This window comes from Magallana gigas, chromosome 3 (genome assembly GCF_963853765.1).
Source record: "Magallana gigas chromosome 3, xbMagGiga1.1, whole genome shotgun sequence".
NCBI classification, from domain to species: domain Eukaryota; kingdom Metazoa; phylum Mollusca; class Bivalvia; order Ostreida; family Ostreidae; genus Magallana; species Magallana gigas.
In genome coordinates this window covers 46,440,150-46,544,749 of record NC_088855.1, presented here as the reverse complement: position 1 = coordinate 46,544,749, position 104,600 = coordinate 46,440,150, and the positions used below count along the sequence as shown (strand labels likewise).

At 34.6% G+C, this 104,600-nt stretch overlaps 8 protein-coding genes across 14 annotated transcripts; 1 reads left to right on the top strand and 7 right to left on the bottom strand.

The window, feature by feature from the left end:
* Positions 1–721: 721 nt before the first annotated feature.
* Positions 722–14,542, bottom strand: LOC105317639 (uncharacterized). The gene is made up of 4 exons (XM_034443225.2): positions 14,387–14,542; positions 7,939–8,063; positions 7,191–7,833; positions 722–2,991 (listed from the first exon to the last, which is right to left on the bottom strand). Exons 3-4 carry the CDS (start codon positions 7,649–7,651, stop codon positions 2,058–2,060), a joined length of 1,395 nt encoding a protein of 464 aa, XP_034299116.2. The 5' UTR covers positions 7,652–7,833; positions 7,939–8,063; positions 14,387–14,542; the 3' UTR covers positions 722–2,057.
* A 2,843-nt stretch (positions 14,543–17,385) lies between these two features.
* On the bottom strand, positions 17,386–30,006 carry LOC105341635 (lysine--tRNA ligase). 2 transcript variants are annotated; one of them, XM_011448262.4, is made up of 16 exons: positions 29,891–30,006; positions 28,077–28,290; positions 27,531–27,672; positions 27,255–27,417; positions 26,130–26,223; positions 25,869–25,951; positions 25,321–25,424; positions 24,802–24,927; positions 24,469–24,588; positions 24,027–24,189; positions 22,881–23,054; positions 22,436–22,521; positions 21,300–21,385; positions 21,082–21,208; positions 19,920–20,063; positions 17,386–17,578 (listed from the first exon to the last, which is right to left on the bottom strand). In XM_011448262.4, the coding sequence occupies exons 2-16, from the start codon at positions 28,226–28,228 to the stop codon at positions 17,486–17,488; spliced, it is 1,857 nt and encodes a 618-aa protein (XP_011446564.3). In that variant the 5' UTR covers positions 28,229–28,290; positions 29,891–30,006; the 3' UTR covers positions 17,386–17,485. The 2 variants fall into 2 exon arrangements, with proteins under 2 accessions (XP_011446564.3, XP_011446565.3); XM_011448263.4 differs by lacking the exon at positions 28,077–28,290.
* Positions 30,007–34,990: 4,984 nt separating this feature from the next.
* Positions 34,991–36,791, bottom strand: LOC105341634 (uncharacterized). Of its 2 annotated transcripts, none has more exons than XM_011448261.4 (6): positions 36,756–36,791; positions 36,479–36,580; positions 35,867–36,175; positions 35,734–35,781; positions 35,568–35,612; positions 34,991–35,086 (listed from the first exon to the last, which is right to left on the bottom strand). In XM_011448261.4, the coding sequence occupies exons 2-6, from the start codon at positions 36,560–36,562 to the stop codon at positions 35,069–35,071; spliced, it is 504 nt and encodes a 167-aa protein (XP_011446563.2). In that variant the 5' UTR covers positions 36,563–36,580; positions 36,756–36,791; the 3' UTR covers positions 34,991–35,068. The 2 variants fall into 2 exon arrangements, with proteins under 2 accessions (XP_011446563.2, XP_011446562.2); XM_011448260.4 differs by lacking the exon at positions 36,756–36,791 and adding an exon at positions 35,456–35,483.
* A 2,933-nt stretch (positions 36,792–39,724) lies between these two features.
* LOC105341632 (GTP-binding protein RAD) lies at positions 39,725–49,807 on the bottom strand. Its single transcript, XM_011448254.4, has 4 exons — positions 48,872–49,807; positions 45,380–45,465; positions 44,289–44,472; positions 39,725–40,993 (listed from the first exon to the last, which is right to left on the bottom strand). Exons 1-4 carry the CDS (start codon positions 49,560–49,562, stop codon positions 40,731–40,733), a joined length of 1,224 nt encoding a protein of 407 aa, XP_011446556.2. The 5' UTR covers positions 49,563–49,807; the 3' UTR covers positions 39,725–40,730.
* A 15,692-nt stretch (positions 49,808–65,499) lies between these two features.
* LOC105341631 (uncharacterized) lies at positions 65,500–74,096 on the top strand. Of its 4 annotated transcripts, none has more exons than XM_034443219.2 (9): positions 65,500–66,623; positions 66,717–66,808; positions 67,158–67,260; positions 69,379–69,458; positions 70,089–70,191; positions 70,570–70,611; positions 71,473–71,557; positions 71,816–71,844; positions 72,042–74,096. In XM_034443219.2, exons 1-9 carry the CDS (start codon positions 66,572–66,574, stop codon positions 72,731–72,733), a joined length of 1,278 nt encoding a protein of 425 aa, XP_034299110.2. In that variant the 5' UTR covers positions 65,500–66,571; the 3' UTR covers positions 72,734–74,096. The 4 variants fall into 4 exon arrangements, with proteins under 4 accessions (XP_034299110.2, XP_019928254.3, XP_011446555.2 ...); XM_020072695.3 differs by having other exon boundaries at positions 65,501–66,623; positions 69,367–69,458; XM_011448253.4 differs by lacking the exons at positions 65,500–66,623; positions 66,717–66,808 and adding an exon at positions 69,134–69,290.
* Positions 73,077–83,313, bottom strand: LOC136274029 (annulin-like). 2 transcript variants are annotated; one of them, XM_066080037.1, is made up of 16 exons: positions 83,089–83,313; positions 81,481–81,680; positions 80,950–81,216; positions 80,235–80,486; positions 79,707–79,825; positions 79,466–79,582; positions 79,082–79,259; positions 78,685–78,835; positions 77,236–77,339; positions 76,864–77,026; positions 76,651–76,766; positions 76,254–76,336; positions 75,715–75,925; positions 75,184–75,344; positions 74,835–74,965; positions 73,077–73,607 (listed from the first exon to the last, which is right to left on the bottom strand). In XM_066080037.1, the coding sequence occupies exons 2-16, from the start codon at positions 81,677–81,679 to the stop codon at positions 73,466–73,468; spliced, it is 2,394 nt and encodes a 797-aa protein (XP_065936109.1). In that variant the 5' UTR covers position 81,680; positions 83,089–83,313; the 3' UTR covers positions 73,077–73,465. The 2 variants fall into 2 exon arrangements, with proteins under 2 accessions (XP_065936109.1, XP_065936108.1); XM_066080036.1 differs by lacking the exon at positions 83,089–83,313 and adding an exon at positions 81,785–81,879.
* A 1,559-nt stretch (positions 83,314–84,872) lies between these two features.
* Positions 84,873–92,144, bottom strand: LOC105341629 (protein-glutamine gamma-glutamyltransferase 4). The gene is made up of 17 exons (XM_034480222.2): positions 91,935–92,144; positions 91,284–91,566; positions 90,711–90,849; positions 90,267–90,503; positions 89,861–90,133; positions 89,461–89,579; positions 89,105–89,218; positions 88,725–88,902; positions 88,174–88,324; positions 87,873–87,976; positions 87,463–87,625; positions 87,123–87,244; positions 86,882–86,958; positions 86,472–86,676; positions 85,813–85,982; positions 85,569–85,705; positions 84,873–85,310 (listed from the first exon to the last, which is right to left on the bottom strand). Exons 2-17 carry the CDS (start codon positions 91,563–91,565, stop codon positions 85,172–85,174), a joined length of 2,610 nt encoding a protein of 869 aa, XP_034336113.2. The 5' UTR covers position 91,566; positions 91,935–92,144; the 3' UTR covers positions 84,873–85,171.
* A 1,637-nt stretch (positions 92,145–93,781) lies between these two features.
* On the bottom strand, positions 93,782–99,421 carry LOC105341628 (uncharacterized). The gene is made up of 12 exons (XM_011448245.4): positions 99,246–99,421; positions 98,880–99,080; positions 98,191–98,293; positions 97,846–97,967; positions 97,616–97,716; positions 96,885–97,051; positions 96,594–96,735; positions 96,094–96,230; positions 95,797–95,850; positions 95,423–95,514; positions 94,798–95,202; positions 93,782–93,912 (listed from the first exon to the last, which is right to left on the bottom strand). Exons 1-12 carry the CDS (start codon positions 99,315–99,317, stop codon positions 93,838–93,840), a joined length of 1,671 nt encoding a protein of 556 aa, XP_011446547.3. The 5' UTR covers positions 99,318–99,421; the 3' UTR covers positions 93,782–93,837.
* Between the last annotated feature and the right edge of the window lie 5,179 nt (positions 99,422–104,600).

The following is a 104,600-nucleotide window of genomic DNA, read 5'->3' as shown; positions in this document are numbered from 1 at the left end:
TCAGCTCAGGTGAGCTAAAAATACTACAATAGACAAGTCATACTAGGAAACTATCTAAGGTATCATCTTTCAAAAACAGTTTCAACAAGTGAAAGTGTCATTTATTTAAGGTATTCACAACACCGAGACTTATACGTTTTAAGACACTACGTCACAAGATGGCGATTTAAATGTTTTGTTAAACTGTTTGTATCAATCGATTTAGATGTGTATCGTCATAGCTCAGTGGTTAAAGGATCATGCTTGTGAACCGCAGGTCATGAGTTTGAATCCACCTGGGGCTTTTGTTCATGTTTACAGAATGAAATTTTTGAAAATATCATTTTTTGTCTAAAATTGCACATTTTTTCGCCTCTTTGGCATATATATATACTTCTTATCCATCATGCTTTCTATCATAATCAAGTTATTTTCTGCCGATTTGAGAAACTATTTCAAGGTGTAGTGAGGCACCTTAAAATTATAAATAACTTTGAAATAAGATCGATAATCAATTGCTTTATAAGTTTTATACTTTTTTCTGTCACTGACTACTTTAGTATTTTAACTGTCAAAATGTTACTAATTGTAAATGTTCCAGTGTTTCTACGTGTATAGGTAGCGAGTGCTTTTCCATTTTCATACTGATAGGAATGAATAGTGGGACAATAATGTGAGTCCCTCCCCCCTCCCCCTCCCCTCAGAAAATGTATCCGTGGTTGTAATGGAAAAATCTGTTAAATAAATTTAATAATTTATTCATAAAATAATATGAAAATAACATTGTTAAACAGCAAGAAGTATAAAGATACAATATAAATCATTTGACAGAATATTAGCATGGTCCATATGATGCAACCAATGCAACTGAACAGGATATTAGAATTCATGATATCACTTGTGAATAATAAGTACTTCGTATAAAAATAACCTTTCTGGTCAATGTTAATTAAACACATATGTCTAATTCACACGTGTTCTACAATTCTTGACAAATAAAAAAGGCGATCAATATTATTGATCTTACTTTGAAACTAAGCTAGTTCAACTTTCTTGGACTTAACGCATTTCTGGCACTTTCTAAAATCTGGACGGAAAGTCTTTAATAATGGAAGCTAGGCTGAATCAACATATCAATTGATAAATTAATTTTTAATGGCGAATTCTTTACAATAACATAACATTTTGAGGAAAAAAAAACCCAAAACATACTTGTGTGATTAGGATATTTCATGATTTTTGATTAAATTGGTGTTCGGGTTTATTTAATGCTGCGTAATAACTCGTACGTAAAACTTTCCACCTGGTCTTTTCTCTATACATCGTTTTTTGAGTGCCGGTGGAATACAGTGTTATCTAAAAATCAATGACATAGATTATATTATATCAACCAGAAATTCAGTATGCATTAAAATTGTTCAAATATTAATCTGGTGTTCGATCCACCTGTGTGAGCATCAAATAACTCTGTAACAAGTCGTGCAATAGAACAGCAACAAATAAACTTTCATAAACAAGAAAAAAAAACATATGAACGTCGAATTAAAAAAAAAATGAAATACAGCAAACGACCATTTGAAATGTTTCTGGGTTTGACTTATCTAACATAAACAGTAAGTGTGAAATCGCTCACGTAAAATAAATACTTTCACAATCGCATGTCGAGCACATGTATGGTTCAAACACTTTCACTACATGGTTTTGGACATGGCTTGTCACACAAGCGTATATAATATTACACATGACATTGCTGTAGTACATTCTCTCACCCAATCTCTCTTGCCGAGAAACGAGGTAGCATACGTATGTAAGATATAGGTAGACCAGAGAAAATAGTACATTGGCGAGACTATTCCCACACATACACACACGAAGTTGACTGGAATAATAGTATTTCAAGATATCAAATATCCTGATATAATCCACTTCTTTCCTTCTCACATTGATGTTGTGAGAAAATTTAGAGACATTGCGTCTTAACATACATGTACATATCAAATTGCCTTTTTTCAAATTTCCTTATTATGCATCTCTCTCTCTCTCTCTCTCTCTCTCTCTTATAAAAAGTATATTTGACGTTAACTAAATGGTAATGGGCCTAATGGTACACCTTTTAGTTTTTCCCAAGTGTTTTTTACATTGTTTACTAATTTTTCTTTATAAGCCATGATTCTGTTGTCATTACTGCGCGGTTGCTTGTCTGTGGGATTTTCCCAGTCTCTATAATGATGCATCAACGCCACATCCGGTTCCACAAATTGTTCCCCACCGGCCCTAAAGCGGTTCACAGAGTGGATTCCAAGCGCATCAATGTTTTTAGGAACCACTATATATTTTGATCTATGTTTTCGAGGAAATATTTTACTTTCTCTCGACTGTTTTAATATTGTAATCATTTTATATTTTTGAGCGTCAAGTTTCTCGGTAAAGTTCTGATCCGTATCCGGCCAATCTTTCCGGAAAAAAGTGTTTCTGAACATGTACGATCCTTTGTTCTTTGGTAATGTTTGGAACATCTCATTCCAATTGGAGACCTTTCGGGGTATAATAAACTCGTCCAGGTCCTGAAAGACCACGTATGGGGATTTATATCGGTTCCTATAGAGACAATCATTTAGAGCACCAAGTTGACCAAAATAATGAATTTCCACTTGAATGTTCTTTTTTGGCCACGTGTCCACATTCATCGGGAGATTCCACGGGACCACTTCGACGCCCTTGTCCTTGTAATACTCCAATACTTTTTGGACATTTTTGTTTATGCTGTAACTGTAAAATACAAAGTGAGAAGCACCAAGTATTTTGTTAAGTTCAATCATCTCAACCAATTCGTACGCCTTGCTGTAATTAAAATTAAGCGGAGTCACGCACACGGTGAAATTGCCATTGTCACCTTCGGCTCCATGAACAAAAACTGATGACGTCGGTTTCCCACACTCTGACGTCATCAAGGACACTGCTGTGGGATGGAGGCCAGCGGGAACTGGGCAAGTGTAGAATGCACATGTATATCTATAAAGTAACAAAAGGCTGATTAGATAACTTTTAGGGGTTTTTGTCCTTAAGCTACTAATAATAAAATTGAATCTATATATCAAATGGCATGCCTACATTTCATGTGAAACATTATACATTACGTGGGATTGTCTTTAATAAGGACCAAACATTGCAAAAGTATTTCAAACAAAGATAAATGATGAAAACTCTATTCAAACATGGAAGTTTGATTCCAGTAAAGTATTAAGTGCTTGTTTCATATTGATTTATTATATTTCCATATTTACTTTGTTGGATTTTGCAACACTTGATAAAATATGGAATCGACAAAGTGGGTCATTGTTTATAGGTAATTGGCTATAAGAAATAAATTAAATTTTTCAGAGAGTAAATCTTATGTGTTAGTAATTGGTTGGTTAAAAAAATTTAACGTCGGCGAGAATTTCGGCGTCGGTGCCATCTTCATATTCTTCAGACTTCGAGGACTTCCGGTCCACTTTGACGGCGAACCTCTTAATAATATATAAATGCTTACGTCAGTATATCCGTACGTGGAAGTTACTAGTACACACGTAGTGGTATACTCTTGTACTATTTAGTCAATGATCAGAAATCAGTTTTGAAGATATATGTTTAAAATTCATTAGAAGTAAGTATATCAGCATCCGTCATCTTTCACAAATGAAACAGTGCTATATGGCTTATTTGGCTCCCTTCTGGTCATTGCTATTGACGGGATTAAGTAGTTTGACAAGACCATGGCTTATTGTAGTCCGTGTGATCCGCAAGTATTGCGGCCTCGCAACGCTGTGTACAGATTTTTTATGGCCGCTAATTCAAGTCAAGTACGGGTTTACCCACATTGAGATTGGTAAAAAAGGAAACCGTGCAAACTCAAGCATTAAGGCATTGCACAGCAGTAAACAGAACAAAATAGCTTGCTGCAATTTCAGCTTTTAACGTTAGGACTTCGTGTAATAGACCAAGTCTCAGGTAATCGGGTTTGCTGTGGAGTCGTCTATCTACCTATCTCACTGTCAATTGAATTCCAAGGTCTCTGGGCTTTCTGGTGGCCGTTTAGGAAGGTAAAGCATACAATCTGTACCGCATTTCTACCTCTCTGTTCAGTTAGTGTGAGATATGAGTGTTTCATTGACAACTTGTAAGGCCCACCAATCAATTATCGTATTACGATTGGATTCAGGAAGATTTACATATCTAATACTTCCCATCCGTGTTTCTACTAGCCTTGTTGCATTGTCTGTAAAGTGTCCGAGTTATTTTATCTTAAAGAGCATTAAAACGTTGAGTTGATTACGATAGTTTGCAAAGTACAACCCGTATCCCTTTTAGTCGAATAGGCAATAAGGACAGAGCGAAAGGTCTCTAGCGCAATTCAGCTCTAGAACCGATGCAGTCTTTTGCGGGTTCTTTGCTCAGTGATTCTCAACTTTAGGAAGTCAGACGCAAGATTTTTTTTTTTGACACGCAGGTGTAAATATTCATTGTGCATTAATGTAAAAGCATGGTTAAATATATATGTACTCTGTACATCGGGGGTTTATTCATAATCACGTCACAGAACCTCTATCGGTTTCCATGTACTTCATTAAACCTTTCTGCGATGTTTATCTCCATACGTCAAATATTGCAGAGCGTGAATTAGTTTCTATGAAACCAAATCGAATTGTTTGAATATTACTAAAGTAGATATTCGATTTTTAAAATATTGTCTTTATAATACCATTTGTACTTTTATTATAAATCATGTACATGCATGTTCTCAAATAATAGAGTACTTATATCAGTAGATTAGTGGGTTTTTTAAAACTGAAATCAAATAAACTCTCATAATGTTTGATAGGAATAAATTTAATGCCTGCATAATTTATATTTGTATAAACGAGGTTGGAACAGTCATAAAGCGCAGAATATTTCTTATAAAGTACAATCTGGTGTATACAAAATTCGAATTTCCTAATTATACCAAGGATATGTCGTTACAACTGTTTATTGAAATTAAACGATTTTGTAATGGAGACTTGGTCCCTTCAGTCTTTAAGCAATAATCATGTCAATTATTAAAAAAAAATAGTTTACTTTTTCTCCCTACAAAGATCAAATGATGCAGAGATTGGGCACATAATTAGGTATATACATGTATGTACGTATCTCTCAGCGAAACACTGAAATTCGTGTATGTCACATCAACGCATTAACAGGCCGGAAACATACATCATTTAAACAGGACAGATATTGATATATACCTTGTTTATAAATTGGCAATGTCAATATTTGGTTGATATTTATGGCTCTGTATAGATAGTGTACATTCTGATTCGTACTTTTAAGTTTTATCAAATGTTTACAAAACGAACTTTAAAATCTTCTCTCTTTTAACCATTGATCTTTACCAACTGAATGACATGCCGTAGATGTGACAACGGCTATTCCATAATTTTTATTTTATATATTAAACTATATTGTTTTTAGAATCGTAAACTTCAGCATATATAATACATGTAATACATATATGTACGATTGTAGATCTGTAGGTTTACGGGAAAATTTGGATTGACGTGGCATGTCAAACTTTTCCCGCAGAACTACAGATCTGCACCTATTTAATACCGTGTATATTCGGGGTTTTTTCGCGTGTCACAAAATTTGCGAAAATGGGGAAAAATATGTAGCATTTTTTAATTTGCGTCAGTCAATTTTGCGATTTTAAAAGTTTCTCATTGAAAATGTTACAGGGTATAATTTCTGCGGATTCGATATTTTGCGAGTTGAAAGAGTTCGCGAAAAAAAAAGCAAAAATTTGATCATCGAAAAATTACCGAATATACGTGTACATGTACTTAAGGAGTGATGATTCAATCATTGAGTATTTTGAGGTGATCGAAGAGATCAATAAGCCCTTAGGGCTTTATGATAGATTAGATCACTCCGAACCGTATTTGATCACCTCTTAATATTCATGATTTCTTATATATGTAATTTTCAGCAATTGTATGACTAAATATTAAAAAAGTCGTTGATGAAACATACTGGACTATACAAAACTAAATCGATTCGTAGTGTTATCACAGAGATGACACTAGAAATTAAGTGTCCTAATATAGGAAGATGATATACGAACTGAACATCTATGAATGGTTCAGATTTTCTTGTCATACAAACGCTAGTGCGTTAAACAGTTTTTTACTGAGAAAAATCAGCATAAAGAAACGAAATACATTTACTTTTGTTAAAACAAGACACTTCAAGATTTATTTAATTCAGTCCCCTTAGGAGGAAAGACCGACAACAGACATCCTCGAAAATATACAGAGAGAGAGAGAGAGAGAGAGAGAGAGAGAGAGAGAGAGAGAGAGAGAGAGATCTCAAACGAACAGGAATTTAAACTTGAGGAGTACTTAGTGATCATGGCGATGATAAAATCGAGAAGCTAATTCAATGTAGGATTTACTATTGACTGTTGAACAGCTGTTAAAGTTTGTAACATGACTATATACTTATAAATAGATTCGAACATTGACATAATTTGTTATGTAACTAATTTTTAAATATAGATTAGTTGCATGGCAATATTCAGTGATATGTTTATCCTATTAACTTTTAAGCTTGTGTCTTAAAAAATTGTATAAGAGGACAATGTCGTATGATGTTGCTGATCCGATGAAACACAATTACACAAAATGCATACCGCGGACCATTAAGTGCTTCAGTTACATCATGTACCGTTCACGGCACTTCATTGTGTACAGAAATCGATTCCTTGTATTTTGTCTTCACAATTTAAGACATTGTATTGTGTTTTTGTTTATACCATGTTCGCGGGTTATGACTCGTCTACTTAGTTATTTTTCTATACCAGTCTCCACACGTCTACCTTCCACAGTCAAACAAATTAAAGAAAATTACACGGTCATTGTTCACTGACCACTAAGACTTCAGTGAACAAAAGAACACCCGTGTTTATGTTTATACAACACGACACGTTCTTTGTGTACGATGTAACAAGGCAGTCACAAGAGCTGATTAACAGTTGGCGAAGTTTACAACAATTGAATGAAGGCTGAATCTTCCTAAACATGGTCCATACATGTTTAGTATCTGGGTAAAATATAACGAGTAGATATCTAATAAAATTAATCTTTTGTTATAAATAGAATTTAAACAGAGAGCTCTGTTGTATGACGATTTCTTACCTCTTGCCTTTCCCTTCCGGCATGTCCCTGTGGGCAGCTCTGGTGACCTGGAGCCCCCCGTCCTCTCCCCACAGTTGACACCACAGGGCGGGGCCCGACAGCTTGTCCCGGGCCCCTATCACAACCACGTGATTCCGACTGGGCTCAAAATACGCCGAGTACACGTACACCCTGTTTCCATTCGCAGACTGCCAAGAGTCTCTCAGAACGTTGGTCGGGGGGTCGAGTCCTGGACACTTATCCCCCCGGGCTCCTTGGGTCTGGGTTTTGGGAGATTTCGATGTGACAATGGTAACTTTCTGTATCGCAGGCTTGGCTTCAATTTCCTGCAGTGACTTCACATGATCGGTTGGTTCTATCGGTGCATAAATGTGGCCTCCATTTTCTGCGCGCCAGAGAAGAATAGTAAAGAACGTGTATGCGCCCACTACAATGTATATCCACCGGTGAACTCTCCTCATTTCGCAAGCCCAATAGCCTCTGTCATTCGGCGTCAGTCATTCTCCTACATATAGTATATATATCCGGATTTACACATTTGTAGCTATCGAGCCGCGGTCGATGAAGGCCATCGATCTCTCACTCACAGAGCTCTGCTACTATCTGACTATCTCCTCACTGTTCCACCCGTATTCCACGTACACTGTAAAAAAAAAATGTCCTCAGAGAAATTTTAAATGGTCACGCTCCAACTATAGTCTCGCAACCACGACCTATACATAATTCAATTACAAATATATAGCCTGACCTGGTTTTGATGAATGAACGGAAAATCCAATATTAGTTCCCGATCAGTCTAAGCCAGAGTGGGCTGTGTATCACACTCCCCCTTCTCGCCGATCGTGTTTTTTCTCTTCCGACCCACAATGACGGCTAAGGGGGAAATAAAACCAGAATAGCTTTACATAGTGTCGTCACGTGGATTATTTAAATGCCTTAAAACGAATAGTACATGTTTATACCCTGCATATCATTTTGTTCGCGGAGAATCGATTCGGGACAGAAGTGAAACAAGACAATGACGAGACAGTGCCTGAGTAATTGCGGAATTTGACTTCTCATTTTCTTTTTCATGATGTAAAGTATTTATTGCATTATGTCAAGTTACAGTTAGTTAGTATATACACCCCTTTATTAACATGATAAATAAGATAACAGGGGTTGGCAATGAATATCCGGAATAAGCTGTGTACATACAGGATGGAAATGGGGACTTTTCTAGAGGACACTCGAACCTTACAAAATCTTTTACAGCAAACAGATAACGATACCATTACTTTTTCCCGAAAATACATTTGAAATTGAAACGTGCCAAAAAAAAAAAATACACATGTACCTGCCTTGTTTCACAAGTGGGCGCATTACAGATGTTTCAATATTTCTTCTGTTTTGCTTTCACTCTAATATTATGATTAATTGTATTGATTTTCATCAATTGGACCCCCCCCCTCCATTTTCCAAATCGCTGGATCCGCCTATGTGGATCAAACAAATTACACAACAAAAACGGATTTTTAATGTGAATTGACAAATTACAGAACTTTAAACTACAAAGGGTAAGTAGTACTGGGAAATCATTTAAGCTATATGTCACTGGAAAAATCTAACACAAAGATGGCAACCGAGATCATCAACAAGAGAAATAAATTTTGTAAAGTGTGGATGTTAAATGCATCGACTTTCAATTAAGAAGAAACGTTTATTTTACACATCACAAATTACGTATATCATCTCCCTACCCATCTTCGCTAGCCAAGGGTTTTCGGTCCACTTTGCTCCCCATAAACCCTTGGCGGATTTCATTGCGAAAACTCGGTGACGAGCTCCGTTTTATGATTGGCTGCAGCTGCGAGTAGCTGATCCAATCGCAGTGCTTGTAAATATAAACTTTAAAAGAAAACACATGTGTGATCTTTGATAAATAATAAATTGAGACACAAGTTCTCGAGAACAGCTAGTGCCTCGCCAACGATGGTCTAACCAGATCGCTTTGAAAACCTATATATTTTACTGGGATTGAACATAGTTCTACAAACTTGTCAAGGCTCGCGTGATAGCATGGGAAGTAAACATGGCGAATGTAGACGTTGCCCATCCCGTTAGTATATACGTTCCTGCTTATGGTTATTGCTTTTAAAGGTTCAGTGAGATTTATTTTATTTAATTTCTTTGGTTCACAATATTTCCGACAACGATACCTGGTTTTATGACATGAAAGCTTTCATATAAATCGGCGACTTTTTCACTCCTGGTACAGGTCCATACAAAACACTATGAATAAAACATTCCGTGCTTTCCCTAGTTTATAACTTAATTCGTATTTAATAGCATCGTTAATTATGTTCTAATATTCGGTAGTCAACATGTTTTCAAGTTGTATTAATGCCGCAGTGTGTATATAACCCGTTGTTTAATTCGATTAAAATGTAAATATGCAAGGGGCGCAACTCAAGTTGCTCGCTAGATAGCGCCACCACATCACCGAGTTTTCGCAATGAAATCCGCCAAGGGTTTATGGGGAGCAAAGTGGACCGAAAACCCTTGGCTAGCGAAGATGCTCCCTACCAAACCAACAGAAACTTTCTAAATCACACAACAGATCTAACACACTTACGTAGAAGTTATAACTTGATGGAAAACGCCATCAAAGGGAAACAACTGTATTTTCAACAAAGGGACATAATTACTTTTAAAAGGATCAATAATGAAAATTACATTTATATATGAGTTTCATTTTGCAATAAAACATTTGCACATTGTTCGAGTTTTGACAACGCTACTGCCGTATCATGTAAAAAAAAGAAAAAAAACAACTACTACTACTGTAAATAAGAGTATGTAACTTTATACATGATTTTTCTTTAATAAAATCTTGCAAAAAGGAACCTACTACATGTAGTAAAATGACAGATATTTGTAAGTCATTAACAGCTAGCTGAATTTTACCTGTATTTCTAAATATTTAAATCCTCAGCCACTTGCCTATAAGTTGTATACGTTATGTACCATATACACGTACTACAAGCTGCGAGGCAGTGTACACCGCCGTTTACACTCTGTGCCTGACAGGGCAGTGTACATGCACCGTTGACACTCTGAGCAGGGCAGTGTACACCGTTTACACTCTGTGCCTGACAGGGCAGTTTACATGAACCGTTTACACTCTGAGCAGGGCAGTGTACACCGTTTACACTCTGTGCCTGACAGGGCAGTGTACATGCACCGTTTACACTCTGAGCAGGACAGTGTACACCGTTTACACTCTTCAGATGTATGGAACGCCAAATTAACATATATTCAAATATTTGTACCTATCTTCAAATAATTGTACCTATCTTCAATTCAATTGTACCTATCTTCAATTCAATTGTACCTATCTTCATATTGAATTAGAGATAGGTACAATTCAATTATACCTATCTTTAATTCATTTGAAGATAGGTACAATTGATTTGAAGATAGGTACAAATGCAATGAATTGAAGATAGGTACAATTGAATTAAAGATAGGTACAATTGAATTGAACCTATCTTCAATTACTAAAATATTGGCAATAATGAATACTCCCTGTATAATACGTCATTTCCGTTACGTCACAATAAAATCGGGATCGGGGTGATAAAATAGGCAATATGATTTTGTCAACTTTTCGAAAGATTGAGCCTTAAAACAAACAAAAACTCATAATAATTGTTACCGCTTGAATAAATAGAGTGATTATCAACTGAATTATACATTCTTTGATAAAATTATGGAATAAATAAAGCCAGTTTTTTTATTTAGGCATATAACGTTAGTGACCCTAACTACGTCACTACCCTAACTCCGTCACTTTTGGGGTATTCGGGTATACATGTTTTTGGCTTACTTATTGATATACATGTATATTTTAATAAGTAAATAATGCCTTTTGCAAATATATTGCACACACACACACACTCGTTTCCCTCCATGTTGAAATGTCTTCAAGGGAGCGTTCATTATTTTCAACAATACACAAAACGAATTGAACCTAGGTATAATTGAATTGTACCTATCTTCAGATCCTTTGTAGATATGTCTGAATTGAACCTACCTTCAAATCAATTGTACCTATCTTTAAATGAATTTTACCTATCTTCAAATGAATTAGAGATAGGTATAATTCAATTGAACCTATCTTTAATTGAATTGAAGATAGGTATAATTCATTTGTACCTAGGTATAATTCATTTGTACCTAGGTATTATTCATTTGTACCTAGGTATAATTATTTAGAGATAGGTATAATTATTTACACCTATCTTCAATTCAATTGTACCTATCTTTAATTCAATTGTACCTATCTTCAAATGATTTGAAGATAGGTACAATTAATTGAAGATAGGTACAATTATTTGAAGATAGGTACAAATATTTGAATATATGTTAATTTGGCGTTCCATACAGATGTGCCTGACAGGGCAGTGTACATGCACCGTTTACACTCTGAGCAGGGCAGTGTACACCGTTTACACTCTGTGCCTGACAGGGCAGTGTACATGCACCGTTTACACACTGAGGAGGACAGTGTACACCGTTTACACTCTGTGCAGGGCATGTGTTGGAAATTACACCTTTCAATATGGCGGCAAAGCGATAAACTGAGAAATTTATACGGTTTCTTTTGTCGGCACAAAAATATGCTAGATATGAGATCGAGAGAGGCAAATTTAGCACATATTGAGTGTATAAATATGAAAGGGTACAAAGCATAAGAGAAATACATGTAAATTCAACAGCTTTGAATTTATTAAATACAGTGGCGTCGGAAGCAAATAGAAAGGTGGGGGGGGGGTTTAGACTTATCCTCAGAATTAATTCCCAAAATCATGAAAATCCTAATCCGTGGGGGGGGGGGGGGGGGGAGAGTATACCATAGTTCCAAAAAAAAAATTCTTATCTACCAATTTTTTTTTCCCAAATCACAAAATCACAAAATTCCTAATCCGGGGGGGGGGGGGGGGGGGGGTGCTGCGAGAAAAAGTGGTGGTGCGGGGGGGGGGGGGGGTGAGCCCTCCGCTGTGTCTAATGGTTAGGTCTACCTTTGCAAAAAAAGTGCAAACACCCCCCCCCCCTTAGCCCCCCGGTTCCGACGCCTATGAAATATATCAATAAACATGCTTTGTCATCAAACGTCAACGGATATGTGTACTGTGTTCTATGAATTATGAAGAGAGTTTTAAACGCATATTCACAGGTGCGCTAGATATCGAGTAATTTTACCAGACTTTACTTTTCAGTTGCAAAATAAGTTCATTCATTTTCTTTATTTGTTTTTGCTTAACAATCAATAAGATTATTGTTTTTGTTTTGTTTGTTTGGCTCAGCATTGTGTCTCTCTTATGTAAAGTTCCTTAATGTAAGCCTAAAGAAACAAACATATACAGTCGTTTTACCGGTGACGAATATTTGCCAGTATCGAATAATTTTTAAAAAAATTATTGGTGAAAAACGAAGTTAAGGTTTTAAAAAATCCAAGCTAGGTAATTATAATACAGAAATAAATATTCTATCAGTGTGTGGAGTTGTTTGACATTTGCACGATTATTTACCGTATTATTTACAAATTAAAAAGGTGACCCAGATTTGAACTGCTGGAAGTGCAAGGCAGAAAAAACGAAAGTGTGAAAACAATTAAACCTAACTATAAAAATAAGTTTGTTATTGAACCCTTTTTAGTGGATAATTAGTAATTGTAATCCATTTAATGAGATTATGCATCATATCAAATAATAATTGAGCTTTAAATGAAATTATGACTTCAGATAGAACCACGTGTAGTTTTCCTAGTGTCGGTTCATTGCGACAGGAGTATTATTTGGCTGATATATTGATAGATATACGGGCAAAACAAAGGCAAATGGCAACTACTTATCATTAATTACTATTATATAATGTTTTCATGAAAATTCAATTACATAAAGTAACCCAAAATGAAAACTGTTCGAGTCCAGTTTCAATTTGACTGGAAAACGGTACGATAAAAATAACGATCATATTATTTGTTTAAATAACATATTTCCACAATTATTTTTCCTTCTTCATTAATAAGTCTATTGACATGTACCTCTTGTGCATTTTTGAAAATAATCCGCCCCTAAATATTTGGTCAGAAGTGATAGAGGGCGCTTGATTCGATACTGGAAAACGTATTCGAAACTAGGAAAATGAAGGGGGTGTTGAAATTATCATTTCTCCGTAATTCATCCTTTATATTTTCGGAAGTTTGATACTACAGTTCAGAAGGACAAAGAAACGTGATTTAAACAAAAAATAAAAACATTTGTATTCTGATATTAATAGTCACATGCACGACGAAACCGCATACTGGTTCGTTACCGGTAAAACGACTGTACTGTATTTTCCACGTACCTGAAAAATGACAAGGGTAGCAATGGATTACAAAAAGAATTGATTTTCAAAAGCTATTAAATACAGAGAAATTGTCTTAAAAACGGAACTCCTGGGCAGCTGTCACTACTTTGATGTCCATACTGAAAATATACACTACACCAGATTGCGCTTGATTAAAAGATGTGAACCATCTACACCAAGTGTACCACCGTGTAGACAAATCAAACGCGCCCAACTACATCGCTCACCCGAATATGATTATGAAATGCAGTTTCAGAGATTATGAAAATGAAATTTCAATCAGTGATTAAATATATAGTTTTTGTTTTGTTTTGTTTTTAGCCAAATTTGGATTGAAGTTTAAAAGGGGCATAACTTTCAAAAAAGAAAAAATATCGGAATTTTCTGCGGAAAACCTTTAAAAATTCTGATATACTTGTAGATAGTGTGGCCGATGAATTACAAAGGAAACCCTCCAGCCACCTAACACCTTTTCTGGACGTCAGACAACAGTCCCGGAGGAAGTAAATGTGCGGATGAATGATGCTATCGCATTACTGTCACACTCCATATGTTGTCTATACCATTGATTTGTCGCTTCCTTTTATGTACATCATATGTATAACGCTGGTTAAAGTGACCCTATTAATACACTTACAATATAGCGCGATTGTAGCCAATATAAATGGGAAAATGGATTAAAAATCACAACTAAAGGAAAATACAATGAATTTTAAATAACAATACTGCATGCGACTAGGCCCTTAGAATAATAAGCTGTCACCAACACTACAAAGAAATGCACTCAATTAATACGTTACATGCAGTATCTCTTCAGAAGAATCCTTTTAGCCCTCTCCCATTTCCATTAATGTAATTTGTCCAAGTGCTAACATCGTATTAGGCACATGCATGACATAAAACTCTATGTACTGACTCCCAAGAGAGTTCTCAAATCTTAACTAAACCACCAAAGGGCTTCCGCGCCTACACAGACTGGTTTTAATAGATGTTTTACATTGAACCGAATTAACTGTTAAAGGTCATATGAAACGATTTTTAACACTATGATTTTCTTTCATGAATATAAAGCTTGGTATAAACAAATGTTAAAATACATGATGTAAGATTTTTTTGCCTTTGCATTACTGAGAAATAACCGTGAAAACTGAGCACCTGAAAAAATTCTTGCCCGCTTATCGTTCTTGATTTTGTGGATTTATTACGTCACAAAGACCCACCGATGTAAACAATGCATTAAAACTAGTGTAATTTTACAGTAGTTTATCGATTAAATTTTAGTAATTTTTGCATATACAAACGTGTCTTTCTTTTCAAATGAGATCATTTGATTTCGTAGTAGCCTACAGCTAGATGACTTAGTTTTAATTGGTCGTTAATAAATAAATCTAATATCAGCTTCTCACAAGAGTAAAATCGTGATGAAGATCCCGTACTGCAGTGGAAATTTAACGAAAGAAATGCTCCAACATTAACAGCTGATTAATGAATTATCCTTATCCTTTTGAAATAGAAACATCCTTTTCTTCGGTACGTATAATGATTGAGCTACATTTAAAGGGAATTAAAGCATTCTAATTGATTTGATTTATTTTGTCACATAAAAAAAGTATAAGGCAGGCCAATGAAAATGTTTGAGGCATTATGTACATACATGTAGTTTGTATTTAAGAGCTGCTGTTAAATGCCGCAAAATTATTCTTAAATTCTATTTTGATTGAAATAATATAAATTTCTGACTTATTAAAATATACATGTAGCTATATCTTTAGAAAATACTTTGTGTACACGTGTATTAACGTTTTATTAAATTAGATCGCGGAAATATGGCATTTAAGGATTTAGAAATGTATCGGTAAAATAAATCGGTTGTTTGATAAAAATAGTTGTGAACGAATGTGAAGATAATCAACAGATTTTATTAAGAACAAGCATCAATAATGATTAAAAAACGAAAGAAAACATTGCGGAAGAAAGTGAGATAAAAGGGATCTGTGAGTAAACACTGCACATACACGTTTTAAAATCAAAACACCGCACATTCAAGTACACGTTTCAAAAACAAAACATTTGAAGAAATTTCTCTTAGACTAAAAATAATTAAATGGTAACATATTTGTGAATTTGAAAGTGAAACAAACCATATAATCGTGAAGCGAATGAGGCCTAGTTGTTTAGAAAAAAATCTTAATGAATTGCATGAACGTGCAAATGGGAAAAAACGATCAGACTTATTTTTGAATTTGTCAATTTCATTAAAAAGATCAAAATAAAACATATAAATATGCTTATAGTAAAATTATATTGTACTTGCATGTGGATCTATGAAGAAAATCATTTATTCTCCGTGCATTCTCGAAACTGAATATCATTATGTACACGCTATTACATGTAAATAAAAACGCACACGATTTCATTTCTTGAGAGAAAAAATACTGACGTGGTTGATTATTGTATAAATATACAAGTTTTTATATAAAATAGTATTTTTTTTCTTTTAAAATGCTGCAAAATGACATGGATATTTGTATTCACAACATAGCATTATAAGGCGATTGGGTCTTACTGACGTCATAAGCAAGGGAGGTAAGCCGCGTAAGTCAATGTTCCTTTTCCCGATTAAGTAATTTTGATCGACTGTGGCGCTCACATTTTGCATAAAATATCCAAAAAACAATGTAAGTCTTATTAAATAGGCACTTATGAACTCATTCCCGTATATAACTCAATATGGTCAGGATATCGTTTCATATGACCTTTAAGTAGAACGTGTACTAATGGGACTCAGGAGACACAATCTTTACTGCTTCACTTCAAGTGGTTGTAATCAAGAATACATCGACCATGTGACAGAAGGGTCAAGGACAAAACAACCATCTTCCGTGGAGATCTAAGAAACTACTGCACCTCGGGCAGTTGTGGACCAATTTTAAATATTGAAGCTGACCAATCAAACTAGATAGAACCATTTTAACAAGAGCTTGGACTTTCGGTAGTTGTGTCACACAGCATTGTGACGTAGGCCTCTCTATTCCATTTCTGGCCACTCAGCCATGGCTCCTTGAAATCAAGACTACGCAATTGGTGCATATTTCGCTTGAAACCAGCGTCATTTTGATCAGAACTTGTTTTGGCCCAAGAAATAGATAGTTACGTCCTACTGAAAGTCCAAGGCCTTGTTATTAAAAATGGTTCTATTTGTAGGGACAAGTCCAGTCTATGTCTATTTAAGAACTGTGCCAACTACTGCTTAGAACACTGATACATGTACATGTATTTTCAAGTTCTTACATGTACATACTAGTCTTACAGTATACAAGGATCCTCTCGTCAGTGAAATACAAGTGCAAGACCAATTTAACTCACTTGATGGATATTTGATCACTCGTTTTATAGTGGATAAAAACATCTCTGACACTGTTTCTATTCATTTATAAATTCTAATTTTTAATGAATGCAAATAATTACTATTGCATGGATTAAAACGAATACCTATTATAATAATATATTAATCTTTTTTTTTAAAAAGTGGAGTGAATCTGGATATATCTCAAATATTAGCAGAATTGTGGAATAAACGATCTATTTTTATTGAATGAATCTGTAGATAACAGGTGACAGCTATATACAGAGTAGATAATAAAACAATACATTATTCACTTTTAAGAAAAAAAAATTCTGTTTAAAATGTTTTAAACAAATATGCGATGACACAAACTGTCATTTTTCCTCTATAAGAGGGTAACAACACAACATTTTCTGGGACCCAGACACAACAGTAAACAGAAGTCGCACAAGGTTTCCTTTCAAGGTTTTAATGTAACATCAAGCACATCAAAGGTGTGCAGTGTGCAGCAATAAATAGATAAAATTAGGGGGTTGTATGGAGACCTGGGAACTCAGCTACCAGGGGTTGTGGGGGGCTGTTTGTCCGTCTCCTCGCCTGACTTTTTGGTGATGTCAGGCTTCATGGCTGGAAACAGCAGCACTTCCTGTAATACATAATGTCAGAGTATTAAACTCAGTCTTTAAAGTACATCTAATTGGTGGTCTTCAAACCGAGAGTAACTAGTGTATAGGTAGTTTTACTATTACTCACCAAAGTAACAATTTGTCTCCTAAGCTATTAGCATGTGGCAGCTTATAATTTAATAAATAACTTGAAAATCTGAAGGAGTAACTACCAGTCTCTCACAAAGATTCGTACATGCATGCATATACACATGTATATAAATTTATTATAAAAAGATTACATTGTGTACAAGGATTATTAGGAAGGTTTGGACTGTCAAAGACATTGTACTCTTATTAGTTTGTTGTTGACATTGGACTTTTAGTGGTGATGTGTAGCCTCATGCAGTCCTATCATGTACATGTATGTCAAAGGTCATAATTTGAAGTCTGCCTACAAAATATTATCCTTGCAATTTCACAGAAATAGAATACAAGAAATCATGAAATTTTATTTTCATATCAAGACTTGATTCATAGCAAAAAAAGCTTTATGATTTTTAAGATTACCAGTAAGATGTTTATATTAATAAGGACTTACATGTAGAAACCTGCATGCAGAAAAACAGGTAACACATGCAAATTGCATGCAATAAACTTTCAAGGGGCTCAACTTAATACATACACAGTGATCTGTTATATTCATTGGTTGTGTGGTACAGTGAATAATTCAAATTTAAAATAATCCAAGAAGTAACCTGTAGGTGTAATATATTCTGTGATTCTGTAATACATTCAGTGAGAAAAAGAACTAATCTCAGCCATACAGGCCTTGATCACTTCTTTCTCTCACAGAAAGGGCAGTTTTAGGTTATATCCTATACAGAGAAGCAAGGACATAAATATTCCAGGCTTTCAGCTGACATGTATAGAGAAATTTTGTCTTTAAATCATTGTTTCCAACTTCCTTGACTAGTGAAGCATCCCCGTAATGAATCACAGGATTACACACTTCACTTGTCAGAGAGACTAATTGCTTGCAAAGTGATGATAAAATTTCAAAATCTGTATTACTTTGTCTTTAAGCTTATTCCTGTCATACAGACACAAAACACTTGTCAGAGAGGGATAATTGCTTTAAAAGTGATCAACTATATTGAGTCATATGGCTTAGGCCATTCCAAGTTTTTTCTATGTTTAGCATCCGTGGGCGGATTGGTTTTGAGATGTAAAAATGTTAAAAAACCCACATAAAATTAGATTGCTTTTACATATGTCGGGCTCGGTATCACATTTTTAAATCTGGATCGGAAATCAAATATAACAACATTAAAAATGGATATCTTATAGTAGGCATATATTTTTGTATTTTGTTACAAAATAAATTATATAACAAATTTTATTTTGTTGAACCTTTAAAGTTGTGTTTTTTTTCTAAGGTTTGTGTTTTTTTTCCTGACAGAAAGATAGGTTTTTGAGTTTTGGGTTGACGCTAAACAAAGAAAAAACTTGCAATGGCCTTAAGGAATAAATAAACTAACTAAATATTGTACTACTTTGTATGTTATCTGATTTCCTTTCAGTAACAAATGCCTAATATAAAAGGATCAGTTACAATATTCAATGTTTTTTCCACAAAAGATAGAAATGTTTGTAAGAATGATCTGATATAAACACATCACTTTGATTTTTATAAGGAGAATACATATGATACTGGTCAAACTGCACAAATGATTGCTTAAAGTTGGGTTCTTTGTTTCCCATAAGAAAACCAAAAAACCAATGTCTAGCTTCTCCAGCACCCTGCATCATATAAACTGTTTCCACATTTAAAAATCTAACATATTGAAACAGAAATGACTCAAAATGACAATTGTTAGAGAGAGAGAGAGAGAGAGAGAGAGAGAGAGAGAGAGAGAGAGAGAGAGAGAGAGAGAATGTTATACTTAAAAATTAATTGCCAAAGAAATTTTTTTGCCTATAAACAATAGTTTAACTCATTTTTCTGATATTTTATATTGCAAGTGAATGCAAATAAGTAAAGAATGGTGGTATGGGAAACCTGCCAATATTAATGTTGAGAAAAGTACATTATAATCAAAATACTTTCACTAGTTTACAATTTTCAAATTTTACAATACTTGACTAAAAATTATATTTTGAAAATTGTTGGAAATAAAAAAATGATAAGAGCCCCCAAACCCCCTGCGGGGTTCGAACTCATGACTTAATTGTAGATAATGCTCTAACCCATTGCGCTACGCTGTTAGGTAACAAATTTATTTATTTCAATAGGAAATAACACAACATGAAGGTGTCCCATACCAATCCATATTTACTTTCACAAACACACTGTTGTTAGGGTCATTAACTGACTCTGACCTTGATATTGTTGGAGTCTGTCAGGAACATGGTCAGTCTGTCTATCCCCATCCCCCAGCCGGCGGTCGGGGGCAGTCCGTACTCCAGTGACGTACAGAAGTTCTCATCCACAAACATGGCCTCGTCGTCGCCTGCTGCTTTGTCCTGCAACATCAAGATTTCTATTTAGTTGACACTTTAACTAAATTACAAGTATGAAATACACATCTTCTGACATAATGATGAGGCTCACAGACCTTAGCTGATTTATTTGCAATCCAATAAAGAACTAGGTACAGTTTCTATCATATTTTGCCCTGTTTTAGAGTGATTTTTAAAGATATCACAAGAAATTGAAATGTAATGTTTATTTACACAAGAATACCCATAAATTAAGAATCTATATATAGTTACCCGATTAGACTTCCTTAAGTCTAATTGTGATGTCAGAAACAATGCATTTTCTCATAATTTTAATAAAACTGAGCAGAAGACACCAATTCCTAAGTGGTTTTTTGAATATAAAAATATGTCCGCAGCTGTCGCCCACAATGAAACTCGCACTATAACTTTATTATGTGATATCACATAAAATATATTAATTTCGTTGTGGGCGACAGCTGCGGACAAATTTTTCTCTTTAAAAAACTATGAGAAAATGTGCCATTTTTCATCATTTTTTACCAAATCTTAGAAATATGCCAAAATTTTTAAGTCATAACTATTTATTGAAACAAGATAAAAGTGTTTAACTCGGTACTTTATATACACACGTTCAAGATGGTACATGTGTATTTTTATGAGATTTAAACAACTTTTGAATTTTAGGGCAAATATTGAAAGAAACTGTACCTCCTTCTTAGCAATCATTGATGAAGCCCTTCATCTTTCTATGTTTTATTAAATAAACCTCATAATTTCAATCTGTTTGGGCAGTAGACTCAGGACACCAAGACCTTAAAATTTTACCATATATGCCTAGAAGTTCGATTATTGGGAGTAAATACACGTTTTTAAGTTGAAGTTACAGGTTCCACTTATAGGCATGACCTACTGTCAATAATTTTTTGGGACACCTTGTTGATTCCACACTGACTTAAAAGCGAACAATATTTATAGGCAAATGAACATGTATATCTTTCTTTTAGAAATACTTTTCCTCAATAGACCACAATTTGCCCACCTTTGCTTGTTGTTCAAATCTTTCCCTCTGCACCACTGGGTCGTTTAACTCTGTGTAGGCATTACAAATCTCTTTCTTGCACACAAACAATTCAAATCTTTCTGTCAGCCCAGGCTCAGACCGATGCCTACAATGTCAAAAATCATATCAAAATCACATGTGAAGAGGTGATTCTGCACTATGTAGAAATTCATTTAAAAAGGCCAACTCTTACTTACCATTTGGCCAGTGGACTCATCACTTGAGGGTGATCAATGATAAATGTGGGGTTAACACATTCAGATTCAATAAACTCACCAACAAGCTAAAAGACAAATACAAGATTTATGTGCATATGAATGACAACAAAACAGGAAAAATAAGTGTAAATTGTGGTATTTTGAGATGTCTCTAATTTGAAGGGCAAACTTAATGACATTAAAATGTCAACTAAAATGATAACCCTTTATTACTGTGGTTTCAATAATATTCATGGGTATCAATTTTCATGGATTCAATGAAAATCAAAGTTTCAAGGATACAAAAATTCAAGGCCAATGATTCTATCAGTAGAAGTTCCACTTCAATGAACATTTGATTTCATGGATCAACTTAACAAAAAAATCTATGAAAATTGGTATTCCATGAATATTGATGTAACCAGAGTATACCAAACAATTTCATTAAAAATTGATAAAGCAAAGGAGAGTAGTTTTACACATATTGGTCATGGAATGAAATTAATGAATATGGAAATCATACATTTTCTACATGGTCAATCAATACAGAGGTAATCAAGAGAGTGAACTGTTTGTTTGAAATAATAATACAGTGTATCTATATATACAAACAGAATAACAAAATACACCGATGGATTTTTAAAAGTTTTATTGGGGTAATAAATACAGCTTATATGAAAGAAAAATTTTCTTTAGAAATTTTCTTGTTTTTAAACAAAGCTTAATGAAAATCATCGACATTTTTGAATACATAAGTTTTTTTTTAATTATTCCACGATTCCTTTAAAAATTTTTGTTTTATTAACTGAGAAAAATCAAGCACTGCAGAAAATAATTATGATGATGTCATAAAATTCCCAATTAAGATGACTTGTCTATTTCTTTTACCTAGTGTGATAATGTACATTGATTTTCTTACTCTTTACGATCAATTCATTAATTTGTTTGAAGAAAGATGTTAATATAAACAATAAAATGCCTTCTTTGATGATTCAGAGGGTTATGAAGGTAGCAATCATTGCAAAAAAAAATTTACTTAACCCGCTGCAATGTTACTATCTTCATATCCCGCATAAATCACAAAAGAAAGCATTTTATTGTTTAAATAAATCTGGCAGTAGATTAATCAAGCTTACCTTATCCAGAAGCCTGGCAGCTGTTCTAGGGGCAGGGCACTCTACCTCATGCTTCACACAAAGGCCATCCAAAAATTTACGAGTATCTAAAACAAAATGCAAGATATCAAATTAGAACGCACTCATATCATAAAGCCATACTACTGGTCATGGGGCGTGGTTAGAACAAGTAAAGACTACACTTCATTGTTTTATCACATTTAGAAGTTTATTTAAGAACGTTTTTTAAAGGCTACCCCTATTATGTTTTATGTTAGCCACCTTTCTAGCCTGAGAATCAAATTATGTAAGGATGTATGCACATTAACAATAGATTGTAGAAATGTAGATTTTGACATAAAGATTTTTCAGAGTTTTGGGTTTTTTTTCATTTATTCAAATTGAATTTATTACCAATGAGATTACACAAAACTGATGCATTCAATACAGCACTGTTATTTCTTACTTTCAGATTCAAACTCCTTGGAATCTGGAAATTTGACTGCCAGCCTCTCCTCTAGACCCTTGAGCATGCCGACGCGTTTGAAGGGCGGGGTGTAGTCCACCTCCCACTCTGGTCCCTCTGGCCCCTCGGGGTGGTACTTCACCTTGTATCCTCCATGGATGTGTTTGACCATACCTTACAAAATGTGAAGAACAATACATTGTATGAATCAGCTTTATCTTATACTTCTAAAGACAAACTGATATATTACTGATAGTTTATAGTTTGTTGTGTAGCTTCAGAGAAAAAGATGTTGTAATCAGTAAGATCAGGCCCATATCCTTGAACATCATTAGCTACACTTGAGGAATGCCATGAAGGATTAAAGGTTCATCATAGCAAGTATAGATGTACATGTAGTCACATCTTCACAGAAGACATTTTACTATGCCACTTCTTTGGGCAAAGGTACAAAAGCAGGTGTTTGGTGATCATAAGTGGTACACTAGGGACAACATGTCAACATATCTTAATCATCGATGTGTTAATTAAACAGAGGAAAATGGTTGATCTGACACCTCCTAGTTTAAAAAATAAATTTAATCTTTATTTTTGGACACACTTTTTACATTAAAGGTCTATTTTTTCAAGTCTTTTACATTCCTGCATTGCACAAAGCGCACAAACTATTCTGATGCTATCAAGCTCAAATGTCAGCATGAGACTTGGAAGGTAAAAGCTGAGAGATTTGTTTTCTACTACATTAGCCTCTAATCCATGCATCAAATAACTTGGCATTCATTTGTCTGAATTCAGGTTCATCTGTAGATCTTATAAACAACAATCTCTTCAAACAACAGACCAACCAAAATGAAGTGAAAGTCTCTTTACTTGGTAAAAATAAAAAGAATTTTGTGTTTGTAAAAATACAGACCCAAAAAAAGTCTGATTTATCCATTTACTGCATATTATTCTTCAAAAATATTACATCTCAAAATAAGTTCCTTGTGTAACTTCAGAGGGTCTCTTTGGTCTTAATCATTATACTTGATTCAGGCCCATATCCAAAAACATCATTAGTTACACAAGGAGATGCCACTAGATGAACATTGTGGAAATCATATCTAATAAAATCTTCTATAAAGCCATATGGTAGCTGTTGTTTACCTGACAGGAGTGTTTCTGTGATCTTCATGAGGTCATTGTAATCTGCATAAGCCATATAGAACTCACAAGTGGTGAACTCGGGGTTGTGGGTCATGTCAATGCCCTCGTTCCTGAACAGCCGACCGATCTCATAGACTCGGTCTATCCCACCAACAACCAACATCTGATTAAAGTATTGCAGTCAAATGTTTACAATCTACATAAATGCTAAATACACCTATGAATACATTTTCCAACTTTTGACTCACAAATTTCTGACAGAAACAAATGAATATACTCAATAATGGAAACACAATCAAACCACTTGTTGATTTTATCACAGATTTGATTAGAATCATACTGAAATATTCACATTTTCCAGTAAAAAGAATTCAACAGTTCAGATTCAGTTTATTTCTGTTATGGTGTGGTAACACTTTTTATAGTGACCTAGATGGTTTACCTTAAGGTAGAGTTCAGGGGCCACCCTCATGTATAGGTCCATGTTTAGTTCATTGTGGTGGGTGATGAAGGGCTTGGCTGTGGCACCCCCAGGGATCATGTTCATCAAAGGTGTCTCTACCTACAAACAAAGGAATTCATCAAGTGTTGTGACCCTGGACTTTGATTTGCTTACAAGGTTTGCATTATTTCCATTAAGGGCTTTTTCACATACAGTAAATAAAACAAGAGGTTTCATATATAGGTGATACAAGATGCCAATTCTTATTTTCTGTTCACTTACTAAAGTTACCTATGATTAAATGGAGATAACTTCTGTAAGAAGGTCACTCACCTCTAAAAATCCCATCTCATCCAAGAATTTTCTGACAAAGTTGATTATCTTAGCTCTGACAATGAATTTTTGTCTCACAGGTTCATTAATGATAAGGTCCAAATACCTCTGACGGAATCTGGTTTCCTACAAAGACAAAACTCTTGTACTTTGTATGTAAAAGCATCATGCATACTGTGGAATTATTAGAATCTGCGGTTGCTCAATTTCTGCAGAATTCACAAGGACTCCTCCCATACACAGAATTCACAAGGACTCCTCCCATACACAGAATTCACAAGGACTCCTCCCATACACAAACAAGTCATCCCACTGGCAACACACCTCTAATTTTAAATGTATCCAACTAAATCCACAAAATCACATCTCCCATCAAACTTTTTGAACTCAAATGATTCCTCGGTAGTTTAGTAGGGAAAGTCTTCTAATTTAATTTCAATACAACACTGTCTATAAATCAATAGCCAGAGAATACAGGTAAGAGAATACAAGTAAGAGAATACAGGTAAGAGAACCAACCTTGTCCTTGACCCCGTAGTACAGGTGAGGAAGCTGGTGCAGACACGGAGAAAGCAGGACAATTTCTGATGGTATGATACTTAGTTCTCCCTTTTTTGTTTTACCTAAAATTTACATGAGGAACAATTGATCAAAAACAGAGTAAAAGAAATTGAACAGGATTAATGTTTATGATAAATATTATGATTTACAAGAATGCAGAGGCTGTAAATCAAACCTGCATTCCCACAAAGTAGCAAAATATACCAATCTTAGGCTTATAAGTGTGAGATGTATTTTATCAAGTACCAACTCAACTACTTGCATGTGCTCAATGTATTTCAAAATAAAACGCTAAAAAAAAATCACAGATACTGAAAATATTATGAATGAATTACTACAGTGTATATATACATTTTTTTTTTTTACACTTACTCATCTTAAATGCCCAAGTTTTAATAGATTATCAATGTCAACATAGTCAGTCAGATTTATAACATGCTAAAAATAAATATCTAATCACAACCAAAGCAATGTCCATGTAAGTATTTCTCATTACAAACACCTACCTGGCTTTCCCCTCACCCCCACAATATCTCCCCTTTTTATTTTGTCATTGGTCTCTAGAAACTCCTCCTCTGATGGATAGTGTCTAATCATAGACAAAAACAGATTAATTGTCAATAAAAATAAAGTCCAACAATCATTAGTACATCATATTCTGTATTGTCATTATAAATTAATAAATTTGATATGTTAATTGAAACCATGGAACATTTAAATTCAAACAAGCATAATTTAGACATGCACCATGTACAAACTACACTTACTTGGCATTTGCCATTATCTGAATTTTGACACCTTCCCCTCGGAGGTCGTAAAATAGAAGCTTTGGACCTGATTCTCTCTTTGCGTGTATCCTCCCTGAAGCAATACAAAATACATATCAACAAAACTCTTAATGCATACAGCGAAGTACATTGAAGTGTTTAATAGGCATTTACTCCAGAAAAGTTTTACGTAATGTTTTGACTGACCTTTGTCGCATTACCGCTCGTGACTTAATTTGAGAGAGAGAGAGAAAGAGTTAACTGGTTAATGGAGTAAATTATAGATGACGCAGATGAGCGAACTATCTATCAACAATAGTTATAAAGTGACAAATCAAGGTGTAGTATACCTGATAAATTTATGAAACTTTGAAGTGTTTTGAAATTCTTTAACCAGGGAACAACGATGTCTATATATAGATAATGGGATGTCAGGTAATGTCAAACATCGAAGACTGTACAAATATTTAAGAAACTGTTTTTATAACAAGTGTTACCGTAAGTATTCTAATCAAAGTTTTGCAGAATCTACCTGGAATCAAACATAGGTTGTAAATTTACTTTGTATAAAAACTTTCTTCATGGTTACTCAGTGTGAAACATTCTTTACTATAGGACGAATTTGTCCGCCATTGTTTTATTTTTCCACTAAGCATTCACCTGTGTTGCCTTTCCTTTTTTACTACATCTAAATTCATAAGCGATCATCATTCTTATACATGTACATGTTATACATGTACATGTTGTCGATGGCACGCGGCCAAAGAAATTTTCACAATCGTTCTTTCAACGCTTTAAAGTAATACCAATATAGGATATACATGTAATTTTTATATACAGATCTTAATTAATTTTGTTTGTAACTAATGATTATTTCTTCATCGGCACCTTTTGTAATTTACTCAATTCACTCTCTCTCTCTCTCTCTTTCTCTCATTCAAGTCACGAGCGGCAATGTTTTAACTCCACCCAGCTACGATCTGATTGGACAAAGGTTAGTCAAAACATTTCTGGAGTTAACCCCTATTAAACACTTCTATGTACTTCGCTATATACCTCACTCAATAATTAAATAAGCTAAGTCAAACAACAAAATCAAGATAAAATGACCATTGACATACAGACCTGCAACACTGACTTCCTCGTCCAGAATCTCCCCCGGAGTACAACCATTGTATCTGTCAATGAACTCCTCCAGTGAAACGCTCACATTGAATTTGTGTGGATATGGATTGTCCCCCTTAGTCTTGAGTTCAGCTACAGATTTAGACCTCAGTGCAAAATATTCCTAAAAATACATCAGCTCATGAATGAAAGGTGACACCAAATACAACAACAGCATACTAGGTCAATATACCGGTAATGTCTTTTTTACAATCATGCAGTTGTGGGAATGTTTACCAAATCTCCGATCTCTTCCTCATCCTCAGGCTTAGCTTTGGCAGTGTCAGATTTAGCCTTACTTGGAGGTGGGGGCTGACTTGCAAGTTTTTCTGCTTTTTCTTTGGCCTTCTTCTCAGCCTTGAGCCTCCTTTTCTGCTCACTACAATGAAGTTTGTGAGTTTTAGGAGCTCATCATGTAGTGTTGAAGTGTGTGTACGAAAGGCCTTCAGATTCATTTTGTGTCTTTCTTTATATTGGCTTCAGAATTCACAAGTAAGATTCTGTTATTCCAATCTAAAATGGCTCAAATATTGTTTGATGATTGTATATTGTATCATCTTTGAGCTTTCCAAGATAAAACACTTAACCTTGTCATGAAAAATATGATATACCATACAATATGCTATAGAAACATTACAATTTGATGAAAGAGGACTTGACTTAAACAACAAGTAGTCAAATAAACAAACTCTCACATCTTGCTCTTAAATTTGGGGTGGGTTAAAATTTGCACACAAGACTAAAGACTTTGTTTGTTAATAAATAGAAGAGCTGACAGATTACCTGCAAAGTTGCAAGCCTACAGAAGAGTGAAAATATTGTGTGGAAGCACTTGGGAAGAGGAATCTCCTATTCTTGGAGTGGACAATGCAACCCCTTGCTGAGGCCCTCAGGGTCCGAAGGACACAAAATGATATCTTTTGAAGACCATTCATTTCAATTTTTTTTCGCTTGATTTTTTAAAAAATATCTTTCTAGGCTCTGTTAATTTCTTTCCCTAATATAGAAAAAAAGATTGATATATTAAAGTTTTCATTAAAGACTAAATCTCTATTTTGAGGGCTTAATTTACTTGTACTAAATGATTGTATCTTTTGAAAATATATTTATTTACAACAATAAAATGACAGCAACTGTACTCAATTATAAACCCACTATTTCTAAATAAGTAAACTATATGTTAAATGCTAATCTTGATTTAATCTGATAATCTGAAAGGCATTGGGTCAAAAGTTGGTGATATGTAGCCCTCTCCTCCCTTTATTTGGGAGATAGGGGATGGCTAGAGCTCCAAAGGATTACCCTAATTGCATAACGGTGCAAAAAATGATCTATTCAGACTGGTGTCAGCCAGATTAGAAATACAAATTTGCACCATTACATATATCTTATAGAATTGCAGCCCTTTCAAGAAAATTCAATTAAAGGGAGGTTGTAAAAATGTTTTTTAAGTATCAATAATAAAAGATTCTAGCAAGAAGCATTCCCAAGTATAGTTGCAGGTCTGTAGTTCTTGGCCTGAAAAAAATTTGGATGGATATAGGAGTTACAAATCGTAAGGATTTGTAACTCCTATATCCATCCAAATTGTTAAAAAGCTGCAATTTATGGTGCACAAAAACTTGATCTAGTTTTGGACCTATTTCCACACAAAGTCTGTCAAAATAACTAGCACCAATAAATTCTTCAGACAAATTACTGCTGAAGTTGATGTCTATTTTTAACTTGCCTTAGACTTTCTTTTAAACACACTAAGCGTAACCAATCTCAGCAAATGAAGTATGTTAAAATCACAAGCAGATTGAGCGTTGCCATTTTTACATGTGAACTTTACTTTACAGGGATGTTGATGGTGTTAAAATTATATCAGAGGCAAGTAGAGTGACATTATCTGTGGTAAAATAGAAAATAAATTAAACTGTCGAAAACTAGTGTAATTTTTTGAGCTCTGTAAACTGCAATTTTTTATACACAAGTAAGGAACAGCAGCTTCCAGGTTGTCTTTTTTAATTTTTCAGACCATAAGCTAAAGACCTACATCTTTCCTAATTATTTGTCCACTTTCCATTTTGTTTTACATGTACATTTGGATGACCAATATGAGAAAGAATATAACTTGGAAATCCACCAGTCACTAACACAGAAAAATGTTACAAACTTTTACTTTTTTGGTGGGGGAGGAAGGGGGGGGGGGGGGTAAATTATAATTCAGGTTAAAAAAGAGTTTTTGCAATCACAAACTGAAAAGGCGTTTTTTTAAGCCCATAATAAAGTTCTAGGGCATTCTGTTTACATATAATGAAAGCAAAATAACAGTGACTCAAAACCAAATTTGTTTTCGGAAATTAACTCTGTTGTATCATCATTCTATTCAAAGAAATAATGCAACCGTGTTGGAAAGATACTTCTATTAATCATTTGTTTTGAATTCCTCCTATATCACCACCGGGAAGGCCACATATTGGGCGATTAGTGTCGTCCACAATCCGTATTAATTATAATTTAATTAAACCCATAAATATCAATGATATAAGTTTCTTTTATGACTGAGATATTACTTAAAACGAAAACAACGCTTAAGAACATATATCTTATACCTTTTACTCAAGTTCTCACCGGTCTCCGACATAGCCACATCCACACGTGCGTGTGCGCCAAATAACCAAAAGACCGTTTTCTGTTTTCCGATCCCGATCCCGTTACATCAGTTTATAAAATTTATTGCCCAAAGTCGAAAACAGAGAAATCTCATTGGTGAAAATCAGTATATTGTGTAAACATTGTGTAATTTTTATCTTGAATCGAATCAAATTAAGGCAAGCAAACATTGCACTGTATGTTGATACGATTGCATCATCTATTTACTCATGCATGTACCTATTTATAATTCAGTAAAGCAGAGACATAAATAACATTTTATTTATGTCTCTGAGTAAAGTATTGTTCAGCTGCAAGTTAACTTTTTTTCATTCGATACAAATTCAATTAATTGAAATGCCAATTGTTTTTCACATGAAAGTAAATTTTAAAAAGAGGCTTGCCGACCCCCCCCCCCCCCCTACCCATCCATATTTTTTGAAAAAGGATTGAATAAAATATAAGTATAGGATAAATTCATTCTCTCACCAGAGGTCGTGCTACACAAGCTTTGTGTGTGTAGCACGACCTCTGGTGAGAGAATGCGAAGCTTTAGCACGACAGCATCTTCGCTAGCCAAGGGTGACGATCCACTCTGCTACTCTTTTCACCCAAGGGTGAAAAGAGTAGCAGAGTGGATCGTCACCCTTGGCTAGCGAAGATGGCACGACAGTTAGCAGTGAGAGAATGGGATAAATATTTCCGAATGACAAGTATGCTGTTGGGTAAAAATGGGCACAAGTTGTTACGAAAGTTCAGATATTGATAAATGCATACAATAAAATTGTATTTAAAAAAAAACCAAAGTACAGGAAAGGTGCAGTCAGTGGCGGATTAAAGGGAGGGAGCGCACCCCTAAAATTGTCAAAATAAAGTTAAATCATACCCCCCCCCCCCCCAAGCAAAGAAAATGTACAACTTGCAAGACTCAATTATTAATTTTTTTAAACTCATAAGATTTCTCTACATTACACCGATTTCAATTGTGTAGTACGGGGGGAAAACCCGAGGGTTCAATGGTGTAGATAACATGTACATGGAGAGCCCATTTTAGTTACGCTCTCCTTGGGTTCAATTGAATTAACGACTCTTCCATATCTATACTACTATATTAAAGTAGTCCGAGTATCGCACTACGTCATAATACGGATTTTTTTTTTCTTTTACTAAAACCGGTTTAAATTTAGAGACAGAAGCTATTTCGAATTTAATCAATCGTCAATTAATTATGTTTAAATGATATCTAACATTGTTGACAGATCTAAGCAGAAAACTGTAGCAAAATGTGATTTTTACGGATTTTTTCGTCAGGGTCTACTTGGTTAAGAGCTAATAGCGTGAAAAGTAATCCGTCAACATATAATTTATTTTACCAACTCTTTTTTCTAAGATGTCAATCTATCGAATAAACACCATGAATTTAAGTTTGAGTCCATAAAATGGTAAAAAAATTACCAAACGCGATACTAGCATTGTATTTTTTGTATTCTATTTTGATACATCAGGTCCATAAAGCGTACTTACTTACAAAAATTTGCGCAAAATTATTGATGAGATATGGCTTAAATAAATATTTATACTCTATTTTGTATGTTCAGTTCTAATTTTCCCAAAATTGGTAATTATTTTTAGGAAAAACGGACGTCTGGCAAATTACATAATTGTCAATAATTTTTGCAAGGGGGTACACCCGTCTGAGAGGTGATAACAAACAAACTAGCATGTAAACATACATATTTTCTTTTGTATATGTATTGCTAGAATGTATATCTATCATTTAAAGCTAAGCTTTTAATGATTGAGCCCATTTAGTGCCGAGTATAGGACTACCTTAAAATAATAAATTTTAGGTCTTTAATACCGATAAATCGGAAGAGTACTGTCGTTTGTCTTATATATTTTAAAAATCATTAGCACTTGAAAATAACCAATTTGTGTTTATTTTTTCTCAGTCAAACTTCGCTAATTAATAATCAGCGCAAATTGCTAAAAAAAAAAAAATTCCGGAAATCATCTGGATTTTTGGATTTTACAATCTTGCGCATGCGCATTGCATTCATGCTAAATCATGGGAGGCTATTTAGTTTAGTTTTCACAATATCACATTTGCATGGATAAACTCAGAAACGATAATACCAATTTATGTAAATTTTCATTAGAAATTTGCTGTAAATTCTGTTCATCAAAGAACATACTGGAGATAACTCCAACACATTTCATTTACTATGAAAAATCCAGAAGGTGTTAAAGTCTTCAACAATTTGAATTAAATTTTTAGATGAAAGGTATGTACAGACTCAAATTGGTTTGTTATAAAAAAAAATTGACTGTTAATTTCAATGCAACTTCATGATTTTTCTCCAAAATCGTCTTGGAGCGATTATGCAATTTTCTGCTACATTGGGGTATATGGGAGGCATTTTAATTTAACTGTGGTGAAGTTCCCTGGCTCAGTTAGATTATTCTAACTTAGCAGAGTGTAGTGAAATTAATAGCATTATTGGTTATGTAAATGTCAACAATACGCTGTGTCGATGCATCTAGATATATTTCGTAAATGTCCGATATCATATGCAATGTCAACCCGTGCACGCACGGGTCAAAGTCTAGTGTATTATAATAAGAACTGGCACGGTTATCCTTCTTTTTAAACTTCATTTACATCGTCCCATTGAATTTGATTTTTTCACTGATTAATTCATAGTCATTCGTAAGAAAAAAACTTAAAAAAAAAAAGTTTCTTAAATTTCTGGAAGACAGAGGGTCGTGATGGGATTTATGCAGGTCTTAAATCTATACAAAGCTTTAGCAATTATAAATAATTTTTAAACTATTACTTTTTAAGTATAATCACGAGAAGAAATATCACAAACGTCTAAACTCGAAGACTTCATCTTTACCCAAAAAAATCTCTAGAATCCAGGAGCTTCCGGAGGCTTCGCCCCCTTGGCCCCCACAAGGGCTTTGCCCTGGACCCACTGGGCGCCTCAAGGCGGTCCCCAGACCCATGCCTAAAACTGGCGCTAACTTCAAATCCTGGATCCGACCTTGGCAGTCTGAGTTTATTTGATTTGTGGTGTTGACACAAATAAAGTCAAATTACACTAGATGCTTAGGAAAGGTAATTTATTCTGATAAAAATACCGTCTTATAAGCCAAGGGTTTTTGTATAAAATATTATTAGTGTTTTGTCAGTCACTCCAAAATGAAAAATACATTATTTGAAATTATTACCAATAAGCTATATCTTAGTTACTTGTTATATTTGAATTATTGATGGACAATAAATTACAACGAAGTAACATAGGCTGAATGTCGAGTTCATGTGTATTATAGGGCCAATCGAAAAAAGATCACTTTCTTACGACAGATTTTACAATATTTACATTTTTCATCGTCTTTGTCTATGATAGCATTGGTTATTTAAGTTACTCAGGCGTATCGAAAGTTACCTGTGCACGTGCTTAAAGTAGTAAAAGTTATTCGAGAATTCGCTGCCTATCGTGCAACAAACCCCCACCCGCCCACCAAGTTTAAATGTTTTTATATTGTACAATGATGAATGAAGGAAAACGAAAAAAAAATGGTTGTACGTGTATATGATGTAATAAAAAAAGTCTGTTGCACTCGCGCAACCGAGCTGTTCCTATATATTGGTGTTTTGAGTTTTAGTTTATGAATATTTTATGTTCATTAGAATGGCTGAATTAGAACATAATTTTATTTATTCAAACTGCTAACCAACCTGACATCGGAGTTGTCGACCGTAGATTACATGTGTTCAGATTGTACAGATTATTTTTTTCTAATTAAAATGATTATTAATGTTATTAATTATAATTTTTTTTTAAATCGTGGAAAACATAAAAAGTAAAATAAGGAAACCCCATATAAAATAACTAAAGAAAAATTTAAACAAAGATTTCCTGCGTTACAAATTATATTCCACGATTGAAAATAATATGCCAAGAATCATATATCATTTTTTAAGATATTGAAACATATTAAGTTAAACTTAAATTTCTAAGATATTTAGGCATATACAATTATATTATTTTAGAGTATTTTTGAAGAAACAATACTAGTATTTAAGGCAATTAATTTTTACTGTCGTGTTGTTAATTTTGTATTTACAGCCATCTGGTAAATTAACAAATTAACAACATGACTTTGAGATACAAAATTCCATCTTTTATGGGATTTAGGTCTCGAGTAGTGCACTCATACAGTGGCCGGGCATCTGCGATACCTTTAATTATGACTTAATTAAAAGAATATTTCCTCCTCCATGGATAGATCAGAAAAACATCTTTATTTAAAACTCTTACATAACACAGAACACACACGATGCAGACACTCGGTTTCACCCTTTGATTTTCTCGCCTCGCCCTAACGACTTGCACTCTATAGAATTACTTTTGAAATCGCGTTTTATGCACAATGCACGTGCTAGCTCTCACAACAAGAGTCAGGAGATTTCGGGTGCTTAGTGCCTCTTGTACTTTTCACGTGTCCTTGTATTTACTAGAGTACATACAAGATGATAGCTGTCATTATTGAGGTTCCTACTGCAAAGTGTAAAAAGGACTCGCGTCAATCTACAGATATAAATTATATCACTCATACTGTAACATTGCAGAATTTTTACCGCGATTGTATCTGTTGTCTATTTCTACAATGCATGTTGTTATAAAGTCCTCTTTTATGTTTTGGTAATGCAGAAATTTAAAACCACCGTTGGAATTTCGAGAATTCGCTCACTATAGATATAAAGCCTACAATGATGTAGATGTACAATCAGCTAAGTTACTTTGACACGTACTAATAATTTCTCGCTAAACACCGGTCGCCGCATGTCGTACCCTTGTTGGCTACATACTGCAGAGTTTATGATCTATCTGTTCCATGTCATGACCTGTACTGTCCGACTGACCGTATTCTCTCTTACACCGTCACATGAAATATACAGATATCTACAAATTAACACAATTAGTTATAGTATATATGACAAAAGGCATTGCTAATGTCGTGTTAAGAATATAAGATATAATAAAAACTACTAAAAGTTCAAAAATAACTTTATTCAAGTAATTTATTCAAAGTTTTTTCAGATGTCCATATTCTTCTCGTTTTCCTGCTCAACTCTCTTTCTCGTTCTACAATATAGGTTATGTACATGTATAATCACTAACAAATACTTGAATATTTAAAGAAATAATAACAGCAATGTGTATCTGATCAACAAAGAAGGCCCATGGACCTCAACGATCACCCGACCATGATGCAATGTCTGTGTAAGTGTCCGTTTTATATACTTGCTTGCTAAAAAAGGGTATTCCTGTTTTTTGGAGTTTTTTTGCCTCTTAATATATTGTATGGTCTCAGAGGACCGTAGTCTGTAGAATGTATTGATATTGACAGGAAGGGTAATTATTCATTTCACTTCTGCCTATTCCCTTTGAATTCATAAAATAAATAATTTTGAGTGTAAATTTTGACCTACACTGTAGTATATTCATACATACCATATCATTCTTCTGTTTTCTCCTCAACCTGCATAGAAAATATTTTTACAACAATAAATATAAACACCCGAAACTAACATACAACAAAACAAGATCAATCGGCTGGTAATACCTGATTTTCCTTTGGTTCCTCTACCGGCACTGGCCGAGGGACAAACTAAATAAATGAATACATATTTATTTTAAAAAAAAAGAATAAGAAAAAATACTTGTATACAAGTATAAGTAAAGATTTTCCTACACCTCCCCCATGCATCCAACCAAAATGACAATCATACCCTTCTCTTGGGCGGCTCGAATTCTTCTGGTGTCGGTCGACGAACATACTGAAATTATTTTTTCTCTAATAATTTTATACAGTACATAAGATTAAACATCAACCACACAACTTTGACTAGGATATGCACTTACCTGACTAGGGGATGGTTTAGTTTCCGGTTTTAACTCACTGCTCCGTTGGACTGGTTTCGTCTGAGGTACCAACTCTTCGTCCTCCCCATCAGTCAAATCTCTTCGTTCAACCGGTCTGGTTTCCGGAACCAAATCCTCTTCCGCATCCTGTTCGCTTCGAATTTGTTGAGCAGGTTTCGTTTCCGGTTTCAAATCTTCCTCGACTGCGAATTCCGGTCTAAGATCTGCTGTTCTTGAGGACGGTTTGGTTTCGGGTTTTAGTTCTTCCTCTTTCAAAGAAGATTGCTCTGTCTGTTGCCTGGATTCTCCCTTGCAATTAATAAAAGAAATATTCTTTCATAAGAATATCTAAATCGTCCAAAACATGAACAAATGATTTAGGTTAAACACTAAGTATTTATATTCCCTTTTCTTCTCTTTTTTATATAAAAAAATGGTATTGTGCCAAAGTTTTATTTATACGCATCAGAACAACAGGTACGATTGAGAATAGCAATAATCAGCTGTTCTATAGAAAAAAACTCTGTGATGGTTAAAATGTGCACCCCATCACTTTTATTATTAATCACAATGTGATATTGTGGTAAGAGTGCTTGTAAGAGAGTTATTCACCGGCTTGAGCGGGAGTTGCTGTATTTGGTCTAATGGAGCTCCATGGGCAGCAACAGCAATGATGGCGAGGAGCAGGAACTTCATCGTAGTGTCTGGCAATAACTATATCCAAAGAAGAGAGAACAGACAGACGTTGGCTAAAACAACATTATAAAGACTGTAAAGACCTTATGTAAAATAGCTAACACTGTAACTTTAGCCGCGAACTTGGAAATATATAAATACGTAGACCAACATTTTTTGTCTATTCACAGTTTATTTTGGTTGAAATACTTACGTAACCTATTGCATCAAACGGGAATGATTTTTGGTGTACAAAACCCGGGAGTTTATATCTTATTTCGGGCGTGTTATACAAAATCTATAGATGAGTTTTAGGGTCTCCAGCTGTGCTAAACAAATGCCATTAGGAGCACCATAGCACTTCTGTTAGCAGTCCGCAATAACAAGGAACCATAAATACTGGTAGACACATGGCGAGACTTTAACGTGCAGACAACAGTATCAACATCGCAACCTGTACAGGGTTATTGTGCCACTGATATAAAAACGCAATGCTAAAAGATTCTGAGGCGTGTTTTTCAAAATAAAATCTTTTTATGAAACTTTATTGTATACATGAGATACATGTATGTGCGTTTTAGAAAGGTAGATAAACAGATTTTAACGAAAGCTAGTAATGATTGAACAATTTTTGTAAATTCGGCAAGTGGAGACAAATAAGCTCAAGGCCATTGTATGAAGAACCGTTCTTTATTAAAGGAAATGCCAAATGCGGCTCACATTTAGAATTCAAATTGCAGTATTTCTTAAACGGTTTTAGAGGTTTCAAATTAAATGTATACAGTTTATCCTTTTTGATTACTTACTTTTTCTATTGTTCAAGTCTTCTCCTTTGCTGACCCTCAATCTGCAGTTAAACAATAGTTTCGCACGGATTAAACTTATTAATTAAAAAAAGTGTCGAGTTTTTTCAAATAAATGAATATTAACATATTCCATTGTTTTAATTTTTTTTCTTTCATCCGGTGCGTTTTTCTAAACAATGCTATCGCGTACGTATACACGCAATCAGATAAATCTTTAATCGTAAAACATGTGCAAGAAACATCATAACATTATACTTAATTTTGCATTCAGCAACTTTTTTGTGTTTTTGTCTTCTATACGAAGTTTCCACCCTGGTTGCTCCGATAGAATTCAGCGCCATGCCAGTCCGCTGCTTCCAAATCAACCAAGGAAATAGCATGTCGCCGTTTGATATTTATTGTTCAACGGCATCCTTGAAATGCCTTTTGGTTTTATTCTCTCTCGAATAGTACGGTGCATTGTTTAGGGTGCAAAAAAAAAAATACAAAGCGAGCACGCTCATACATATATCTATAAATGCGGAGAGTTGTCATTAATGTCAGCATCCTTGATGCTAAGGCTCTCCAGTGCAACTCGTAGACTGCTGAAAACATTGCTCAAACATTCTTTATGATAATGTTTGGACAGCAAGCAACAAACATTCGGTGCATTAAAAATTATAACTTTTGAAAGATGATCCATTTTCAAAATACATGGCTTAGCAGCACGGATTCAGAATTTTCAAAGTTATAATCCTGTTGATATTTTTGCTGCCAATTTCATGGCCAGTGGCATTTTAACCTTGGCAATATTTGAACCCATACCTCTTAAAGGATTACAAGTTGTAAACTTGAGCACTAAGCGTTATAATTTGGGTAAAGACTCTTTTCAAGTTACTACGAAATTCTTATTCATTATTGTGTATATGTTCACGTTTTTGGCAGTTAAGAGTTAACAGAACGTCAAAGAGACATTTTCAACTTCGGTTTCCACAAGCATTCTGTAAACAGCGCATCAAAGTACAGAAATGAGCATTAGTCATCGTAAGGCGAGAGGCTGCCAGATCTCAAGTAGTCTGGGGATGCCCCAACAGGTTCCCTTTTCCTACGGAAGTGTTATGATGATGGAATTTTATCATATGAGAGAGAGAGAGAGAGAGAGAGAGAGAGAGAGAGAGAGAGAGAGAGAGAGAGAGAGTTTTATAGTACATGATAAGAATATTTACTTAGAGATCAAACGGAATTCAGTAACTTGTTTCTTACAGCAAACGTGTATAAATCTATAAACAATTGAAGTATGAGATATATTGTGAATTCCAAGTATGAACCGGCATTTCCTATATCAATTTGATTAGATGACAATGGTATGGATAATTTTTGTTATTATGCAATATCTACATGTATCTGTTAAAGTTCTGCACAATTAACTATACAGATATTGTGAATCAGTGGTATGAAGCAGAATGACCTATCAATTTGATAAGATGACAATTTCATGGTCTTTCTTGCTAAATTAAAACATTTATCGGTAAAAGTTTAACACTAGATTTCAGCTTTAACCTTTAATCAAGATTATTTGTGTTTTCTTCGTTTAATCATTTATGCCTTTTTTAAACTATATAAATTACGGAACAGCAAAATTGAGCGGGGAAATGATTATTTTTGCAGACATTATCAATATGTTATATACCCCACTTACCCATAAAGTATCTAGTTTGATTAGTCTTAATTTATGGAGCAATCCACGTGATAAAGTGCTAAGGAGTTTATCGGTGTCACGTGGGCGTTAACCACACTTGATCGCAACTGCGCCTTCTGAAATTGACATAGCACCTGCTCCTTGGCAAATAAACGGAAAAACTGCCATACAAAAGTTGCAAATCAAAAAATTATCCCTGCATAAAAAGATATGAAATTCATCTTTTTTCATATATACGCACTCCCTGGCCAATGATTTTTTTCTCTTGTCAACATTAACCTTGATCGTCTCTGTAAAATTTGATTAAAAAAATTCTTCAAGTTGCCATTTTATTGACAGAAAAATGAAACATGGCGTATAGTAAAACATCGAATGTTTAAATATATACATAAAGAATATATCTGTATGAAACATACACATAATACGTATAAAATTATAACAAACGGAATAACTTTGGATTCACAAGATTAAGTGTACAGAGCACCATATGAAATTTATGAACGAGGATTATGTTAACAAACTAAGATACAGATTTACAACAGTACAATTGTTTTACATAGGCGATAAACTCTATCGCTTCAAAGATATAATCCCCACCACGCAGTCATCAAAACGTACGTATATTTACAAAACCATTCCCCATAATCTAACGAGGATGAACTTCGGCTGATACCTTTTCTTTGATAAGCAAATAGTAAGTATTCTACAAAACTGATAAAATTTCTTTGTTAGATAAATATATATATTCAATGAATTTTGCTTCGGTCATTCTAACCCTACTTATCAGACACATGCCAGGAGTGGAATGATTTAATTAAGAAGTCATCAGGTACGGGGTAATTCTCCATACATTTCAAAACATCCTGATCTTCGCCCCCTTTCATTGCTTCAACCTGTAGATTATTTTTCACTCATTTCAATTGATAATGAAATATAAAGGTTAATTATACAAGCTAGAAGAAGGAAAACATCGTAATATGTTTATTTTTTAGGACCATTTCATGAGAAACTAAATTAACACATTAGCCAAGAAATTGCTTTTGATTAGAGGTACTCCCACAAAATGTGTCTACAATCAATGATAGCAAAGGCCAAGCAACCCCTGCTCTCCTATGAACGTGCTTTGTTTTGGTAAACAATTTTTTAAAACTTCAAGTGCAGTTACTGTAAACAGGGGGCAATGATTTAGAATGTAAAAACTAAGAAAACTTTTGTACATAAACTGAATTTCTAGTGCAAATGAAAAAACTGTAGACAATCTGCGCCATATATTCCGGATCTATTTTGAGTTTTCTATTCGAGTCATTTATCTACACAAATTTTGGAACTCGGGGGTTATTGATTTAATAATAGTAATACTTGATTGTTGGAAACAGAGTAGAAGAAAAGACATAAACAATTGATTTTGAATCAGTGTATATAAAAAATAAACACATTTAAATCGTAACATGTCAGATCAAGAACAATACTACTTATTCTCGAATAAGGCTGAAGAAATTTTCATCATTATTGAACAGTACATACATGTAATAATTATTGATTTGTGGCGATATATAAATATCACAGAGTATAATTTATAAATACATACAAAATAATGAAAAACATTTGGCAAATGATCAAATTGCTTTTAACCAAAAAAAAAAGAAAGAAATTAAAATGCCATTGAAAGTGATCTTAAATGATTTTTGATTATCGTTTCACTCTTTTACGGTTTCAACAGCTTCGGTGACTTCTTGTTCCCTCTGCTAAAAAGCCTTCTGAAAAAGTCAATTGGTCCTTTAAATGATGGAACACGCATGGCATGCGACTTCCTGGTGTCTAATTTCAGAATCGGTTCCGGTAAGGACGGATTAAGTTTGTACCGGATGTGGTCTATAGTCCCCACCAATAGTTCGTCTACATTGTGATTCAGCGCGGCCGAAGTTTCAGTGTACTTAGCCTCATACTGATTTGCTACCTCCAATGCTTCTGCAAATAAAACATGAAATTGATTCTAATTAAAACCAATATACACAGTGACACGATGTTTCATGTACAGTTGGAAACGTATGATATAATTCTTGAAGACATCGCCATTGAGCACGTTTTGTATCATTATGTATTTACATTTTCCTGTGTCTTTGCCTGTGATAACACTACGTATCGATTTTGTACTATATAACTCATAAAGCCAAATTGAGGCGCCAGCGGGGTTTGCTTATTTATATTTACCGGTAAATATTTAATCGCAAGATGGTTTAAAATTATATAAATATAAGAAATAAGGAATCATTGTTTGAATATTATGAGGTGATAATTTCGGTCGGGGCGTGATCAAATCTATCATAAAGCCCTTCGGGCTTTATTGGATTTGATCACGCCCGACCAAAATTATCACCTCATAATACTCAAAGAATGATTCCTTATTCCTTATATCAAAACTGGTAACATGTCCTAAGTGTTCCTCCTTTTTAGGACATGGTTTATAAACTTTTTTAGTCCAAACATAATTCATCAGATATAAAATTGACATACACATGCCAAATTTTTAATGAAAACGTATCACATGAGAAATAAACGCAAATTACACGTCGTTGAAAAACGAAAGATAAACGATTTCAGGGCACGTGCGTTTTAAAATGTCTAAAACACCTGCTATAGGATAATTACCGATGAAGATGGTTATTTTTCTTTCAATTTTTACATCACGTATTTTACTGATGTAGACATCTCACTTTCACCCGAGAGCTCCACCTGGGCCGATAAGTTGCCAAGACGTTAAGAACAGACAATAATGGCGGCCTTGTTGGGGTTTAGCGGACACTTGAAAAATCACGACTGCTCTCAGATATCCTTACGTTAACTTAGGGTTTTTTCGAAAAAATATTACAGAGGGACTATTGAGACTGGAAAATGTCGATGTTCTCCAGAAGTATTTTGTGACGTAAACGATGAACTTTAGAAGAGCCGGGGTTACATGTTGTTTGTTTTCAAATATAAACTATCGACCCCTTTCTAAACTATTCACTTTGTAAATCATCTTTCAGAGAGATGGTAGAAAATTGGCATTTCAACTGCATATATCAAATATATAAAAGTCTTCATCCGATATAAACATCAAGTTGAAATATAGGCAGGTTTTCGTTGATAACGGTTCTTGTAATTGTAATTCCTACAAAACCAACCAGTTAACTCTAACAGTAATCCAAGTTACCTCTCTGAGAAAAAGTTAAAAATACAGCTAAAGAAAATATCAAAAGAAAAAAATACACGGGTAATTAATTTCAAATGCAGCATAAGTTAACATAATTGTCTAGAGAGTTAAATAATTGATCGATCTTGAGGGTTTATGGCAAATAGCTTCATTCTAACCACGGGAAATTCTTTATTTTTCACAACATTCTGCCAAAACTACTTTATTGTTCTCGCCGATACGGTCTGTAAAAATGCATCATGTGGCCCGATAATGAAGAACATGTTTAGGTTAATTAGTTCAGGCATTTGACAGAATTCCAAAGTATTTTAGTTAAAACATAACTATGTAACGTGAATATAGCAAATGCTCTCGTTTGTAATTTTTTGTGTGTTCAATTTTCCGAAAATAAACGGAAAATTTAATTTGTTAGCAAAAGCACAATTGTCAAAGAACGGGAGCAGACTTCAACAATATCAAGTTCCACAGCCAAAGAAAACATTAACTAATCCAATCCAGCATTCTTCATGTGGAACAAAAAGTGCAGTTATAAATTTGAAATTATTTGATGCTCACCAGATAACGTGATAAAATCTAGGTGCAAAAAATTATATGCATTAAGTAAATCTATAAATTGATTGCAAAAAACGTTTTCTTGATCAAGATTTCGTTGGGAGTGTCAGAATAATAGTTGCCTGCATGACGTCACAAAGGGGTGTACCATTCAATATTCTTTAAAAGAGATAAACAGATGAATTTGGCTGTTCAAATCCTTCACAGACGGACAGCGATGTCAGTGAGTGAAACAGACAACGCCAGCTCTGACATTCAATCAAAAGTAATGGTCTCTTCACTGCAAGCTTGCTTATAGTTAATAATTTGATGCAGGTTCCGGAAGGATTGGAACATTTGATATTAAGCCTAAGGTTTATTAAGAGAGAAAGAAGGTTTGGTAGGATAGATATATCATATATTGAAATCAAATGTAAAACAGTGCTTTTAACAATTTAAAATTGGTCTTAATGCATACCTACAGATCAAATACTGTATTTACTTTGAAATTCAACTTGATGTTTCTTTTCTTTTCAATTAAAGAAAAATCAATCCATCATTTTTTCAATAAGGAATGACCCTACACATAAGAGGTACTTTGAATTCGGTATTGTAAACTGCATGAACTATGTTTGTTTCCAGTTGAAAGAATAGACTCGTCAAATTCATGCAAACTTGCAGACTATTATTAAGCAATGTACTGTGTCTATGAATGCTAACGCTGTCTTGGTGATTCTGTCTCAGAAAAACGTGATGCAACGAGGACAACGACTAGCAAATAGAAAAGACACAATGCTTCGCAACAATTTATATTAATGTGTTCGTCGCTTCCTATCTCTCCATTCTGACGTTAGCTTCCAATGTGTAGCCAAGAGATAACCATTACAAGTCCCAGATAAATCTAGTAGTTTTACAATCTCAAATTGCTGGATGATAGAATCATACTTCGGCGATTTCGTATGTATTCCCTGTAATCAAATAAGTAGTTGCCAAATTTACATATTTGTGCTACGAAACAATGCAATCATTCTAAAATGCATGAACAATTTAAGTGAATGACATGCCAAATTTTAGTTGTTGCTCTTTAAAAACGGAGTTTTTCAGGTGGTTAGAGATGCTATCTTTTTGACTTTGGCAACGTATTCATTTAAAAATGTGAATTACGCAACTTTTGTTGTTGTGTATTCTTCGAAAACATTCTTCAACCCTTTACTAGTCAAGTGTAGTTTTTACGAATCTGTCAAGCAGACGTTTGACCTTACACATCACAGTTGTTGTCATGGTGACTGGTCGTTTGAATTCAATTTCCGGGTTTTGTGTCATGTTGTAAATTTTGAATTTACTGGGTGGGTGTAAATACAAAATTTACAACATGACAAGTTGTCATGTTGTAAATTTTGTATTTACACCCACCCAGTAAATTCAAAATTTACAACATGAATCTACCAACAACACTCCTGATAATTGGGATTGAAACCAAAGTATAACAGTTATCGTTGTGCTCACAATTATGGGTATATTGGCGGAGTAGACACTAACCTTCTGTGGTGACTTTACGCTTTCTGACCAGATCCGACTTGTTTCCCACTAGAATCGTGGTTCGGTCAGTCCCTAGGTCCATACGCAGCTCCTGTAGCAGTTGGACGGCAGTGTCAAAGGTATCCCGGTGTGCAATGGAAAATATCACCAGAAAGGCGTCCGCCCGAATGTCCTCTAGATCGCCCTGTAACAAAGCAGCATGTTAATATCAAACTTGACGCATAAAACAAAAAGCGTGGAAAACGAAGAGATTTTTCATTCAACATTTTTAATTAAGGATCCTCTTTTGATATGCACATTTAACAGATACATACATATATCTATGGTATTTTTGTAAAACTAAAGTGTTATAACCTTTTGAGCTAAATTAAGTTTAAAAGGACAAATGTAATATAGAAACTTAAACATTAAATTACATCAAGAAATAGTAAATGAATATCTCGCGCTTAAATGAATTGAAAAGTTGATTTGAAAAATTTGCAAACAATCTAAACACCAATTGTCATGGTAAGACTAAGGAAAAGTAAATGAAAACATGAATTTTTATGTATGAGTGAGCCATGTTTTTATTGTTTATTAATACCTGTACATGTACTTTGTTGTCTTTGAATTTGTTTCATTGGGGCAATTGCATGTAATCTACATTGTATGTTGAAAATGATGTAGAAAAATTTAGTATGAAGTTTATACAATATGACTTTCTCAAACTCTCATTAATGAACAAATCTTTAAAAATAAGATTTTTTTTTAAAAATGATATCTAGAAATAAGGACAAAATTATTCTAGTTTTCAAAAAACGTGTGCATACAAGTCACATATGCTCAAATTTATCACAAAAATGTTGAACTTATTGCTGAATACATTATCATGTAGACACAATCAACTATTTCATAAAGATGCAGCGTCTACAAACTATCAATATTAATTGACCGATGAACGATTTTTCAAAAAGAAAAAATAAAGAAAACGAACCTACGTGTACTAAGACATTGTCCATTTACTATTTGCTCAATATATCTATTTTTACCTTTTCATTTTATTGCAACAATATTTATTTCTGTTCATAAATGGACCCCGTTTAATTGTATACCTGTATATCAATGCCATCAAGAACCTCGACGGTAGATTCCACCCCATTCAGTAAGACCGATATCGTTTTCTCATGCTCACTTTGATCTACAATAGAATATACAAATATCATTAAAACACTGAGAAAGCATTCAGGGATACTAAAGATAAACAAGGCAATTTAGCATTAGCAAGATGGTTTCTGTTACTGATCCAAGATACACGGCAATGTTAATTGCAGCAATTAATTAGAGGGTATTTTGGCGGAATTTTCTTGATCTTTTTGTTAAGTCTATTCCTTGACGCCATGGAAGCTGTTGGAAATACGATAACTCAAGTCAACGTCATCCAAAAGCCTTCTTTTAGATTTCACCCCAAATGCAAATCGGTCAAATGTTTCGGTTTACATGCAGGCTGAATCATGGAGTTATTTTTGAATGTCTAACAGCCGTAAAGTATAAACAAATTGGTCTAAGAAGCTATTTCACGTATATAAATATATTGCCAGAACATGGCGGATTTTCATACCACTAGAAGCAATTCTTCGGCTGGAGACACTCGCTGATGTCAAACTTCGTTAGTTTAAAATGATAAAACAACATTTAGTCTGATTTTTCCCTCTCTGACTGTGGCCATGTTTCGTTGGTATTCTATGTCAGTCGACGGAGATTGATGCGCTGTTTACACGTGCAACAGAACCCCAAGAGCTCTAGAGCATCGGTATTTCAGAAATGTTTTCCTCTCTTATACTGTTGATTTCACTAAGTAAAATCATCTATCCTCAGAGATAAAAAGGGGTGATATAAAATGGGTGGAAATTTTGTACGTTAAACGTACGATGCTGATGAGATCGCAACATGCGAAACGATAAAAATGAAAAAAAGTTTTCACCTTTGTACATACAGAAAATTTTAGCTTTATTTGTATCGAACATAGTTTATCAAATTAAATGGGGTATTCTAACTTAAAAAGTATAGGAAAAATTAGCAAAAATTCTTTCAGACAATGAAAACTGTAAATCCGGAATTCAAATATCTAAAAGAATCTGATTAATCCTCTGTGACGTAAGCAATCATTATCAGCCGTTATTCAAGATTTTTTTTTAATCAAATGATTTTTCATCAAATTTCCCCACTGTCAGGGAAAAATAAAAAATTGTTGGTCCAAATAGTGATCGAGATTTTCGAAATTACACTATTTAATCTCCTGTCTTCATGGGAAATAAATGAAGGGTGTTAAAGATGAATTAGTTGTTCATTCGAACTCCCTTGGCTTATTGAGATCAGTAGGTTAATACGCAGTCCTAAATTCTCACCAAAAAACTGATTATCCTTGAAGAAAATCTCTGATTAAAACTACACTAACTGGTTTCTAAATTTGTCGGCTACGAGTCGAAAGTAGAAAAGGGGAAGATAGCAAGGTACATGTAGAATTCGCGTCTTTTTGATATCTGTGTGAACGCAATCAGCTGATTACTCATCTCCGAATGATTCCTGATAATACAAAAAAGGTCTCACACCCTATGACCCTTTTTAGTTCATGTGGTGTTTTTTTCTAGAAATTAGTGGCCATGACTCGGTTTTTTTTTCAGCTCGACATATTTAATTAAATTAACTACATGACCATCAGTGTGTGTGATAAACATTAAAAGTATGGCACTGTACACAATCAGCGGAAGCTGAGAGTATTATCTCTGCAATTGCAATAACCCTAAATCGTTTGAAAAACCCTTCTGCGTTCCTTAAATAGGTCTTTAATTAATGGAATTTTTTGCAGCCAAAAAAACCCACGTATTAATTGCTGAGAAAGGGACGCCTTGTATTCCGAACAGATAGAGTGCCTAGAAGTTGTGTGCCCTTTGAGAATCAAGTGCGCCTTGGAGTACTAGTGATCAGAGGAAGTCCTTGTAGAAAGAAACCTGACAATGTCCATCCTAACCCTACAGTCAACGCTTTATTACTCGCCATACCGCGCAAAACAAAGTACTTGAGACACGAAGAGAGAGAAATACAAAAACATAACGGACAACGAACTTCTCTGACTCTGAACATGATTTAATTAGAGGGCAGGGAATATTAGACAGTAATATCATCTAAAGGACCTTGGCTTTCATTCTAATATGCGTATAACCATCACTTGGTGTTGGAGCTTGCTTTCTAAAATTACAGCGTAGTTAGTCAGCTGTCTTCGAAAAAAAATCTTATGAATGAATGGTGCGCTAAACAAGATTCGAATACCCCCCCCCCCCCAAAAAAAAAAGAAAAAAGAAAAAAAGAAATCGAACACTGAATCCTGCCATTAGATATTGAGTACAGTGGCATCGACAAATGTAATTTTGATCTTAAGGATGTTAGTTAGCCATTGGTGAAAATAGAAGTATGGGATTTTTTTGTGTTCATTTTATCCTCATTTTTTCACTGACTCGATTTTACAGTAACATGCGTAGAAGCCAATCGATGTGTCAAGCACGTGGCCAAAAAGTGAGAAACATCAAAACATTGGTCCCGGAAATTAACAAGTCTTAGTTTACATAAAACATATTCATGAAATGTGGTCGTTCACAAACAATGCCAAAAAATAATAAGTGTTCTCTTAATTTTAAGTTTCTTTTCGCATCATGTTAAGTAAAAAGTACAGTTAGGTTGAAGGAAGAATTTCTAACAAATACGACTTATTGATTTGTAAGTGGAAAATGCTCATGTAAAAATCTTGCCACTTGAAAATATTATGACAACAGTTTGGAAGCTGTTGATTTTTTAACCTAAGCGCATGGCTCTCCTCGGTCAGAGATCGAGATGTACTCTACACAGCCAGATTTAGATGCTTCACGGTGAGTTATTAGCTTTATATCTGCGTTCGTCTCCATAGAAAATAGATTTAGCATTATTGTATTTTATCAAAGCCATCTAGCATATTTTAGGTATCCTGGGTTACATTCCATTAAGCACTGTTAAATTTCCTGGGATATTACGTCATATCAATTTAAGAGTATGATTAAATGAAAAAACGGCATACGTGTTTGTCGTCACAAATTCATAGTGCACTAGTCATTTGTACTAATTATACTTTTATCTTGACAGTATTCTAAAGTATATCATACGAAAATCCCTCATGAATGAACATTCAGATGAACACGTAGCAGTTTCTTTTGATAAGTTTGATTAAATAGTTATACTTATACTTATTCTAGACAGAATGCTTTGGCTTTTCACTGGCATACTGACATTTTCATTGACAAACAAAACCTTATTATTTACATTCAAGCCATTCAATTGTGTTCACCATCAGCAACAAATTACGTGCCATTTCTTTTTTTCATGGTTAAATCAATTATATGCATATCTTAACACGTACATGCATGTAAGTTCGGAGAGAGAGAGAGAGAGAGAGAGAGAGAGAGAGAGAGAGAGAGAGATCGAGAGAGAGAGAATATATAAAAATTAACTTAACATAATTATTCGTAGACTTTTAAAAGTAAATAATCAAAACGATTGATAATAAAAAATAAACTTGCCCATTGAAGAATCAAATGCTATATACTCGGATGTCATAAACTGCTGGGTAATGGCGGTTTTTCCGACCCCCGGCGCTCCAAGTGCCACGATTTTGTAGTACGAGGAGTTTTGGTCTCCGTCCATTACAGGTGCAGGGGCTAATCGTGGGGTGGCCGACAAATGGGGGCTGACATTGGGGGTCAGGCCTCGGGGAGGGCTTTCTTTGCCCAGCCCGCCGCATCGGGCCCCCTTTTTACGAAATGAGTCTCCTCTGTTGACCACGCCTTTTGATGTCGTTTTAAACGAACGCACCCTACGCAGATTTGCGTCCGGTTTCCCTCGGGAAACGTCCTCATATGACACGGACAGGAGGTCGGGGGAACTTCCGGGGGGCTGAGAGTCGCGAAGCTGGGGGCTATTCACACGATTCTTGTACTTCTCAACTTTTTGCCTTAATTCCCCGGGCTCTCTGAAAGAACCACCCCTGATTACACCAGGCGTGGGAGGCAGGAGTCCCTTCGAAGATTCCAGACCTTGGGTACCTCTGTGCTCTCTTACACTGCTGGATCTAGAGTGGGATCCGCCACTGAAATCGGTTGGCTCCAAGAGAAGAGGTGTCGTCTGTTCCATACCGGAACCTGTGCTAGAATATGAAGAAATACTGGTGCCGCGCGGCTGGCCGTGTCCCCTCGCAGAACCGTGGATAGTCATTTTATCAGAAAATAAAAAATCAGAAAGCACAATTTATTCCTCTATGTTCAGAAATCACGACATGCTGCTGTTCCAATGTTTGTTAGGTTCCAGAAGGCAAATGTATCATAGCATGTTATCTGATGCGCAGGAAGAGAGCTGAGATACTGCCGAGATACTAGCCGTCGCCCGACAAATTGAACGCTCCAAGACGAGGCACTGCTTTGTATATGCTACAGAAGCTGGGATCACGTGCTTTGAGCGTTTCCTTTGCTTTGTGTGGTCGATGAAAGTTTTAACAGGATTTAATAAACAAATAGCGGTAATCCAAAACTTGATTCCCAAAACCCTCGATTTTGAACAATGATACTTGTGCATATTCAAAGTAAATTTTAATTACATATCATACATGCTATTTTCATCAACACATTTACAACTTTTTGATAATACGTTATAGTGGTTAATTTGAAAAAATACTCTGAATTAATCATAAAGCGTATTAAAAAACCAAAAAATAAATCAATATTCAATTTTGTCGGTGGTCTTTACTTAATTCATATTTTACACAAACTGACTTTTTCTCCCCCATTACTACGATATCTTACTTATATAATCAGCATTCAGAGCTCAGGGCGTTTGGTTATATATTCAATGCTCGTGTTATGTTTTTTTGTTATGTTTACACAATTAACAGTTTTAGGAGCTTATCACATCTTATCAGTTTCGATATGGTATTTTCTACGCAACAATATGAATGTAAGAATTAAGGTCGAACCCTTTTTATACATGTACATAACAAGAAATTGTAGGATAAATTGTGGCAATTTGCCTTCAAAGTATGAATTTATTATAATATAGCATTTCTTAACCTTTATAACCCCATCTTTACTAAGTTATGTTCACAACATTCATTCAAGTCACAACAAAAAAGAAAATGTTAACATTGTTGAATTGTGTCTTATATAAACCGCACTAAGTTCATTAACTATTTCGAGACTTCGGCTACAATGACAACAAAGGCTTCACGGACTGCACTCACACACGTCTGATTTACTCTCTTGTAATTTATATCTTTTATTAATTATAATCTCGGCTGGTTCTGCTTTTAAGGTACATGTACATGTATATCACGACCAAGGTATGACGAGATATAACCTTCCAAATATGGAAGAATTTGATGTTCTCTCCATGCAACATACTAATCGACAATTAAGATAAATTATGCATTTTTACGCACATTATACATATTTATTATGTAATTAGATTAGAGATTGAAAAAAGATATCAAATTATAGACAATAAGCTGTTTTCTTTGGTGTTTCACCAAATAAAGCATTTTATAGTTGAAGTAAAAGCTGGTCGTTGATCACAGTTGACAATGTTTGTGATTGACAGTTATCCGATTGACAGACAGGGATAACTCTGGGTAGCGCCATCTGAATGGGGTCGCTAACCTTAACCGTATAGATCAGTGCCTTTAGTTATTAATATGACTGTCATATTGATGTAATTTACTCGTATAACTTTGACGTACAAAAGGTGCAGTTATTAATGAGTTTATTTATAAATTTTAGAAATAACTTTGAATTTCATTCAGTCATTTCAATTTTGAGATACCTGTATGTTATACTTAGAGGCTCCTCTGTAAAATGAAAAGGAAAAAAAAAAAAAACAAAAAGGGTGACTGTTCTGACTACCCAGTATAGTACAACATCTCAGAACTTTTAAATGTGTACAATATTAGCATAGATGTTTTCTGGGTTTTTTGTGTTTTTTTTGAATAAAAATTACCATTTCACGATTCGTTTCTTGCATCAAATATAACACAGCATTGATTTCTTGCAATTTCATATTTGCTGAAAAATAAAGCAAACACATTAACAACTGTTACAGGGTCAGTATATATTCGGAAGGATGTTGAATAATATAAATAAATGACTCAAGTTTTCCTACCGGTGGATTTTTAGTCCCACCCATTCGTGATATGATTAACGTAAACAAATGGTGTAATGAAGCAAATCAGTGTTAATTTCGAGGACACTAGGTTCACTTATAGTCATGTCAACAAATAGGCCTAGTTGTATCCCAAAATTTGTATTGTCTTTTTTACATGTCATAAATATAAGTTTATTTGAGTCCTCTTATTCCAATGAATATATATTGTAAATCCATTGAAAGTGCATAGTAAACACAATTTACACTGTGCAAAAGAATTATTTAAAGAAAACAACAATCAATTACAAAAACTTTTCCTGCAGAACTACCCCTAATTTTGATTGCGAAGAAATATGACGTCAAACAAACTATTTACCTAATAAATTATACCCACTGCGCTCAGCTGTTGAAAACAATGAATGTCTATCCACACAGAATCTAGCATTTTAATATTTATCTTAAACTAATTTTCACAATATATCAAAAACAAGCAAGATAAGGATTGAAATATTAAATGTAATCGTATCAGTGAAAGAAAAGTCAAGCTGCACACCCTTAGATATCAATTAACACAAGCACCTACTTGCAGGTGCCCGCTGTGATGAATGCTTGTTTGTAGGGACTCGCTAACCGGTGTCGCCGACTATCCCCCTTTTCCATTGTGTTTATTACGCTGCTTTTGATGGGAGGGATTTATCCATCAAGTTCAAAGTAACAACATAATTTAGCAGTTTCTTCAGTTTATTAATGTGAGTGTAGCTGGTGCCTTTGGTAAATGTCTGCGACATGATAAAGAGTTATCAATTATTCCAGCAATGCCTTGGTTGCGTTTCTTTTGGTTTATATCACAGGTAGCATATTGAGCTAGTCCTTGCTTGCACCCTGTTCTTCTAATTTAATACATGCTCTTTTCGTATACCAACAAGAGTACAAGCTCCGACAAAATCACATCCTAGGAATGCATTGGATTTGGCGGCTTTTACAATTTGTTGAAGTTCTCTTTGTAACGTTTTTAAGACTGATTGTTTTTTGTGTTTCGTTGGTTGAAAAGATCAAATATCAAGTATATGACGCAAGTAATAAAAATTCTACAAGTAATTTTTCTTTTGACAAAAGTAAAACAGATGGCAGTGACAGTGATGTGTTCTATGTCACTTCAGCTTGCCACTTAATTAAGTTCTCAAACTTAAAGTCAGTTTTTAAAAAAGGTCGGTTACAACAGAAACATTGAGTTATTTTTGTTTTTTCCCTCAGAGGGAGGTCTACTGCATAATGCAACGGCGTACGAAGTTTTCCCAATTCTTCATCGTTGTAAATGTCTATATAGTGTAATGAATCATTATATGCTAATACTGTATCTAAAAAAAACCAAAAGAATAAAATTATATGATTAATTTGTTTCGATTAATTATTGTTGAATTAAAAGGATCTTTGGTAGTGTTATTTCTCAAGCTATTGATAATTAATGTATCATTTAACCCTTTTGAAATTTTCTATATTTAATTTAGTTTTTTAATTTTCCATCTCTCTATGATTAATTTTCTCATTTGTTTGTTATAACCATTTCTTGCAAGCCATTTCTTCAATATTTCTCTACATTAACTAATCAGAAACTCGCATATACATAGTATCAAAGTAAAAAAAAACCCACAAAACTTTGCAAGAAAGAGGAGAATTAAGCCGTGTTCATGGGTAGGAGATCATGTAGTGGGGTGAGTAGGCGTACGTTTACATTAATGTTTGAAATAAAATTTTACAATGCAAGGAAACTCAAGTCATACGGGACATTTGACTGCAATGTAAAGGAGGCTGGATGGTCAACAATTGACTCATCAGAACACCTTAAGGTGGCATGGGACACCTCCATATTGTGACGTATATCCTGTCGAAATAAACAATAAAATCAAGTATAATTCATTCCCAAAATTATCACCCAACAGAGTACCGCAATGGGTTAGAGCTTTAACTACTAATCTGTAAGTCATGAGCTCGCTTCCCGCTAGAGCTTTTCATACTTTTTACCTTACCAAAAAGTTTTAAGGTATCCGATCCATATTAGGACATAATTTTTCTAACTCTGAATATCCATAATTTATAATGCTCTGATATTAATTCAAAGCTTTTTAGAGTAGAAAAAGATTTACCGAGATAAATTTTCAGAAATATTACTAACTTAGCAGTTATTAATTAATGAAGATTGCATTAAGGCCTATGGGGACAAGCATATATTTTAAAATAAAAAAGTAAATACTAGGAATATCAATATATGCTTTGGTTAAAAGATGAATTTAATCATTAGGAATATAAAAACAATTAAAAATAAATTTTATACCATATACATTTTTATAGAATTGATTTTTATAGATTAAAATCAAAGAGGGACAACTCTTCAAGAACAGGAAAAGGTCATTTATTAGGACACATTCCACTCCTACCTACTGATACTTAAACATGAAAATCATGTCCAAGTATACTGAGTATTAAGCCCATACATATCTGTTATGCAGATCCATTGAATCTGGGGCTATTATGTGTTGGATACCTTAAAACACATGTTATTTGTCAAATATTGCAAAATTTGAAAATTCTAAAGAAAATAAAGTATTTTAAAGGTATATGTGTCGTATGTTTTGGTGAATAACATTACTAAGATCAGATTATTTGCTTCATGACTTTATTTAAATATAGGACTTTCACATAAGCTAAGCCGTCTAAGCAATCGCATAACGAAGATACGAGAAATAAAAAAGAAATATTTTATTTTTTTATTTGCCGTAAAAAATAGAACAGATTTGAATAACCCCGCCTTAAATGGGTCACGTGACATCAATCAAATTAGCTCTGTCCATCAACAACAATGGTGACGACGAGAAGGAGGGGAAGACTGTTAAGTTTAACAGATTTGGCAAGAAAAGAAAAAAGAAATAGAGAACATAGGGGAGATCGTAATCGAAGACCACGTAGATTCACGGAATAGGAAGTAAAGCCGAATTAAACTTCAATCATGACGTTGTAGGGGTTTTGCTAGTCAGGTTCGTGCTCCATGTGTTCCACATGTTCCATGTCTTTACTTTATTAGTTATAAACCACAAGTGGATTGTCGTAAAGAGAAATTTTGAATAAAGAATCATGACAAAAACACTTTCAGTAATATTACATGCATCCCCCAGGGAGGGGGTATTTACTCCGTTTACCGTGTCGATGACGCTAAAATCTTGATTACACATAATTAACAATTTATATCGGTCTACATTAATGAAGATAAGAATAATAATGCTTCGAGTATCATCCGAGACAAGACTATTATGTTATTTAAGAAATAAAAAAAAACGTGATTCTAAACTGTTCTTCCATCGTGTTTTCAATGTTGGGTGTTCCTGTACTCATGCGCAGTGGCGCTATAAATGGCGGATCACATTTTAAAATATTCACCAGACGTTAAGCAAAGTTTGGAGACAAATAACTTAGGACAGAACATGTTTAATGGGTCCACAGTTGGGGAAACGTCCAAGTATACGAAACATGATGATTTTTTTTCTCTTAAACTCGTGTCAAAAATTTTACTCCAAATACGGCACACATACCTTTAAATGTAATGTACTTTTATCCACATTTATATCAACAGGTGTCCCGTACCACCTTAAAATTTAAACATGGGTATGGTTTTTTAAACTTTAAAGTATTATTGGAAGATGAACTAATATTTCATTTTTTTTTGGGGGGGGGGGGTTGTTTGCTTACGTACTATGAAGTGACATACAGGTGGGATTTCCTTTAATGAGTTCCCCCTGTATGCCCACATGTTTATAATTTTGATAAAATTCAGGGAAATAAAATTATCACTTTTATCCACATAATGATTCTGTCTGATCATAGAACGGATGTTTCTCATGTATAGTCAGTCGTGTCACGATATCATTGCTAGACTGTTAAATTAAGATTATAATTTTTTGCATCTGAAAGGCTACAGGAAATTAGACTACCGATATATGAATGTACAGACTTGTTTTCAAAGCTTATGAAAAGAAAAACAACTTTTAAAATCAGAATGCATGTCCAGTTAGAAAAGTTTATACAATTGTGCATGTGTGTGCGCGCGTGTCGGTTTTGAAATCGTAAGATAATAAATTAATGTTCTATGAAGAGTATAAATTGACCTCGTGAAACATATGCATACAAGTAGGACGCATGCCAGAAAAAAAATCATCGTAAAAGACACAAAATACCTTCATAGTTTTATCATTTATTAAAGATCGTCATATGTTATAAATGTTATCTGTTTTGCAAAGACAGATACAGATATAATTATAATGAATGAATCGATAAATCATTTTTAAAAATTCTTAAACTTGAACATTATCATTCTAAAAATGCACTACAGTTAACCAAGAAATAAGTTGATTTTCAAGCAAACAGGTTGTATTATTTGATGTTACAATCAAACACGGCTAACTCCAAAGCTTTGACGTTTCAACACTACTGTGTGTAAGCGAAGAAAACGCACTAAAGGTACAATTGTGTTCATATTTCAAAATATAGTAACTATCTCGTAATTTTCCGTCTTTCTTGCTCTTACGATATTGTTGATCTGCTTAAAGAAAAAAGAATTCCTGAACAATTTCATCGCAGAAACTCAGGTAAATATATGCGAAACATACCCTGGTTGTCCGACTATGGAGCAATTTACCGGTAGGCGGGGGTACAAGTTTTCAGAGTTTTTTGTATTTTTTCGAGTCAGAAGTAAAATAAGGAGAACATGACACCGTTGAAGCAGGATTTACAACAATAACTGTCTTTTGCAGGAAAGTTATATACTTAGAAAAGCAAATGAACAATCTTTCTTTAAAAGAATTATTGTTTCATACGTATACACTCCATGAGATGAGAAGATTTTTTAGGTAGAAAACAGAGCCGAGCTAGGCTGATATATTTCCAGTTCTACATATATATAATGAAATATAACCGAGAGTACATGTACTGCGGCAAAGAAATCGTCTTGACAAAAAATTAGATTAAAAGATGTAAATTTGATTTCATACGATCTTTCTCTTTCTCTTTCCTTCTTCCTTCCCTTTTATTATAGACAAAAAAAACCGCACAGAATGAACTTTCCTTGGGAAGTTTGTGTTTGATGCATAAACTTATGTAAATCCTGATGCGCCTTTTGTGTTTAGTACATACTAAACATTCACCCACTGCAAAACCCTTTGTATAAATTGTTTGCTTAGAAATCATACGTCGTTGAGAGTTGAGTGATAAACGAGAACAGGAAAGTCTGGTGCAGAAAGGGCGGGTCGGTTCATAAAGTTCATAAAAATTAGGTGAAATTGGTAAATTTTAGATAAAATGAAAATTTATAAACTTCGTCCGGGAGACTTCCCTTCCGATACATTTTTTTTTCTTCTGAGGTTTTAGAGATACGTTTCTCCTACTATGTTATTTTATTTGGCTCTGTTAAAACATAAAAAAAGTGCACCATCTATCATCCTTTTCATCTTATTTACTTTCTTTCTCGACTTTTTCTTCCGACATGTCACATTGAATTCATTTCAGATAGATCAGACAAAGTGTCAATCCGGACATGACGTCAACGTTACGCGCCATTAAAAGCAGTAAAGCGTGACCTCATTTAAGCTTCACATTGTGAAAGTTGATTCCATTTAAAAGGAATAAATTCTATTAATCTTGACAGCTGGTTTGTTTTAAACTACTTCATTATTTGTATAACCTACATGGTTTGATGCATACTTTCAATAACACATTTTGTCAGTTTAATTTGTTCTTCCGAAAAAAAAAAGTTACGTCAGTAAAGAAAAGCTGCTTCATTTGTAAGATAAAAATGGCATCAGTTAATTCTCATTACAAGCAAAATTATTTTCCGCTGTTTATTTTGTGATTTACATTGCATTCTGTTGTGGATCAGATTCTATTTGATGAATTTCTATTTAATACAATTGCTACATTCTAAACTTCATGCAGTAAAAGAAAATAGCTTTCATTTCGGTTTATGTTACAAACGAATTGCAAGATGAAGTTCTGCAAATAAAGTTGAAACATTTGCCCGTTTGGTGGATTAGGAAGAAAGTCTTACTCTGAGTAAAGCGTTTGACAACTCCAGGTTTCACCTAGCTGCACAATATCGAAAGCACAATCGTTTAGATATCAACTGATATTGCGAAATTCCCTTTTGTAAAAATCTTTGTTCGAAGGAATCTATAGCAGTTATAAATAATTTGATTTGATGTACATGATTTGGCATATACTTGAATTTATTTGGAAGTTTATGAGTCATGATTGATTTTTTTTTCTCCAAAATAAGTTGTATTAAAGGGAAGAGTTTTTTGTTGTTTTTTTCCAAAGATTTTACAATTACCACCCTTTTTTACATTTTTTTTGGTTAGATATATAGATTTATAATATTCTTAAGATAAATCTTAAAATTCTACTCTATTAAAATAAAGTGAGACGGAAGAAAAAAAACCCAACTCTTCATACCAGGGATCATTTATTTAATATACTATATAAGTACATTGTACATTATTGAGCTTTCAAATCTTTTAAAATTATTTCACATTGGACATTTAAGGTTTATCAAACTTCGGTGACCTTTTTAACAGGTCAAAAGGTCATATTTTTGACGTTGCATTGTTCATTGCATGCGCTTATGGTTTGACGACTGTAATATCACACACATGAAAAATAATAATTATAAGTAATAGCATAAATCTATATGATTTGACTTTCTCAAACAATAAACAGAATGTTAAAGAGTTTATCGGGGTATGAACTTGGTTGGTGGCTAAATCTTCTCAGAAGCCCTTCGGGCCTCACGGATTTGAACACAAAACCATGCAAGTTCGTATCCCGTTGAACTTTTTAACATTTCTGATTATTTCTTTGATATTACAGAAATGACGTTTTACTCATATGTAGGTTCATATAAGGAAATATATTTGCAAATGTAAATATTTAAAGATATGTTGTTTATCAGGGCATCGCTTGACATCCGGAGATAACCCCAAATAAAAATGTATATCTGTCTGTTAATCTGGGTCTTTTTTCATTTACTTATTTTCCACAATGAGGATGAGAGAACACTTGAAATTCATTGTCCTGCTTTTACTTCCACAAATAATTGGAATGCAAGGTAGTAAAAGGACCATCTGGCGACACACAGGATGAATTATTAATACACTGAAAATTTTGTTTCATATTGACGCTGCATGTTTTATTTTCAAATCCCAGGATCTGTATCAGATGATGAAGAATCCATGTTTGATGGTTCTGGCTCTGGCTCTGGCTCTGGCTGCTTCGAGGTGACCGCTGTACCCGGGCTTTGTGACGTAGGTTTTAAAAACGTGTTATTGGTCTTTATCAGTTCACATATGTATTGGCGAAATAGAACATGAGGAACTATTTAAGATTTTTTCAGATATCAGAAAAAAAATCACTCTCAGTTTTAAACCAAATACTGTCTTTGAAAAGGGATCAGCGTAGAATAGGGAATTCTTAGGCTATGTGTACTCAGCTTTTGTACCCCCTAAACGGCAAATTCAGTATGTAAAGTTTTTTAATACTTTAAAAAGATTAAGTGAAAAATGAATCATAATTACTGCCAATATGAAAATTGTTGTTTTACAAATATTTACATTATTTACAACATACTTGTAAAATGGGATAGTTTCTTTGACGATCTCTTAAGATAAGATACATTTCGATCAATCCTTCTATCTTTAAGCTTTCGGCTTTAAAAACTTTCTTCTGTAGTGATTTGTTTTAAAAAATTGAAGTTCTTAAAAACATTGTTATTCAGTGCAGCAGACTCTGCACTCAATTCCATGTGTTAAGTTTAGATTGCTGTATTTCAAATAAAATTTAGTTGCACCTTAATTGAAATAAAAGCAAAGGCATTCAGATTTCAATTTTAACATTTGTGAAACATGCTGCCTAATCCATTTATGTAAATATATATTTGCATAATAAAATATGTTCAAATCAAATCAATATAAACAATATGAATTTTGAGAAACAATTTACAATGTACCGGTATGTCTTACATTTTATAGCGCAAAAGTGTCGTCTTTCTAATGAAAATTGCATCAGATTCCTTTACATCTTTTGCTTTAAACCTATCTACTTTTGTTTCGTGGTCACGAAAGATGGTGAAAATCAATTTTTAGTGTACGGTCCTGTACGACTGCCTGGAGACCTGTTCCCGATCACAGTGTGAATCCACTCTTGGGGACTGCTTCACTAGATTCGACGGAACAGGGGGATGTGACGGTAGGTCGAACGAAAGAGACTCTATATACAGTTGTACTATTGTACTGTCGCGTGTAAATTTTGAATTTACCGGGTGGCAGTAGATACATAAATTTCACCTGGTATATATATTCAAATTTCAGTACCCTATGTAACATTCCTGGTATTAGATTGGTTGGTATTAAAATAAATTTAGCACGTGAATGATAGAGATGCATTTCCGAAGTAGATTACTTGTAAAACTTAAAATGTAAATCCGGACAACTGAATCAGCTGAATAGTATTTATGCTTTATAATTTGAACTCTCTCATCATCAGTTGTCTTAGATTGTCAGATTGTGATACCCTAAGAATATATATACGAATAAAATTAATACTTTTTTATACTAATACATATTTAATTAAGCAGATTGATATTTGCTGGTTTCTTTTTTTTTTAGGTGAAACAAATTCTACCAATATCTCGAATAAACCACCAAATGGTATGTATCTATGTAAAAAAAAAAATTGAAGTTTTTTATGATAATAATGTTGATAAATAAAATTTTTTTAAATTATTATACTTTCGTGTTAAATACTGTAATCTGATTGGTTTAAACGCCGTTGATAATCCGTTCTATTACCCTCAAGCAACACGCTTGGCAACGGGTAAAGTAACGATTTGTTATATGCGCCTAAATTATGCGCGTACGGTTCGCCGTAGAATTCACGTAATTTCTATATAAAAGCAATAAAATTTCTCTAAAATTAAGACATTCAATAATAATAATTAATAAATAGTGCCTGTTTGGGAGAATAACAGTTGAAATTGACACCCCTCGAAACCATTGTCAACCTCCGCTTCGCATCGGTTGACAATGGTTTTCTCGCGTTGTCGGCACTATACATATAAAGTTTTCTTTCCCAAACAGATAACATGTGTATGATTTAATATCAAGCTTTATATATATATATCATAAAATTTAAATTCTGACAATTTGAAATTTTTTTCAAAGTTCGTTAATTTTTGGATATTATCAATGCACTTTAAAATAATCTTCATCGATTGTCGTGAATTATGATATTTTAAGAAAATATTTCCGTATAAAGTTAATACTTATTACATAGATAATCAAGTAGTTTGATATTAATTTACTGATATCATTTTTTAGGTGAAACGAAATCCACCAACACTTTGAATAAACCACCAAATAGTATGTATGTTAAAAAAAATAAATAGCAAACATCATTAGTATCTCGAAAAGATAATAAACAAAAAGGATTTTTGTTGTGAATAGTCACTCACAGAGTAAGAGATAACCGAGTAAAACACTTTGTATATATAACATTATACTTTTTATGTTAGTAGCTTTTCCAATAGTAGGTCTCTACAATTGATTAATACTAAACCCTTAGTTACAAAAATTATTAAAATTTTTTTTAAAATCCCAACTGACTTTAAAAACGACAATTTTTTTTTAAATAAAATTAGACAAATGATGAAAAAAGTTACAGTTAAAGAGTTAACTGGGGACCAATATGTAATGACAGTTACATTGGGGACACAGTAGTTTTCTGTGTGATTCTTTGGAGAATAGATGGAGTGTTCTGGAGTAACACTGGACCATATTATATCATCAATCAAAGGAATTTCATTTGAGTGTCACTGGAGTTTATTGGGGGAATGTAAAGTATCATTGGAATTTGTTAAGGTTCATTGGGGTGGGGAGAGGCACATATTTCAGTTTTTTTTATATTTAACTTTCATTTTATAGATCTTCATGATTCAGCAATTGTTTCCCAAACGTCTTGGTTTGTAGTTGCAGTGAGCGCTTTGGCCGCCTTAGTTGGTTTGCTTTGAGGTATGTGAAATGTTTAATTGACTTAGTTTTAGGTATTGATAAAAGATGCCCATACTCGATTTTTAAGGATACTTTTGATAACAGAAAACTGAAATCTATTATTCCCTCTTTTTCATCCTATCTACTGGCTTTGCTATGATCGGTATCTTGTTAATAAAAAATTCAAAAATATGTTTTAAAACCCATATACTAGTATTTGTGTGCGCTTTTGTGTTAATTCAAATACATTCAAGAATTATTAAGAAAACACGATTTTGCAGCAGAGAAATCCATGTTAAAAAGATAATGGCATTGTGATGAATTCCCTGGTTTTTAATTATTTTTAATTCAGCAGGATACTAGTATGGTACTTCATATGCAGTTTATTTACAAAGCTTTAAATTGACTTGACTACTTAAAGGGGCATGCTCACGATTTTGGTAAAAAATTATTATTTCGATTTTATTGTTTACATTGCTTCAGAAAGAAATTTTTTAGTAGGCAACCAAAACTTGAGTGTCATTCGTTGAGTTATAAGCGTATGGTGTCTGGATAGGGCCATTTGCGTTAGCGCGACATCGCGTTCAGATAAACAAGACATCGCGCTAACACACAACACGCCGTCGCGCTAACGCAACTTTGCACAACACGCCGTCGCGCTAACACACAACACGCCGTCGCGCTAACGCAACTTTGCACAACACGCCGTCGCGCTAACACACAACACGCCGTCGCGCTAACGCAACTTTGCACAACACGCCGTCGCGCTAACACACAACACGCCGTCGCGCCAACACACAACACGCCGTCCCGCTAACACAACTTTGCACAACACGCCGTCGTGCTAACGCAACTTTGCAAGTTTCACAGTCTAGTAGGAAGTCGTGTCCGGAAATATCAGACTGCGCATGCTTAAATATGTAGGCATGCACGCAAGCATGGATGAAAAATAAATAAAATGTACTTTGAAATATATATATTATTTTCATTTATTATCAATGCATATGAATAAAAATATAGTTACTAGTGTGTCACTGTATAAGGATATGAATTATTATAAAATCTACCAATTGATCCATTAACCTTAAATATTTGATAAAATTCATTAAATCAACAATAATATATTCATGACATATAGGCGTCGGAACCGGGGGGGGGGGGGGGGGGGGGGGGGGAAGTCCCCCCCCCCCCCCCCTTCTTTTTTTTGATAAGTAATACCTCACCATTAGGAACATAGCAGAATATAGGGTTCAACCCCCCCCCCCCCCCCCCCACACACACACTTTTTATCGCAGGAAACATAATTGTTCCGTAATGTACGTTTGAAAGATTTAGAAGTTGGAGTAAAAGGCATAACCCCCACCCCCCACGGATTAGGATTTCATGATTTTGGGAATTAGGTTTTTTTCTCTCAATATTTCTGAGGATTAGTCTAGCCCCCCACTTTTAATTTGCTTCCGACGCCAGTGTGACATGTTATATACCTGTAATTTTACATTTTAAAATTTCTTTGCTTTGGTAATATACAGAGCACCTAATATGAATTTGTGACATGTACATGTTATAAATATATCATTGCTGAATTAATTAATTACATCAAATATTTAAGCTAAATTTATCAATTGGTAGATTTATTAATAATTTATATGCACTCTAGCATATCCTTATACAGTGACATACTAGTAACTTTATTTTTATTCATATGTATTGATAATAATTGAAAATAATATATGTATTTCAAAGTACATTTTATTTATTTTTCATCCATGCTTGCATGCAGGCCTACAAATTTCAGCATGCGCAGTCTAATATTTCCGGACACGACTTCCTACTAGACTGTGAAACTTGCAAAGTTGCGTTGGCGCGACGGCGTGTTGTGCAAAGTTGTGTTAGCGCGACGGCGTGTTGTGTGTTAGCGAGATAGTGTATTGTGTGTTAGCGCGATGGCATGTTGTGCAAAGTTGTGTTAACGCGACGGCGTGTAGTCTCGTTCAACCAGACGCTCGGCTGTCTCCGTAAAACTCCGACGAGCAGAGAGTCTGCTCGTCGGAGTTTTACGGAGACAGCCGAGCGTCTGGTTGAACGAGACTAGACGGCGTGTTGTGTGTTAGCGCGACGGCGTGTTGTGCAAAGTTGCGTTAGCGCGACGGCGTGTTGTGTGTTAGCGCGATGTCTCGTTTATCTGAACGCGATGTCGCGCTAACGCAAATGACCCTATCCGTACACCATATAAGCGAGTTACAGAACTTACAATTCTTTGCTTTGTTAACAATATGTTTACATTTTGGATGTTGAAGAGAAAATTCCAGTTTAAGACTTAAAATAAATGTGTTTAACTTTAAGAATTGTTTATTTTTGCTTAAAATTAATAAGAAAATTGACAATTTAGTTTGATAAAGACTTTTGCTGGTATTTTGAACAAAAGCAGGGCACGAGCCTTGTTTACATTACAAAGTATTGTGAGCCCTGTATCTTGCTTATACAGTAACTTTACGACTGACTCTTAAATTTCATTTGATCATTAGAAAAGCATTCCTAAAGCATTGTAAACAGCAAAAAAAAGAAAAATAAAACTTGACTAAAATCGTGACCATGCTCCTTTATTGAATACATGTATGATAAATAAGAACCATGAGAAGTGACCTCCTAGTAAATCTAATCTAGTTTGATTTGTATTATGTCCACAGACCAGCTGACCGTCACTGAATGACTGTAGTTAAACGGGCCAACTCACTATTCCATACAAACCACGATCGAGAGAGGCAGAGTTGAAATTTCTATGATTCTTCTGTAATTTTGATTAGTTAATAGCTGAAAATATATTCCTTTTTTATATACAGTAAATTCACACTTGGATTAAAGCTTTACAGGTAAAATCTTACAGTTACTATAATAAAACCAGTTGTATTGTTGCATATTTGCATTCAATTGTCCAATATTGTTTTCAGTGCCATGATTTAATTTGTGTACATTAGACTATTTAATTATATGTAATAAATAAATATTTTTATTTTTATAATACTTAGAGAAATATTTTGCCTTTTATTGCAACTACATGTGTACATAGTGACGGTTTATGCTTTTCTTGATCTTGACGTCAATCCAATATGATGTATAACCGACTCTCGAACAAGATAAGGGCGGATCAGGAACTTTTCCTGGGGTCCAATCCAATTTAAGCTCAAGAATTTTGAAAAGGCAAAATTTGGCTCGGCTTGATATTTAGAAGACGTCCATCCGAGCATCAAGCCAATTCGAATCTCAGTCGAGATTAGGGCGGTTCCAGGAATTTTTCTATATCCTTGTGTAGCAGTAAATAGGCAGATAGCAATGAAACGTATGACAAAAATTCTTTAAATATTGAAAGCCACCCTCCAAAAATTCAAATATGAAAATAGATTTACGTTGCTTATTCTAGATTTGTAATCTCAGTTGAATTGAAGCGGTTGCTATAATCCACAGGCTTTTATAGTCAAAATTTATCCGTTTAGAACTGTCGTGTTTGTTGTCGTAAAACTTTTCTTCTCTCTAGAATCAATTGGCCAAAGTTGGCATAAAGCATCATTTGGTGAAAGTCTTAAAAGCCATACTTAAAATTAAGTCATGTCTATTTTGATTTTCTTCGGAACAACCAAATAGCCTAATCCATCCTTTAACGTAAGCGTCCTATTTTTGGGTAGAATTTTGTTCTTTACAAGGGGTTAAAGTTCATTATAGACAAAAAGTATAAAACAGCACATACATTATCCTTCCGAAAAACATAAATACGATAATTTATTATATAGAAGGGACCAGTTTCACTGAATTTTTAGTGTCATAGATGCATGTCGTTTCGTCTGTAGGTCAGATTGAGGTGGGGGATTGGTTCATATGTAAAGATTATAAATTCAGGGGGAAAATCGAATAAAGCAAAATAATTATGAATGTTCCACCCATGTGATGAGGATCGAAATCACGAAGATTTAGACAGTAGTCGGAAATGTTTTCTTTGCTGCGCCACGGCGTCCATTAAGTAAAACATGGAATGCATATTGAATCCATCACTCATTTGCACATGAAATTTAAAATGTGTGACATGGATTATCACAATAAAACACCAAACAAATGAATAATTAAAACATCGTACCAATCAGGCACGTATCATCGTTTTTTAAGGTTGGGGATGTTACGTGCCTATCAATTCAAGTGCTATGTGTCAAAAGTCCGACTACATGTAACTATATTTTTACATGGTGCACACAGAATAAAAAAAGATAAAATAGATAAACGGATGTTTGATATAGATAGCTTTTTTTTACATAATTTCCTGGCTTTCATTTCGCTGAACCATTTCTTTCCACCATAATAAAACTTTTTCCAGTTTTGTATTCTTGATCTTGTAGTCGTAATATTGTAATGAGATCCTACAAAAGTCGTAGAAACAATTGCTGATTCACTTCCGGGGTCAAACTTGTTGTTAATTATTAATGAAAAATAAAGATATAAGAAATAGGAACCAGTTTCAGAAGCATTCAGGAGAGGGGCGCTTCCTGTTAGATTATTGCTAGTTACATAATGGCAATTGAATATTAAATGAAATATTTACGTAAAATAACAATTTAACATTCGAAAACAGTTTCGATTTTTTTTCGCCTCGCTATAAAGCTATATATCGTAAACGCTTGTCCTATCCCTTTGAATAAGCATTGGGCCACGAAGTGACGGTGAGTTGACGCTTTTGAAATTCATGTTGTCTCAAAGAGGGTACCACGTGATTGATAAATCAGTTGTTTGAGAGAACTTTTGAGTAAAAGGCATTTTGATTATTATTAAAAAAAAAGAGCATAATATCAGTTTTAAAACCCAATATCCAATCATTTTCGTAGACACAAAACAGAATTAGACAGTGTCACATGTAATGTAATTTTTACTATTATTTTTTTCATTTCATAGAAGTATTTTTAATATTGATGTTATGTTGGCGGAAGTAGACATCCGTCCATGTAGACGGGACAGCTTCAGGTTCGTTTGACAATGAAAACCTACATACTGCTCCTTGTTGTGATGTTATTTCTACAATCTTATGGTAAACAAGGTTATGATATCTAGAATATTTATTGTGCTTAATAAGTTTTTAGTATCTTCTAAAATACAAAAATTCTTTTATTTAAAATCACAGGTTTTCTATCAGACAATGAAGACTTTACGTTTGACACATTGAGCTCGGGTTCTGATTGCTGCGAGATTACCATTGCATCGGGATTTTGTGACGTGAGTTTTTTGGTCATTTGAAACCGCACCTAAATGTCAGAAAATTTATTATTGCACTTAAATGTCTTGATTTAAAGTTTTAAATTATAATTTGAAGACTTTCTGGTACTATATCTTTAATGATGCCGTAAAATGACATTTTTTTTACCAAAAATTCCTTTTTTTATTCTGATGTTATATAATTCGACTTTCAAAAACTTAAGTGTATCGCAAATGACAAGGCTAAGACTTGACTATTTCCAGCTAACTAAGTAGTATCATGCTTAATACCCCCCCCCCCCCCCCCCCTCTTCAAATCCAATGGTTTTTTTTTTTAATTTTTTAACTGAAGATGACATTTGTCTTTCAGTGTGCCGTCTTACACGACTGCCTGGAGACCTGTCCCCGATCACAGTGTGAGTACATTCTCGGGGACTGCTTCACGCGACTCGAAGAAACCAGAAGATTTGATGGTAGGTCAAGTGTTGATCACTTTATATGTGATGGATCATACCGTTGAACTCTGTGTCAAGTACGAATCCACTTAAAATCAGATGAATTTTCTAAACATGCTACTTGTTTTGTTTTTTTTCATAGAAACATCCTTTTAATTTGGGTTAATCGGGTCTAAGTTATACGTAATCGGAATTTAAAATCTTACATGAGTACCTGGGGGCCTGTTCCCGTTACAGTGGGGGGGGGGGGGGCACTTTTGGGGACAGCTTCACTAGATTCGGAAAAATGTTATGGTTAGTCGTGTGTCAATCACTTTGTATAATTATGATATAACATGAGACTTTGTTTGTATAAATAAATAAAAACAACACCCCATTTTCGCAATTATAAATTCCCCCTTTTTTTTTTAAATATTCATGAACGGTTGATTAGATAGGCCCCAATTATGGAGGATGAAATACAATTATATGTATTGAATCAGATCAAATTGTCGTAAAATCAAATAATAAAGAAACAAACAACATGGGTGATATTTTATATATTTGCTTTTTCTTCGCCCGCTAAAAAGCAGAGTTTGGCCTTTTAAGTGCAGTTTATTACTCATTTTCAATTACCTAATTATTGCTTTTTCGCTCCCATACTTCTAAAACTACGAACAAACCACTTTTGTTGTTGTTTTTTAAGTCCAGCGGACCCAACTTTTTTTTTGGAAAAACATTTTGAATATCAAATAAAAAATATGGCCTAATGCATTGGAAAAGAAACAATATATTTACCTAGTGCTTCATGTAACTAATGAAAAAAATTATTTTAGAGTAGGATAAATCAAGTGTCCACGCATTTTTTTCAGACCGACATGTGTATGAAAAAGGAAACTATTTTGCAAATAACATTTTACTTATAATTAAATCCTCCAATCAAATATAATTTCCAGACTTGGTTTTAAAAATTGTTATACTAACACTTTATGACTAATTTGGTGTAACTTCGTTTTTGTAACCTTTCGTTTTAGGCCCCTTACAATATAGACAAGACCCTTTTACACTTGCATCTCCCCAATCTATGCTGTTGGTACTTCACTGATAGAGTACTGTTAGAGAATATTTCGGCAAAGCGAATCAGTGAAAGACAATGCCTTGAAGGTATAGTTGTCAGGTCCGTGTTATCGAAACTTTAACTTACGTGTATCTGATGCCCCCCCCCCCCCCCCCGGCCTTTGTTTATTATGTGTCTTTAACCATACGCTGGTAAGTAAAATTGGCGGGAACATTTTGGTTAAGATTGAGATTCAATAATATCTGGGTTGTAAATGAAGACTTCGTTGGTATATACAGCATACTTTTTAATGGAGTCATAATTCTGTTATCCAAAATGAATAGATACTTGGGGTTTATGTACATCACAGTGAATGTAAGTACACAAGTGTCCTATCATTGTGAAGTATCAGTGAGTCACAGACACATGTCGTCAGTTCAAGGGGAGATTGGATTAACCTAAATAGTCCCAGCATAAATCATTCCACAATGATGATGGTTAAACTATGATCGTTCAGAAAGGGCACACGCACCATTGTGAAATTTTTGTTTCGAATTTTTTCTTAAATGGTGAATTTTATTGGTGTTCTTTCATCAATAATCTAAATTTATTGATGCTGTCAGGGGTACTATTGCTAAGTGCATTAAATAGGTTCTGACTGATTAGTAAATAGCATTACATAACATGTACATGTACGATGAATCAGATATTTAACCAATATTATCCAACTGTCAACGTAAAAGCTAAATAAAATTGTCTCCCTGCTCACATGTGATGAAACATTTACATATTACGTAACATTTGACTAATACCAAATTATAGTGTAAATAAGAAATATTTTGTTGTTGTTTATAGTAGCGGAAGTTGATATCCGGTAATGACGTACATGTACTGTATGACAATGCCTGCTTGGTCTATTTTTTCAATTCGTTCGCAAGCTCCTCAATGACAATGAGATCGTGCGTGCAATTCATTACTGTGATTTCACTTCAACAAATCTTTGGGATGCAAGGTAAAAATGACTCGTACGCTCTTTGGATGTTCTTGTGAATTTAGTTTTCTACTACATTTTTTTTTTCAAATTCCAGGATTTGTTTCAGATGATGAGGAATATATGTTTGATGGATCAGGCTCTGGATCCGGCTGCTTTGACATAACCACTGTATCTGGGCTCTGTGACGTAAGTCTAAAAATCAGATTATCGATCAATATTAAAGCACGTACCCGGTATGTACATGTATTGATGAAAAAGTTGTTGCATAATTTTTTTGGATTCTTAGGACCTTCATGAAAATATCCAGACGCCTCATCTTATTTGAAAATTTGTTCGTGAAAAGGGTTCATTATAAATTTGGCAATGAAAAATAAGCTTTGTACCCTCTAATAACAGATATTTTGTTTAATTTTGCAATTCGTAAAGCTTAAAAACGTATGTTTTGTAAGTCGAATAGTATGGAACTACAGGTTACATTATACATGCTACAGTTAAATATGTTGATGATATTCAACTAACATTGTATTAAATGGCTTAGTATTATATTATCGCAAAAATTATTTTTTTTATTATAATAATATCTTTAATCAACCTTTAATTCAGCATTTTAGCCTTTCTTCATTAACTATAAAAATAGGCATTCAGCACTTAAAGAATTTTTTTTCATTTTACAACATCTTATTGCCCAAAAAGCGATAAAGCCGTTATGACTACTCAATATCATATCAGACTATTATGCATTATTCACCCCCCCCCCCCCTTTCCGAACAAAAATGTTTATCAAATAACAAATCATTTTTGACCTTTCAATTTCAGTGTGCCGTCTTACACGACTGCCTGGAGACCTGTTCCCGATCACAGTGTGAGTACATTCTCGGGGACTGCTTCACGCGACTCGAGGAAACCGGAAAATGTGACGGTAGGTCAAGTGGAGATTATTTAACATGTAAAGTTTCATACCTTTGAACTATGTGCCGAATATAAATCCACTTCAGATGGGTTTCCTAAACATGATACTTAAATTGATTTTCATAGAAATACCCCCCCCCCCAATTTCTGTTTTATCGTGTCTGTTTCTTACGTAATCGAAATTTAAATCATTTGAGGTATGACTTCAAGCTTTTTTATTTAACCAAAAAAAACCCCACATTTTGTTTGATAGTTGATTTCATCCAAAAATTTCATTAAACTCTTATTGGTTAGGAGGTGGATAAATGCTGTACAAATATAGAGCCTCTTTAATCGACAACCTTAAAATAAGTGAATTTAACCATAATACACTTTTTTTTTGTTTTAGGTCAGAACAACACCACGAACATCGTGAATAGATCAACCATAGGTATGCAGCAGCATGAAATATTTCTGACAGGTTTCTTTGAAAGCTTGTTTTAAACAAATTTATAACATATACAGGCTTCACACACCACAGGCACGTTTGTATTTACTATGATTTGATTTGAGACATTGGAATTCGCCCAGTCTTAAATTCGCCCATAGACAAGGAGGGCGAAAGGGGCGAAAATAAAACGGGGCGAATATTTCCCTGTATACAGTAAGAGAAAAATTACCAAATTAAATTACGAGAGGAATTTTGCTAAAGCTTTTAAGAAATGTTGTCTTTTAAAGTTGGAAAGAAATAATGTGATGAAAAACAGCGTTTTTAAACTAGGTGTTTACTTAAAAATAAAAAATCTAAAAAGAAATCTATTTGTTCTGTATCATTTAACTGAATTGGTCGTTCTAAGAAATAAAAAAAATTGAACTAAAAGTCCAACGTCCCGAAAGCTAGACATCTACATGTGAGATAGCAAAGGCTTACAATCTATCATTCAAGCGGAAAATTTCCCGCGAAAAAGTTCTTGAAGGTGATTTTCAATTCACATAAATTTCACGTTAAATTCACGTGAATCTTTTATCACGTATACGTAAATTTCGAGTTATAACTGGCTGTGTACACAAGTCCCTGAGGACTATGTGATTTATGGTTGTTTGGAGTCCGTCATTGACGTACACTTGCCTATGAGGGAAACATTGAATTATACTTTCAACATGTTATGTCCCATATGTTTAACTTAATGTTTACCGACTTTGTAGCTTGTAAGGAGTTGCAATCGGTACTGTTTGGAGAAATATTGATAAAAACATTTTGTCGGTTATTTTTTTAATATTTATTACATCGGCAATCGTTTTTTCGTTCTAGACGGTTCTGAAACAACGTGGGTAGTTGCTGGAAGCGCTGTGTCTGTCATACTTGTCACGGCAGCTGTGGCCATGCTTGCTCTGAGGTAAGTAGAATGCATATACTGTACAAATGTACCTACCGTTTGACAATTTTGAAAATTCAAAGCGTGCTTTAAAGTTTATCGGAACTGTTGATGTTGTGTTTATTCTTATAAGTGACAAATTCATTCTTCAGTGAATGATAAAAAATAAACTGTCGTTAATTCTTCTGTTACATACGGATTGATGTATCGATACCATTACACTATAATATATATTACATACCATGCATTCTCTTTTGTATCATTTTCAAATAATTCTAGGAAGAAAACATGCTGTTGTAGAAGAAAAGGTAATGCGTTAATAAAAATAATTATTTGTTTTAGCCGATAATGTATTTCAGAATTGATCAGCTCTAAAACATTTTGTTTACAAAACTGATTATATATCTGATATCATAACTATTATAATACTGTTATTTCTGGAAACTAACTGGTTAAAAAGTAGGCCACCAGCAGTGAGTAACTTGTCCCGTTGTGTCTTGTTCAGAGAACAGCTGTATCCCACAGGCCATCGTTCACCAGCAGCCCAACGCACTCTACCAGGCAGACTTTGATGGATACAGCACTATCCATATAGAGACCATGGCTTGCAACGGTCAACAAAACGGTAGTAAAATAAAGAAAGAGACCCAACCCATGATTACATCTCCAAACCAAAAGTTAGTCAGACAAGTTAGCAACAGCTCGAATGATTATCAACTAATGCCAGATATGTTTATCAATGACGTTAAAGAACCTAAAGGACATCACATAGTTACAGTGAAAGAAGAAGAAGCAGACGACAATCACAGAAATACCACCTACCAAACCGTGACTGATTTACCGGTACACTATAGTAACCATTACCAAGCGATTAACGAACCTCCGTCATCAGAAAAGAACGAAGCTGAAACTTACTATCAGCCAATGGCGGCCACCAATGATCGTACCTCTCAATACTATACGTTTATGGGAGATACTTCCGGTGTACAGGCTGATGACGAGTACACTGAGATGAAGGACGCACATGACCAGAAGTGTGACGTTTACGACAATAGCACAACCAGTGAGAACGTCTATTACGGAAATGACGTGGGTGACGTATATTCAAACGAGCCAATCAAAGAAAACCTGATTCCAAAGTGTTCAAACGTCCGTAATCTTAGGGAGGACGAGATATACGAAAAGATAGAGTGTTAGACACTAATTTGCGAAGCTCAAAGGATATTTCCTGATGTATCAAAGTCGATTTTTTACCATTTTTTTTTTGAATTTTTGAACGGGTACGTGTAAAGGGTTTATTTCTGCTTTTGTAACATGCATAAATAGAGTAAATCAAACGGGTTGATTTTCTAAAAGTAGTAAGCTACAACATGCAAAGGTTTCGACTGTTTTCAGTGATCATATTAAAACATTTTTTCTTGAACGAACATAGTTTATTATTAACAACATTCCCCGTCTTTATTTTATGAACATTTGATCCTTTTAGGTTTTACTTTTGGATGGAAAACGGTTAATGAAGAAAGTGGATAAAACACAGTCACTTATTTCAATTTTTATTAACAGTATACCTCATATAAAATCGTATAAAATCTACAGAATGATATACAAATGGATATATAAAAAGTGACCTATGAAACAATTAACATTTAAAAGATTTTAGAAACTAATTATTACCTAAAACACGTTAGTATTACAATCTATAGTAAGTATGAAGAAAATGTAAAATAAAAAATAGTTTAAAGTTTTCCAACAAAGTGGTTTAAAAAAAATCATTATGCACCACTGTATTGCTATGCCATTATCTCCCTCGCTACATACTAACAAAACACTTGTACTCCCTCCCTCTCCCTATACTTTGCTGTTACAGTCGGGCAGACACTATAAGTCACAGGTTTCGGCATGGCGCGGCTGTGAAAGTTTCGCACAGCGCTAATCCTTCAGGGTGAAGTTGATGTACCCAGAAATGTCCGTCAGTTCCGCACTGTCAAAGCTTCCGCTTATCTGGTGTTGCCCACTTTTGTTTACTGTGACCTTGACCGTGTGCTTCCATTCAGAATTGGCGGGAACGTCCCTATAAAGTTCGAAAGTCAAGACTTGGGAGATCAGCATACAGTTTTGAAATAATCTGTGAACAAGAGAGCTAAATTATGATTAAACTACGAGTCATATAACTTTTTATATGAACCATGAGGGTGAAAACCGAGCGTAATAATGAAAACATGTGTACCTTCATGTTTCATAACAATCCATTATAAATATTGAACTTTATCGCGTTCATTATATTTAATAATTCATTTATGATTTCTTTTAGTCAGGCGTTCGTACTCGAAGAAATGCCATGAAAAATATTAAGTTGGTTGAGACACATGTTACATGAAAGTCATGTTGTACTCTTTCTTCAGGTAGAAATTTTTCGAAATATTTTGAAATTCATAATCAAAACACTTTTAACGAAGTCATATTGAGAACTATTGTTTTAGGTGTATGTTGTTATTTGTTAACTTTGTTTTTCTTTTGTAACTGTCAAAAATGTTGAATAAATAACCTTATCATTCTGTGACTGGTGCGTTGTAAATCAATTGAGTCAACAAACGAAACTTTACAGTCCCGATGATTGGACTCGAATATTTTCTTTTACAATATCCAAGTCCTTAAGCTGTGTGCAAGCAAATACGTTTATGTATGGTTTACCGATTTCAATAGCTCTTGTAAAGATTTCACCAAATTTTTGGATAATTTTGTTTTTTATAGATAGAATTATGCTTTTTTGCAAGCAGTTGAAGAGAAAAAAAAAATTTGTTTTATTTTTTTAAAATACAAAATAAAACTATTATAAGTGCTTTATAATTTTATGTATCATTTTAATGCAAAGTGTTTCATTCAAATAATATAACTTGAAAACCATGCTGTGTGTGATGGTTATTATCCAAACCAGATACAAAGGTCAACCAACAAATACCTAAACAATGTCGCTGTCTGTCATATATTTTTATTTTCGTTATAACTTACACATCAAATTATGCAACAATACTTATTTTGTCGTGTTAACGCGCTGGTCACGAACTTTTGGAGACTAGGATGTTTATATATATGGTGTCTATTGTGGTTGTGTTGCATGATGCAGTGCAGTCATTTCAAGTGGGACGAAAACTTACTTTTTTCGTCCCACTCAATGACTTGATCCCACTTGAAGAGCATGTGAGTGTGTATGTGTGTTTGAGTATGTGATAAATAAGATATTAATTTATGAGGATAATCTTTCAATGGGATCAAGTCATCAAATGGAATAAAAACCTACGATAGCTTGACTTCATCGTCCTCCACTACTCCGTCCAAATCGAGGCTGCATTTCGTAAGAGGATGTGGTAGTGTGTTCTTGAAGGAAACTGTCAGGTCAAATGGGACTCCATTCTTTGCATTTTTTGGAACCTGAAAAGGTATCATAGGCGCGAAACTTGAGATATATATATATATAAATATATCCGTATTGGTACAATGGGAAATAATTTCCCTCTAAACCTAAATCACTAGAATAATCAGAAGAATATCATCAACTTATTCCCTGAATTATTCGCTTTACATTTTATTCACACAGTAGTACTTTCAGGACTTTGATTTTTTGAGACGGGTACAATTTTTTTATGTACCTCGAAAGACAGGTCTGGTCTTCGTAGACGGAATTCGTCACTCTTGATGTAGATTACGCCATTTTCTTTGATCAGTGCTGTCACGCGCACCTCCATTGCACACTGTTCCACAAGATGAGGGACATACGTCTCGCCCTTTACCTCGTGAGTCAGAACTTGTTCTACGGGGAAAAAACGTTATTAGGTTTTTAGGACATGACAACCTGCTAGTCTCAGTTTGAACAATTTGTGGTCTATTATAACCTGCCAAATTGTCAGAGTTTGTCATGAGTTATACAATATATGCAGACAGAACGACAGACAAATAGGACACACAAGCAAAACATTTTGAGACCCCGATCCTTGATCTAAGGGACAGGAGTCAAAATAAAATACATGTATCAACCTTTAAACAAATATCAGACATGTTGTCTTGTTTGACCCTTCCCAAAGAAAAGCCGTCATAATACATGTACTGTATTTGAAAATGTTCTCAAAATCGCTACCACGCCTCCTTAATGTCATGGCATACCATCATTCTACTCCACTTACTTTCTCCTTTCTTTCCATCCAAAGCGATGTCCGTAAATGTATGAGAGGTCACGTGGGACACGATATCGCCGGTGTACCTCTTCGTGTACACCTCCACAATCAACTTAGAAACCGTCCGCTTTTGTTCACAGAGTTTCGTCACTTCCGTTTTGACCGTGAAGTTTTCTCCTACCATGATACCATCCTCATCCAGAATGCTAATTCTAAGATCCTAAAAAAGGAACCTGAGCTTATAGAATAACATATAAAGATTTTTTTACAGAGGCATTTCATCTAAAGTTTATGTGGTGCTAAAACAATTTATAGATATATGAAATTGTCAGTATCATCTGGATAAGTGTTGGAGATAAAACAAAATTAATGAATTACTTTTCTTTAATTCTTAAATTCTTTTTTATACAAAAGACATGTCTTTTATATGAAATATTGTTTAACCAAAAGTCGACACAAATTTTATCCCTGCAAGCACTACAAAAGTGATGAACCGCCCATTTGTATGTATATACATGTATTTTATTTAGGTTTACAAGCATATATACTTTTAGTTGTGTCTTGAGGTTATCCCGGTCCACTTTGGCAGACTTAGAGGCCTGCATAACTGCCATTCTCTCTTCCAGAGTTCCTGTTAATAGTATAGAGGCAATTTAATTAATTGCTTTACGCGCTAGAGTGTTCGAATCTGCGACATCTTAATTTTTGGGTTACTTTATCAATTAATACGGAAGCAGAATTTCTTCGGTCTTGCAATAAAAAAACCAGAATTTTTTATATAATGAAAAATTTAAGTAGTCTTTGTAGCTTTAGTATAAGTTTGAAGTATCGTTGGTAGCACCACCAAAAGCCTTGAAGTAAACTCTATACACAGTGATACAATTACGAAACTACATGAAACAGTTTCATTCAAACGACAGCATGTACTAGCAACCCTTTACGTACCCTCTTTACATTTATAGCTGTCAGTTATGTCTTCCCGGAACTTTTCGGAACCGACACTGAGAGTTTCTGAAAAGGCCTTCCCGTCCGCCACCTTGGTACTGATGCACCGACCAACACTACATACAAATAAGAAACAAAATGTTCTTATGATGATTTAACTTTATAGGGGATTATAAATTCGTTAGTTAAAGTAAGGCACTTTTTTAAACTTACTCATCTGTATCGCTGTATAACATCTGCCATTTGTCCTCCTTTAACCGGCACCACACTATTTTGTCGGCGTTTACTTCAGAGAAAACGAAAGCTGTGTCGTAGTTGACGGAACAGTCGCCTCTCTTAATGGCGGCCACTGACGCCGGGCCACAACAGTATGTCCCTATTAATAACATAAATGTGTAAGTGGTGAGGAAAGTATCGGCGCCAAAAGTTTCGATGTTTTATAAACTGATGGAATATTATCATTGGTCCAGTAAGGTTTCAAAAGTGATATTGAATTCAAATACTGGTACATGTACATGAAATTTGCATTTCATACGGCCGCATGGTCATACATCTTCCGTTATTTAAATTCTTAGTTTGCCTTACCCCCGCTGAGTTCCTGCGGCGTTGCATCTATTGCCTGCCAGCCGTGATAACTGGTACCTAGATCCCCGCGGGCCATCCATACTTCATTCCAGACGTGAAAATTCCTTTTAAAAACATGGGTTACAGGTAAACACACGTAAACAAGCAATAATGACCACGTTATTCATTTGTTAAAAAATTTATTAAATTTATGCACGCACAATCTTAGTACAAGTGACAAGTATTTCAAGTGAAGCTCTTACTAAATTTTCAGTTGATATCTAAAAAAAATTTTTGTAGGTCAATAATAATGAAAATTGATTACGGCTGTTTAGATACAGTTCTAAAGTATATCGCAAGTGAATCGATATAATTTTGTCATTTGAATATCTTATTTTTTTTGCACATAAACGTTCTTGTTTACAGTATACTGTCCAATATGATGCATATTTACAGCATCCAACAAATGAACAAATTTTTTGGTGCTTATACTGACTTGAAAATTCTGCGAATGACCGGATGTATCTACTTTATACTCTTTATCGATGACTGTGGGTGAAATTTTTTTATTTATTACATAATCAAAGGGATTTTGTTGTTTTATTACCGATTAAATATTTGCATCTATTTTGAACTGCCGGTCAATGGACTGCGATCTATTAGACCGCCGGTCAATATACTGCGATCTATTGGACCGCCGGTCAATAGACGATCTATTGGAACGGCAATGTATTTCAGAACGCTGGTATGTTAATGTTACATCCTTTCGATAGTTCTCAGGGAATGTATATTCCTTTACACAGACGTTGTTTTTAGTACTTGGTGAAACCAAATTCAATGTTATCTAAATGGAGTATCAAATAATCAACAGCTTTAAAGCCTCAAATAAGGTAAAAGACTATTTAAAATCTAATGGGTTTAAGATCCCCCTCCTTTGTGTAAACTAATATTAAATTGAGATGTTGTCATGCATGCAACAGGTTCTGTGCATGTAAAAGGTGGGAAAAAATCTGAGTATATTGCACAATGGCACGAAAACCATCTGCATAATGCAAATTGTAAACCCCGAAAACTAAAAAAGGAATTAGGTTATAAAACAATTATTTAATGCTTGAACAGTCAATAGACCAAATTTTTTTTCCCTTGGTGCAGGGAACAGCTCAGTATGATCTATTGCCCTCGGCCGTTGGCCTCGGGCAATTGATCATACTGAGCTGTTCCCTGCACGCTGCTCAAGCATTAAATAACTGTATAATATTATATACTGTAAGTATACATCGTGAAGACGATAATATCAGTTACATGGATTGTAGGTGTTCTGGTATGATATACATGTATACATGTATATTTGCTGTCTTATGGCCCTGTACTGTACGTGATAAGTAAACTACATATGGGACGGGAGCGAAGCTGTTTACAGTATAATGCAAAATAACAGCTACGTGTGTATATATATAGGTGGCGCTTTACCAGACTGAGTCGTAACAGAGTTCCGGTATCTTATCCAAGCCGCCTTTCTCGTTCTTACACATGACTGTGTCTATAGTCAAGCTGCAGTCAGTGTCATGCGCAGAACTGAAATTCGTGACACTCCTCGCCGGCATCCCGAGCGCCCTACAAACTTTGGACAGGAAACATATTAATGTCTATGATTTTTTTAATCAGCTTACCGGGATTTATTAATCGAATTGTACATGTACAAAGATTTTTTTGTTTGGAAAATCATGTCTTTAACAAAATTAAAATCTTTTCAAAATGAAAAGCATGCAACTAATCGACTAGATTCTAAAAAAGTAAAATGATTTGTAATTTACAAGATAGAGTTCTAAAGAGACTGTTATAGATCTAATATGATATATACACGTACCTGTTGTAACGAGCCCAGAAAATACCCAGCATTGACCAAAACAAACAGGGTCCCCCTTATTTTTTTCGTACTGGCGCAGAATCTTTGCACTTCCGGTCCAATGAGTTGGCTTTTTGCCATCACTGTAATCTCCGGACCAATTCCCCACGAGGACTCCGTCATCATCCTGGCAGTTTAACTATTGACAAAAGACAGTTCATATCATTTACTCGCAATAAGACAGCTGCAATTTGATGATAAGTTAATTAGAAGTACAGTACTAGTTTTATGAAGGCTATCAAATTGTAATTAACTGCTATTATGAAAGAGACATTTGATGTAATTGAAATAAACTTAGGGTGATAAATCTTGAAATAAGTTAACTTCGACAGTGGCTAAGCTTACAATTTTGGTAATGGTCCGTGAGATTTGAATCGGGTCTGACATCTTGGCTCCGTTAACTGTGTTACTGTGGGATCGTCGCAAAAGATGAAAGCAAATCTCTAAGACACCTTCCTCAAACTTTTTTGGGGAAAAAAGAGAAATTCCATAAATTGATACCACAAATATAGAAAAAATTTAAGTGGATATTCAAGTTTCCATGGATACATCCAGTTTGTGTTCGTGTTTATAAAAGAAATAAAACCTGTCCAAAGTTCCATGGCCGCCCTCCAATCTGTCGATAATTCCCAGCGAAAATCACGCCTCTATCGTTCAAAACATACTCATTCAAAAGGTTCTCGTTTTCTAGGTAAACTATGTCGTCTGTTAAATAGATAGGCATAAACAACTTGTACATTATACATGAAAGTCATTTGTTTTATACGTGTATCAATAACTGGTGAGGACTCATTTCTAAAAGGTGTATATTTTGTATATGTCAAGTAGCCGATATGGATTAAATAAATCAAAACATATAATCGGACACGTTCTTCTCGCGAATTTTCAAAAATATTGTAACCGTATTACATGTATAGTTACGTGTACATCTATTCCTTTTAGCGTTTTAAGCGTAAAACAGTTTTCTCTACATCAAGTACATCCTTAAATGTTATGTCTATGAATCAAAACTAAATATACCAATTCAGAAATAGTTGAAAAATCAATTTTTGCCAAAATTATTCGCTCGAAATAACACGTAAACAGTACATGTAAGTTTGTCGGGAAAAAGTACCTTTGCACCAAGGATTCAGCAATATATTGATGTCGTCTGGAAACAAGAAACAGAACAGGGAACTGCTGGAGAAGACCGTGGTCACACTGAGTGACCACTCCCCGATCACACAGGAGCTGGACGGGGTGATGTCCAGGGTCAGACTGTCGCCTTTAGTCTCGTTTACCTGGCTTTTCCACCCATGTTCAGCTTCCACTGATTTGAAAGGTTCCAGTTGTACTAATGTGAAATCGGAGGGTCTCGGGTTTTTTCCTGTAAAAAGTATGATTCAATGATTCTCACAAAGAAAAAATTATTGCTGTATACAGGATTATGTTCGCGGTGTTTTTTCGCCCTTATTCACTTGCAAACGATTTCATCCCATCTTGAATTTGCCCGGACATAGTTCTGTTGAAAGAGAGATAATTTAAGACACTGGAATTCGCCTGCTAACAACAAGGGCGAAAGAAGCGAAAATAAAACGAGGCGAATATTTCCTTGAATAGAGTATTCCATTACAATATTGTGTATGTTAAGAGTTAAAATTAGTGAGTTTTTTTTTAAATGAAATGAGGATTTAATTTTAAAATTAAGTTATATCATATTAGTTATATATATTTTGAATAATGATTAGCTGTGGAAATTTTGCAACAGAGTACCGGTACACACGTCACATTATGCAAATGGTTAAAGATAATTGGACATCAAATGTTCTGACTTTTAATTTTGTTTTTACCTGTAATGAATATTATCTGCATCCCATGTTTTTCTTTTAAGAATGGCTGATTAAATTTGACTGTGATTCTAAAGGGCTGACCCCGCCGGACGACTAACTCCGGGGGTAGGGACACCCCGTCCTGATTCTTGCGAGCCTTGGTACACGAGTACTGAGATGTTCTGTGTTTCTCGCAATTTTCGGTTATTTTTACATCAACAGACACAACATGGAGATCTTTAGCTAGCTCTTCCTCTGAGGCCTTTTTATCTTCTTCATCTTCATCACCTTTATAAGTGCCAAAACAAATTAATGATAAGATGAAAAATTTGTATCCGTTAAATTTATATGAGCACATATAAACTGTCATGTACCAATGGACATTATTTTTATTGATATCATTACTAGAAATTCTTTCCCCAAAAGAAAAAAAATTATGCATACATATTCGATCAACTTTGATGTAAGGTAAAGATAATCATATTTCATAATATTCAATTAAAATCCATGCCCTGAATATCGACTAAACTGTCAAAAGATCAGAGCCCTTACTTTCGTCACCGGCGTTGCGTGTACCGAGGCGTTTATCCCGGGCCCACGGCCTCTCTTTGACCCGGGGTGGTCCGTATGTAGCGATACTCCCCGAAGCGACAGGTTCTGCTGTACGTGTCGGGGCCACAGGATCTGACGGCGGGTCTTCAAGGGGGATCGGGGATATAAAGGTTCCACCGCGATATAGTCTTGTGTACATTCTACAATAAACATACAGCCATTAATTAAATAATCATACTGATACGAAATATGTATTTTATACTTTCAAAAAATCAAGAATTGCAAACAAACAGTTTACAATTACGTTTTGCGATAAACATGGCGCATGAACTACAATTTCCCTGTTGGTATATTTAGCTCAACATATGCCAGCACAGCAGTTGCAGTTCCTATTACAATATATTTCGCAGAAAATGTTGCTTACAGCGGAATTTAAACATTTCAACTAATCATACCGCCTTTATTTTTTTTATGAAAGAAAATTTTATTGATTGATATATATATTAAGAATGCAGTTGGCGGTTTCAAGGTGTAAATAAAGGAAATTAAACCACATTATAGGTATCTACATATTGTACATTAGGTAACATAAAAAAATAGAAGTAAAAAGTCTGAAAGGAAAGCCAACATTTTATTACATGAGTTTTCGCAGTTTTCTTGGGGCGTAAGAAGACATTACAGTATAATATCATTTACTTGGGTGCAACTTCATGTTGTGATTTATGTAACAATCTCTCCCTGTACAGCAAAAGTAACCATGAAATTTTAATTAACTAGACAATGGCTATGCAAAATATAAATTGATGAGCTGTTAGTTCTCAAGTTCACTACAAAATAGTCAGTAATCGGAACTAACATCGTTGTACATTGTACTTTCTAGATGATACTTGTGATGGTGTTTTGGTAAAGCTAACGCAATAAATCTAATTGAGGTCATTCAACAACGTAACAGAGATGAAACATGCAACCAGGAAACATTTTATTTGAAATTTTCGAAATTTTATATCATCTACATGATCTGGTACCACATGGTTGGTTTAAAGTTACAGTCGGTAACGTTGACATTAAATGGCCATGCATAAAATTCAGGTCTATATAGAATCAGCATTCTGTATTTTTCGTTCATTAGTTTTTTAAAATAGCTTCCGAAGTTCATTTAATATTAATATTTTCAGACAATACAGAAGAATGCATACATGTATATCCATGTGCCAACAGTGTGTTCTGATAGATCTATTTCAAAAATAAGTTTTTGATTATTAATTTACTTTCATCTTTCATTTTGGGTCTTCTCCGTGAATGTTATGCGCAAAGTACGTAGACTTAATGTTGATGAATGGTTTGTACAACATACTAGTATACATCAGTCTCCATTTACATGAAGACTGTGACCTTTAAAACTTGAACGAAAAATGTACATGAAGACTACACTTGTCTTTTAAAACTTTAACGAAAAATGCGTCATACGTGTTTAATGCATTCAATTCTCGAGACAAGACATGACAAAGGACAAGAGACTAAATTAAATTGAATAGATTACTAGATTACAATCATGCAGAGAGAGAGAGAGAGAGAGAGAGAGAGAGAGAGAGAGAGAGAGAGACTTACTTTACTTTAGCGTGTCCTCGTCAGCAGTAGTGTTTACAAACGTTCTTTAGAGTTCAATTTAAACTACCTTCACTGTTTACGATAATCTCTAAGGGCGCGATGTTACTACATCGCTTCACTTGTCATCAGTATACCGAATCAATACCCATTCAAAGAGCGAGTCCCCAGTCCTCTTCTACTCACCCAAGGCGGAAGCTCACTCTATATAAACTTTTTATTTTTTTTAAAATAATTATGCACCAGATGCACACTCTATTCAACGTCACGATATCGTATTTCAGTCCTAGTTGTTCTTTACCTCTGGTTTATTTTATTTTTTAATCAACAGAATCAATAAGTTTTGTCTGCATGAATCCATTTAAAGATATCATGGCCTTGGCTTGCCAGTCCACTTGGAATCTTTTTACAAACAAAATTTACCCAAAACGAATTAGCAAACAATTAACGCATCATTTCATATCATCACAATAGGCAATAGAAGTAGACATAGCGTGGAATTTCTAAAGAGTCAATAGCTCTTTCTTTTTTGCAGTTTGGTTTATCCAAAACTATTTCTTTCATAGCGTCAACTTTACTAAAAAAAATGGTGCGTGTCATATAATAGTGTCATAATTTATGCAATGCAGTATCTGATATGATCTGTATCTTCCTGTCTGTAACGAACACGAGACAAGTCGGAGGGTTTTTTTCTTTTTAAAATTCTTTCACTTTATTGTAAAACATTACATAACGTCAATTACTGACACCTTTTAACAAGTTATGTTGACAACATCACAGAGACATGCAAGGACAAAACACAAGGGTTAGGAATGCGCTTTAGAAATACTATTCAAAGAAACGACTCTATTTTTACTTTGGACTCTAACCCCAACAAAAAAATTATTTCAGATTTTTTTTGAAAATGAAATGAAACATGGATGATGCAAAAATAGTCATAAAACTGGTCCCTTTACATAACGGATAGGAATGCCTTTATGAATACGGTTTTTAGAAAAATTGTGATAAAAAATTAGTAGGACCAGTTACAAGTGTCACATGTAGCAGCATCTGTCCAAGGTTAGAAATCTCAAGAGGCGGGAGAAGGAGGGGGGGGGGGGCTTTGGGGTGGCGGATCAGACATATCTAGCTGCAGGACTGTAGCTCCAGGTCTGAAAAAATTCGGATGGACGACGTCCCAGGTCGTTCATCCGAATTTTTTCAGACCGGGAGCTACAGTCCTGCAGCTAAGACATATCAGGCACGCGTCCGCAATACTTGTTATACTGTCATTTCAGATCATGTTAGGGTTGATCTTTAATCAAAATAAATTTATGACAAAATGTGATATGTGAATGTCTTTCAGCTATGACCCAATGAACTGCGCATTGACTTGGAACTATTCTGATTAAACGTGTCTACAGGATATTTCTAAGCAAATCAATTTGTGGAAAAAAAATTATCCTTTTTTAAAGATTCTGCTTGGCTTTTAAAAAGAACATTAAAAATTGTTATGCATTTATAACGGGGTTCTTTCATTCATTACGTAGTGTAGTCAACCATAATTCAAACTACGAAACGTATTTATTTTTCAAATATTAGAACCATCAGTCATCGTGATTCAAATTAACGTCGTCTTCGATTCAAATGGAGGTCTATAAAAATAGACTTATTGCCGAGAATGCCGATGACGACAAAACATCCAATGTTAGCATTGCTTTAACAACCGTCAACCGCTTACAAAATCAGTTGATGGAAACAATCAAAATACTTGTATAATTTTATGGAATTTTATTTATCAAAAGACAAAATTTCAAATTCTCTTGACATCTATATTTTATGAATATACAAAAAGTATTCTAAATACTGTTGGACAATGGCTGAATATATAAGTTTAATGTTATTTACCCAATAGTTAATGAAAGGGTAATCAGTGCACAACCATTTCTAAACAATAAGAAATATATGGAGGGAAAAGTGTGAATCTCTTGAGAGCTGAAACCTCTATCCAAGATAGATATGTTAAAAAAGATGAAAAAGACTCTGGTCTTTTAGGGGTTTAGCAATATACAGTGTATGTTGTACAAATGCCAATTTTCTTTATTTTTCATTTGACTTGGACTTCCGCCCTGCCAGTTATGTCCGGAACTTCCTGGGAGTCAAAGGTCACAGAAAACTGTTCAAGGCCAACTCTCTTGGCCTTCACCTTCACAGATAACTTCCAATCCGACTTAGCGGGAACATCTCTAAAATACAAAAATATTTCACAATGTTATTATTTACCTTTAATGCATGTGTGCATCTGACAATCTTTAACATGATTTTTTCCCCACACAGTGATGTCTATTAGAGAGTACTTATCGTATACTAGTATTGTGTGACTCTACTGTATCATTAAACATTGGTGTTGAGATCAAAATAAATGAATAAATGAATGACAATAACAAACAAAACATGAGAGAATTTGAAACCACTCAGTCACCTACAAAGTTCTGAGTTCTTACTTTTGGGGTATTTTCTCCATTTTTTCAAATCCTGCTCCCCCCAGGTAAAGAACACACTTTGTCATGGGGACTGTTAAGTGGTTCTTAAAATTAAGATGTGCTGTAAGTTCCTCCCCCTTCTTGCAACTAGTGGGCATCTACAAAGTCAAAGATCCTCCTCAAAACTAATGTACTCAGTTAAACACTTAGAAAACAAGATGTATCTGTATTCATGAAATCATAACTCTTTGGTCGAGCAGCTTACTTTGATTTCAATATCAGCTCTCCGAAGTCTGAAGTTGTCCACCTTCACTATGTTGTCTTTGTTGTTGTTTTCCTTGGCAACAGTTGCCGAGATGATAACCTCCATGTTGGCTTGCTCAGCAATCTTGTCAAGATAGTCTTTTGACTTTACATCCACACTAAATGTTTTATCTTAATAAAAGAGAGAATAAAACTTAGGTGACCAGTTTTAACCACTACACCTAGAGAAGCTTTCAGTGCAACATCCCTTTGTACAATGCCTATAATAAAGTTGCTTTCTGATGATGATTTTTTAATTCTATAATAGGGAATATAAAACTGTGTTTGAAATTACCATACACATACAATTTCAGCATAACCAGGGATTGGTGATGTTAAATTAAGAAAGATAATACAATAAACTGTGTCAGACCTATATTGCAGAATCGTTCACGTTCATGCAGACCAATTTTTGTGGATTGCCAGTAGTGGCATATTTCGTAGTTTTTTCTAACATTAATAACGAATAAAAGATTGATCTTTTCAGTTGGTTGAGAGTGTGAATTCCTGGATGACCGTACATATGGTGCAATATGAATGATTCCATAGTACAAGTGATTCATCCCCAGAGGCGTTATCTTATCAACAAAGTACAGAAGCCAGGCATTCTTCCATAAATACCTTTTTTTCCTTCCAGTGTGAGTCCAGGGAGAGGCTTGAAGAAGATTTTGGATTTGATTTCCCCTGTGTAAAATTTGGAGTAGAGTTCCAAATGAAGGCTGGAGACCTCCCTCTTCTTCTGACTGGTGTTGACCAATCGGAACTCGATGGTGAAGTCCTCACCGACCATCATCCCATCCTTCTCTACCATCTCAATCTTTACATCCTAAATCAAGAACCAAAAAAAACAAGGCGTAGCTCAACATGTTAGGGGATTCTAGAAAATTGTAAAAATTATTCACTGCTGAGAATAAACAAACAGCTTAATCTAATTGTATACCAATTTCACATACAATAAATAAATTGATTTGGTCTGAAATAGTTCTGAAACAATGACACTTTTATTAAAAAAAGAGCGTTGGGTGACATACATTTGGGGTCTGTTTTCCGCGGAATACCCTGGAAGCTTGGGCTGCATTATCTACTGCTCTTCTCTCTTCTCTGGATCCTTAACAAAAAAGAAAACATTGTATATGTATCGAAGTTTATGCAAAGCTTTCAATATATTTCTGATAATTAATGGTGTCTGTTAAATATCATAAATAATGTAAAAAAATTTAAAAGCTTAAATACTTCATTTAGAGATTTAAGCCATACAGTACATGCACTGACCTTCAGGAAACTTGTAGTCTGATGTCACATCGTGTGGACTGGACTTCTGCCATCTACTGATTGTCAGTGAATCGGTGTAGGGTTTACCATCCGGGTTTTTGGAGAAGATCTTTGCCCCAGTGCTAAGCAAATATTTTTCATTTGAATACTGATCACAATTTGTAGTTTTTTTTTTTAAAAGTCCTTATTTATCTCGTGTAAGCGTTGTGAAGTGCAAAATATGGCATTCTTCCAATTACCACTGTGTTAAATGGTCTTACATATCAATATGTCAGCGCTTTAATTTAAACAATGATAAATTCTTTAGAAAATACTGGTACAACAAAAACTCAGTAGTTACCGCTTTGTATCTGACCCCATGTTGATCCAGGTCAATTTGTTGACATATTCCCAACGGATGACGTCAGAGTTCACCTCCGCAAACACAAAGGGGAGGTCATACAATATCTTACAGTTCCCAGTCTTAATGGCTGCCACTGGAGCAGGTCCACAGCAGAAGATGTCTAAAAAATGAAGTACCCGGTAATGTTCATTTTTATCTCAGATTTTGATTTTTTAAAAGTATTTTTTATTTTGATTATCTGACAAAAAATGCAGAAATTGTACCTCAAACATATCTTATACAAATAAAAAAATTAATGAATTTAACACCAAACTGACCTTGACTCAACAATACAAATATAATAGTTATTGAATAAGCCAAACATTAATTCCAACATTAATGCCAATATCATGTTACAACAGACTTACCATCACTGATCTCCTGAGGTGTGGCATCAATCACCTGCCAACCATCATACTCATTTTTCAGGTCCTTTCTTGCCATCCACACCTCATTCCAAACATGGAAATTCCTGCATCAAAGTTTTGAATAAAAGTACTTTCATAATCTTTGTCCATGTTGTTTTTACTGATATTTTGATTACCTTTAGTTGAATGATCTCAATCTTGTGGACATCATTTATTTATATTTTCAATTAGAAAAACTTCAAGTATATAAAATTGGTTTCTTTTTTCAATGGTTTGAAATAACAGGGTGCTGATACACTACCAGATAGAGTCATCTGTCCTGTCGCGATCTCTCTTCAAATAACCATCAGCATTACGGGTAAACACGTAATCAATGGTCGTACTTCCATCTGTGTCATGTGCTGAATCAAAACAGGTCACACTTTTGCATGGTAAACCAATAGCTCTACAGACTGAAAAAAAAACCCAACAGATTTAATAATTTTGGTTATTTCTATGAGATTCACATAAACATAGTCCTATTAATTTGCACAAGCAGGATATAAGGAAAAGGAGCCCAATTCAAATGCAGTTTTCTTGGTATATTTGATGCTGGCATCTTTAAGGGGAAGGGAGGGGGAGGTTATGTGATGGCTGATTTTTGAAAGTTGGTTTGTAAATCAAATCCTCTATGCAACAACTTGCTCCAGAAGTGGTGTGAACATTTGCACTCGTTGGATTAATTAATCCACAACATGAAATAAATCTTTGAAAAAAGGAGATGATTGTTTCTGTTATTCATTTCAGACTTTGGTCAAACAATAATCCTACATAAAATTCAACTCTCTTGAGTAGTTTCAGCACTTTGATTACCTGTAGTGACTACTGCAGAGAAGACCCAGCACTGGCCGTACCTGACCGCCTCCCCCTTGTTGCGGCTGTACTGTAGTAGGATGTCTGAGCTGTTTATCCAGGCGGTAGGCGAGGTTCCATCGTCATAGTCCCCAGACCAGTTACCTACCAGCACTCCATCATCATCATTGGAATTCACCTGGGAGTAGTTTGTATAAGAAACTTTATACTTCTTAATTTCATAATAAGCCCATGAGTAGACACAGATATTAAGATATGTTGGTAGTGGAAAAGATATTATGTTTGGTGATTCATGTGTAAATGAATCTAAAGCTAGCATTTTTCTTGACATTCTGTACCACTTTGTAAAGCAATGAGGAATAAGATTTTTTTTCACTCACTATGGCGGATATAGCCCTAGCCATGGTCACTGGGTTTGACATATGAGGTCCAACTTTGTAGCCATGAGATTTCCTCAGCAATGAAAAACAGACCTCCAACACTCCTTCCTCAAACTGAAATCAGAGAAACAAAATGTCCTCCTCAATGAAATATTAAATGTAAATATACATATAATACACCATATGCATCTGTATTTTATAGATGGCATCAGTATAGAACATTGATGAAAATGCTTTGTTCAGATATCAAAAGGAGAGGACTCTTTAAGTTTTTGGAACATGTGTCCAATCCTTTTGGCATCATTAGTCAATGAAATGTGTTCAACTCAAACATCAAAAGATGGTTCAAAAAGTACCTGCGCAAAATTCCAGACTTTTGCACCAATATGGTCGGAGCTGCCTTGAAACACAGCCCCCTGGTCATTGAGCACGTACTCCTCTAGTAAGTTTGTGTCCTTCATATAGACTTGGTCATCTTTTGAAAAAATTATTGAATTTATTGGAAGAAACAAGAGCTTTTTTTTTAAAATATAAATTGTAAAACGCATTACATATGTTTGAGTTTCAGATTACAGAATTTTCAACATTGAAACAGCAGTTCATAATACGATACATGCAGTTGGATGATATTTAAAAGAGTCATCTTTGTTTAGTGGTTTCAGCAAAGGTTTAATGTGTATAATCTTTTTCTAGCATTGGAAGACAGATAACTTTGCATGTTTCAAATTGATATAAAAATATGATATCTCTGGAGACCTTTACACCATGGATTCAGCAGTATGTTGATATCAGATGAGCATTCAAACTCCTCTTTCTGGACATTTTTGTCAGGCATCTTGCTCTGGGCGGAGATGAACAAAGACCATTCCCCTACAAAACAGTTACAGGAAGGGGACACTCCCACTGTGACATCAGTCTTGTTCTGACCAATCAGGCGAGCATGCCAATTTTCTGGATGTGTTGGTGCTCGGCCATTTTCATCTACTGTTAGAGTTATGTCTGTACCAGCAATTGGAGAACTATTGGGTCCTGAAAAATAAAATATGCATTTTTTAAATCTCAAGCTGAGCAAGGTTCTACTACATGTATATATAGAGAAATTCCAACTATTATTAGCAAATACTATTTTTTAATGCAGTTTAATTATCAAGCATAAGAATACCTGTTGTGAAATGTAGGACCAGATCATGCTTTGCTTTGTCGTACTCCTGATCCAGTTTTAAAATGAGGCTGAACTCTTGACCCCTACGGACTACGAGTTCTCGCTTATCCTCAGGAAGATGAGTGAGCTCGAATTTGTCTGTGTGATGAGCTTTACAGTTGTCAGGGATGTTCATGTCAACATCTTTGATACTCAGAGGTCTTTTACTGGCTCTCTCCTTCTCCAGTCTCTCACGTTCTATTAATTCATAGCAAAAGAATGATAAAAATATACTGCTACTTGTGTACATGCATGTATATAACAAGAACTCAAGGAGGTTTAGCAACTGCTTCAAGTGGACTTTATATGAATGAATTAAAACCCTACAGGTCTACTGGTTTTTCTGTAATATATATTCCATCACTTTTAATTATATTAATAGAGGTTCAGTCTCTTGAGGCTGACCTTCTTTTTCTCTTCGCTCTTTTTCTTTCATTTTTTCCAGTAATTCCTCTGCTTCTTTCTTTTCTTTCTCAAGCCTTTCTTCTTCTTTTCTTTTCTTTTCTCTTTCCCTCTCTCTTTTTTCCTTATCTTCTTCCTTCACCTGTTTGAATAATATTTATAAAACCAGAATAATAAAGAATATAACCATACAGTCGTAATTCATTAAAACCAATCACACACAAATTCATTAAAAATGCATAAACAAGTTTTAATCTGATTTGTTTAATCACTACTCTGATTTTTTTTACTGCAGTGAAAGACATATTCTACAATATGTTCTTTAGTAAAATTATCACAATTAAATGTTACCAGAAAAACTTTCAAGAAAGCATTTTCTTTCCTCATGTTTAGTAAAATAAAGGGAAATGCATTCCAACATGGAAATCAGATATTTCTGTATTGTTTTTTAATCATTAATCTCCCAGGACCCCAAAATTTCATTATCTTAGAGAAATCAATTGAAAAAACATGAAAAGCATGGTCCATTTTTCCCTCAATTTTCATGCCATCAATCCTATCTAATTTGATGCCTACCGATCTTGGTCGTCGCTCTTCGCTATCTTCCCTCTGCCTAGCCACCCTCTCCCTCCTCCGCCTGGAGGATGCAGCCATCTCTTCCAGGTCCCTCATCCAGGGATAGGGCCGGTGACGTCCAACCCCGTACCTGTCCATTGAGTAACCGCCGGAGTATGGGCTGTACATGCTGGTCCGGTTTCTCCTGTGGTACCCCACCCTGCCCCTGTACCCTGTTCTACCTCTGTACCCCACCCTGCCATGGTACCCCACTCGACTATTGTGCCTAAAGCGCCTGGGCATCCTGGAATGAGATGCATCAATTATAGCTTTTAAAACTTTAATGTCTTTACAAGACCTGTCCATTCATAATTTAAAAGCAAAAGGGGGGATAACATCAGAATATCTAGATAGAAAACAAATTAATTTCATCAATACAATGTAAAAAACATTCACTTGACAATGAGTGACCACACCTGACAATTGATCAATCTCAATATGTTGCCTGATGGAAGTGAAATTAGATAGACCCCTACCAGTAGTATTTACCATTTTTTATCTCATCAATTCCATAGTCATATATGCACAATATGATATGTGCTAATATTGTACCATGTTTTCATCATTTACATGCAGCAACTATTTTTGCAAGTTTAAAAAGCTGTTACTTACCTGGTCAATGTTTATCATCTGCTTCTGATAGACTCCTGTAAACAACCTTCTGAAGAGTGCAATGTACCCGGACTTTAAAAACACCAATACCACTTGACAACAGTGCTTGTAAACAGACAACGTTATGGCTGGTTCATCAAATGTAGGCTTCAATGGTTTCTCAATATTTTTACCCTTTAAACTCAGCATGTTTGGTGGAAGAAACAACCTTAACAGAATTTTAAAACCCCTTATTGACGAGAGTATTTCTGCATATATAGAAAACTATGCCATGTCATTGCTAATCAAGGACTTTTAAAAAATTATGATTTTAAAATCTATTCAAAATATCAGCTATTAATACACACAGTTGCATGTGTATTTCTAATCATCTATACAATTCACTTCCTTTCATGGTTCCTACACCATATACAGAATTTCAACAACAGAAAATCCTTGCTTCCTGAGGCCTATAGTTTTCTCAGTCAAATCAATGTGTAGCTGGATATCAGGGTATTGATTGACATGCTTCAAATACTTTTCATAAATCAGTCACGTTCATTTAACATAAAAAACATTTAACATAAAACACCCTGAAACCAATATAAAAACAAATTTGGCTGTTTGCTGGTAACTAGGAGGATTTAAAAACAGTTTATAAACATTTTCTGTTTTTCATAAAATTAATTACCTAGAAACATAGAATAGGAAATACTTAAATGTATGGATGTGTACTGTATGCATCTGAGGCTCTGAGCTAATCAAAGCCAAGGAGGGGAAATCTGCGCTTGATTGTGTATGTGGTATCTTGACTTATGCCTCAAAATATTAAAAAATAAACAATTTATATATATACACATCAAGTAAGAAGTAATAGAAAAGGTAAAATGTGTATCAATGATTCCAAATTATATTGCGGATATTAATATTAAAAAATAAGCTTAATGTCTTTCGATTCAATAAAATATATATACCAGGTATACATGTTGTCCAAGCAACAAGAATAGTCAACACTTTAAGGGGCATAGTCATGATTTTGGTTAGATTCTATTTTTCTGTTTTTATCATTTACAATGCTTTAGAAATGCTTTTCTAAAAATCAAATGAAATTTGAGTCATTTGTAGAGTTAGAAGCAAGATACAGGGCTCACAATTCTCAGTCATGTAAACAAGGCTTGTGCCCTGTTTTTGTTTACATAGGTTCAATTTACCTGTAAAAAATCTTTTTCAAGCTGATTTGTCTATCTTCTCATTCATTTTAAGCATAATAAAAACAGTTCCTAACATTCAACACATTCTTTTTCAGTCTAAAACAGGAATTCTCATTTCAACATTGAAAAGTAAACAAAAGCTTTGTTTACACAGCAAAGAATATTTGTAAGCTCTATGACTCTCATATAACTTGAGGAATGACACTCAAAGTTCGGTTGCCTATAAGAAATGCCTTACCAAAGCATTGTAAATATTGAAATTGTAAAAATATTTTTGACCAAAACCGTGACCATGCCCCTTTAAGTTAAGACATCTAGGGCCACCTTCAAAATATTGTTGCCCATGAAATAAAAAAAAAATGTCTTATTGACAGTCAAATTTCAGACCAACAATCTACGTTTTTATTATCAAACAGTTTGCTGGGCCACTTGTTATGTAATATAACAGGACAGTTTATAAAATGTTTGTGGTTTTAAGAATACAAAAGTAGAGTTCAAATTCTATTAGTAAAGAATAATTGCTTCAAACAATATTCATCACCACAATGAGCAATTCTATTAGTACTCTCTCTCTCTCTCTCTCTCTCTCTCTCTCCCATGGTTTTGACTACATGGTAACTTTTTTTCACTAATCATTAAAGACAAAAAAAACCAGTCTAATTTAATAAAATTTTATTAGTTGGTAAACAAGAATAATCGTTCTCTATCTGTCCTCAGGTATCAGTGTCATCTTCCCAGTCTGGTTCAGCCCAGGGGGGCATTGAGGTCTGGTAATGCCAATCAGGGCCCTGAAAATATTCCACACAAGGAGAATCTCACCTTCAAGATAGCTCTACTCAAAAACAAATACTAACAGACAAAGTTCATTAATCTAATTATTTTTTTTTACATTCTGGTAGAAAATTTTGAACAATGAAAATTAAAGCTCATATTGCTATAAGGGAGATAATTCTTTTTACTCTTTAGACTAATCACAGTTACCCTACTTTGTAAATATTTATAAAATATTAAAATGAATTTGACTCATAATTTTCTCAACAAGAATGTCAAAAATATACAAAAAAAAAATAACAGTTTGTTAGTTGAAAAATAAAGTAATAGTATATCAAGACTTGTAGAAACATAAACTGCAGTATTCATTGTCGACCAATGAGGCCAAAGAACTATATATGATAAGAGTTAAATTTGGCCCCCATAATTCGCCATTTTTTAAGTGTTTCAGGTACAATAAAATGTTGACTTATTTTTTAGAAGAGTTGATATTAAATATATTTTTCATCTTATCTATTTACGAATGGGAATTATAAAGCGCACGCTTGAACAAGAACAATTTTTTTGTCACTTATCAGTCTTGGCTAGATACATCTCTGATTAAAATATTTTGTTTGTTCAAGCATGCGCTCTATGTTTTCAGAAGGAAAAACTGCTAACAAGCTGTTTTACGCTAAAAATGTAAAAATGGCAGGAAAAGGTTGTCTTTACAATGTCATATTTCTAAATTATGGGCACTTGAACCAAAATGAATACTATGTCAACACATCACATACATATCTGTACTAAGAAAACAAAGAATTATAGTAAAATGACGATGTTAATTTTAGGGGGCCATTTTAGGTTCATATCATATATAGTCCTTTATCAAAATAAGTTAATTTTGTATGTCAGTTGCCTACCTTGTAGCTGAGGGCATGCAGGTAGAGTCTGAGCTGACTTGGCTTGGGATCTAGATACTGCTTCTTACACTGTGGACAGGATTCAGAGGGGAGCCATTTCTCCCACTGAAATGGAGGCTGAGGTTTTCCATCCATAGTTAACCTCTGCTCACTATGAGTCTGAACACTACAGGGCACATCACAGTCTGAGGTAAAAGATTCTACTGAGGCAGTGTCACTTTTCACATCAGAATCAAGCTTAGTCCTCTTAGGGTCTGGTTCTGGAACTTGAGAAACATCCTTCAGATCCTCAGAATCTCTTCCTTTCTCTTTGCTCAGCTCTTGGATCCTCTTTGGATAGTCCGGGTTATCCCCTTTAACAGTCCACATTTCCTTGTTGTGTTCCTGTTCCTTTAATTTATGGATCTGAATTTCAAAAATAAAATATATGTACATGTAGTATTCCAGATTAAATGCGGCTTATCTGTACACATATACAATATATTTGTAGAAGTTTATGGCTTTTGGCATCATATTCACTTGTGAAGAGTATAGCTTTACATATAAAATCATCAATGATGACAATGAGATATTTTCAAAGTATACCATAAACTCACAGCATCAGGACAGAAACAATCCAAGTTACCTGTTCGTCTGTCAGCTGATAGTTTCCACCTTTACCTTTTTCTGGACCAAAACAAAGGCTGTTGTAACATGGGTCATTGACAATAGGGAAACCTGTTTTAAATGCACCAGACCAACAATTTAATTTTTGAAGATAACACATGACTTTAAATATTGTGAAATCATTTCAATTTTTGGTGTCAGCCATAACATAAAACTATTTTACAGATCAACATCAATGCTATTTTATATATACATGAATGTTACATGATTCCAATTAAAGATCAAACATTTACCTAAATGATTTAAGGAGGAAAATTTCTGGAAAGGACTCGCATCAATATCAACAAATTCTTTTTACTCTTCTGGCTTAGACTGATTCAGAGATAAACTCACCGAGATATTGCAAATGTACCCTGATTTGGTGAGTGCGACCTGTGTGGGGTTTACCTGTAACAATGAGTGAAACCAAAATTATGTTTTTATCAATTACTGAATATTGTACCTGGCCCGGGACCATAGAACTTAAAAGAGCTCACTTTTGATCATAGTCTCACTTCTCTACTATTATACCAGTATGCCTTTTGTAAGTTTTATACTTAAATCAAAAGTGAGCCTGACTAAATTTTATGGCCTTGGAACCTGATTTTAAAATTTGAATTGAGACAAATTGATTAAATGTCCTGCACTTACATTGAACCACGCTTGTTTTTCCATTGTAGCTGAGGCGGGTGAAGGTCGTCTTTGAGGGTTTCCCGTCCTCTCCACACCTCATGATTCCGAGCTTAGAGCTCACCTTGGCGATAGGCTGCTCACATACCACCTCCCCTCTGTAACACCGGATCAAGTAATGTTATCAAACGACACAAGTCATGCTTTACATTACAAAGAAGGTATAAGTCTTCCAATACAAGCCTTAAAACTCATACATCCCTACAAATGCTGAATTGCATCTAGAACCAGTGTGTGTAAATACCAAGTAATGCACTTCTATAATAGTTTGGATAAATTTAAGATACTCTAAATAAAGCATCTAACCATGTTATCCATTGTCCATCTGTTTACAATCAATGCAAAATTTAATCAATGAGGATCTCTATTTCGACAGACAATAGTGAAATTTTACATCATGGAATAATATCTACCGGTATTTAGAGCAACTGTTGCATGCTGCAACAACTATTTTGACTTACTCTGGGAACTCTCCCTCTACTCGACAGACGTATACCTTCTCCACGTTACGATTAGTGATGTCATCTATATACTTCCTGGTCGCTGCTTCATTCTTCGTAAAAAACAGTACTCCAGACGTCAGACGATCCAGTCTGTATGCCGCTGAAATCATGATATACATGAAATCAAAGTTTATTTAGCAAATGCTACATATACATGTACAAATGGGCAAGGTTTTGCACTCAAAAGTATTGATAGATATAAACTAAACATATAAACATTTACTGGGGAGAAGTTTAGATCTTACTTACTTCTCAGATTGGCATATCCCAGCTCTTTGCCGAGGATGAAGATCATGGAATTGTAACGATAACCTCCACAGGGATGGCAGGGAATGGATGAGGGCTTGTTAACTACGATTAAATCCTTGTTATCCTCAATCACCTCAATTCTCTCCCCTGTTACTGGGTTCTCATGCCTGGAAAATGCTCAGGAATTAAATTTTCTCTAATTGGTGTACAATTGTTATTTGGATAATATGTATCATAATTTAACAACAGAGAGTGGAAATTGAGAGAAGGCGAAGATAAAGCACAAGTTACAATGTGCAAATGTAAGTATAGAATTAGAAACTAAAACGTGAAATAAAGCAAGCAACGTGTGGTCTTTTTTGTTGCTGATAAAAAGTTCAGTTGAATGAAATCTATATACCGGTATCTAGGCACAATTGGCAGCTTGTACATCACTGGTATAGTAATTTCAGCTATGTTATTTTTGATGTATTAATGAACATAAAAACAATACAATATAACCACTTCAGGCACATACATCTCCAATGCACCAAAAAAAAACCCCATTGCACACAGTTTTATGAATCTAAATTATAAGTTGCAAGAGTAGATGACCACAGTTCACACAATTTGTACACAGTTTCCTAAAATGCCTACCCTGTCTGCCATTCATTCACTAGGAAAAAATTTAATACATGCATCTATTGGCTTTTTGAGTAATTTAGACACAAACATAACATATTCATAAGTACCTGTGTATGTTGTTTTCTACAATGTCTCCCTGCTTGATCTTATAGTCTAGTGAAACAGCTCTACCATTCACAGTTATGTGCCCTTCTTTCACCAAAGTTTCCTAAATCAGATTTAAGGTATTTTTATTGTTAAAAGCATGATATATAAAAATTCACTATTTTATAGATATTATAGATATATGTACCAGGTATGTTTCTTTATCAAAAAAGAACAATGGACATAAACTCACCACATCATATTCCTTGGCCAAGGAAAACTCGGTAGTAAAGATATCGCACAGTGTTCGTTTAAACCATCGACCTTTGACAAATGTGGAGAAAGCATAGAAATAGGGATAGACTTTCCTTAATCCTGAAAGAAAAGTGTCAAAAATATATCTCAAAATGTAAGAAGTTACGCATATATACATGTACCGGTACAAATCGACATGACTCTAAAAAAATTAATGATCATCAAGTAAAAAAAAAAAATCGAACAAGTACATGTAAAATAAACTATCACTAAAAAATGTTCAATAGTCTATATCAAATTGAATGCATATTTTGATTACTTGCAACAAACTGAATACAAATACCATTTTCAAAGTAGTATTCTGTTTCACTAAAGATGCTGTATCCAGGATTAGGGTTGCTTGTCAAGCCTTTGTTTTTTCTCTTAAGTTCCTTGTATTTTTCTTTCTAAAAATTGAAAGATATGAACTAATTAAAAATACATTCAAATTACTGATTTTAAATTTTTTAGAAGGAATTCCATCAGGTACCCTATGGATATGGAGAAGGAATTGGGAATGATAAATCAGGAGAGAGAGATTGAGAGAGAAATAAGAGATAGAGGACATATACATAATATGATATACAATAATGTACAATACATGTGCAAGACGGTATCTGGTTGGTTCCCCTATCTACCTGTTTGCCTCAGTCCGTTCACCGAGTATGGTCATTAGAATATGTGTTGAATCAACTAAATTCAGCTTTTCAATTATCAAATTTATATATTTTGATACTGTATTCACGAAGAAAATAAATTTAATTCTTGAATCTATGATGAACAGACTCCAGTGAACAAATTTTAGGGTGAAACGGATTCTGGGCAAATGGAAATTAGGAGGAAAGGCATCAAGGGCAAACAAATTTTGGGCAGAACGAACATACATTCATGCAAGACAGGCAGAAGACACACTTTATTGTGTTTGTATTAGTGTATAGTTATTTTAGTAGTGAACTTTAAAAATAGACTGAGATATTTCTGCTGAGAACTGACCCTAATGAGGGCTCTCCTGGCTTTTCCAGATAAGTTTGCCAGTGTGAGCTGCTCTGTAGTGTTGCTCGGTCCTGCGTGGCTGGATGAAGGGTGCTGAGAACTCGAATTTTCTGTGTCATTTCCAGCAGTTTGGTGATTTGATTCTATGTCAATCTGTGAGTCTCCATGAACTTCTGGTTTTGAGGTTTGGACATCAGTCATCTGTTTGAAATATTAAACACTTTTCTAAATATCGCGCAATACACAAGTATGTGATGAATCAGTTATCCCATTTAAAGGTATGTATATGAATGAACTTGGAATAAGGAAAATAGCCGAGAAATAACAGACTAATATCCCAATATTAATTAATTACTGTTGGTTTACCTTGGAGAATTGATGACTGCAAAGTATTCTCTTTGAGATCTCTACATTTATTCTATGTGGTAAAATGATCATCAGGGCTCAAATGTCAGTTGAATTATCGTAAAATTCCAATATACATGATCAAATCTTAAATTACGACATGTTGTATGGGCGCAGCCATATTGGAATTCTATTATTCAAACCGAAATCCGCGTTTCCGATATTTTACTGAACATGAAAAGTGCATTCAATCTGATTAAAATCAGCCGTTCTGATACGCTACCGCTTTCGTTCGAGAGCGGTAGCGTATCAGAACGGCTGATTTTAATCAGATTGAAGTGCATTATAATCAGAATACTTTCACCGGTCTAGAATTTTCAAATTTTAAATAGTTGACCCCAAAAATACATTTTAATTTTTTGGGGAATAATGGAAATTTTTAAATCCCCAGCGGGATTCGAAATCTTGACTTATAAATACGGAGTGAACGCTCTAACCCATTGCGCTTCGCTGGAAAGTGACAATTTCGGGTAAAATATTTACAAAATTACACTTGATTTTATTGTTAATTCGATAAATAGTTCGTCAATATGGGAGTGTCCCATACAACCTCAAAGAGAAAATTTCACATGAAATTATACGACGGTTCCTCTCTGTAATATTATGTGTGTTAATGTGTTTATAACGCCGGATGATAAATAGGTGAAAATGTCATCATCGATGTAACTTACAGACAGTCAGCTTTAAGTAAGCTTATGCAGGACTGGTCGTGGGTTTCCAGAGATTGAATGAGAATGTTCTTTACTTGGTTTATGACGATGATAAGAAGATTCTCCAGAGTTTGCAGCTTTCCAGACCGTCTAGATAGATGTTGGGGTACCCATACTTCGGGGGATTTCAAAACAAGAGTAAGAACCTGTATGGTTCCAGACGCAAAATCTTTTTCCATTATGAAACTGCCTCTTGATCCCTTAATGTCCATCTTACCTGTGCTCTTACTTGAAAACATATTGAACACTTCAATAGATTCCACAACGGCCCACTAGACAGAAATCTCTGTCGTTTTTATTCATGTCAAGATACTTTCATGTTTTATCATTCATTCTACATCTTTGTACCTTGTACTTCTTTCCAAAGTTGTTATTTTTAGTTTGCCCTGCTTTGACTTTCTGACGAAGTCCACCGGATTGACTTATAGTGTGAATGGTCATTATTTTCCTTCACATTGAATTTTGGTTATCCGGTTATCTGTCTGGTTAAGGAGGCTGGGTGGTCAACAACAACCATCAGCATTTTCCGAGAAATAAATTATTTTGTTACAATTTTCCAGTTTTACAGTCATATAATTTTGTTTCCTTTTGATTATGCCACCGTTTTTCTTTTCAGCTCACATTTTAGTGTTCATGCTTTAAATTTGGTCAACACAATTTGAATTTTGCTTTAAATATCAATTCTGTTTGTTAATCAGAGTATTATCAAACATCCTTGATATTTGCATGACATTATATAATTAGTTATGCATGTATAACAGTTAGCACAACCACAATTGCAAACATTGGTTAAGTGTTAAATTACCTTCAACTCACGCCACTTAATTTGTAGTCAATTTCATGTAACAGGGGAGCGTTAAATTGTAAAATTTTTAGAAAGAAGAAGATGCGACTGAAGCGCCATATAAGATTAATATTTGCCTATCACTGCCTTGTTCTGTATGTATGCATACCTATATGTCCCTTATAAGTACTACTTGCAATTATAACTCCATAAACGCAATTACTCCAATTATCTCTGCTGACATATCTGTACCGTATTATGCCAGCTGGTTTAAGATAATGTTATTCTCCTTGCCCTTAATTCATTACTTTGTGAATTTTTGATTGTTGATTAACAGATAAATACATTGATTCTAACAATATTTTATTGGCGTTTCCATACTCTTTGTTAATCTGTACCCCGTGTAAACCATGTACATGTTTATGTTCTTGAAATGACCATGTGCACGCAGTTGACAATTTTCATTCCATTCGTAGAGGTTTTCAGTATTGTATGTAATGGTATCTTCAATGTTTTACTGATGTTTTAGTTTTTTGATAACATTTCAATGGTGGCATACCTCTGCCCCTTGTGTGCAAGTTATATTTCTATCAAATATGTCGACATGCAAGATAAATATGTTGACATGCAAGATAATTATGTTAACATGCAACATAACTATGTTGACATGCAAGAAAACTGCAATCAGATAAGAATTTTACAAAATCTCAAAAAATCTCAAATATCGCCCACCTGTGACATCCAAGATGCTAGATGCTACCTTTTTATGTCGACATGCAACTTATTTATGTCAACATGTTGACATGCAAGATAATTATGTCAACATGCAACATAACTATGTTGACATGCAAGAAAACTGCAATCAGATAAGAATTTTACAAAATCTCAAAAATCGCCCACCTGTGACATCCAAGATGCTAGATGCTACCTTTTTATGTCGACATACAACTTATTTAAGTCAACATGCAACTTACGTATGTTGACATGCGAGATAAATATGTTGACATGCAACTTAGTTATGTTTATATGCGAGATAAATATGTTAACATGCAACTTATAAGTTGTATGTCAACATAACTAAGTTGCATGTCGACATAAATATGTTGCATGTCAACATATTTATCTTGCATGTTAACATAACTAAGTGGCATGTCGACATAAATAATTTGCATGTCAACATAAAGAAGTTGCATGTTAACATAAATAAGTTGCAAGTTGACATCAATAGGAAGCGTATCTAGCATCTTGGATGTCACATGTTGGCGATATTCGAGATTTTTTATAACTCTTATTTGATTGCAGTTTTCTTGCATGTCAACATAGTTATGTTGCATGTTGACATAACTTTCTTGCATGTCAACATCTTTTTCTTGCATGTCGACATAATTAATAGAAAAATAACTTGCATACAAGGGGCAGAGATATGCCACCATACATTTCACTGTCTGGTACTTCAAACCATTGTTCCAAAGGTTGTCATACTGATAGCACCTCTAAAAGTCTAGATCCTAGCCTGTCTGTTTGGCTTGCATCAAGTCTACAAATACTGCTGCTGATAGGAGAAGGGGTGAAGGCAGGTAAGAGCCGTTTTAACAAGATCTTTTACTTTGGGCAGCACTTGTTAAACTCAAATTTGATAAGGGTGAGTCTATTCATGGTTAAATGGAAAGTCGTTGGCTAATATATAAATAGTGCCTGTTTGGGAGGATAACAGTTGAAATTGACACCCCGAGGAAACCATTGTCAACCGACGCGAAGGTGAGGTTGACAATGGTTTTCGAGTAGTGTCAATTTCAACTGTTATCCTCCCAAACAGGCACTATTTATTTTATTATACTGAATGTCTTAATTTTAGAGAATTTTTTACTGCTTTACGTGAATTCTACGGCGAACCGTACGCGCATAATTTACGCGCATGTAACAATTCGTTGTGTTACCCGTTGCTAAGTGTGTTGCGGTTAATAGAACGGATTATCAACTGCGTCTAAACCAATCAGATTTCAGTATTTAACATGAAAGTATAATAATAGATAAAAATACATAGAATGCAACGTACTTGTCTGACTTTATCCAAGGCTGTATCTTTCAGTCGAAACAGCGTGAATTTTACACATTGAAGCAGACCGTAAATTTCGACAGTCTATGAATATTGATGAGCTTCTCTAAGCGAATCAGAAAGAAGATATTCAGTATTTGGTAGCATGTTTTGATGAGCAAGCTAGATAATTACATGCCATCGAAAGTCCAAGCTTTTGTTAAAATGGCTCTGCTTGGCGCCTGAAAACCAGTGCGTTTGGTAGATTGGGCTTACATGTCTAGGAGAATAATTCATCTAATGGAAGGAAAACTCTGATTGCAAACCACCGCTGCCTAGCCACCATATCCACTTATGAGAAAGGCTAGGTGGAGGAAATATAAAACCGAATGGGCAGACTGTGCTCAATTCACAGGGATGAAAATAATTAATTAGCTATAGTCTAGAAAGGAAACTCCAAAATAAAACCACCTTTCCTCGAGGTAATTAGAGGTTTGCACAGGACCTACTACCCTACCTACAAAAATTAAAAGTTACAGAAGCCCGAACGACAAATCAAAACCAACATAACCTGGACCAGATTGGGCCTACTTCAAGGAAAACTATGATGCTGTAGAATGAAAACCAAAAGAAAGTTGCAGGGCTGACTCGCATTTTGGACACCCAGGACCAGGTAAACCATCAGACTCGCTACTTGGAGCATCACAACAATGTAAAGAGCAGGAAGAATAGCAAAAGTATAGCAAAGGAGATGAAGCACTCCAAAAGTTGTTTTATAGAACTGAGTGAGGCGGAATAGTTACAGATAGGACACATGAGGCTGATCATGCACCGGAGAAACATTGTTGTATTCAGGACACTGAATATTCAGGGAGTCCGCCACACTGATGGTGTAGGCTTTATGCAATCCCTGACAGTTCCAATCAAGAAGAGCAAGATCAAATTGAATATCATCCAGTGTTATGTTCCCACCAATGATGCTGATGACAAAAAGAAAGATGCGTTTTACCTACTACACATAGTCTTGAATAAAGCAGGGAAGAATGATATGACAATACTCATGGGCGACTTCAATGCAAAGATGGGCGACTTCAATGTCACAGAAAATCAGATCGACCATATTTTCATCAACAGGATGTCAGGATGATGAGAGGAGCAGACATTTCATCAGACCGCCATCTTCTGAACACGCTAATAAGGATTTGCCCCCAAAAGTGTAACAACGCAACAAAAAGGAGAACAAGGTACAATGCGAGTGTCCTAAAACAAAGAAATTCACTTTGGCATGTACGACAGATTTCAGCTCTGACAAGACCAGCTAGAAAACGATGATAAGAGCATCGAGACACAAGGTAGCACATCAAGGAAATGTTGCAAGAAACATGTGAAAAAGTCCTCGGCAGAAGAAAGGCTCAACACGAGTGGATCTCAAGAATCTCTCCAACAAGTTCCAACGGACAGACAAGCCACTGACGGACACGAACGGGAGCCCTCTCAAAGCAACAGGAGGAAATTGGAGAGATGGGTAGAGCACTTTAGAGAGCTATTAAATAGACCAACACCAGAAACATCTCCCGACACACAACCATCCGATACAGACCTCCCGATCGACTGCAATTTTTAACAAGTCATATACGACAAAGATCAGGATAGCATTTACTACACTTACGAATGGAACAGCAGCAGGGTCCAATGAGATATTAGCGGAAGCCATCAAAGCTGACTCAGAGACAGCTGTTAGCATTTTGCACAACCTCGTCAAGTAGATCTGGGAGAACATTGCGGAT

What these genes read in the sequence shown, in the direction of transcription:
- LOC105341634 (XM_011448260.4), bottom strand. Translation starts at nt 36,562, where the DNA reads ATGAAGTTCCTGCTCCTCGCCATCATTGCTGTTGCTGCCCATGGAGCT. An exon ending in AGCAACTCCCGCTCAAGCCG is followed by an intron (nt 36,176 to 36,478) that starts GTGAATAACTCT and finishes ATTAATTGCAAG; the next exon opens with GGAGAATCCAGGCAACAGAC. An exon ending in AGGAACCAAAGGAAAATCAG is followed by an intron (nt 35,484 to 35,567) that starts GTATTACCAGCC and finishes TTTTCTATGCAG; the next exon opens with GTTGAGGAGAAAACAGAAGA.
- LOC105341635 (XM_011448262.4), bottom strand. Translation starts at nt 28,228, where the DNA reads ATGAATGGTCTTCAAAAGATATCATTTTGTGTCCTTCGGACCCTGAGG. An exon ending in ATGAGATGGGATTTTTAGAG is followed by an intron (nt 24,589 to 24,801) that starts GTGAGTGACCTT and finishes CTTTGTTTGTAG; the next exon opens with GTAGAGACACCTTTGATGAA. An exon ending in CAGACTCCAACAATATCAAG is followed by an intron (nt 17,579 to 19,919) that starts GTCAGAGTCAGT and finishes TATGTATTACAG; the next exon opens with GAAGTGCTGCTGTTTCCAGC.
- LOC105341629 (XM_034480222.2), bottom strand. Translation starts at nt 91,565, where the DNA reads ATGCCCAGGCGCTTTAGGCACAATAGTCGAGTGGGGTACCATGGCAGG. An exon ending in AGAGCGAAGAGAAAAAGAAG is followed by an intron (nt 90,504 to 90,710) that starts GTCAGCCTCAAG and finishes ATGAATTAATAG; the next exon opens with AACGTGAGAGACTGGAGAAG. An exon ending in GCTGAATCCATGGTGTAAAG is followed by an intron (nt 89,580 to 89,860) that starts GTCTCCAGAGAT and finishes TTTTTTCAAAAG; the next exon opens with ATGACCAAGTCTATATGAAG.
- LOC105317639 (XM_034443225.2), bottom strand. Translation starts at nt 7,651, where the DNA reads ATGAGGAGAGTTCACCGGTGGATATACATTGTAGTGGGCGCATACACG. An exon ending in CCGGAAGGGAAAGGCAAGAG is followed by an intron (nt 2,992 to 7,190) that starts GTAAGAAATCGT and finishes GTTACTTTATAG; the next exon opens with ATATACATGTGCATTCTACA.
- LOC136274029 (XM_066080036.1), bottom strand. Translation starts at nt 81,807, where the DNA reads ATGCGCCATGTTTATCGCAAAAC. An exon ending in GCTGAATCCTTGGTGCAAAG is followed by an intron (nt 79,826 to 80,234) that starts GTACTTTTTCCC and finishes TCTATTTAACAG; the next exon opens with ACGACATAGTTTACCTAGAA. An exon ending in GGCCATGGAACTTTGGACAG is followed by an intron (nt 79,583 to 79,706) that starts GTTTTATTTCTT and finishes TCCCCAAAAAAG; the next exon opens with TTTGAGGAAGGTGTCTTAGA.
- LOC105341632 (XM_011448254.4), bottom strand. Translation starts at nt 49,562, where the DNA reads ATGACTATCCACGGTTCTGCGAGGGGACACGGCCAGCCGCGCGGCACC. An exon ending in AGCATTTGATTCTTCAATGG is followed by an intron (nt 45,466 to 48,871) that starts GCAAGTTTATTT and finishes ATTCTATTGTAG; the next exon opens with ATCAAAGTGAGCATGAGAAA. An exon ending in TTGATGGCATTGATATACAG is followed by an intron (nt 44,473 to 45,379) that starts GTATACAATTAA and finishes GCTTTGTTACAG; the next exon opens with GGCGATCTAGAGGACATTCG.
- LOC105341631 (XM_020072695.3), top strand. Translation starts at nt 66,572, where the DNA reads ATGAAAACCTACATACTGCTCCTTGTTGTGATGTTATTTCTACAATCT. An exon ending in GTTATTTCTACAATCTTATG is followed by an intron (nt 66,624 to 66,716) that starts GTAAACAAGGTT and finishes TTAAAATCACAG; the next exon opens with GTTTTCTATCAGACAATGAA. An exon ending in GGAAACCGGAAAATGTGACG is followed by an intron (nt 70,192 to 70,569) that starts GTAGGTCAAGTG and finishes TTTTTGTTTTAG; the next exon opens with GTCAGAACAACACCACGAAC.
- LOC105341628 (XM_011448245.4), bottom strand. Translation starts at nt 99,317, where the DNA reads ATGATCATTTTACCACATAGAATAAATGTAGAGATCTCAAAGAGAATA. An exon ending in GCAGTCATCAATTCTCCAAG is followed by an intron (nt 99,081 to 99,245) that starts GTAAACCAACAG and finishes TATTTCAAACAG; the next exon opens with ATGACTGATGTCCAAACCTC. An exon ending in CCAGGAGAGCCCTCATTAGG is followed by an intron (nt 98,294 to 98,879) that starts GTCAGTTCTCAG and finishes TTCAATTTTTAG; the next exon opens with AAAGAAAAATACAAGGAACT.